General features: G+C 44.7%; 6 protein-coding genes and 3 pseudogenes across 9 annotated transcripts; 3 read left to right on the top strand and 6 right to left on the bottom strand.

Moving 5' to 3' along the window:
- Positions 1 to 13,417: 13,417 nt before the first annotated feature.
- On the bottom strand, positions 13,418 to 14,392 carry LOC311106236 (olfactory receptor 2AT4-like; the record flags this gene model as incomplete). The annotated part of the gene is made up of 1 exon (XM_084148534.1): positions 13,418 to 14,392. The coding sequence occupies one exon, from the start codon at positions 14,390 to 14,392 to the stop codon at positions 13,418 to 13,420; it is 975 nt and encodes a 324-aa protein (XP_084004660.1).
- Positions 14,393 to 36,256: 21,864 nt separating this feature from the next.
- Positions 36,257 to 36,788, top strand: LOC311106235 (olfactory receptor 52K1-like; annotated as a pseudogene). Its single transcript has one exon. The product of its transcript is annotated as an olfactory receptor 52K1-like (transcript).
- Positions 36,789 to 42,591: 5,803 nt separating this feature from the next.
- LOC311106234 (olfactory receptor 4B1-like) lies at positions 42,592 to 42,978 on the top strand (annotated as a pseudogene). Its single transcript has one exon. The product of its transcript is annotated as an olfactory receptor 4B1-like (transcript).
- Positions 42,979 to 47,091: 4,113 nt separating this feature from the next.
- or40a1 (odorant receptor, family 40, subfamily A, member 1) lies at positions 47,092 to 48,629 on the bottom strand (the record flags this gene model as incomplete). Its single annotated transcript, XM_084148533.1, has 2 exons — positions 47,092 to 47,258; positions 47,831 to 48,629. The coding sequence occupies 2 exons, from the start codon at positions 48,627 to 48,629 to the stop codon at positions 47,092 to 47,094; spliced, it is 966 nt and encodes a 321-aa protein (XP_084004659.1).
- A 13,190-nt stretch (positions 48,630 to 61,819) lies between these two features.
- Positions 61,820 to 67,854, top strand: LOC311106232 (olfactory receptor 52D1-like; annotated as a pseudogene). The gene is made up of 2 exons: positions 61,820 to 61,847; positions 66,974 to 67,854. The product of its transcript is annotated as an olfactory receptor 52D1-like (transcript).
- A 4,131-nt stretch (positions 67,855 to 71,985) lies between these two features.
- LOC311106231 (olfactory receptor 6N2-like) lies at positions 71,986 to 101,089 on the bottom strand (the record flags this gene model as incomplete). The annotated part of the gene is made up of 4 exons (XM_084148532.1): positions 71,986 to 71,995; positions 72,949 to 73,338; positions 100,561 to 100,699; positions 101,077 to 101,089. The coding sequence occupies 4 exons, from the start codon at positions 101,087 to 101,089 to the stop codon at positions 71,986 to 71,988; spliced, it is 552 nt and encodes a 183-aa protein (XP_084004658.1).
- A 3,090-nt stretch (positions 101,090 to 104,179) lies between these two features.
- On the bottom strand, positions 104,180 to 105,130 carry LOC311106230 (olfactory receptor 52J3-like; the record flags this gene model as incomplete). The annotated part of the gene is made up of 1 exon (XM_084148531.1): positions 104,180 to 105,130. One exon carries the CDS (start codon positions 105,128 to 105,130, stop codon positions 104,180 to 104,182), a length of 951 nt encoding a protein of 316 aa, XP_084004657.1.
- A 6,200-nt stretch (positions 105,131 to 111,330) lies between these two features.
- LOC311106229 (olfactory receptor 6N1-like) lies at positions 111,331 to 117,767 on the bottom strand (the record flags this gene model as incomplete). The annotated part of the gene is made up of 3 exons (XM_084148530.1): positions 111,331 to 111,778; positions 113,164 to 113,363; positions 117,762 to 117,767. 3 exons carry the CDS (start codon positions 117,765 to 117,767, stop codon positions 111,331 to 111,333), a joined length of 654 nt encoding a protein of 217 aa, XP_084004656.1.
- Positions 117,768 to 118,470: 703 nt separating this feature from the next.
- On the bottom strand, positions 118,471 to 131,691 carry LOC311106228 (olfactory receptor 4F17-like; the record flags this gene model as incomplete). The annotated part of the gene is made up of 4 exons (XM_084148529.1): positions 118,471 to 118,479; positions 118,721 to 119,335; positions 124,298 to 124,409; positions 131,660 to 131,691. 4 exons carry the CDS (start codon positions 131,689 to 131,691, stop codon positions 118,471 to 118,473), a joined length of 768 nt encoding a protein of 255 aa, XP_084004655.1.
- Positions 131,692 to 144,179: the final 12,488 nt, after the last annotated feature.

The raw sequence follows: 144,179 nt of genomic DNA, 5'->3' as shown, positions 1-144,179 counted from the left end.
TCATCTGAAGATTAGAGAACATATTCCATCTCATTCATATTACAAATATATTCAGAAAACACATTAAGAAGATGCATAAAGTGAGCTATCAAGACATTCCATGTAACTCCAGATCTGCATAGTAGTAAATCAGGGCTTACCAAAGTCTGATGTCTGACATGGACACGGCAGTGTACAATTTATAATAAATGTTGACACCCGTGTGATATAATTATGCACCTGACCTTACTCCCTAAGGAAGTTATCCTCAAAGTGTTTGAGTTTTTTCTCTTGTTCTTTGTCATGTATTTATTTAAATCATGATGTAATGATGCAAAATATCTACACAAAACATTTATTTTTGTTAGCTTTTTTAACCCATTTGTTCCAAAGAAATATCCCAGACATGCCACTATGGAAATCGGATGCCATGAGTAACCCTAACATGTCATCCATATAGCTTTTTTTAAATATTGAAAAGTTAAAAAGTATGTTTTATTCACGGTCACAATTGTGACTGATGGGAACATACAGTGCTCTGACTATAATAAATTTAAACCCACATTCCTTAGCCCCAATATCTACATACCTCAGCCCACATACCCACACACCTAAACCCAATTAACCACACACCACAGCCCTGTCACCCCCATGCCCTAACCCTAAAACCCATATGCCAACACCCTATTGAAGTGTATTGGCAAAGGAACTGGGGTCTATGAGTAACAAATAGGGTATTTTGGGCTAGGATATGGGTGAATCGGTATTAATACTTGATTGTATCAATTGGGTATTGGCAAATGGGTTTTAGGGTTAGGGCATGGGGGTGACAGGGCTGGGGTAGCAGGTAGTTTAGTGGTTATGAGCGTCGTGCCAGTAACCGAAAGGTCGCTGGTTCTAATCCCCAAGCCGACTAGGTGAAAAATCTGTTGATGTGCCCTTGAACAAGGCACTTAACCCTAATTGCTCCTGTATGTCGCACTGGATAATAGCGTCTGCTAAAGGACTAAAATGTAAATGTTAATTGGATGTGGGTATGTGGGCTGAGGTATATAAACTATCTTCATGTATGAGAAGAAAATCAGGACAAAATTAACCCATAATATAGCAGTCGCCACAGTAGAAGCTACGGTGAAATAATATGTAGGATTCACGCATGCTGCTCTTACTAAGGCGGCATTTTCACAAAGGCTGTACGGGAGTTTATTTGATCCACAGAATGGCAGATTGTTCACCAAGCCAGTCAACAAACCGGCAAACAAGCAGCCTGACACTCTGACCAGACTGGCATTGGATGTCTCTGAAATTATTACTTTCTTAAAGTGAATCAGCTTCTCTCAGCTACTTGAGGAAGCCCACGTCATGATTCTCATTAGACAACTACAGTACATGCTGATTGGTATCCAAAAACAGGTGCAAAAACTGCCCACTAGAACATGCATACATGCTGATTGGTATCCAAAAACAGGTGTAAAAACTGCCCACTAGAACATACATACATGCTGATTGGTATCCAAAAACAGGTGTAAAAACTGCCCACTAGAACATGCATACATGCTGATTGGTATCCAAAAACAGGTGTAAAAACTGCCCACTAGAACATGCATACATGCTGATTGGCTCAAAGGCCTATAAGTCACATAAAGACAGACATATTTTGAGTGACCCGCCCTGCAGTTTTCCTTGATCTGTAATTGGTTGAATTGGACCCTGCATCCTTTCATCTGTGAACTGTAATCACTGAGGGCCAAATCCCTAATTTGATAACCCAATCTCTCTCATGCTGTAAAGTCTTGCATTGATGACAATGGTGAATTCCATGTACAGATCTCAAGATAGGACCTAGTCCAGGCCAGTATGAAAAAGTATGAAAATGTATGCACTCACTAACTGTAAGACGCTCTGGATAAGAGGGTCTGCTAAATAACTAAAATGTAAAATGTAGTCCTGTGGGGACATTCCTTCCTCCTCCACTTGATACAGTCGCGACCAAAATTATTGGCACCCTTTATAGAGATAAGCAAAAGTTACTCTATAAAATAAATAATACAAATACTGAGCTATATTGTATGCAATTTTTTTTTTTTAAAGTACATTATTTTATACCAAAACAGTTGCTCAGAGAAAAATATTTTCTTTAAAAAGTAATTTAAAAAATCTCTAAAAGATGGGTGTCAAAATTATTGGCACCCCTAACAATTCTTTAAAATATAATCAAGAATACCGTTTCTATTGTTAATCTCAGTTTAAGTAACTGTATTTTGGCCTTTCATGGCTTCCTGTTTCACTCGGGTATAAAAATGAGGTAACAAATGTAAAATCCATCTGTCATCCATCACATTTACAATATATTTACGTCATTTAGCAGACGCTCTTATCCAGAGCGACTTACAAATTGGTGCATTCACCTTATAGCCAGTGGGATAACCACTTTACAATTATATTTTTATTTATTTACTTTTTTCTTTTCTTTTTTAAAATGTATTTATATAAAAAAATTTAAATTGTTTTTTAAATGTATTAAAATGTTTTGGGGGTGGGGTGGGGTACGGGGGGGGGGGGGTTAAAGTATTACTTTATCCTATCCCAGGTGTTCCTTAAAGAGGTGGGGTTTCAAATGTCTTCGGAAGGTGGTGAGTGACTCCGCTGTCCTGAGTCGTGAGGGAGCTTGTTCCACCATTGGGGTGCCAGAGCAGCGAACAGTTTTGACTAGGCTGAGCGGGAACTGTGCTTCAGCAGAGGTAGGGGAGCCAGCAGGCCAGAGGTGGATGAACACAATGCCCTCGTTTGGGTGTAGGGACTGATCAGAGCCTGAAGGTATGGAGGTGCCGTTCCCCTCACAGCTCCGTAGGCAAGCACCATGGTCTTGTAGCAGATGCGAGCTTCAACTGGAAGCCAGTGTAGTGTGCGGAGGAGCGGGGTGACGTGAGAGAACTTGGGAAGGTTGAACACCAGACGGGCTGCGGCATTCTGGATGAGTCGTAGGGGTTTAATGGCACAGGCAGGGAGCCCAGCCAACAGCGAGTTGCAGTAATCCAGACGGGAGATGTTAAGTGCCTGGATTAGGACCTGTGCCGCTTCCTGTGTAAGGCAGGGTCGTACTCTCCGAATGTTGTAGAGCATGATCCTACAGGATCGGGTCACCACCTTGATGTTAGCGGAGAACGACAGGGTGTTGTCCAGGGTCACGCCAAGGCTCTTCGCACTCTGGGAGGAAGACACAACGGAGTTGTCAACCGTGATGGCGAGATCATGGAATGGGCAGTCCTTCCCCGGGAGGAAGAGCAGCTCCGTCTTGCCAAGGTTCAGGTTGAGGTGGTGATCCGTCATCCACACTGATATGTCTGCCAGACATGCAGAGATGCGATTCGCCACCTGGTTATCAGAAGGGGGAAAGGAGAAGATTAGTTGTGTGTCGTCTGCGTAGCAATGATAGGAGAGGCCATGTGAGGATATGACAGAGCCAAGTGACTTGGTGTATAGCGAGAATAGGAGAGGGCCTAGAACTGAGCCCTGGGGGACACCAGTGGTGAGAGCACGTGGTGCGGAGACAGCTTCTCACCACGCCACTTGGTAGGAGCGACCGGTCAGGTAGGACGCAATCCAAGAGTGAGCCGCGCCGGAGATGCCCAGCTCGGAGAGGGTGGAGAGGAGGATCTGATGGTTCACAGTATCAAAGGCAGCAGACAGGTCTAGGACAAGAGCAGAGGAGAGAGAGTTAGCTTTAGCAGTGCGGAGAGCCTCCGTGACACAGAGAAGAGCAGTCTCAGTTGAATGACCAGTCTTGAAACCTGACTGGTTTGGATCAAGAAGGTCATTCTGAGAGAGATAGCAAGAGAGTTGGCTAAAGACGGCACGCTCAATAGTTTTGGAGAGAAAGAAGGGATACTGGTCTGTAGTTGTTGACATCAGAGGGATTGAGTGTTGGATTTTTGAGAAGGGGTGCAACTCTCGCTCTCTTGAAGACGGAAGGGACATAGCCAGCAGTCAAGGATGAGTTGATCAGCGAGGTGAGGTAAGGGAGAAGGTCACTGGAGATGGTCTGGAGAAGAGAGGAGGGGATAGGGTCAAGCGGGCAGGTTGTTGGGCGGCCGGCCGTCACAAGTCGCAAGATTTCATCTGGAGAGAGAGGGGAGAAAGAAGTCAAAGCATAGGGTAGGGCAGTGTGAGCAGGACCAGCAGTGTCATTTGACTTAACAAACGAGGATCGGATGTCGTCTACTTTCTTTTCAAAATGGTTGACGAATTCATTCACAGAGAGGGAGGAGGGGGGGGGGGGGGGGGGGGGTGGGGGAGGATTCAGCAGGAAGGAGAAAGTGGCAAAGAGCTTCCTAGGGCTAGAGGCAGATGCTTGGAATTTAGAGTGGTAGAAAGTGGCCTTAGCAGCAGAAACAGATGAAGAAAATGTAGAGATTAGGGAGTGAAAAGATGCCAGGTCCACAGGGAGTCTAGTTTTCCTCCATTTCCGCTCGGCTGCCCGGAGCCCTGTTCTGTGAGCTCACAATGAGTCATCAAGCCATGGAGCTGGAGGGGAGGACCGAGCCGGCCGGGAGGATAGGGGACATAGAGAGTCAAAGGATGCAGAAAGGGCGGAGAGGAGGGTTGAAGAGGCAGAATCAGGAGATTGGAGGGAGAAGGATTGAGAAGAGGGAAGAGATGATAGGATGGAAGAGGAGAGATTAGCGGGAGAGAGAGAGCGAAGGTTGCGACGGCGCATTACCATCTGAGTAGGGGCAGAGTGAGTAGTGTTGGAGGAGAGCGAGAGAGAAAAGGATACAAAGTAGTGATCGGAGACATGGAGGGGAGTTGCAGTGAGATTAGTAGAAGAACAGCATCTAGTAAAGATGAGGTCAAGCGTATTGCCTGCCTTGTGAGTAGGGGGGGACGGTGAGAGGGTGAGAGGGTGAGGTCAAAAGAGGACAGGAGTGGAAAGAAGGAGGCAGAGAGAAATGAGTCAAAGGTAGACGTAGGGAGGTTGAAGTCCCCCAGAACTGTGAAGGGTGAGCCATCCTCAGGAAAGGAACTTATCAAGGCGTCAAGCTCATTGATGAACTCTCCAAGGGAACCTGGAGGGCGATAAATGACAAGGATATTAAGCTTATATGGGCTAGTGACTGTGACAGCATGGAATTCAAATGAGGAGATAGACAGATGGGTCAGGGGAAAAATAGAGAATGTCCACTTGGGAGAGATGAGGATTCCTGTGCCACCACCCCGCTGACCAGATGCTCTCGGGGTATGCGAGAACACATGGTCAGACGAGGAGAGAGCAGTAGGAGTAGCAGTGTTTTCAGTGATAATCCATGTTTCCGTCAGCGCCAAGAAGTCGAGGGACTGGAGGGTAGCATAGGCCATGGGGAAAGGCAACGAACTCACAAATGAAAAGAGAATTATGGTTGTTGACTTTCATAAATCAACAATTAAGAAATGTAAGACTACTGGGACAGTGGAAAACTTCCTGGAAAAGGACCAAAGTGTATCTTGTCCCCACGCACGTGAGGAAGATGTTTCGGGAGGCAAAGAGAAGTCCAAGTGCCACAGTTGGAGAATTACAGAACTTGGTCGCATCTTCGGTTCACCAAGTCTCCATATCTTCAATTAGACGCAACCTCCATACCAATAGGCTATTTTGAAGGGTTGCCATAAAAAAAAGCCTTTATTGATAACAACCAACACATGTAAATGCCTGGAGTTCCAGCTTTGCTATTTGGATTGGAACCAGGTGCTATGGTCAGATTAGACGAAAACAGAGCTCTTAGAAGGATGCATATGTAGAGCTCGAAAGAAGGATGCATATGTAGAAAATAACCTTGTACCTACTGTAAACATGGTGGTGGATCTTTGATGTTATGGGACTGTTTTGCTTCTACTAGTCCTGGGGCCAATGTTAAGGTCAACAGCATCATGATCTTTACCAAGTACCAGGACATTTGAGCCAAAAACCTGGTTGCCTCTGCCAGGAGGCTGAAACTCGGCCGCAAGTGGATCTTCCAGCAAGACAATGACCCCAAGCACACATCAAAATCCACAAATAAATGGTTAATTGACCACAAAGTCAACATCTCTGAACTTGAATCCCATTAAAAACCTGTGGTTTGAATTGAAGAGGGCAGTCCATAAGCGTAGATCGAAGGAGATCAATGATCTGGAAAGATTCTGTAAAGAGGAAAGGTCCCCTCCCAATGTGTTCTTCAATCCCATAAAACATTATAGAAAAAGGCTAAGTACACAAAGTATGGAAAACAGGGGTGCCAATAATTTTGACACCCATATCTATTTGAGATGTATTTGTATTACTTGTTAAACAAAATATCTTTCTCTGAGCAATTGTATTAGTATAAAATACTATAATTTTCGAAAGAAATTGAGCATACAATATAGCTCAGTATATTTTTGCTAATCTTTGTCAAGGGTGACAATAATTTCGGTCATGACTGTATGTTATTTGATTATGTCTTTGGCTCCTACCATTTTAATGTTGCATTCCCTTGAGCTCCCCTCTCTCTCCAACCTTTCATTCTCTGTGAGTAGGTTTGGACAAGTTGAAGTTATTCATTAGTGTAGCCAACCTGTCACAGACAGCGCAGTGCCAGGGGATCGCTAAGGGTCAATGGGGAAGTGTACGATGTAATCCCAAGGCACAGCTTGTCTAATGATATTAGTAAAGCGTTTATAAATCCCCTGGGAAGAACAGGCAGCAGCAGGGGTTCCAGCATTAACCCACAGGGGTTCCAGCATTAATAATTTGATAGAGTAGCTAATATCCCCAGCGACTGTTCTGAGGTGTAAACAGACCAAGACAAGAAAGTGTCTATGAGCTTTCACAATCAGCTTTCATAGCCCATTCATAACCATAATGGGCTACACTAGAAAAAGGCCAACACCATGATTTGCTTACCTTATCTTTCAACATGAAACGTCAGACGCTGGTCAAATAAGGAAAGGAGGACATTCTATTAAAAAGAGAATGCAATTATTATTTTCACTTCATAGTATACAGTATAATGTTCTGTATAAAAATAAAAATAAATGTTTATTTCACCTTTATTTAACCAGGTAAGCCAGTTGAGAACAAGTTCTCATTTACAACTGCGACCTGGCCAAGATAAAGCAAAACAGTGTGATAACAACAACAACAACACAGAGTTACACATGGGATAAACAAAACATACAGTCAAAAACACAATATAAAATCAATATACAGTGTGTGCAAATATGGTAAGTTATGGAGGTAAGGCAATAAATAGGCCATAGTGCAAAATAATTACAATTTAGTATTAACACTTGAGTGATAGATGTGCAGAATATGATGTGCAAATAGAGATACTGGGGATGAGGTAGTTGGGTGGGCTAATTACAGATGGGCTGTGTACAGGTGCAGTGATCGGTAAGCTGCTCTGACAACTGATGCGGGAGATAAGAGTCTCCAGCTTCAGAGATTTTTGCAGTTCGTTCCAGTCATTGGCAGCAGAGAACTGGAAGGAATAGCGGCCAAAGGAGGTGTTGGCTTTGGGAATGACCAGTGAGATATACCTGCTAGAGCGCATACTACGGGTGGGTGTTGCTATGGTGACCATTGAGCTAAGATAAGACAGGGATTTGCCTAACAGTGATTTATAGATGACCTGGAGCCAGTGGGTTTGGCGACGAATATGTATTGAGGGCCAGCCAACGAGAGCGTACAGGTCACAATGGTGGGTAGTATATGGGGCTTGGTGACAAAGCGAAGGCTATTTTGTAAATGACATCGCCGAAGTCAAGGATCGGTAGGACAGTCAGTTTTACGAGGGCATGTTTGGCAGCATGAGTGAAGGAGGCTTTGTTTTTGCGAAATAGGAAGCAGATTCTAGATTTAACTTTGGATTGGACATGCTTAATGTGAGTCTGGAAGGAGAGTTTACGGTCTAACCAGACACCTAGGTAATTGTAGTTGTCCACATATTCTAAGTCAGACCCGCCGAGGGTAGTGATTTTAGTCGGGCGAGCGGGTGCAAGCAGCGTTCGATTGAAGAGCATGCATTTAGTTTTACTAGCATTTAAGAGCAGTTGGAGTCTACGGAAGGAGTGTTGTATGGCATTGAAGCTCGTTTGGAGGTTTGTTAACACAGTGTCCAATGAAGGGCCAGATGTATACAAAATGGTGTCGTCTGCGTAGAGGTGGATCTGAGAGTCACCAGCAGCAAGAGAGACATCATTGATATACACAGAGAATAGAGTCAGCCCGAGAATTTGCATGGGCAAGTTGCAGCGAAGGGTGCAGAGCTGGTGGCCGGGGTAGGGGTAGCCAGGTGGAAAGCATGGCCAGCCGTAGCAAAATGCTTGTTGAAATTTTCGATTAACGTAGATTTATCGGTGGTGACAGTGTTTCCTAGCCTCAGTGCAGTGGGCAGCTGGGAGGAGGTGCTCTTATTCTCCATGGACTTTACAGTGTCCCAAAACTTTTTGGAGTTAGTGCTACAGGATGCAAATTTCTGTTTGAATAAGCTAGCCTTTGCTTTCCTAACTGATTGTGTATATGGGTTCCTGACTTCCCTGAAAAGTTGCATATCGCGGGGGTTGTTCGATGCTAATGCAGTACGCCACAGGATGTTTTTGTGCTGGTCAAGGGCAGTCAAGTCTGGGGTGAACCAGGGGCTATGTCTGTTCTTAGGTCTGAATTTTTTGAATGGGGCTTGCTTATTTAAGATGGAGAGGAAAGCACTTTTAAAGAACAACCAGGCATCCTCTACTGACGGAATGAGGTCAATATCCATCCAGGATAGCCGGGCCAGGTCAATTAGAAAGGCCTACACAGTTATTTATAACATAAAAAAATATAAATCCTATTATTTGAGAATCCTTGGGCCTGGCAAAAGTGGTTGAAAGTGTGATTGCAATGAAGACACACCATTAGGCTGGGTTTCTGTACAGCACTTCGAGATATTAGCTGATGTAAGAAGGGCTATATAAAATAAAATTGATTGATTGATTGATTGATAGAAGAAATACATTACAGCTAAACAAAAACAGACAAAATGTAGCTTCGTTATTATGATATGTGTATAAAGTATGAATATAATTTGTTGAGAGAAGGCCAAAGACCATTGTTTGCACATGCATAGTGAACACATAACAGCAAAACAGGAACACACACACACACACAGTACACACACACACACACACACACACACACACACACACACACACACACACACACACACACACACACACACAGTACACACACACGCACACTCCTCACTAATCACACACAAGGGAACATAGACACTAATTACACAGTAATCCTTAAAGACTTAATTTGTTGTATGTTGTTGAAAGACAGGGGTTGCCTCTGAGAATCATATACACTACTAACAAACTTCTCTAAGTCTTACAAGAACATGACACAACACTTCAGTCACATGTACCCAATACGCAATAGCTACTTATGTTTTATATTCAGTATTTTTGATTGAAATGTGTTTTTGTTTGGATAAATCATCAGAGGAACTAGAAAATGAAGTGACTACTTTTCAACCAGTAGGCATAGATGCCTGACGTTCACAAAAGCATTAACCGCTTATGAACGGTAGACATATACCTCTCAGAGCTGTAGGTAGAGCACTGGTTATCCATAATGTGGTCCTTCGTAGCGCAGTTGGTAGGTTATGGCGCTCGTAATGCTAGGAAAGTGGGATCAATTCCCGGGACCACCCATACCTAACATATATGCACGCATGAATAAGTCGCTTTGGATAAAAGTGTCTGCTAAATGATATAAAGGTATATTTTATTTGTTTTCACATGATCAACCTAGTGTCCACGCAAAAGTCATGAAATGTGACAATGAGTGACATGAGAGTACTGACTGGATTGACTGCCTGCCCCCAGAATGACTGCATCTGGTCACTCCATTTAGTCACATGCAGAGCAATACAATTAAGCAATAAGTCCAGAGGAGGTGTGGTATATGGCCAATATACTACGGCTAAGGGCTGTTCTTATGCACGACCCAACGCGGAGTGCCTGGATACAGCCCTTAGCCGTGGTATAATGGCCATATACCTCAACCCCCCGAGGTGCCTTATTATAAACGGGTTACTAACATAATTAGACCAGTAAAAGGTATTTTTTTGTGATACCCATAGTATACGGTCTGATATACCACGGCTTTCAGCCAATCAGCATTCAGGGCTCAAACCACCCGGTTTATAAGTAAGCAATAAGGCCCGAGGGGGTGGGGTATTTAAGTGATAATGGCCTCAAAGCCGGTGTTTGGAGGATATGTTGACAATATATCCTCCAAATACCAGCTTCTACGGCATTATCACTTAATTGGGCCAACTTTTAGAATTCTGAATATTGTTTTAATTCTAGACATTCATTTACATAGCATTGTTTAAATATTTCCTGCTTATATGTAATGTTAATTAGGCGCTGACATGGCTGCCATAGAATTTTGAAGTGTCATGTAAATGCTCATAAACCTCATTCAATTCCAGGGATGGGCAACTTTGATGGGGTGGGAGCCACAAAAAATGCCACAGTGGCTTGCGGGTCTGCGTACCCACATCCATAACCACACATGCATATAGAATTGAGGGGGGGGGGGGGGATTAAGCAGGCCAGAACGAGCTGCTATCTCATTGGTGCCTATGAGAGAGCCCAACTCTCTAAATACATGGCTCTGGTCAAATATAACATGTGTAATACCCTCAGTGCCATCATATTGCAATCATTCAGAATAGTTTGGTTTAGCAACCACTGAAAGCCTAGCATTTTCTTTCTTCATTACGGACATTATCCATCCATTTTCATGTTTTGGACGTTAGGAAAATTATTATTATGTGGATGTATTCTAATCTCAGTTTAATATCAAGGATAGGGTTGGTTGTTGGGTCTCTACCCAGGAAGTTCTCAGGTGAACTAACCAGGTATAAATATCCCATGCCATCATAGAGAGGAGGATAGCCATTGGATTTCCAGATGAGCTCATCCAAAGGAATGATGTAGATGTCTTAGAGGTCCAGATATACTACTGTATCATCTCACTGTGTGCCTATACAGTACATGCAGTATCCAGATGGCGTCAGGATTGTTGATATGAAAACATTCAATGAGTAGTATATAAAACAGGATGATGATACTTTATGTACATATTACAAATTATGATTCTGTATGAAGAGATAAACACGATTCAATATCATCTATCATAGTATTATTGTCTGTTTGGTGTACACTGTTTTCTCATTGTTTTGACTGTATTTAATTCATGACCACTTTTTCTGATTTGAAAATGAAAAAAACGTAAGAGAATGAGAATTGAGCGTATGTTTAGCTTTTTTGTGTTTAAATGGTGTAATATTGATTTCTAACAGCTATTCAGTAATGCAGGACTCTTAATCACATAATAAGTGCATGTTCAGAATTCACATTGAATGACACCTATTTCTTACCTTGTACAGTGCCTTGCAAAAGTATTCATCCCCCTTGGCGTTTTTCCTATTTTGTTGCATTACAACCTGTAATTTAAATGGATTTTTATTTGGATTTCATGTAATGGACGTACACAAAATAGTCCAAATTGGTGAAGTGAAATGAAAAAAATAACTTTTTTCAAAAACTTCTAAAAAATAAATAACGAAAAAGTGGTGCTTGCAGATGTATTCACCCCCTTTGATATGAAACCCCTAAATAAGATCTGGTGCAACCAATTACCTTCAGAAGTCACATAATTAGTTAAATAAAGTCCACCTGTGTGCAATCTAAGTGTCAAATGATCTGTCACATGATCTCAATATATATACACCTGTTCTGAAATGCCCCAGAGTCTGCAACACCACTAAGCAAGAAGCACCACCAAGCAAACGGCACCATGAAGACCAAGGAGCTCTCCAAACAGGTCAGGGACAAAGTTGTGGAGAAGTAAGGATCAGGGTTGGGTTATAAAAAAATATCTGAAACTTTGAACATCCCACAGAGCGCCATTAAATGCATTATTAAAAAATTGAAAGAATATGGCACCACAACAAACCTGCCAAGAGAGGGCCGCCCACCAAAACTCACAGACCAGGCAAGGAGGGCATTAATCAGAGAGGCAGCAAAGAGACCAAAGATAACACTGAAGGAGCTGCAAAGCTCCACAGTGGAGATTGGAGTATCTGTCCATAGGACCACTTTAAGCTGTAACTCCACAGAGCTGGGCTTTACGGAAGAGTGGCCAGAAAAAAGCCATTGCTTAAAGAAAAAAATAAGCAAACACGTTTGGTGTTCGCCAAAAGCCATGTGGGAGACTCCCCAAACATATGGAAGAAGGTACTCTGTTCAGATAAGACTAAAATTAAGCTTTTTGGCCATCAAGGAAAACGCTATGTCTGGCACAAACCCAACACCTCTCATCACCCCGAGAACACCATCCCCACAGTGAAGCATGGTGGTGGCAGCATCATGTTGTGGGGGATGTTTTTCATCGGCAGGGACTGGGAAACTGGTCAGAATAGAAAGAATGATGGATGGCGCTAAATACAGGGAAATTCTTGAGGGAAATCTGTTTCAGTCTTCCAGAGATTTGAGACTGGGACGGAGGTTCACCTTCCAGCAGGACAATGACCCTCAGCATACTGCTAAAGCAACAATCGAGTGGTTTAAGGGGAAACATTTAAGTGTCTTGGAATGGCCTAGTCAAAGCCTAGACCTCAATCCAATTGGGAATCTGTGGTATGACTTAAAGATTGCTGTACACCAGCGGAACCCATCCAACTTGAAGGAGCTGGAGCAGTTTTGCCTTGAAGAATGGGCAAAAATCCCAGTGGCTAGATGTGCCAAGCTTATAGAGACATACCCAAAGAGACTTGCAGCTGTAAATGCTGCAAAAGATGGCTCTACAAAGTATTGACTATGGGGGGATGAATAGTTATGCACGCTCAAGTTTTCTGTATTTTTTGTCTTATTTCTTGTTTGTTTCACACAAAAAAATTATTTTGCATCTTCAAAGTGGTAGGCATGTTGTGTAAATCAAATGAAACAAACCCCCCAAAAATCCATTTTATTTCCAGGTTGTAAGGCAACAAAATAGGAAAAATGCCAAGGGGGGTGAATACTTTCGCAAGCCACTGTATATTTTGTATCGCTGGATTATTTTCCCTGTGTGCCTTGTTGGTTCCAGTGCGCCTGTTTTGCACACTGGACTGTTTTGACGCTTTACTGCGTAACTCTGTTTTCCGGAATAAATCCTGTTATTCTGTGAGTTACCCTCCTGCGCCTGACTCCTTCAACTCACCCATCACAACATGCTACATCTGTGTCAATCTAACAAGGTGTTCGCTGCTCTTACACAGAGTTAGGGCCTTATATGTCAATTTAGGATTTGAAGTCAGGATATGATACTCAGTTAATATTGTTGTCGGGACAAGTATTTCTAAACATAATAACAAAACTCAATTTCTGATTAAAAATAATTTAATCATTGGCTTACAGCAAAGACATTCTCTTGTTTTGGAGCAGTTGACTTCTTGAATCTTTTCATTAAGCTTTGTTTTACATCTTTTGTCTTGAAACAGTATATCAGTGGATTGATCATAGGAGGGAGCAGGCTATACAACATGATAATAACAATACGTAAATCAGTGCTGAGTCTAATGCCGATATTGCTAGACAGATAAATAAAACACCTGGGGAGATAATACAGGGCAATGATGATCAGCTGACAACTGCAGGTAGAAAGGGTTTTGAGGCGGCCTTGGGTGCTCGCAATCTTAAGAACTGCCACAATAATAGAGCAATATGAGAATATAATAAAAGCAAGGGGTCCCAGTAATGTCACCATTGCTACAACAAAAGCAGGAAAACTATAAAGGGCCCTGTCAGTGCATGCAAGCGTTGTTATAGCGATATGATCACAGTAGCACTGCATGATTTTGTTTGAATCACAGTAAGGAAGAGGATAGGCCCTTATTACCATCATCAATGGTCCGGCTTTTGCAACAATCCACGCAGTGGCACTGAGAATATGAATAGTGGTGTTTTGGATAATCATTGGATATCTGAGCGGAAAACAGATTGAAACATATCGGTCTAAAGCCATTATAAATAGAATGTATGAATTTACAGTACCAAAATAGTGCACTAAGTACATCTGAACAAAACAACCTGTGAATGAAATGTCTCCTGCTTCAAACCAATACCTGGCAATAATCTTTGGTAATGTGGTGGTGCTAAAGAGAACATCAGAAACAACTAGATTTAAAATAATAAAATACATGGGTTTGTGGAGATCCCGGTCTGTTGCCAACAATACAAGAATAACAACATTTCCTATTAAAGTGCAAAAATATACCAAGAATAATACAGTTGATGCAAGGCCGTAGAACTCTGGCTGAAGTCCAGGGAACCCAACGATGACAAACTCTGTCACAAAGCTGTGATTCCCCGCTGACATGATGATGGGCTCTTAGACAACCTGTGGAAATTATGGATTAATGAATTATTGAGTCCTTCGTTGCAATACAACTGAAAACATTGTGTTTCATTTTGAAAATGAGTTACACTGATGACCTAAAACGTGATGTTGTATGAAGTTGTAACACATTTTATTTTACCTAGTTTTGTCAACTCAATTTGATTTTACTTAGCTTACGTTACCAGGCTGCCTTTCATCTTTAAATTACAGTATGTCAACTCAGGAAATCAAGTTGAGTTAACAAAACTAGGTAAAAACTAGGTAGCACAATGGTTGTATTATATTATAAGTTCATACAACTTCATACATTTTATATCAACTGAGTATATTCCTTAAAGAATACCTGGAATACTATAACAGTAACCCCCCATAAAAAAATTAATAATAATAATAATAATACTTTTTTAAAAATCATTTTATGTTGAATGGACCAATTTGTAAGTCGCTCTGGATAAGAGAGTCTGCTAAATGACTTAAATGTAAAATCTTTTTCTTGTTGACACTAAACTTTTTACAGGGAAAAGTAGTAGGACGTCAATGCAATATGTATCATTATAGGTTAATGTACATATATCTTCTAGCGTACCGGTATGTTTTAACATCACATTATCTTATTGATATTAAAAGTGATATAAAAGTATTGATCACATTATACACAGAGTATACAAAACATGCCCTTTCCATGACGTAGACTGACCAGGTGAATCCAGGTGAAAGCTATGATCCCTTATTAATGTCACTTGTTAAATCCACTTCAATCAGTGTATATGAAGGGGAGGAGACAGGTTAAAGAAGGATGTTCAAGCCTTGAGACAATTGAGACTGGATTGTGTATGCGTGCCATTCAGAGGGTGAATGGGCAAGACAAACGATTTAAGTGCCTTTGAGCGGGGTATGGTAGTAGGTGCCAGGCGCACCGGTTTGTGTCAACAACTGCAACGGTGCTAGGATTTTCACGCTCAACAGTTTTCTGTGAGTATCAAGAATGGTCCACCACCCAAAGGACATCCAACTTGACACAATTGTGGGAAGCATTGGAGTCAAGAAGGGCCAGCATCCCTGTGGAACGCTTTCGACACCTTGTAGAGAATTGAGGCTGCTCTGAGGGCAAAAGGGGGTGAAACTCAATATTAGGAAGGTGTTGCTAATGTTTGGTATACTCAGTGTATGTCCCACTACATATTACTGTCAAGATATGAAGACATTCAAAGAATAATACAAAAATAATCAATGACTGTTATTCAGCAATCTATTTTCGCCCAATGTGTGGAATGTCAATACAAAAGCTGCACCTCACAATAAGCCTTTCAATGGAGTCTTGTATCATGAACTGAAGTTATCCAATGTTATCATCTGAAGATTAGAGAACATATTCCATCTCATTCATATGAAAAATATATTCAGAAAAACACATTAAGAAGATGCATAAAGTGAGCTATCAAGACATGCCATGTAACTCCAGATCTGCAGAGTAGTAAATCAGGGCTTACCAAAGTCTGATGTCTGACATGGACACAGCAGTGTACAATTTATAATAAATGTTGATACCCGTGTGATATAATTATGCACCTGACCTTACTCCCTAAGGAAGTTATCCTCAAAGTGTTTGAGTTTTTTCTCTTGTTCTTTGTCATGTATTTATTTAAATCATGATGTAATGATGAGATCAGATGAGACCAAAATGGAGCTCTTTGGCATCAACTCAACTCGCCGTGTTTGGAGGAGGAGGAATGCTGCCTATGACCCAAGAACACCATCCCCACCGTCAAACATGGAGATGGAAATATTATGCTTTGGGAGTGTTTTTCTGCTAAGGGGACAGGACAACTTCACCGCATCAAAGGGACGATGGACGGGGCCATGTACCGTCCAATCTTGGGGGAGATCCTCCTTCCCTCAGCCAGGGCATTGAAAATGGGTCGTGGATGGATATTCCAGCATGACAATGACCCAAAACACACGGCCAAGGCAACAAAGGAGTGGCTCAAGAAGAAGCACATTAAGGTCCTGGAGTGGCCTAGCCAGTCTCCAGATCTTAATCCCATAGAAAATCTGTGTAGGGAGCTGAAGGTTCGAGTTGCCAAACGTCAGCCTCGAAACCTTAATTACTTGGAGAAGATCTGCAAAGAGGAGTGGGACAAAATCCCTCCTGAGATGTGTGCAAACCTTGTGGCCAACAACAAGAAACGTCTGACCTCTGTGATTGCCAACAAGGGTTTTGCCATCAAGTACTAAGTCATGTTTTGCAGAGGGGTCAAATACTTATTTCCCTCATTAAAATGGAAATCAGTTTATAACATTTTTGACATGTGTTTTTCTCGATTTTTTTGTTGTTATTCTGTCTCTCACTGTTCAAATAAACCTACCATTAAAATTAAAGACTGATAATTTCTTTGTCAGTGGGCAAACGTACAAAATCAGCAGGGGATCAAATACTTTTTTCCCTCACTGTATTTAGATTGTAGGTAGGTAGTTTATTTAGGTAGTTATTTTAGGTTTCCGTAGGCAATTATTGTAGGAAAGTATTGTTTACGTATTGTTTAAGTATTGTTACGGCGGAGCCCGACGAAGCACGAGGCTAGCTAGCTAGCGGGTAGCTACTGGTAACGTTTATTGGTTATTATCTGTTTAGTGCAATGGTGGAGAGTGGTTTCCAATGTTGATGTGCTAGCTAATGTGCTAGCTAGCTAGCCAACGTTAAATTTTTTTGCTGCGTTATGAAAGGAACTTGACACGGACATGAATGATCTGTTTTGTGTGTTAACACACTCTTGGTATGCTAGCTAGCTAGCGGGTAGCTACTGGTAACGTTTATTGGTAATTATCTGTTTAGTGCAACGGTGGAGAGTTGTTTCCAATGTTAATGTGCTAGCTAACCAACGCTTAATTTTTTGCTGCGTTACGAAAGAAACTAGACACGGACATGAATTATCTGTTTAGTGTGTTAACACACTCTTGGTGGTTTGTTGTAACCAAGTATTGGTGCTAAACTGTGTGTTATTGGATGCTAGCATGCTAGTTAGCTATGGCGTCATAGCTAGGCATCGTGGGCTGTTGTGGTTAGTTACTGTGGGTTGGCATTGTTGTTCGGCGGTGCCGGGGGTAGCACGAAGCTAGCTAGCTAGCCGTTCTTCAAACAAGGTCAACACAGTGGCCATTGCTAGCTAGCCAACAGACACGGACACGAATTATCTGCTTAGTGTGTTAACACACTATTGGTGGTTTGTTGTGACCAAGTGTTGGCGCTAAACTGTGTGTTTTTGGATGCAAGTGTTGGTGCTAAACTGTGTGTTTTTGGATGCTAGCATGCTAGTTAGCTATGGTGTCATAGTTAGCTAGCTGAATAAAGTGGGTTGAGTCTATTCCTTTAAACATTGAACCGCTGTGGTTCACAACAATTCTGATTTCTAAAGGTGGAAGTTGGTAGAGTTTTTGTTCGGGTGGTTCAGTGAAACAATTATAGTTGTTAGAAGTAGAAGTTCTTGGTGAGGGAGGCCCTGCTCTCTACTGTCCCAGATGTTTAGTTCATTTCATTCCGATCTCCTCTGCATTATTGTAGCCATTTGCTACAGCCTGTCAGCTATGCCTCTGCCTATCCCTGTTCTCTCCTCTCTGCACAGGCTACACAAACGCCCCACACCGCGTGGCTGCTGCCTCTCTAACCTGGTGGTCCCTGCACGCACCCCACACCTGGAGTTCCAGGTCTCAGGCAGCCTCTGGAACTGCCGTTCTGCTGCCAACAAAGCTGACTTCATCCCAGCCTATGCTAATCTCCAGTCCCTCGACTTCCTGGCGCTGACGGAAACATGGATTACCACTGAAAACACTGCTACTCCTACTGCTCTCTCCTCGTCTGACCATGTGTTCTCGCATACCCCGAGAGCATCTGGTCAGAGGGGTGGTGGCACAGGAATCCTCATCTCTCCCAAGTGGACATTCTCAATTTTTCCCCTAACCCATCTGTCTATCTCCTCATTTGAATTCCATGCTGTCACAGTCACTAGCCCATTTAAGCTTAATATCCTTGTCATCTATCGCCCTCCAGGTTCCCTTGGAGAGTTCATCAATGAGCTTGACGCCTTGATAAGTTCCTTTCCTGAGGATGGCTCACCCCTCACAGTTTTGGGGGATTTCAACCTCCCTATGTCCACATTTGACTCATTTCTCTCTGCCTCCTTCTTTCCACTTCTCTCCTCTTTTGACCTCACCCTCTCACCGTCCCCCCCTACTCACAAGGCAGGCAATACGCTTGACCTAATCTTTACTAGATGCTGCTCTTCTACTAATCTCACTGCAACTCCCCTCCATGTCTCCGACCACTACTTTGTTTCCTTTTCTCTCTCGCTCTCCTCCCACACTACTCACTCTGCCCCTACACAGATGGTAATGCGCCGCCGCAACCTTCGCTCTCTCTCTCCCACTACTCTCTCCTCTTCCATCCTATCATCTCTTCCCTCTGCTCAAACCTTCTCCCTCCAATCTCCTGATTCTGCCTCCTCAACCCTCCTCTCCTCCCTTTCTGCATCCTTTGACTCTCTGTGTCCCCTATCCTCCCGGCCGGCTCGGTCCTCCCCTCCAGCTCCGTGGCTTGACGACTCATTGCGAGCTCACAGAACAGAGCTCCGGGCAGCGGAGCGGAAATGGAAGAAAACTAAACTCCCTGCCGACCTGGCATCTTTTCACTCCCTCCTCTCTACATTTTCTTCATCTGTTTCTGCTGCTAAGGCCACTTTCTACCACTCTAAATTCCAAGCATCTGCCTCTAACCCTAGGAAGCTCTTTGCCACATTTTCCTCCCTCCTGAATCCACCCCCCCCCCGCCCCCCCCTCCTCTCTCTCTGTGGATGACTTCGTCAACCACTTTGAAAAGAAGGTTGACGACATTCGATCCTCGTTTGTTAAGTCTAATGACACTGCTGGTCCTACTCACACTGCCCTACCCTATGCTTTGACTTCTTTCTCCCCTCTCTCTCCAGATAAAATCCTGCGACTTGTGACTGCAGGCCGCCCAACAACCTGCCCGCTTGACCCCATCCCCTCCTCTCTTCTCCAGACCATCTCCGGTGACCTTCTCCCCTACCTCACCTCGCTGATCAACTCATCCTTGACCGCTGGCCATGTCCCTTCCGTCTTCAAGAGAGCGAGAGTTGCTCCCCTTCTCAAGAAACCAACACTCGATCCCACTGATGTCAACAACTACAGACCAGTATCCCTTCTTTCTTTTCTTTCCAAAACTATTGAGCGTGCCGTCTTTAGCCAACTCTCTTGCTATCTCTCTCAGAATGACCTCCTTGATCCAAACCAGTCAGGTTTCAGGACTGGTCATTCAACTGAGACTGCTCTTCTATGTGTCACGGAGGCTCTCCGCACTGCTAAAGCTAACTCTCTCTCCTCTGCTCTTGTCCTTCTAGACCTGTCTGCTGCCTTTGATACTGTGAACCATCAGATCCTCCTCTCCACCCTCTCCGAGCTGGGCATCTCCGGCGCGGCTCACTCCTGGATTGCGTCCTACCTGACCGGTCGCTCCTACCAAGTGGCGTGGCGAGAAGCTGTCTCCGCACCACGTGCTCTCACCACTGGTGTCCCCCAGGGCTCAGTTCTAGGCCCTCTCCTTTTGTCCCTATACACCAAGTCACTTGGCTCTGTCATATCCTCACATGGCCTCTCCTATCATTGCTACGCTGACGATACACAACTAATCTTCTCCTTTCCCCCTTCTGATAACCAGGTGGCGAATCGCATCTCTGCATGTCTGGCAGACATAATAGTATGGATGACGGATCACCACCTCAAGCTGAACCCTTGCAAGACGGAGCTGCTCTTCCTCCCGGGGAAGGACTGCCCGTTCCATGATCTCGCCATCACGGTTGACAACTCCGCTGTGTCCTCCTCCCAGAGTGCGAAGAGCCTAGGCGTGACCCTGGACAACACCCTGTCGTTCTCCGCCAACATCAAGGCGGTGACCCGATCCTGCAGGTTCATGCTCTACAACATTCGGAGAGTACGACCCTGCCTTACACAGGAAGCGGCACAGGTCCTAATCCAGGCACTTGTCATCTCCCGTCTGGACTACTGCAACTCGCTGTTGGCTGGCCTCCCTGCCTGTGCCATTAAACCCCTACAACTCATCCAGAATGCCGCAGCCCGTCTGGTGTTCAACCTTCCCAAGTTCTCTCACGTCACCCCCCTCTTCCGCACACTCCACTGGCTTCCAATTGAAGCTCGCATCCGCTACAAGACCATGGTGCTTGCCTATGGAGCAGTGAGGGGAACGGCACCTCTGTACCTTCGGGCTCTGATCAGTCCCTACACCCAAACGAGGGCATTGCGTTCATCCACCTCTGGCCTGCTGGCTCCCCTTCCTCTGCGGAAGCATAGTTCCCGCTCAGCCCAGTCAAAACTGTTCGCTGCTCTGGCACCCCAATGGTGGAACAAGCTCCCTCACGACGCCAGGACAGCGGAGTCACTCACCACCTTCCGGAGACATTTGAAACCCCACATCTTTAAGGAATACCTGGGATAGGATAAAGTAATCCTTCTACCCCCCCCCCCCCCAAAAAAAAATTGTAAAGTGGTTATCCCACTGGCTATAGGGTGAACGCACCAATTGGTGAGTCGCTCTGGATAAGAGCGTCTGCTAAATGACGTAAATGTGCCCTTGAGCAAGGCACTTAACCCTAATTGCTCCTGTAAGTCGCTCTGGATAAGAGCGTCTGCTAAATGACTAAAATGTAAATGTAAATGTATCAATTGGGTATTGGCAAATGGGTTTTAGGGTTAGGGCATGGGGGTGACAGGGCTGGGGTAGCAGGTAGTTTAGTGGTTATGAGCGTCGTGCCAGTAACCGAAAGGTCGCTGGTTCTAATCCCCAAGCCGTCTAGGTGAAAAATCTGTTGATGTGCCCTTGAACAAGGCACTTAACCCTAATTGCTCCTGTAAGTCGCACTGGATAATAGCGTCTGCTAAATGACTAAAATGTAAATGTTAATTGGATGTGGGTATCTGGGCTGAGGTATATAAACTATATATATATATAATTGTAAAGTGGTTATCCCACTGGCTATAGGGTGAACGCACCAATTGGTGAGTCGCTCTGGATAAGAGCGTCTGCTAAATGACGTAAATGTGCCCTTGAGCAAGGCACTTAACCCTAATTGCTCCTGTAAGTCGCTCTGGATAAGAGCGTCTGCTAAATGACTAAAATGTAAATGTAAATGTATCAATTGGGTATTGGCAAATGGGTTTTAGGGTTAGGGCATGGGGGTGACAGGGCTGGGGTAGCAGGTAGTTTAGTGGTTATGAGCGTCGTGCCAGTAACCGAAAGGTCGCTGGTTCTAATCCCCAAGCCGACTAGGTGAAAAATCTGTTGATGTGCCCTTGAACAAGGCACTTAACCCTAATTGCTCCTGTAAGTCGCACTGGATAATAGCGTCTGCTAAATGACTAAAATGTAAATGTTAATTGGATGTGGGTATCTGGGCTGAGGTATATAAACTATCTTCATGTATGAGAAGAAAATCAGGACAAAATTAACCCATAATATAGCAGTCGCCACAGTAGAAGCTACGGTGAAATAATATGTAGGATTCACGCATGCTGCTCTTACTAAGGCAGCATATTCACAAAGGCTGTACGGGAGTTTATTTGATCCACAGAATGGCAGATTGTTCACCAAGCCAGTCCACAAACCGGCAAATAAGCAGCCTACTGCCCAAGTAGCTATTATAAGCAAACAAATAGTTGTCTTTTTGACTCTGACCAGACTGGCATTGGAAGTCTCTGAAAGTATTACTTTCTTAAAGTGAACCAGCTTCTCTCAGCTACTTGAGGAAGCCCACGTCATGATTCTCATTAGACAAATACAGTACATGCTGATTGGTATCCAAAAACAGGTGCAAAATCTGCCCACTAGAACATGCATACATGCTGATTGGCTCAAAGGCCTGCCTAGAAGACACATAAAGACAGACATACTTTGAGTGACCCGCCCTGCAGTTTTCCTTGATCTGTAATTGATTGAATTGGACCCTGCGTCCTTTCATGGGTGAACTGTAATCACTGAGGGCCAAATCCCTAATTTGATAACCCAATCTCTGTCATGCTGTAAGTCTTGCATTGATGACAATGGTGAATTCCATGTACAGATCTCAAGATAGGACCTAGTCCAGGCCAGTATGAAAAAGTGTGAAAATGTATGCACTCACTAACTGTATGACGCTCTGGATAAGAGCGTCTGCTAAATGACTAAAATGTAAAATGTAGTCCTGTGGGGACATTCCTTCCTCCTCCACTTGATACAGTCGCGACCAAAATTATTGGCACCCTTGATAGAGATAAGCAAAAGTTACTTTATAAAATAAATAATACAAATACTGATCTATATTGTATGCAATTAAAAAAAAAAAGTATATTATTTTATACCAAAAAAATAGTAATTAAAAAAATCTCTAAAAGATGGGTGTCAAAATTATTGGCACCCCTAACAATTCTTTAAAATATAATCAAGAATACCGTTTCTATTGTTAATCTCAGTTTAAGTAACTGTATTTTGGCCTTTCATGGCTTCCTGTTTTACTCGGGTATAAAAATGTAAAATACATCTGTCATCATCACATTTACATTGCATTTACATCATTTAGCAGACGCTCTTATCCAGAGCGACTTACAAATTGGTGCAATCACCTTATAGCTAGTGGGATAACCACTTTACAATTATATATATATTTTTAAATTTAATGATTTTTAAAAAAAAATATATATATATTATAAATTTGTAAAAATTGTTTATTTTTATTTATTTTTCAATTTTTTTTCTCTATTTCTGCTTTTCCTCCCGGGGAAGGACTGCCCGTTCCATGATCTCGCCATCACGGTTGACAACTCCGTTGTGTCCTCCTCCCAGAGTGCGAAGAGTCTTTTAGTTGACCCTGGACAACACCCTGTCGTTCTCCGCTAACATCAAGGCGGTGACCCGATCCTGTAGGATCATGCTCTACAATATTCGGAGAGTACGACCCTGCCTTACACAGGAAGCGGCACAGGTCCTAATCCAGGCACTTGTCATCTCCCGTCTGGATTACTGCAACTCGCTGTTGGCTGGGCTCCCTGCCTGTGCCATTAACCCCCTACAACTCATCCAGAATGCCGCAGCCTGTCTGGTGTTCAACCTTCCCAAGTTCTCTCACGTCACCCCGCTCCTCCGCACACTCCACTGGCTTCCAGTTGATGCTCGCATCTGCTACAAGACCATGGTGCTTGCCTACGGAGCTATGAGGGGAACGGCACCTCCGTACCTTCAGGCTCTGATCAGTCCCTACACCCAAACGAGGGCATTGCGTTCATCCACCTCTGGCCTGCTGGCTCCCCTACCTCTGCGGAAGCATAGTTCCCACTCAGCCCAGTCAAAGCTGTTCGCTGCTCTGGCACCCCAATGGTGGAACAAGCTCCCTCACGACGCCAGGACAGCGGAGTCACTCACCAACTTCCGGAGACATTTGAAAGCCCACCTCTTTAAGGAATACCTGGGATAGGATAAAGTAATCCTTCTACCCCCCTTACCCCCCCCCCCCCAAAAAAAATATATATAAAATAAATAAATAAAATAATAATAATAATAAAAATTGTAAAGTGGTTATCCCACTGGCTATAAGGTGAATGCACCTATTTGTAAGTCACTCTGGATAAGAGCGTCTGCTAAATGACGTAAATGTAAATGTAAATGTAAAGAGGGCAAAGAGCTTCCTTGGGTTAGAGGCAGATGCTTGGAATTTAGAATGGTAGAAAGTGGCCTTAGCAGCAGAAACAGATGAAGAAAATGTAGAGAGGAGGGAATGAAAAGATGCCAGGTCCGCAGGGAGTCTAGTTTTCCTCCATTTCCGCTCGGCTGCCCGGAGCCCTGTTCTGTGAGCTTGCAATGAGTCATCAAGCCACGGAGCTGGAGGGGAGGACCGAGCCGGCCGGGAGGATAGGCGACATAGAGAGTCAAAGGATGCTGAAAGGGAGGAGAGGAGGGTTGAGGAGGCAGAATCAGGAGATTGGAGGGAGAAGGATTGAGCAGAGGGAAGAGATGATAGGATGGAAGAGGAGAGAGTAGCGGGAGAGAGAGAGCGAAGGTTGCGACGGCGCATTACCATCTGAGTAGGGGCAGAGTGAGTAGTTTTTGGAGGAGAGCGAGAGAGAAAAGGATACAAAGTAGTGGTCGGAGACATGGAGGGGAGTTGCAGTGAGATTAGTAGAAGAACAGCATCTAGTAAAGATGAGGTCAAGCGTATTGCCTGCCTTGTGAGTAGGGGGGGACGGTGAGAGGGTGAGGTCAAAAGAGGAGAGGAGTGGAAAGAAGGAGGCAGAGAGAAATGAGTCAAAGGTAGACGTAGGGAGGTTGAAGTCCCCCTGAACTGTGAGGGGTGAGCCATCCTCAGGAAAGGAACTTATCAAGGCGTCAAGCTCATTGATGAACTCTCCAAGGGAACCTGGAGGGCGATAGATGACAAGGATATTAAGCTTAAATGGGCTAGTGACTGTGACAGCATGGAATTCAAATGAGGAGATAGACAGATGGGTCAAGGGAAAAATAGAGAATGTCCACTTGGGAGAGATGAGGATTCCTGTGCCACCACCCCGCTGACCAGATGCTCTCGGGGTATGCGAGAACACATGGTCAGACGAGGAGAGAGCAGTAGGAGTAGCAGTGTTTTCAGTGGTAATCCATGTTTCCTTCAGCGCCAAGAAGTCGAGGGACTGGAGGGTAGCATAGGCCATGGGGAAAGGCAACGAACTCACAAACGAAAAGAGAATTTGGTTGTTGACTTTCATAAATCAGGCAATGGGTACAAAAAAACATCTTAAAAAAACAAATATACTGCTTACCACTATTAGAGCAACAATTCAGAAGTTTAAGACTACTGGGACAGTGGAAAACTTGCCTGGAAAAGGACCCAAGTGTATCTTGTCCCCACGCACGTGAGGAAGATGGTTCGGGAGGTAAAGAGAAGTCCAAGTGCCACAGTTGGTGAATTACAGAACTTGGTCGCATCTTCGGTTCACCAAGTCTCCATATCTTCAATTAGACGCAACCTCCATACCAATAGGCTATTTGGAAGGGTTGCCATAAAAAAAAAGCCTTTATTGATAACAACCAACACATGTAAATGCCTGGAGTTCCAGCATTGCCATTTGGATTGGAACCAGGTGCTATGGTCAGATTAGACGAAAACAGAGCTCTTAGGCCAAACACACCAGTGGTGGGTTTGGCCTCGAAAGAAGGATGCATATGTAGAAAATAACCTTGTACCTACTGTAAACATGGTGGTGGATCTTTGATGTAATGGGACTGTTTTGTTTCTACTGGTCCTGGGGCCAATGTTAAGGTCAACGGCATCATGATCTCTACCAAGTACCAGGACATTTGAGCCAAAAACCTGGTTGCCTCTGCCAGGAGGCTGAAACTCGGCCGCAAGTGGATCGTCCATCAAGACAATGACCCCAAGCACACATCAAATCCACAAATAAATGGTTAATTGACCACAACGTCAACATCTCTGAACTTGAATCCCATTAAAAACCTGTGGTTTGAATTGAAGAGGGCAGTCCATAAGCATAGATCGAAGGAGATCAATGATCTGGAAATATTCTGTAAAGAGGAAAGGTCCCCTCCCAATGTGTTCTTCAATCTCATAAAACATTATAGAAAAAGGCTAAGTACACAAAGTATGGAAAACAGGGGTGCCAATAATTTTGACACCCATATCTATTTGAGATTTATTTGTATTACTTGTTAAACAAAAAACATTTATCTGAGCAATTGTATTAGTATAAAATACTATAATTTTCGAAAGAAATTGAGCATACAATATAGCTCAGTATATTTTTGCTAATCTTTATCAAGGGTGACAATAATGTCGGTCGTGACTGTATGTTATTTGATTATGTCTTTGGCTCCTACCTTTTTAATATTGCATTCCCTTGAGCTCCCCTCTCTCTCCAACCTTTCATTCTCTGTGAGTAGGTTTGGACAAGTTGAAGTTATTCATTAGTGTAGCCACCCTGTCACAGACAGCGCAGTGCCAGTGGATCGCTAAGGGTCAATGGGGAAGTGTACGATGTAATCCTAAGGCACAGCTTGTCTAATGATATTAGTACACCGTTTATAAATCCCCTAGGAAGAACAGGCAACAGCAGTCTGTTAAACGACCCCACAGGGGTTCCAGCATTAATAATTTGATAGAGTAGCTAATATCCCCAGCGACTGTTCTGAGGTGTAAACAGACCAAGACAAGAAAGTGTGCATGAGCTTTCACAATCAGCTTTCATAGCCCATTCATAACCATAATGGGCTACACTAGAAAAAGGCCAACACCATGATTTGCTTACCTTATCTTTCAACATGAAACGTCAGACCCTGGTCAAATAAGGAAAGGAGGACATTCTATTAAAAAGAGAATGAAATTATTATTTTCACTTCATAGTATACAGTATAATGTTCTGTAATTAGCACAGTTCTTTAATACATAAAATATAAATCCTATTATTTGAGAATCCTTGGGCCTGGCAAAAGTGGGTGAAAGTCTGTGGTGTGATTGCAATGAAGACACACCATTAGAATAAATACATTTCAGCTAAACAAAAACAGACAAAATGTAGCTTCGTTATTATGATATGTGTATAAAGTATGAATATAATTTGTTGAGAGAAGGCCAAAGACCATTGTTTGCACATGCATAGTGAACTCATAACAGCAAAACAGGAACACACACACACACAGTACACACACACACACACACACACACACACACACACAGTACACACACACACACACACAGTACACACACACACACACTCCTCACTAATCACACACAAGGGAACATAGTGTATGAGAGAGACACTAATTAGACAGTAATCCTTAAAGACTTAATTTGTTGTATGTTGTTGAAAGACAGGGGTTGCCTCTGAGAATCATATACACTACTAACAAACTTCTCTAAGTCTTACAAGAACATGACACAACACTTCAGTCACATGTACACAATACGCAATAGCTACTGTCACGCCCTGACTCTGGGGACTCTTATTTGTTGAGTCAGGGTGTGATTTTCTATGTGGTGTAGATCTATGTTTATAGTCTCGTATGTCTAGATCTATGTTGGCCGGTGTGGTTCCCAATCAGAGGCAGCTGTCGCTCGTTGTCTCTGATTGGGGTCCATACTTAGGCAGCCTATTGGCACTAGTGGGTTGTGGGATCTTGTTCCGTGTGAGGTATGTTGTTTGTGTACCGTGGACTTCACGTTTCGTTTAGTTTGTTGTTTTGTCGTTGTTTATTCGTTTCAAATAAACATGTACGCATATCACGCTGCGCCTTGGTTCGACCAGTCTGTAAACAAACGTGACAGAAGATCCCACCAAATGAGGACCGAGCAGCGTGTCCAGGAGCAGACAGCCTGGACATGGGAGGAGATCCTGGAAGGAAAGGGATCCTGGACATGGGAGGAGATTCAGGCCGGGATGGATCGCCGTCCTTGGGAGGAGACAGTGGAGGCCCGGTATAGAGAGGAGCAGCGGCAACGCAGAATGCGCCGGCCGAGGAAGAAGCCCGAGAGACAGCCCCAATACATTTTTTTTGGGGGGGGCTAAAAGGGTGGTTGGTGGAGCCTAGTGTTAGAGCAGAGCCAACTCCCCGTACTCACGCGAGGAGGCGTGTGACTGGGCAGGCTCCGTGTTATCCGGAGCTACGTACTGTGTCACCAGTGTGCCGGCACAGTCCTGTACGTCCTGTGCTAGCACCACGCACGTGCCGTGCGAAGATGGGCATCCAGCCAGGACGGGGTGTGCCGGCTCAACGCTGCTGGTCTCCATTACGCCTCCTCGGTCCCGCATATCCTGCGCTGGTTCTACGTACTGTATCGCCAGTGCGCGTGCACAGTCCTGTGCGTCCTGTGCTAATGCCTCACACATACTGTGCGGAAGTAGGCATCCAGCCAGGACGGGTTGTGCCAGCTCTCCGCTTCAGACCTCCAGTCCGCCTCCACAGTCCGGTATGGCCTGTTCCTGCTCCTCGCACCAAGCCAGTGGTGCGCGTCGCCAGCCCGGTCCGGCATGTTCCTGCTCCTCGCACCAAACCAGTGGTGCGTGTTCCCAGCCCGGTCCGGCCTGTTCCTGCTCCTCGCACCAAACCAGTGGTGCGTGTTCCCAGCCCGGCCTGTTCCTGCTCCTCGCACCAAGCCAGTGGTGCGCGTCGCCAGCCCGGCCCGGCCTGTTCCTGCTCCTCGCACCAAGCCAGTGGTGCGTGTCACCAGCCCGGCCTGGCCTGTTCCTGCTCCTCGCACCAAGCCAGTGGTGCGCGTCGCCAGTCCGGCCCGGCCTGTTCCCGCTCCTCGCACCAACGAAGTGGTGCATGATCCTAGTCCGGTTCGGCCTGTGCCTGCTCCTCGCACCAGACCAGTGGTGAGTGTGCCCAGTCCGGCACGGCCCGTGCCCGTGCCCGTTCCACCGGTGCCTGATCCAGCTCCGTTCAGCTGCTCCAGTCTGGAGCCAGAGCAGTCCGCTCCACCGGTGCCTGATCCAGCTCCGGTCAGCTGCTCCACTCCGGAGCCAGAGCAGTCCACTCCACCGGGGTCCAGTCCAGCTCCGGTCAGCGGCTCCACTCCGGAGCCAGAGCAGTCCGCTCCACCGGTGCCTGATCCAGCTCCGGTCAGCGGCTCCACTCCGGAGACAGAGCAGTCCGCTCCACCGGGGTCCAGTCCAGATCTGGTCAGCGGCTCCAGTCCGGAGCCTGAGCAGTCCACTCCACCGGTGCCCGGTCCAGCTCCGGTCAGCGGCTCCAGTCCAGACCCAGACGTCAGCCCCTCTCCAGGTTCGGGGTCTCCCACACCAGGGTCCAGACAGGGCTTGGAGTATAGTGGGAGGAAGGAGAGGGGAAGCAGCGCGCCGAGGTCCAGACCAGATCAGGGGCGCAACAGGGAGGCAGAGAATAGGTGGTTGTCACGCCCGGAGCCGGATCCGCCTCCGAGGCGGAATGATCACCCGGCTCCTACCCTGTTAAGTAAAGGTTGTGCGGTCGGAGTCCGCACCTTTGGAGGGGGGGTACTGTCACGCCCTGACTCTGGGGACTCTTATTTGTTGAGTCAGGGTGTGATTTTCTATGTGGTGTAGATCTATGTTTATAGTCTCGTATGTCTAGATCTATGTTGGCCGGTGTGGTTCCCAATCAGAGGCAGCTGTCGCTCGTTGTCTCTGATTGGGGACCATACTTAGGCAGCCTATTGGCACTAGTGGGTTGTGGGATCTTGTTCCGTGTGAGGTATGTTGTTTGTGTACCGTGGACTTCACGTTTCGTTTAGTTTGTTGTTTTGTCGTTGTTTATTCGTTTCAAATAAACATGTATGCATATCACTCTGCGCCTTGGTTCGACCACTCTGTAATCGAACGTGACAGCTACTTATGTTTTATATTCAGTATTTTTGATTGAAATGTGTTTTTGTTTGAATAAATCATCAGAGGACGTTTTAAGGGAACTAGAAAATTAAGTGACTACTTTTCAACCAGTAGGCATAGATGCCTGACGTTCACAAAAGCATTAACCGCTTATGAACGGTAGACATATACCTCTCAGAGCTGTAGGTAGAGCACTGGTTATCCATAATGTGGTCCTTCGTAGCGCAGTTGGTAGGTTATGGCGCTCGTAACGCTAGAAAAGTGGGATCAATTCCCGGGACCACCCATACCTAACATATATGCACGCATGAATAAGTCGCTTTGGATAAAAGTGTCTGCTAAATGATATAAAGGTATATTTTATTTGTTTTCACATGATCAACCTAGTGTCCACGCAAAAGTCATGAAATGTGACAATGAGTGACATTGAGAGTACTGACTGGATTGACTGCCTGCCCCCAGAATGACTGCATCTGGTCACTCCATTCAGTCACATGCAGAGCAATACAATTAAGCAATAAGACCCGAGGAGGTGTGGTATATGGCCAATATACTACGGCTAAGGGCTGTTCTTATGCACGACCCAACGCGGAGTGCCTGGATACAGCCCTTAGCCGTGATATATTGGCCATATACCTCAACCCCCCGAGGTGCCTTATTATAAATAGGTTACTAACATAAATAGACCAGTAAAAGGTATTATTTTGTGATACCCATAGTATACGGTCTGATATACCACGGCTTTCAGCCAATCAGCATTCAGGGCTCAAACCACCCGGTTTATAAGTAAGCAATAAGGCCCGAGGGGGTGTGGTATTTCAGTTATAATGGCCTCGAAGCCGGTGTTTGGAGGATATATTGACAATATATCCTCCAAATACCAGCTTCTACGGCATTATCACTTAATTGGGCCAACTTTTAGAATTCTGAATATTGTTCTAATTCTAGACATTCATTTACATAGCATTGTTTAAATATTTCCTGCATATATGTAATGTTAATTAGGCGCTAACATGGCTGCCATATAATTAAGTTGTGGCAGGGCTTGAAAACTATTACAGACTACAAAGGGAAGCAGAGCCGCGAGCTCCCCAGTAACACAAGAATTCCAGACGAGCTAAACCACTTCTATGCTCGCTTCGAGGCAAGCAACACTGAAGCATGCATGAGAGCACCAGCTGTTCTGGATGACTATGTGATCACGCTCTCCGTAGCCGATGTGAGTAAGACGTTTAAGCAGGTCAACATTCACAAGGCTGCAGGGCCAGACAGATTACCAGGACGTGTACTCCAAGCATGTGCTGACCAACTGGCAAGTGTCTTCACTGACATTTTCAACATGTCCCTGACTGAGTCTGTAATACCAACATGTTTCAAGCAGACCACCATAGTCCCCATGCCAAAGGACTCTAAGATAACCTGCCTAAATGACTACTGACCCGTAGCACTGACGTCTGTAGCCATGAAGTGCTTTGAAAGGCTGGTCATGGCTCACATCAACACCATTATCCCAGAAACCCTAGACCCTCTCCAATTTGCATACCGCCCCAACATATCCACAGATGACGCAATCTCTATTGCACTCCACACTGCCCTTTCCCACCTGAACAAGAGGAACACCTACGTGAGAATGCTATTCATTGACTACAGCTCAGCATTCAACACCATAGTGCCCGCAAAGCTCATCACTAAGCTAAGGATCCTGGGACTAAACACCTCCCTCTGCAACTGGATCCTGGACTTCCTGACGGGCCGCCCCCAGGTGGTAAGGGTAGGTAACAACACATCTGCCACACTGATCCTCAACATGGGGGCCCCTCAGGGGTGCGTGCTCAGTCCCCTCCTGTACTCCCTGTTCACCCATGACTGCATGGCCAGGCACGACTCCAACACCATCCTTAAGTTTGCCGACGACACAACAGTGGTAGGCCTGATCACCGACAATGATGAGACAGCCTATAGGGAGGAGGTCAGAGACCTGGCCGTGTGGTGCCAGGATAACAACCTCTCCCTCAACGTGACCAAGACAAAGGAGATGATTGTGGACTACAGGAAAAAAAAGAGGACTGAGCACGCCCCCATTCTCATCGACGGGGCTGTAGTGGAACAGGTTGAGAGCTTCAAGTTCCTTGGTGTCCACATCACCAACTAACTATCATGGTCCAAACACACCAAGACAGTCGTGAAGAGGGCACGACAAAGCCTATTCCCCCTCAGGAGACTGAAAAGATTTGGCATGGGTCCTCAGATCCTCAAAAAATTATACAGCTGCACCATCGAGAGCATCCTGACTGGTTGCATCACCGCCTGGTATGGCAACTGCTTGGCCTCCGACCGCAAGGCACTACAGAGGGTAGTGTGTACGGCCCAGTACATCACTGGGGCCAAGCTTCCTGCCATCCAGGACCTCTATACCAGGCGGTGTCAGAGGAAGGCCCTCAAAATTGTCAAAGACTCCAGCCACCCTAGTCATAGACTGTTCTCTCTGGTACCGCACGTCAAGCGGTACCGGAGTGCCAAGTCTAGGTCCAAAAGACTTCTCAACAGCTTCTACCCCCAAGCCATAAGACTCCTGAACAGCTAATCATGGCTACCCAGACTATTTGCACTGCCCCCCCCCCCCCACCCCATCTTTTTACGCTGCTGCTACTCTGTTAATTATTTATGCATAGTCACTTTAACTCTACCCACATGTACATATTACTTCAACTACCTCAACTAGCCGGTGCCCCCGCACATTGACTCTGCACCGGTACCCCCCTGTATACATAGCCTCCCTACTGTTATTATATTTTACTTCTGCTCTTTTTTTCTCAACACTTTTTTGTTGTTTTATTCTACTTTTTTATTAAAAATAAATGCACTGTTGGTTAAGGGCTGTAAGTAAGCATTTCACTGTAATGTCTGCACCTGTTGTATTCGGCGCATGTGGCCAATACATTTTGATTTGATTTGATTTGATTAAGTAGGCCAGAACCAGCTGCTATCGCATTGGTGCCTATGAGAGAGCCCAACTCTCTAAATACATGGCTCTGGACAAATATAATGTGTAATACCCTCAGTGCCATCATATTCCAATCATTCAGAATAGTTTGATTTAGCAACCACTGAAAGCCTAGCATTTTCTTTCTTCATTAGGGACAATATCCATCCATTTTCATGTTTTGGACGGTAGGAAAATTATTATTATGTGGATGTATTCAAATCTCAGTTTGATATCAAGGATAGGGTTGGTTGTTGGGTCTCTACCCAGGAAGTTCTCAGGTGAACTAACCAGGTATAAATATCCCATGCCATCATAGAGAGGAGGATAGCCATTGGATTTCCAGATGAGCTCATCCAAAGGAATGATGTAGCTGTCTTAGAGGTCCAGATATACAACTGTATCATCTCACTGTGTGCCTATACAGTACATGCAGTACTGCTGGTGTACAGCAATCTTTAAGTCATACCACAGATTCTTAATTGGATTGAGATCTGGGCTTTGACTAGGCCATTCCAAGACATTTAAATGTTTCCCCTTAAACCACTCGAGTGTTGCTTTAGCAGTATGCTTAGGGTCATTGTCCTGCTGGAAGGTGAACCTCCGTCCCAGTCTCAAATCTCTGGAAGACTGAAACAGCTTTCCCTCAAGAATTTCCCTGTATTTAGCGCCATCCATCAGTCCCAGTCCCTGCCGATGAAAAACATCCCCACAGCATGATGCTGCCACCACCATACTTCACTGTGGGGATGGTGTTCTCGGGGTGATGAGAGGTGTTTGGTTTGCGCCAGACATAGCGTTTTCCTTGATGGCCAAAAAGCTCAATTTTAGTCTTATCTGACCAGAGTACCTTCTTTCATATGTTTGGGGAGTCTCCCACATGGCTTTTGGCGAACACCAAACTTGTTTGCTTATTTTTTCTTTAAGCAATGACTTTTTTCTGGCCACTCTTCCGTAAAAAGCCCAGCTCTGTGTAGTGTACGGCTTAAAGTGGTCCTATGGACAGATACTCCAATCTCCGCTGTGGAGCTTTGCAGCTCATTCAGGGTTATCTTTGATCTCTTTGTTGCCTCTCTGATTGATGCTCTCCTTGCCTGGTCCGTGGGTTTTAGTGGGCGGCCCTCTCTTGGCAGGTTTGTTGTGGTGCGATATTCTTTCAATTTTTTTATAATGGATTTAATGGTGCTCCGTGGGATGTTCAATGTTTCTGATATTTTTTTATATCCCAACACTGATCTGTACTTCTCCACAACTTTGTCCCTGACCTGTTTGGAGAGCTCCTTGGTCTTCATGGTGCCACTTGCTTGGTGGTGCCCGTTGCTTAGTGGTGTTGCAGACTCTGGGGCCTTTCAGAACAGGTGTATATATACTGAGATCATGTGACAGATCATGTGACACTTAAATTGCACACAGGTGGACTTTATTTAACTAATTATGTGACTTCGGAAGGTAATTGGTTGCACCAGATCTTATTTAGGGGCTTCATAGCAAAGGGGGTGAATACATATGCACACACCACTTTTCCGTTATTTATTATTTAGATTTTTTTTTATTTCACTTCACCAATTTGGACTATTTTGTGTACAGTGGGGAAAAAAAGTATTTAGTCAGCCACCAATTGTGCAAGTTCTCCCACTTAAAAAGATGAGAGAGGCCTGTAATTTTCATCATAGGTACACGTCAACTATGACAGACAAATTGAGGAAAAAAATTCCAGACAATCACATTGTAGGATTTTTAATGAATTTATTTGCAAATTGTGGTGGAAAATAAGTATTTGGTCACCTACAAACAAGCAAGATTTCTGGCTCTCACAGACCTGTAACTTCTTCTTTAAGAGGCTCCTCTGTCCTCCACTTGTTACCTGTATTAATGGCACCTGTTTGAACTTGTTATCAGTATAAAAGACACCTGTTCACAACCTCAAACAGTCACACTCCAAACTCCACTATGGCGAAGACCAAAGAGCTGTCAAAGGACACCAGAAACAAAATTGTAGACCTGCACCAGGCTGGGAAGACTGAATCTGCAATAGGTAAGCAGCTTGGTTTGAAGAAATCAACTGTGGGAGCAATTATTAGGAAATGGAAGACATACAAGACCACTGATAATCTCCCTCAATCTGGGGCTCCACGCAAGATCTCACCCCGTGGGGTCAAAATTATCACAAGAACGGTGAGCAAAAATCCCAGAACCACACGGGGGGACCTAGTGAATGACCTGCAGAGAGCTGGGACCAAAGTAACAAAGCCTACCATCAGTAACACACTACGCCGCCAGGGACTCAAATCCTGCAGTGCAAGACGTATCCCCCTGCTTAAGCCAGTACATGTCCAGGCCCGTCTGAAGTTTGCTAGAGTGCATTTGGATGATCCAGAAGAGGATTGGGAGAATGTCATATGAAACCAAAATAGAACTTTTTGGTAAAAACTCAACTCGTCGTGTTTGGAGGACAAAGAATGCTGAGTTGCATCCAAAGAACACCATACCTACTGTGAAGCATGGGGGTGGAAACATCATGCTTTGGGGCTGTTTTTCTGCAAAGGGACCAGGACGACTGATCCGTGTAAAGGAAAGAATGAATGGGGCCATGTATCGTGAGATTTTGAGTGAAAACCTCCTTCCGTCAGCAAGGGCATTGAAGATGAAACGTGGCTGAGTCTTTCAGCATGACAATGATCCCAAACACACCGCCCGGGCAACGAAGGAGTGGCTTCGTACGAAGCATTTCAATGTCCTGGAGTGGCCTAGCCAGTCTCCAGATCTCAACCCCATAGAAAATCTTGGAGGGAGTTGAAAGTCTGTGTTGCCCAGCGACAGCCCCAAAACATCACTGCTCTAGAGGAGATCTGCATGGAGGAATGGGCCAAAATACCAGCAACAGTGTGTGACAACCTTGTGAAGACTTACAGAAAACGTTTGACCTGTGTCATTGCCAACAAAGGGTATATAACAAAGTATTGAGAAACTTTTGTTATTGACTAAATACTTATTTTCCACCATAATTTGTAAATCAATTCATTAAAAATCCTACAATGTGATTTTCTGGAATTTTTTTCCTCATTTTGTCTATCCTAGTTGACTTGTACCTATGATGAAAATTACAGGCCTCTCTCATCTTTTTAAGTGGGAGAACTTGCACAATTGGTGGCTGACTAAATACTTTTTTTCCCCACTGTATGTCCATTACATGAAATCCAAATAAAAATCTATTTAAATTACTGGTTGTAATACAACAAAATAGGAAAAACACCTAGGGGGATGAATACTTTTCCAAGGCACTGTACCTTCTGATTTGCAACCTTGCTGTAGTTGATATTCTGTACAGCTCCAGTGCCAGTCCAACTATGATTGGTGTGCTGGTAGCTGGTTCTAAAACCATAGCTCATGTGCCATGCTTCATTCAGATGTTTGTTTTCCACCTCAGGGGCGTAATGGAGATGTTTGCTATCTCTGTCATGGATTTTGATCATTTTATTGCTATCTCTAGTCCACTTAGGTGTCAAAGTATCCTCACCAATGTTGGTACTCTGGTTGTGACCTGTGCTCTGTGGGTGGTTGCCTTTGCCTTTGTGACTGCTATTCCTCTCCCTTACTCCCAATCAACCCTTAAATACACCTTCTGTGATTATGCTGCTTTAGTTAGAGCCACTTGTGTCAATCCCAGCTACTATTTCAATATGATAACCATCGTCACCTTCTTTCTCGTGTTTGGCACATTCTGTTTTATTTGGCTGTCCTACGTATGGATAATATTTAGTGGTAGTTTGCTCTTACGTTCCTTTATTTGTACGTATGGTCTTGACCAGGTTAAGTGTGGTACTGACCCTGGAAGAGTGTCATGGCTTGATGATCGGGGCTATTCTTGGGCCCTCTCTTGTGAATCCCTTTGTGTACTGTTTAAGAACCAAAGAGATCAAAAACAAAATGTTGAAGATGTTTAACAAAGTTCAGCCCACTGAATAAAAAAAAGGTTTATTTAAGTTATCTCTTTGTTGTGTAGGTTACTGTATGAGTGAATGTGTAGAAACGTGTCTGTTACCGTGCTCTGCAGAAGCATGCTGGCCTATGTTTTCATTGCACGCTTACTATATTCTCTATTGGCAAGAGCAGACATGAGCTATAACTCAATACAAATCGGATGTCAAATCCCCTGTTAATATATTAAAATGTAAGAAAAATATCAATATTAATTATAGATAGGCTGTGTTAGAGAAACAATTCACAGCATATTGAGTATGTTCTAACCCGTGCTCAATATGTGCACTATGGACACTGCGCTCGAAAAACAATAGGAACACAACCAAAAGGAGACCAGTCACTTATAACCCAAGCTACTATTTCACCCACATTATCAGTAGTGGGAGAATAACACTGCATATTAACTCCACATGAAAAGTAGGAGCATGTATCCTCTTGACCGGTCCAGTATCAGCCCCTTCACTTGCTTTCATGTTTGCGTCAGCCTTCTGTCAGGTGGCCTAACTCGGATGAATGATGTTGGGACATCTGTCTCTTCAGATTACACTCAAAATCGTCAACACATCATTAACCTAGCTCAATTAGCTGTGGGAACACCTGAGCAGTGCTACGGTGCTAGCCGTCACTCCTACAGTATCTGTGGTTTCATTTCAGACTAACATGTTTACTCTCACAACTGAATGATGGATGCAACACTGCACACTTATTTTGTAGTATACTTTATAAAGAGTAAATAAATGCCACTTACGATTTAGTTTATTCAACCTAGGCATTACACATAGATTGTGTGATATCTTAGATTTTTTCTGAGAAACTATTAAATTGCAATATCATATAATATATGCCTTTTAGCAGATGCTTTTACCGAACTCACTGTCCTGGCGTTGCAGCGTTCCATGCTCTACCAACTGAGCTACAGTGGAATGGTGTTCATTTTCTTACAATAAATGACCAGTTTTATTTTGTTTTTATACATCACATTACATCTACTGTAAGTCATTTAGCAGACACAATATCCTGTATGACTGGCTAAAATGAAAATCCTCCCTGTCTCGGCCTAGTCCCTGCCCCTGGAGTGATTGAAGGAGTCATTAGTCAGTTAATATTCCATTATCTCATGTGTAATTGAAAATCTCAGGACACTAACGGCATGGGCTGCTTTTAGGCCTGACAGCATTAGTCTAATTATTTACTTTGGGAGGAATTGATGCATATAGTAAAACAAAGCAGGACTGTTCTTTCTGACCTGCAAACAACTTAATATGACATGGTGGCCATAATTCAGACTTCAATACATTGTTGTGGTCATGATAAAGACATCTTAATCTGGTTGTAAATTGGTTACCTGAAGTCACATGCCATTTTTTATCAGAAAATAATGTAATTATAATGTTGCAAAAGCTGACTGCAGCACAAATGTTTTTACACTCACATAGTTTGGATATTAGTTATCAATGTAAAATTAGTGTTCCCCATTGACATTGGTTCTCTTTCAATTATTCGTTTAGATATCTCACATGTGGGGGTCTGCTAGGATCGCCTCTTCTCTCGGAAGTACGTATCTTAAGAGTCTGTTGGAGACAGACAGGTAGAATGGCGAATGAGGTGAGAACCTCACTTCCATAAAAGTAGCCACTCTCCCGCTGTCACACCCTGGCTATGGGACTCTAGTTGTTGAGCCAGGGTGTGTTTGTTCTATGTGGTGTGTTTCTATGTTGGGGGTTCTAGTTCGTCTATTTCTATGTTTTGCCTGAGTGACTCCCAATCAGAGGCAACGAGTGTCAGCTGTTGGCTGGTTGTCTCTGATTGGGAGCCATATTTAAACTGTCTGTTTTCCCTTTGTGTTTGTGGGTTTTTGTTCCGTGTCGGTATTTGTTACCGTTGGACGTTACGAGTCGTTTGTTGTATTGGTCGTGCTTTATTAAATAAAGTCTAACATGTTCGTTCAACACGCTGCGCATTGGTCTACTTCTCTCCCTGACGGTCGTGACACCCGCCCTCTTGTTATTCTCGGTTCTCTTCCTCACGAAGATACCTCTTTGCCTGCTTAACTGCTCACAAGTGAACTGTGAAGGATATTGCTGCTGAGCGTAGGTGTTCAGACCCTGTCGAGAAGTTGAGTTCTAACCGGAAGGTTTTTGCTTGCGTGTAGAAATGACTTTTCTACTTCTCAGTCTCCGTTGGTAGCTAGCAATTGAGACTTGGTGAGCCATGCTGCAAGGCTTAAGCTAAGAAACAAGCTAACCTCAACACGGTAGCATTAATGGCTCCCTTCTCTCATCTAGTTTAACCTACGTACACCCATTGTGTTAACTAGCCTTCACGTTGCCATCGGTCGTGGGAGCATCACGATGCCATCGGTCGCGGGAGCACTCTTTCTGTAGGCGAACTCGGTCACATGGTTTCTTTCAACCAGCACTAAGCTAGTCACAGCATACCTTCACCACGAGGTCGCATTCACCATGAGGTCATTGCTAGCTAGCTAGCTAACAACCCACAAGCCTCGCTATATAGCGTTTTACGGTGCTCAATATTGGTAGCTGTTAGCTGCAATGCTTTTAACTAGCTAGATTGGTATGCTGTTTACACAAGCCAGTATTTGCTAGCCACCAGCCGCAAGGCTTCTAACTAGCTAGCCTACGCCGTCTACACATTGTTCTCACAACAGGCTTTGCTCGGTGCCCCTTGCAAGCCTTGTCCCTCGCAATGGCCACCGCTATCCCATCCCAGGACGAACCTATCGCAGCACGCGAATCCTCACGTTCTTGTGCTTGCGGCTCCCTGATTGTGGGGAAATATTACCACCCTCTATGCTACAGGAAAAAAAAGAGGACTGAGCACGCCCCCATTCTCATCGACGGGGCTGTAGTGGAACAGGTTGAGAGCTTCAAGTTCCTTGGTGTCCACATCACCAACGAACTATCATGGTCCAAACACACCAAGACAGTCGTGAAGAGGGCACGACAAAGCCTATTCCCCATCAGGAGACTGAAAATATTTGGCATGGGTCCTCAGATCCTCAAAAAAAATCTACAGCTGCACCATTCGAGAGCATCCTGACCGGTTGCATCACCGCCTGGCATGGCAACTGCTTGGCCTCCGACCGCAAGGCACTACAGAGGGTAGTGCGTACGGCCCAGTACATCACTGGGGCCAAGCTTCCTGCCATCCAGGACCTCTATACCAGGCGGTGTCAGAGGAAGGCCCTCAAAATTGTCAAAGACTTCAGCCACCCTAGTCATAGACTGTTCTCTCTGCTACCGCACGGCAAGCGGTACCGGAGTTCCAAGTCTAGGTCCAAAAGTCTTCTCAACAGACTCCTGAACAGCTAATCATGGCTACCCGGACTATTTGCACTGCCCCCCACCCCCACCCACACCCCCCACCCCATCTTTTTACGCTGTTGCTACTCTGTTAATTATTTATGCATAGTCACTTTAACTCTACCCACATGTACATATAACTTCAACTACCTCAACTAGCCGGTGCCCCCGCACATTGAATTTGTACCTTTACCCCCCTGTATATATAGCCTCCCTACTGTTATTTTATTTTACTTCTGCTCTTTTTTTCTCAACACTTTTTTGTTGTTGTTTTATTTTACTTTTTTTATAAAAAAGAAATGCACTGTTGGTTAAGGGCTGTAGGTAAGCATTTCACTGTAATGTCTGCACCTGTTGTATTCGGCGCATGTGGCCAATAAAATGTAATTTGATTTGATTTGATTTGATCAATTGCTTGGGTATGGAACATCCTCAGGAGGCGATCGAGGACCCAGAGTCCTGTGAGCACTGCTGACTGCTGATGAGCGCAGGCCTGAAGAAGAGGCTTAAATGTGATTCTATCTCGATAGCCCCTCTTGCCTCCGAGCCAACAGCGATAGATGAGGCTCAGCTCAACGCAACTGAGCCCAGTTAGGGTGAGGTTATGGATAGCCTCGACTCCCTCCCCTCCCTGTCTGACGACGTAGTGTCAGGGGAAGGTGAGTTAGGGGATGACGAGGATGACGGTGGGATTAATCTCACGGAGATCCTCAAGATTGCGTAGGAGATTGGTACTGACGACCCCGTTCTCCCACCCTTTCAGCTCTGCAGACCTGATGGCCCCGACAGCAGTGGCTCTGCCCTTCATGTCTGCATGCGGGCCGCGGCTGTTGGTTCCTGCATCTCGCCCCAGCCTCACAGCTGGGAGGAGGCAACAAGCTGGTTTTGCGGGACTGATTTTTCCGGCGACACAGCAGTCTGCCAAAACTCAGCCTGGGCCTGAACCAGGCCAAACCTGTAGGGAAGCAGTCTTACGCTGCAGCCGCAGCAAGGATCCGGCTCTCTATCCCTCCTAAAGGAGGTAAGAAGGGTCGGCCAACCTAGGGTGCAGCCCTGGTGGCTGAGTTGGATAGTGTGCATGGACAAGGGCTCTCTGCCCTACCCTCTCTCTTCGGGTTTAAAGGTTGCTACTCCTACGGTTGCTACTCCTACGGTTGCTACTCCTGCGGTTGCTACTCCTACGGTTGCTACTCCTTCGCAGTAGTGGGAAGGCAGGGCTGTATTAAGCCTAAACCCTACACACTTTTTGTTCCCTCCGAGTGCCTCCCTTCCTCAGGCTCTCCCCCCGGCGCCTTCTCAGGTTTTCAGCCAGGGGCAGAAGTCAGCATGTCAGCCATTCCTCCGGTCTCACCGACACCAGGAGCAGGACGGCTATCTGTATTTCGCCATCCACCGTGGCCCTTTTCTCCCTGCCTATGGTCTTTTTTCCTCTGACTGCAATGGCACGAGCTATCACAGTCAAGCCAGTTATGGTGTGCGGCGCTCCGGTTTTCCCACCAGAGGGCGCTGCTACTCTGTACGACAGGCAGGGGAACCCTAACCACTCCGCTCCCCCGTTCTACAGGAGGACAGGTTTCCAGGTTTCACTGGGAAATTCCCTCAGCCCTTTTTAGGATTCTGAAGGGCATTTTGTTCCTCTACTTAGCAAAGACAAATTGGCTCTGTTATAGAGAACAATCTCCATTGAGCAAGAGATCAGTCTGTATAGTTATGCCTTACTTTACTTTCTGGATCTTAGGGAAAAGGGGGGAGGGGAGTGGAGTTTATTTTACTGCAATTCATGCAACCGGTCTTCTGCCTGCTCTACCTCCCCATCTTAAGGGAGCGAGTGGCTGAGGAACTCTCCTTGCTCTTGACAACCATCCACCATGGAGCACTGCCAAGACAATGAAAAATTCACACCTGTCAGGTGGATGGGTTATCTTGACAAAGGATAAAATGCTCCCTAACAAATTTGTGCATAACATTTGAGAGAAATTAGCTTTTTGTGCGAATGGAATATTTCTGGGATCTTTTATTTCAGCACATGAAACATGGGACCAGCACTTTACATGTTGGGTTTATATTGTTGTTCAGTACAGTTGCTGTTTGTGGGAACTTAATCAGGTTAAGAATGAGTTGCTGTTTGTGGGAACTGTTTGCGGTAGCTGACTTAGGTGAGAGCAATGCACTAATTCCTAACCTGATTAAGACCTTTATTGTTTATTCACAATACATGGCCTATGAAGCATGTCTGGCCAATATGTTCTCTGTGTTCCTCTTTACTACTTTGCCCTTGTTGTTCTGGCATGTGATTGGTTTGTTGCCTCTGAGATGTGATTGGTTTGTTGCCTCTGAGATGTGATTGGTTTGTTGCCTCTGAGATGTGATTGGTTGCTGCCTCTCACACTCTGCTCACTAACACCACCATGTCTGTCATGATTACAGGGATGTGGGTCGTCGATGAGGTCATTGTTAGCACAACCATGGTGCTGGTCACTAGACTGTCTTACTGTAAAGCCATAGTTATTGACAGTTATTTCTGTGATCATTGGCCTTTGTACAGAATGGCCTGCAATGCCAATTCAGCCAATTCCATTATGGCAAAAGTGAATACAGAACCATTCCTTCACGTACCATTAGTTTATATAGTCCTGTCTTATGTGTGTGTTTTACTTACCCTGTATAAAAATGGCTAACTGAAGACTTGTATATCACACCTTCTAGTTGTAGTTATTTTATTTATTTCATTTGTATACATTGCTGCATTGACCTACTCTCTTCACCCCAATGCCAGGATTATCGGTTTGGCTCTAGCTTCGGCGATCCCTCCCATGCTGAATCCAGTCATTTATTTTTTGAATGCTGAGTAAATCAAATGGTTTTGAAGAAAATGCTCAAACAAAACACCTCTAGCATAATACTAATAAATGGATCACATACTGGTACAGTACACAGTACATTTATATATGATGCTATTCACCAGTGTATCTCCAGTGGTAATTGTACATGTTAGCATTCATCACTGTCATAACAGAGTTGCATGTTGTGTAACCAAAACTAATAAGTGAATCAGAGGCTGGATAATGTATGTTTTGGATGTATGATCATATATGGTAATGTATGTTTGGGATGTACGACAATTAATGATAATCTATGTTTTTGTATGTATGATAATGTACGACTATGTACAGTACCAGTCAAAAGTTTGGACACACCTACTCATTCAAAGGTTTTTCTTTATTTTTTACTATTTTCTACATTGTAAAATTCAAAAAAATAAATCACGGAAAAGTTGTGCGTGCATATGTATTCACCCCCTTTGCTATGAAGCCCCTAAATAAGATCTGGTGCAACCAATTACCTTCAGAAGTCACATAATTAGTTAAATAAAGTCCACCTGTGTGCAATCTAAGTGTCTGATCTGTCACATGATATCAGTACACAGTTTGTCTGTGTTTACATACACCTTAGCCAAATACATTTAAACTAAGTTTTTCACAATTCCTGACATTTAATCCTAGTAAAAATTCCCTGTCTTAGGTCAGTTAGGATCACCACTTTATTTTAAGAATGTGAAATGTCAGAATAATAGTAGAGAGAATTATTTATTTCAGCTTTTATTTCTTTCATCACATTCCCGGTGGGTCAGAAGTTTACATACACTCAATTAGTATTTGGTAGGATTGCCTTTAAATTGTTTAACTTGGGTCAAACGTTTCGGGTAGCCTTCCACAAGCTTCCCACAATAAGTTGGGTGAATTTTGGCCCATTCCTCCTGACAGAGCTGGTGAAACTGAGTCAGGTTTCCAGGCCTCCTTGCTCGCACACGCTTTTTCTGTTCTGCCCACACATTTTCTGTAGGATTGAGGTCAGGGCTTTGTGATGGCCACTCCAATGCCTTGACTTTGTTGTCATTAAGCCATTTTATCACAACTTTGGAAGTATGCTTGGGGTCATTGTTCATTTGGAAGACACATTTGCGACCAAGCTTTAACTTCCTGACTGATGTCTTTAGATGTTGCTTCAATATATCCACTTAATTTTCCTTCCTCATGATACCATCTATTTTGTGAAGTGCACCAGTCCCTCCTACAGCAAAGCACCCCCAAAGCATGATGCTGCCACCCCCGTGCTTCACGGTTGGGATGGTGTTCCTCGGCTTGCAAGCATTACCCTTTTTCCTCCAAACATAACGATGGTCATTATGGCCAAACAGTTCTATTTTTGTTTCATCAGACCACAGGACATTTCTCCAGAAAGTACGATCTTTGTCCCCATGTGCAGTTCCAAACCGTAGTCTGGCTTTTTTATGGCGGTTTTGGCCTTGCTGAGCGGCCTTTCAGGTTATGTCGATATAGAACTAATTTTACTGTGGATATAGATACTTTTGCACCTGTTTCCTCCAGCATCTTCACAAGGTCCTTTGCTGTTGTTCTGGGATAGATTTGCACTTTTCACATCAAAATACGTTCATCTCTAGGAGACAGAACGTGTCTCCTTCAAATCAAATTTTATTTGCCAAATGCGCCGAATATAACAGGTGTAGACATTACAGTGAAATGCTTCCTGACAAGCCCTTAACCAACAATGCATATTTTTTTATATAAAAAAGTAAAATACAAAAAAGTGTTAAGTAAAAAACTAAAAGCAAATAACTAAAGAGCAGCAGTAAAATAAAATAACAGTAGGGAGGCTATATACAGGGGTGTATCGGTGCAGAGTAAATGTGCGGGGGCACCGGCTAGTCGAGGTAATTGAGCGGTATGACGGCTGCGTGGTCCCATGTTGTTTATACTTGCTTACTATTGTTTGTACAGATGAACGTGGTACCTTCAGGCATTTGGAAATTGCTTCCAACGATGAACCAGACTTGTGGAGGTCTACAATGTTTTTTCTGAGGTCTTGGCTGATTTCTTTTGATTTTCCCATGATGTCAAGCAAAGAGGCACTGAGTTTGAAGGTAGGCCTTGAAATACATCCACAGGTACACCTCCAATTGACTCAAATAATGTCAATTAGCCTATCAGAAGCTTCTAAAGCCATGACATCATTTTCTGGAATTTTCCAAGCTGTTTAAAGGCGCAGTCAACTTAGTGTATGTAAACTTCTGACCCACTGGAATTGTGATACAGTGAATTATAAGTGAAATAATCTGTCTGTATACAATTGTTGGAAAAATTACTTGTGTCATTCACAAAGTAGATGTCCTAACCGACTTGCCAAAACTATAGTTTGTTAACAAGCAATTTGTGGAGTGGTTGAAAAACGAGTTTTAATGACTCCAACATAAGTGTATGTAAACTTCCAACTTCAACTGTATATATGTATGCATGTATGTGTATGTATGTCTATATATATATATATATGAGCTCCTGAGTGGCGCAGTGCTAACTGTGCCACTAGAGATCCTGGTTCGAATCCAGGCTCTGTCGCAGCCGGCCGCGACCGGGAGACTCATGGGCGCGGCCTGTAAATCACTAACTGTAAGTCGCTCTGGATAAGAGCGTCTGCTAAATGACTAAAATGTAAATGTAATATATATATATATTTGCGGGGAAAAAACAACATATGGGGGATTGGAAGTGATGCAGACAATTGCATTGATGGAAGTTACAATCTATCTGCAATATTAAAGCTCTTCTACCCCCTAAAAAAAATAAAAGAGACCTAGAGAACCTTGGGCTCAAATAGGACTGGCCAATGGTATGGAACAATATTTCTTCTTCATCTAAAAACGTTTCCCATCAGCTGGACCTATTTCACTCCTGAGTGTAAATTTTAAACTCCATGTTACAAATGCTCTTGTTCTGAAATAGGACACTTTCTGCATATGTTTTGGCACTGTCTAACTGTGGATCTCGTTGGAAACATGTCTTTGACGTTTTAGGAAAAATCCTAAATAAGATCCTTCCAATATGCCCTGCTCTAATGCTGTGTCCCCAAACGTGTAACTACACTGCTCTTTGTAGTAGTTCTGTTTATTCACCACAGAAGACAAGAACTGCAGCACTTTGTGTTTTGTTTTTTCTTTTAGATCCTTTAATTGATTTATTTTATTTTGATGTTTTGCCCCCTGCATACTGCTTGTATGTTACCTTATACTAAATATATTAAAAATAAATAAATAATTATTCACAAAAATATATATAAATTGTAGTGATTATAATGCCTATACATGCTTACGAATGCTTAAAAATGTTTACAAATATGTATTCATTAAATGTGTATAGATAATGTATGAATTCTTATTTATGAAATGTATTATAAAGTGTTACTCATTTTACCTGTGAACAGAGCCCTACAGTATGGCTCTGCCTGTGAATATGTGTTAGTGCCATCTACTGGAACTAATGAATGTAAGTTATTTGATTAGAGTTTAACTCTTTCAACGTAAATACCATATCTAGATACTTTGCATTTAAAACTTTACCTCTATACCATAATTGTATGTGATGATCACTGTATGTGACAAATACCTGTACCCACTTATCATGCCCTGCACTGTCAGTTATCAGAATGATTTTACCTGGATATGCTGTACCTTTCTGTTAACAGCTCTATGGTGGTTGCAACATTAATCCTTCCAATAATTAATGTTATTATAATATATAAACACTCCATATTACAGCTGTGGTATATAAACATACATCTGAAAAGCACAAAAAAAAATACATATTTGAAATGAGAAGTTAGAATTGTATTTATTTACCACAATAAAGTATGTTAAATATATTATATGCAAATATGAAGTGTTCAACAGAAGAATAGACAGAAATTGTTTTATTGCAATTATCTTAAGAGTTGGAGTGTTTATAAAACAGTATCAACAAAAAAAATGCTGAAATTAAATAGATACAAAATGTAAGGGGTATGTTGCCTAACTTGGAAACATTTCTTATATCTAGAGTTCTTGAGTTTTTGCTGCAGATTTGAATCCAAACTAAAGATCTGAAAACATAAGATCAACAACTCCACGTAAGGTCTCATTGGTGAGGAGTAACTTTTGTCTTTATGAACAGTTTGACGATTTTCTCCCGCAGTTCCTCTGTCTTTAGGCTGTAGATGATAGGGTTGAGCATGGGTGGCAGGGTAACAGACACAGTGAGGATGGCAGTCAGGAGGTCTGAGGACTGCACCAAGCGCAGGTTACCTAGGAGGGAGGGGACAAACATACACACATCCAGTGGCTTTGAGAAGATTATGAATATTATTAACAGTAAATGATCATATTCAGCAAAAAATAACAAGGAAATTGTGCACTGCGAAATGCTGTATGCTCCCACGTGTCATCTTTTCTTTATTGCATTATTCCCACGTACCTGCAACGAGATAACTCAGATGTGCGGCAGGTAGCCTAGCGGTTAAGAGTTTTGGGCCAGTAACTGAAAGGTTGCTGGTTTGAATCCCCCGAGCTGACTAGGTGAAAAATCTGTCAATGTGCCCTTGAGCAAGGCACTTAGCATCTACTAAAATGCAATGTGCGAGTGCTATTTTGAATTACAATTTCTACAGTACAATATACACACACTTGGGGGCAAATTGTTTCAGAGTCCTCCGTTATACCTGTCCTACACTTAGGGAGCATACAGTTTCCATCAGGTATAAAAGGTGTGGCGAAGAGCACACTAACATTTCGCTGAACCTTTTATACCTGCTGGAAACTGTGAATGTGACGAATACATTTGATTTGATTTCGAAGTGTACAGTCATCCCTGTGTTTACCTAGGACGTAGGCCAGGATGACAGGGAGGTAGTACACCAGGACCAGCAGCAGGTGGGTGAGACAGGTGTGGAAGGCTTTGCCCCGCTGGGTGGTCGAGGCAATCTTCATCACTGCCACCACCACCACAGCATAGGTGAAGATGATGAAGAACAAGGGGCCTAACAGGACAGCCAGAGTTTTCGCTGTCGCTAGTTTCCTGTTGAAAGAGATGTCAGAGCAGGCCAGTCTGTATACAGGGCCGTGCTCACAGCAGCAGCTCCGCACCACCCTGGAGGCACAGTAAGACAGCCTAGAGGCCAGGGCGACAGGGAAGACCTCCAGGAAGAAGGCCAGGGTCCAGATCCCTAGCAGGATGAGCAGCATCCTCAGGTTGGTGTTGATAGTGAGGTAACGCAGAGGGAAACAGATGGCTATCACACGATCGTACGCTAAGAGAGCCAGGGAGAAGGACTCCATGTCACCAAATAAATGCATGAAGAACATCTGAGAAAAACAGGTCCCAAAGGAGACATAGTTCAGATTGAACACAAACACCGGCACCATCTGGGGGATGATAACACTGTTCAAAGAGATGTCCACCACGGCTAAATTGCACACTGCAATATATTTTGGATTTTGAAGGCTTGGGTTCATAATGAAGACTGCTAACAGAACAAAGTTACCCATTAGAGTGATTATGTATATTATAGATAGAGCTAGGATGAGGTAGTTCTTATTGCCCAGTGTGTGGAAAGCTGTGATGTAGAATCCATCATCTGATGATTCCGTTCCATTGTAAAGGAGCACAGAAAAACCCATTTGAGGGGCCTCTGTGTGTCTGTAAAAGAAAACATACAGATTACTGAAATGGAAAATCTATCAAAATCCATACATTTTCCGAAGATACAAAATTAAGTTCTAAACCAAACATTCACCAAGGCAAGACCATCTCAAACTAAATAACCTTCCTGGTCATTTTACACCTTCCTGAAACTATTTTACAATAATACTGAACACCAATTGTACCTCTGCTTTTAACAACGTTTTGTAAGCAGTCTCTGTGTGAATTGAAGGACAATTAGACAAATCCACCGTTATAAAGAGTTGTGGTAAAGAATGTAATCGTCATTTGGGTTTAATTAAAGTGAGAAAACAAGTACATATTTATGTACTAACAACTCATTAAAGGTAATGTTGTTAATAGATGAGGACCTAATTATTGCAATCTTATTTGATCATATCAGGGCCTAATGATCTCTTTTGACTAATGTTTACACTCATTAGCTTCTCTGTTATTATGACAACAACAATTAAGGATCATCTAGTGGAAACCGATCAGTTCTACCTCCCAGGGAAAGGTTCATGTTCAATAAACGCCAACCTGCGCCTTTTGCTCTGGCCTTCCCATTTGACTTTTCTACCTCTTGCTCTGATCTCCCTGTAAGAACATTTCATTGTCTTCTAAACCCATACCCTATCCCTGACCTTTGGAAGCACATTTTTGGATTCAAAAAATTGATGTGTGCACTTACAACACAAATGTCTGAGTTGATCAAACAACCAGTTAAAATACTGTGTTGGCTTAAAATACATCTGTTCTCCATAACCCATAAGTTGTATTTTACTTTTACTTTTATTCAATGTACTTGTCAGGGACCAGTTTACAACTTAAACATATATTTCAGAGGCTGAAGTATAATGCATTAAACCAGATGTAGCAACAAAGTACAGTGCCTTCAGAAAGTATTCATACCCCTTGATTTATTCCACATTTTGTTGTGTTACAGCCTGAATTCAAAATGGATTAAATTGTAATTTTTTTCTATACCATCTACATACAATATCCCATAATGACAAAGTAATAACATGTTTTTAGAAATGTTTGCAAATTGATTGAAAATTAAATAGAGAAAACTCTAATTTATATAAGTATTCACACCCCTGAGTCAATACTTTGTAGAAGCACATTTGGCAGCAATCATAGCTGTGACTTTGTTCAACACTGGATTGTGCAACATTTGCCCATGATTATTTTCTAAATTCTTCAAGCTATGTAAAAAAATTAAAAATAATTTGGATCAGCTTTAATATTGCAGATAGATTGCAACTTCCATTAATGTAATTGTCTGCATCACTTCCAATCCCCCATATGTTTTTTTTCTTTCGCAAATATATATATATATATGGTGTTTCCCAGATTTTCCATAGTGTTCTATTGTTTCCAGTACTTGCCTTATATTATCTCCAATGTATCTTCCATGTAAAAAACCTGTCTGATTTGAATGAATAATATCCGACAATACCTTTTTAATTCTATGCGCTATACATTTTGCTAGAAGTTTTGCATCACAACACTGAAGTGTAAGGGAACTCAAATGTTTTAAATGGACTGGATCTTTATATTCTCCATCTCTTTATTGAGTGTTCTTCAGCTCTCCTCACAGTCAGCACACCCGGACCACTGTGAACACTGGTCTCAGACCTACATCTGTATCTACACAGGGGCGGCCTGTTCAATAGGGCGATATGGGCGACACACTGCCAAACGGGAAAAGGAAGGGATTTTTTTTCTAATCAATTATATCACGGCAACAGTAGTTATCAGTGTTGTAATCTAGACGTCTGGTCTGATCTGCCACTAAATGTCCAATCAGGCTAAAGTCGTGCTTCAAATGGCCCCCCCCCCTTTTGGGGCGATTTCAGTCAGGTTGAAAATCGCCCAGAAGTCTGTCATAGACTCCCATGTAAAATCTATTTTTTTCAAATATCAGAGCTTTCAATACAATCTCTATGGGTTTCTGAGGGCTTGCACTTACGCGCTTTCGTCATACGTAACGTAACCATGAACGTAACTAAGAAAAGAGCGGGTAGCAGCGTCAATCAATTCACGTACTACTGGTAAGATTGCTATAGCGTTCAGTGCAACTCGATTGTCTCTTTGAAATAAGTTACTTTTTGTCGGCGAACAAATCAAGATAAATTGGCAACGAAACAATTAGGACCTCCCAGACCAAATTTAATAATTCAACAGGTTTCTACTAAAGGCGGAAAGTCCTACACCCGAGGATTTTCCAAAAATTAGTACGAACGAAAAACCTGGCTAGCAGGCTACGATGTAGCTAATGCAGTCTTCTGCTACCCCCCACTCTTTCACCCTGAAGGCGGCACGGCAGACAGCACCGCTTGGACAGCGACTGGTGTGTAACGGACATGCACCATCTTTCAGGAAAGATTAAGAAACATGAGCTGTCAAAGACCCACATGGATAGCTGTTTGAGATGGTCTGCTTTGGGGAGTGAACATTGCCACTCAACTGGATGAGGGATACAGGCTAGCTGTCCGCCGCCACAATGATGAGGTTAGTGTTGATAATCACAAGTTTACTGGAGAACTGAGACCAAGTAGAGACTTTGGACAGGGTGGATATGGTATAATAAAGGCAGTTTATTCAGAGGTAAAGATATCTGGAATCACGTGCACGGACCCGTTCGTTATCTGAAGACAATGTTTCATTGTGTGCAGACATTTTATGCAATAAATGAAGTAAGTTGAATCTAGTAGTTCTGATCTTCTGATTGGTCCTGATGAGTTGGGCGAGGTCACCTCCAGGCTAGTGTCACTGTTGCATTGGCTCTGAGTCGGGTTCTCTGTCTTCAAATGTTCAGCCTAAGAGAGAGGATTTGTGTGTGTGTGTGTGTGTGTGTGTGTGTTTAACAGTGATGATGTGTGTGTGTGTGTGTGTGTGTTTAACAGTGATGATGTGTGTGTGTGTGTGTTTGTGTGTGTGTGTGTGTGTGTGTGTGTCCTCAGAGCAAGAACTCGTGAGTTGGAAGAACTGAGAGGCCTATGGCGTGGGTGTTGTCCTTGGCCACCTGCTGACAAGGCTGACAAGATAGGACCCTTTTGTCCATTGTTATTGGATAGGAACAGAACTTATAACCAGCTCCTGACCTAAATAGATCTTAGCACAACATTTTACTCAACATATCATATTCCATATTCACTATAACAAATATATTTACTACGACATTAGCAAGAACCGCCACATCCTCAGCCGGCTAATCCAGTGTGTGAAGTTTTGCGGAGTGTTTGAGTTAGCTTTGCGAGGCAAAGATGAAACTGAGGGCTCCACCAACCCTGGTAAGCCAACACTTTTGAGATCAGTCAATAAATGCTTCTGGTATTGACTTATATGCTGCCCCTGTCTTCATGTTGTTGCTGGACATATCTTTTTTAAAATGTGTGTAGGTCACCTAAATCATCAGAAAAATTGCCCCCCCTGAGAATTATTTCAGGAGCCGCCACTGCATCTACATACAATTGCCTCATACCCCTGCACATCAACTCGGTACTGATACCCCGTGCCAAGCTATCGTTTCTCATTGTGGATTTATTACTTGTGTTATTATTAATTTTGTCTATCATTTCTCTATTTTTATCTCTGCATTGCTGGGAAGGGCCCGTAACAAAGCATTTTACCAATAGTCTACACCTGTTTTGTAAGAAGCATGTGAAAAATAAAATTTGATTTGAGTCCTTGGTAGGTGGAAGGGTCAGATACAGTTGAAGTCGGAAGTTTGCATACACTTAAGTTGGAGTCATTAAAACTAGTTTTTCAACCATTATTTCACTTATAATTCACTGTATCACAATTCCAGTGGGTCAGAAGTTTACATACACTAAGTTGACTGTGCCTTTAAACAGCTTCTGATAGGCTAATTGACATTATTTGAGTCAGTTGGAGGTGTACCTGTGGATGTATTTCAAGGCCTACCTTCAAACTGAGTGCCTCTTTGCTTGACATCATGAACGTAGTTTGGTGCAAAAAAGTGCAAATCAATTCCAGAACAACAGCAAAGGACCTTGTGAAGATACTGGAGGAAACAGGTACAAAAGTATCTATATTCACAGTAAAACAAGTCCTATATCGACATAAACTGAAAGGCAGCTCAGCAAGGAAGAAGCCACTGCTCCAAAACCGCCATATAAAAGCCAGACTACGGTTTGCAACTGCACATGGGGACAAATATCTTACTTTTTGGAGAAATGTCCTCTGGTCTGATGAAACAAAAATATAACTGTTTGGCCATAATGACCATCGTTATGTTTGGAGGAAAAAGGGGATAGCTTGCAAGCAGAAGAACACCATCCCAACCGTGAAGCACTGTGGGGGTGCTTTGCTGCAGGAGGGACTGGTGCACTTCACAAAATAGATGGCATCACGAGGAAGGCAAATTATGTGGATATATTGAAGCAACATCTCAAGACATCAGTCAGGAAGTTAAAGCTTGGTCGCAAATGACCCCAAGCATTCTTCCAAAGTTGTGGCAAAATGGCTTAAGGACAACAAAGTCAAGGTATTAGAGTGGCCATCACAAATCCCTGACCTCAATCCTATAGAAAATATGTGGGCAGAACTGAAAAAGCGTGTGCGAGCAAGGAGCCCTACAAACCTGACTCAGTTGCACCAGCTCTGTCAGGATGTCAGAGTGTCAGTGTGATGCGGTAGGACGAAGTCAGGCACAGGACACAGAGCTAATCGAAAATGTACTTTACTCGTAGGTAATGTCAAATAAACATAACCTCCACGCAGGGAGGAAACAAACCCACTCACCAGACGACAACCAAACATGAACAAACACGCACAACATACAGTGGGAGCCAGAGGGTTAAAAAGGGAAGTAATCAATACCTAATGGGAACCAGGTGTGAACAATAAAGACAAGAAACATAGATCGGTAGCAGCTAGTACTCCGGTGACGACGAACGCCGAAGCCTGCCCGAGCAAGGAGGAGGAGCAGCCTCGGCTGAATCCGTGACACAGGAGGAATGGGCCAAAATTCACCCAACTTATTGTGGGAAGCTTGTGGAAGGCTACCCGAAACGTTTGACCCAAGTTAAACAATTTAAAGGCAATGCTACCAAATACTAATTGAGGCGAAGGGGCAGGTTTCGGGTCGAGAGCCAGACCCGGTCCCCCGGTGCATACACCGGGGCCTCACTGCGGTGGTGGTCGGCGCTCGCCTTTTGTCGCCTGATGGCCCGCTGCAGGCGTACATGGGCAGCGTTCCAGGTCTCTTCTGAGCGCCGAAACCACTCATCCACCGCAGGAGCCTCGATCTGGCTCTGATGCCAAGGTGCCAGGACCGGCTGATAACCTATCACACACTGAAAGGAGAAAGGTTAGTGGATGAGTGGCGGAGTGAGTTTTGGGCCATCTCTGCCCAGGGGATAAAACCCGACCACTCCCCCGGCCGGTCCTGGCAATAGGACCGCAGAAACCTACCCACATCCTGGTTAACTCTCTCCACCTGCCCATTACTCTCGGGATGAAAACCTGAGGTCAGGATGATCGAGACCCCCAGACGTTCCACGAACGCCCTCCAGACCCTTGAGGTGAACTGGGGACCCTGATCTGATACAATATCCTCAGGCACCCCGTAGTGCCGGAAGACGTGTGTAAATAGGGCCTCAGCAGTTTGTAGGGCTGTAGGGAGACCTGGCATAGGAATGAGACGGCAGGACTTAGAAAACCGATCCACATCGACCAGGTGGTGTTCCCTTGTGAGGGGGGAAGGTCCGTAACAAAATCTACGGCCGTTGTGGAATGGGTAGGGGTTGTAATTTCCCTCTGGGCAGGTGTCTAGGTGCCTTACACTGGGCGCACACCGAGCAGGAGTAAACGTAAACCCTTACGTCATTGGCTAAAGTGGGCCACCAGTACTTCCCACTAAGACAGTGCACTGTCCGACCGATGCCAGGATGACCAGAGGAGGGTGACGTGTGAGCCCAATAGATCAATCGATCACGAACCTCGAGCGGCACGTACATACGACCATCTGGACACTGGGGGGAATGGGCTCGGTACGTAACGCTCGCTCAATGTCCGCGTCAATCTCCCACACTACCGGTGCCACCAGACACGACGCCGGAAGTATGGGAGTGGGCTCAATGGACCTCTCCTCTGTGTCATACAGTCGGGACAGGGCGTCTGCCTTAGCGTTCTGGGAACCTGGTCTGTAAGTAAGGGTAAACACAAAACGAGTGAAGAACATGGCCCAACTTGCCTGGCAAGGGTTCAATCTCCTCGCCGCCCGGATGTACTCCAGATTGCGATGGTCAGTCAAAATGAGGAAAGGGTGTTTAGCCCCCTCAAGCCAATGCTTCCACACTTTCAGAGCCTTAACCACAGCTAAAAGCTCCCGGTCCCCCACATCATAGTTGCGCTCCGCCGGACTGAGCTTCTTAGAAAAGAAAGCACAGGGGCGGAGCTTTGGTGGCGTACCCGAGCGCTGAGACAGTACAGCTTCTATCCCAGCCTCGGACGCGTCCACCTCAACCTGGAATGCTAAGGAGGGATCCGGATGAGCCAGCACTGGAGCCGAGGTAAACAGGTCCTTCAGATGACCAAAAGCCCTGTCCGCCTTAGCTGACCACTGCAGTCGCACTGGTCCCCCCTTCAGCAAGGAGGTAATGGGAGCCGCTACCTGACCAAAGCCCCGGATAAACCTCCGGTAGTAGTTGGCAAAACCCAAAAATCGCTGCACCTCCTTCACCGTGGTTGGAGTCGCACGGCCGAAATGCGGTCAATCTCCATCTCCACCCCTGACGCGGACAGGTGGTGCCCTAGGAAGGAGATGGACTCTTGGAAGAACAGACATTTCTCCGCCTTCACATACAGGTCATGCTCCAACAGTCGACCAAACACTTGACGCACCAGGGACACATGCTTGGCCCGTGCAGCGGATAATATGAGAATGTCATCAATAAACACCACTACACCCTGTCCGTGCAAGTCCCTGAAAATCTCATCAACAAAGGATTGAAGGACTGATGGAGAATTCATCAACCCGTGTGGCATGACGAGGTACTCATAGTGCCCAGAGGTGGTACTGAATGCTGTCTTCCACTCAACCCCCTCCCGGATACGCACCAGGTTGTACGCGCTCCTGATATCCAATTTTGTGAAGAAGCACGCTCCGTGCAATGACTCCGTCATACTAGCAATGAGCGGTAGTGGATAACTGTCCTTGATAGTGATCTGATTGAGACCCCGGTAGTCAATGCACGGGCGTAAACCTCCATCCTTCTTCTTCACAAAAAATCAACTAGAGGAGACAGGTGAAGTGGATGGTCGAATGTATCCCTGCCCCAGAGATTCAGAGACATATGTTTCCATAGCCGCCGTCTCTTCCTGTGACAGGGGATACACGTGACTCCAGGGAAATGCAGCGCCTACCTGGAGATTTATCGCACAATCCCCCTGTCAATGGGGTGGTAATTGAGTCGCCTTCTTTTTACAGAAGGTGAGAGACAAATCGCCATATTCGGAGGGAATGTGCATGGTGGAGACCTGGTTTGGACTTTCCACTGTAGTTGCCCCTATGGAAACACCTACACACCTCCCCGAGCACTGACTTGACCATCCCTTGAGAGCCCTCTGTTGCCATGAAATCGTGGGGTCATGAGAAGTAAACCAGGGAAGCCCCAACACCACTGGAAACGCAGGAGAATCAATCAGATAGAGACTAATTTTCTCCTCATGACCCTCCTGCGTTTTCATCCAGAGTGGAGCTGTGACCTCCCTAATCAGGCCTGACCCTAAAGGGTGACTATCTAAGGTGTGTACAGGGAAGGGCACATCAACAGGAACAATAGGAATCCCTAAACAACGGGAAAACTGACGAACAATAAAGTTCCCAGCTGCACCTGAATCTATGAGTGCCTTATGCTGGGAATGAGGGGAAAACTCTGGAAATACAATACCAATACACATATGCGCAACAGGGAGCTCTGGGTGAGTCGGGTGCCTACTCACCTGAGACGGTCCACCAGTGCTCTGCCTACCGCCTCGACTCCTGAAAGACCCTCCCCAGCACCGACCAGCAGTGTGTCCTCCGCGGCCACAGTTGGTGCATGAGATGGCCCTCCTTCCAGTCTCCCTAAGTGCAGCACCTCCAAGCTCCATAGGAGTAAGGTCGGAGGTGCTGGGGGATGGAATGGACGGCCCCTGATCTGGACTTCCGCGGGTTGCTACAGTGGGGGAAAAAAGTATTTAGTCAGCCACCAATTGTGCAAGTTCTCCCACTTAAAAAGATGAGAGAGGCCTGTAATTTTCATCATAGGAACACGTCAACTATGACAGACAAATTGAGAAAAAAAAAAAAATCCAGAAAATTACATTGTAGGATTTTTAATGAATTTATTTGCAAATTATGGTGGAAAATAAGTATTTGGTCACCTACAAACAAGCAAGATTTCTGGCTCTCACAGACTTGTAACTTCTTCTTTAAGCGGCTCCTCTGTCCTCCACTCGTTACCTGTATTAATGGCACCTGTTTGAACTTGTTATCAGTATAAAAGACACCTGTCCAAACTCCACTATGGCCAAGACCAAAGAGCTGTCAAAGGACACCAGAAACAAAATTGTAGACCTGCACCAGGCTGGGAAGACTGAATCTGCAATAGGTTAGCAGCTTGGTTTGAAGAAATCAACTGTGGGAGCAATTATTAGGAAATGGAAGACATACAAGACCACTGATAATCTCCCTCGATCTGGGGCTCCACGCAAGATCTCACCCCGTGGGGTCAAAATGATCACAAGAACGGTGAGCAAAAATCCCAGAACCACACGGAGGGACCTAGTGAATGACCTGCAGAGAGCTGGGACCAAAGTAACAAAGCCTACCATCAGTAACACACTACGCCGCCAGGGACTTAAATCCTGCAGTGCCAGACGTGTCCCCCTGCTTAAGCCCGTACATGTCCAGGCCCGTCTGAAGTTTGCTAGAGTGCATTTGGATGATCCAGAAGAGGATTGGGAGAATGTCATATGGTCAGATGAAACCAAAATAGAACTTTTTGATAAAAACTCAACTTGTCATGTTTGGAGGACAAAGAATGCTGAGTTGCATCCAAAGAACACCATACCTACTGTGAAGCATGGGGGTGGAAACATCACGCTTTGGGGCTGTTTTTCTGCAAAGGGACCAGGACGACTGATCCGTGTAAAGGAAAGAATGAATGGGGCCATGTATCGTGAGATTTTGAGTGAAAAACTCCTTCCATCAGCAAGGGCATTGAAAATGAAACGTGGCTGGGTCTTTCAGCATGACAATGATCCCAAACACACCGCCCGGGCAACGAAGGAGTGGCTTCGTAAGAAGCATTTCAAGGTCCTGGAGTGGCCTAGCCAGTCTCCAGAGCTCAACCCCATAGAAAATCTTTGGAGGGAGTTGAAAGTCCGTGTTGCCCAGCAACAGCCCCAAAACATCACTGCTCTAGAGGAGATCTGCATGGAGGAATGGGCCAAAATACCAGCAACAGTGTGTGAAAACCTTGTGAGGACTTACAGAAAACGTTTGACCTGTGTCATTGGCAACAAAGGGTATATAACAAAGTATTGAGAAACTTTTGTTATTTACCAAATACTTTTTTATTTGCAAATAAATTCATAAAAAATCCTACAATGTGATTTTCTGGAATTTTTTTTCTCATTTTGTCTGTCATAGTTGACGTGTACCTATGATGAAAATTACAGGCCTCTCTCATCTTTTTAAGTGGGAGGACTTGCACAATTGGTGGCTGACTAAATACTTTTTTCCCCCACTGTAACAGGTTATGCAGCCTGATCGACATGTCCACCAGTTTGTCCAGGTTAAGGGTGGTGTCCCTGCAGGCCAGTTCCCGACGAACGTCCTCCCGGAGGCTGCATCGGTAGTGGTTGATCAGGGCCCTCTCATTCCATCCTGCGCTGGCAGCCAGAGTCCTGAAGTCCAGTGCAAAGTCCTGTGCGCGCCTCCTCCCCTGTTTGAGGTGGAATGGACGTTCCCCCGCCGCTCTCCCCTCCGGTGGATGATCGAATACCGCCCGACAGCGGCGGGTGAAATCCTCATAGCGTACTGACGCTGCGTCTATACCTCCCCACTCGGCGTTGGCCCACACGAGCGCTCTCCCAGACAGACAGGAGATGAGGGCGGACACGCTCTCGTATCCCGAGGGAGCCGGGTGGATGGTAGCCAGGTAGAGCACTACCTGGAGCAGAAAACCCTGGCACCCGGCAGCTGTACCATCGTATGCCCTCGGGAGCGAGAGCCGAATCCCAATGGACCCAGGTGACGAAGGGGTGGACAGCGGTGTGGGTGGTTGTGTAGTTGGAGGAGGTGTAGGACCACCACCTCTCTCCCATCGCTCCATAGTGTTCAACACGCGCTCCATTGCAGTGCCGAGAGTCTGGATCATGGTCGCCTGTTGTTGGACACGTTCCTCCATTGATCCGGACGAAACGAATGTACCTGCTGACTCCATTTTATGGTGCGTGTTTCTATCAGGATGTCAGTGTGATGCGGTAGGACGAAGTCAGGCCTAATCGAAAACGTACTTTACTCGTAGGTAATGTCAAATAAACATAACCTCCACGCAGGGAGGAAACAAACCCGCTCACCAGACGACAACCAAACATGAACAAACACGCACAACATACAGTGGGAGCCAGAGGGTTAAATAGGGAAGTAATCAATGTCATAATATGTCATAACAGCTGATATAACTTGTAAAAACCTGTCACAATATGGTCATAACACTGTCATGACACATACTGTGTATTTAGACCTGTTGTGATATATAATGCGTTATTTTATGGCTGGTTATGACACCTACATAAGAGTGTCAAAACCCACAAAACCTACCACACAAGGCAAAACATTCCAATACACCATAGCCTACGTGTCAACAGTATGTTTATGTTACATAACATTTTCTGAAATGGACCATATTATATTATCATTGTAATTGTGCACAAATTGATGTCAGACATGCACCTACCCCAATGCTATGTTGCTGATGACTGGGATGAATGCAGGAGCAGATTTCAGGAGCAGGATAAGACACCCTCTTTTAGACTGATGACTGACATAAGGGAATGAACGTGATAGACCTATCTGGCTTATATGATCATGATGGTCATAATGCTTCTTGACAGTGTCATAACGTGCATTTTCTTAGTCCAAGTAAAGTGACACAGGATGGTCATAATGCTTCATGACATTGTCATACAGTGTATTTTCTGCAAGTTATTTAAAGTATAATGGAAAAAAATTATGACTGTAAAGAATGAATTACAACAACAACAAAGGACTTAAGAAACAAACTTTCAAATGAAAGGGAACTTCTTGGCAGGGAAAAAACACATTTGAATAAATGTGGGTTTTGACACTCTTCTGTAGGTGTCATAACCAGCCATAAAATAACGCATTATATATCACAACAGGTGTAAATATATGGGTCATGACAGTGTTATGACCAAGTCATGTCAGCTGTTATGACATATTATGATATGATTATGACCGTGTCATAACGTGTTATGACGCTGGGTGTCAAGTAAAGTGTTACCATTAAACTTTCCCCCAACTTGTCTCATTGAGTCAGAACAAAGTTTTGGCCAACTCAAAAAGTGTATTTCATGCAACACTTTGCCCAGAAAAGTGGGTGAACTCAAAAAGGCTGTGGAACTAGTTACTTTTTGAGTTAGGCCACCTAAAAAACAAAGTACAGTGTAACCAAAGCCATTCCAGCTGAGTTGAAGCCAGCTGAAGTTGGTCAAGTGTTGCCACTCTTTCACAGATGGCTGCCTCAATAACCTGAGGCTATTACTGTCAGCCATTCTCTAGAGGTCCATTACCAGTGCTAAGAAAGAGGTAGAAGGACCCAGGAGAGTACGTGTGCCGCACCCTTCCTATCAACACTTCTGTAAACAAAGCAGTCATTAACCTAATGAGCAAAGTTTCAAAGAAAGTAAACATTGTGGTTGCTACAGTATACACATGGTTGGTAAATGTACTCTTCAATAACAAGGCCTAAGGTGAGGAGAGACCCTCCAATGACACATGTTCACCGAGGCAGCCATTGAGGTTCAAGTTATGATGACACCACTGTGTCGTCTAATTCCATTGGGTGCTTTGTCGGAGTAACATCTCTGAGCTTCATTTCAGTTGTAACATAGGAGACAGACAGAGAGGACCTCACACTACAGAGCTCATTACAGAAATGTATCCACAGTTATATGTACAGTGGCTTGCGAAAGTATTCACCCCCCTTGGCATTTTTCGTATTTTGTTGCCTTACAACCTGGAATGAAAATAGATTTTTTCAGGGTTTGTATAATTAGATTTACACAATATGCCTACCACTTTGAAGATACAAAATATTTTTTATTGTGAAACAAACAAGAAATAAGACAAAAAAACTGAAAACTTGAGCGTGCATAACTATTCAACCCCCCCAAAGTCAATACTTTGTAGAGACACCTTTTGCAGCAATTCGGGGTATGTCTCTATAAGCTTGGCACATCTAAACAGCTAATCTAAACTAAACTAAACAGCTAATCATGGCTACCCGGACTATTTGCACTGCCCCCCCACCCCATCCTTTTTACGCTGCTGCTACTCTGTTAAGTATTTATGCATAGTCACTTTAACTCTACCCACATGTACATATTACCTCAACTACCTCAACTAGCCGGTGCCCCCGCACATTGACTCTGCAACGGTACCCCCCTGTATATATAGCCTCCCTACTGTCACTTTATTTTACTGTATATATAGCCTCCCTACTGTCACTTTATTTTACTTCTGCTCTTTTTTTCTCAACACTTTTTTTGTTGTTGTTTTATTCTTACTTTTTTTGTTTAAAATAAATGCACTGTTGGTTAAGGGCTGTAAGTAAGCATTTCACTGTAATGTCTGCACCTGTTGTATTCGGCGCATGTGACCAATAAAATTTGATTTGATTTGCTTTGATTTGCTTTGATTTGATCTAGCCACTGGGATTTTTGCCCATTCTTCAAGGCAAAACTGCTCCAGTTCCTTCAAGTTGGATGGGTTCCGCTGGTGTACAGCAATCTTTAAGTCATACCACAGATTCTCAATTGGATTGAGTTCTGGGCTTTGACCAGGCCATTCCAAGACATTTCAATGTTTCCCCTTAAACCACTCAAGTGTTGCTTTAAAACTATGCTTAGCGTCATTGTCCTGCTGGAAGGTGAACCTCCGTCCCAGTCTCAAATCTCTGGAAGACTGAAACAGGTTTCCCTCAAGAATTTCCCTGTATTTAGCGCCATCCATCATTCCTTCAATTCTGACCAGTTTCCCAGTCCCTGCCGATGAAAAACATCCCCACAGCATGATGCTGCCACCACCATGCTTCACTGTGGGGATGGTGTTCTTGGGGTGATGAGAGGTGTTGGGTTTGCGCAAGACATAGCATTTTCCTTAATGGCCAAAAAGCTCAATTTTAGTCTCATCTGACCAGAGTACCTTCATCCATATGTTTGGGGAGTCTCCCACATGCCTTTTGGCGAACACCAAATGTGTTTGCTTATTTTTTTCTTTAAGCAATGGCTTTTTTCTGGCCACTCTTCCGTAAAGCCCAGCTATGTGGTGTGTACGGCTTAAAGTGGTCCTATGGACAGATACTCCTATCTCCGCTGTGGAGCTTTGCAGCTCCTTCCGGGTTATCTTTGGTCTCTTTGTTGCCTCTCTGATTAATGCCCTCCTTGCCTGGTCCGTGAGTTTTGGTGGGCGGCCCTCCCTTGGCAGGTTTGTTGTGGTGCCATATTTTTCCATTTTTTAATAATGGATTTAAGGGTGCCCTGTGGGATGTTCAAAGTGTCTGATATTTTATATATTTTTATAACCCAACCCTGATCTGTACTTCTCCACAACTTTGTCCCTGACCTGTTTGGAGAGCTCCTTGGTCTTCATGGTGCCGCTTGCTTGGTGGTGTGTAAGGGTTGGTGTGAGGTGTGACCCAGGTGAGGTGCAGGATAGACAGTATGCAGTAGGCAAGGATGGTGAAACAAGGATCTTTACTGGTGGTCCAAAAACCAGGATACAAAACAACGGACAATACACGAAAACAAATGAGGAGCACATAGGTCTCCAAAAAACAGGCTGACAGCAAACAATACGAAATACTAACTCTGAATGGAAAAACACAATGACACAGGGAGAACACTTCTCGAGTACCTGTAACTGTCACGTGATCCGACACTGAAACGTACTGCTTGACATCAAGGAACTAGCAGAGAAAACTGAGCAAGGGAACACAGGGAAGTGAGTGCATAAATACACAGGTGATTCGGATAGCCACAGGTAGCTCAGCTGGTAGAGCACGGCGCTTGGAATGCCAAGGTAGTGGGTTCAATCCCCGGGACCACCCATACACAAAAACGTATGCACGCATGACTGTGTCGCTTTGGATAAAAGCGTCTGTGTCACGATCGTCGAAGGAGGAGGACCAAGGCGCAGCGTTGAAGGTGAACATAATTTTTATTAATGTTACACGAACAAAACAACAAACGATGCGTGCAGTCCTACGGTACAAACACAAACCAAAAGGAACAAGATCCCACACCATACTGTGGGAAACAGGCTGACTAAGTATGGTCCCAATCAGAGACAACAAGCAACAGCTGATTCACGTTGCCTCTGATTGAGAACCACACCGGCCAACATAGAAACACAATACTAGACCGAACACAAATGAAAACTCACACCCTGGCTCAACATACTAGAGTCCCCAGAGCCAGGGCGTGACAGTACCCCCCCCCAAAGGCGCGGACTCCGGCCGCGCCAACCAAACACCACAGGGGAGGGACCGGGTGGGCACTCCGCCTTGGCGGCGGATCCGGCTCCGGGCCTGATCCCCACTCCCTCTCCAACCCCCCAAAGTACCCCTGGTCCGGTCTGGCCCCGCTGGCCGGAGCTTGACTGCACACTGGTGGAGCGGATTGCTCTAGCTCCGGCGTGAAGCAGCTGACCGGTGCCGGACAAGGCACCGGTGGAACAGGCACGGGCCGTGCCGGACTGACGAAGCACACCACTGGCTTGGTGTGGGGAGCAGGAACGGGCCGGACCGGGCTGGCGACGCTCACCATAGGCTTAGTGCGGGGAGCAGGAGCGGGCCGGACCGGGGTGGCGACGCTCACCATAGGCTTGGTGCGGGGAGAAGGAGCGGGACGGACCGGGCTGGCGACGCGCACCATTGGCCTGGTGCGGGGAGAAGGAACAGGCCGGGCCGGGCTGGCGACGCGCACCATTGGCTTGGTGCGGGGAGCAGGAACAGGCCGGGCCGGGCCGGCGACGCGCACCATTGGCTTGGTGCGGGGAGCAGGAACTGGCCGGGCTGGGCCGGCGACACGCACCATTGGCTTGGTGCGGGGAGCAGGAACAGGCCGGGCCGGGCCGGCGACGCGCACCATTGGCTTGGTGCGGGGAGCAGGAACAGGCCGGGCCGGGCCGGCGACGCGCACCATTGGCTTGGTGCGGGGAGCAGGAACAGGCCGGGCCGGGCCGGCGACGCGCACCATTGGCTTGGTGCGGGGAGCAGGAACAGGCCGGGCCGGCGACGCGCACCATTGGCCTGGTGCGGGGAGCAGGAACAGGCCGGGCCGGGCCGGCGACGCGCACCATTGGCTTGGTGCGGGGAGCAGGAACAGGCCGGGCCGGGCTGGCGACGCGCACCATTGGCTTGGTGCGGGGAGCAGGAACAGGCCGGGCCGGGCTGGCGACGCGCACCATTGGCTTGGTGCGGGGAGCAGGAGCGGGCCGGACTGGGCTGATGAAGCGCACCACTGACTTGGTGCGGAGAGCAGGAATGGACCGGACTGGGCTGGCGACGCGCACCACAGGCTCGGCGCAAGGGACAGGAACAGACCGGACCGTACTGGGGACACACACCACTGGCCCTATGCAGGGATCAGGAACGGGCCGGACCGGACTGGTAACACACCCCAGAACCTCTCGCCGTGCCTCTACACCTTCCTTCCCCTTTTTGACCAGTGGCCCCCGTAACCTGGCGGCCTCCTCTGCCAACCACTGGGCTGCTCTATCGCGGTCTCCTTCACCAATTTGGACTATTTGTGTATGTCCATTACATGAAATCCAAATAAAAATCCATTTAAATTACAGGTTGTAATGCAAGAAAATAGGAAAAATGCCTAGGAGGATGAATACTTTTGCAAGGCACTGTACAGATATATTCTATGTTCAGGCACTGTAGAAGATGACAATACAAAACATTTGTTGTCTATTGTATACAAAGCACACTGAATAAATCCTTGTGGGAGTCTACTGAATAAGAATGAATGTCCATTCCTATCAGGTGTCAGCTGTCAACAAAACACCTTTTAAACAGAGTTTGTTAACTGTATCAGGCTGCATCATCAGGCTGCAAATCACGTTGTGAACCTCATGCTCACTGTTAAGATTGAACATTTTGAGACACAATGTGCCCCAGATTAAATGTACCTGTATAAAACTGCTGTTTGTAATATTTTCAAATGAGAATGCTATATTTCCTCAATGACCAACAGTCTTTTCTGAGCAATATCTATGTAATGCATTGTTACGATAAATGCAAAATAGGCATATCGTTTACAAAGGTTCTCATTAAAGTCAGGAGGTTTTATGAACGCTTATAGTAGACTATACAACTCTCTCCTCATCTTTGGTGAAATAAGACATAAATAAACAGAAATTAGTTGACAAAAGTGGAGGGAAAGTTCAATTGTTCTTTGCTGCCATCTTGTGTCCTTTGAGTGTGACATAATTTTTGTTTTTTTATATTACAAAAATATTGTATAAATCATGTTAAAGACAGTTCAATTTCACTGTAAAACCCTTCCATAAAATAGCCTATTGTAACCCTGTCTTTTTCTTTATTTTTTGCTATGTGAGTGCTTTATCTACAGAACGTTTCCATGGCTTTGCTCTGATGGAGGCCTGAACAACCATGGCCCTGCCAGACCATGTCTGGAGCAGATCTGGGTATTTGTTAATTCAATGTTTGAGTATTTGTTATTTAAATATTTGAATATTTCAAATACACATCCCAAAACAAATACTTTTATTTGAGTATTTGAATGGTTATTTGTAAAAACCAAATGGTCAACCAAATTTTATTTTGGTATTTTCAAATACTTCTTTAAAATACTATTTTCAAATACCTGGGTTAAATGCATGGAATTGTTTTTGAGTCAGTGTAATTGAGTATTTTCAAATACTTTCCAAGTGTATTTCCAAATACATTCCAATATTCAACTACTTGTTTTTTCAAATGAAGGTTATGTTAATACTTGTTTTAAAATGTACCGAAAAGTAATTGAAATACCTGAAATAGTATTTGAACCCAAGTCTGGTCTGCAGTGCATAACCAGGCTAATGACAAATACATGGTGGAAATGAAATGTTTTTTGTTGTTGAAGCTTTTGTTGAAGTTTAGAAGAGCCACCTTTTCTTAGAGTATTATTCAGTTTCAGATTGTGGGAAGTTTATTCCACTAGAGAACAATGCCAAGTGGCTTCCATTGAAATATGCTTTTTTTTTTAAAGAATAGTTAATAGTTTCTTAAATCTGTATATGCAATCTCATGTGCCAGGTTTATGCGGCTGGTAAAATAAATCAGATTTTGACTGATTCTATCATGTGATTTACGAGAAGTCCTAGTTTAAGCAGTAGTTGTCTTCCTGACATGACATTTCCCTCCTGAGAGAGATGATCTAATCATTTACATCACGTGAGAAACTCATTCCACGGAGGGCCGAGTGCTGCGGGTTTTTCGCTCCACCCTTGTACTTGATTGATGAACGTAGGTCACTAATTAAGGTCACTAATTAGTAAGGAACTCCCCTCACCTGGTTGTCTAGGTCTTAATTGAAAGAAAAAAAGAAAAACTCGCAGACACTAGGCCATCCATAGAGTGAGTTTGACACCCCTGATTTACATTGTCCAATCACTGCCTCCAAAATACATTAATACATTATTAATGACAGACCAATAGTCATTTGAGGTAAGGCTTTAGAACCACAAAGCATGGGATCACCTTTCTTATAGGTATGCATGCAGCCAAGTTTCCACAAGTATTAAGACTGATGTACTGCACTGTACATCTACAGTACAAGGCTATCAGTGAATAACAATTCCTGTACATTTAAGTCAATGTTTGATGGGACTTTTTTCAACTCTTCAAAGCTGGTGTGAAGCTGCCTTGAAGGTTCAACGCTACAGGAGGATGGGGAACCAAACCATAGATGTACTTGACACTGTTTTCATAATGGACAAAAATAGACTTGTCCTCCGAAGGGAAATATTTGACTGTCCTAATAGGCTCTCTAGTCTTCTTATTTACACTGTTCGGTAATCTGTCTTTGCTTGCGGTTACAGCGTTAAACAGAAATCTACACGGGCCTATGTAGCTGTTCCTTTTGAACTCATCCATCAATGACTTGATCGGTATCAGTGCCATGATTCCAAGGGTCATGTCAGATGTACTGTCTGAGGATCGGCTTATCACTTACCCAGCATGCTTGATTCAGGCTTTCTGTATTCATATGTATGGTGGCGCGATCCTTCTCATATTGTCCTTCATGTATTTTGATTGCTACATAGCTATCTGTCATCCATTAAGGTACCACTTCATCGTGACTAAGAGCACTGTTGTAAGTCTCATTGCCTCTGCTTGGCTGATTTACTTTCTACTGGTGGGGACCCTGTTTGGGCTCATGTTGAGTTTCCCTGTTTGTAAAACAGTTCTCGTGAACATCTATTGTGACAACGTGTCCCTGTTAAAGATTGACCTGTGCAACAGACACCACAGTGAACAACATCTATGGTTTATTTATCACAGGTGTACTACATGGGGGAGTTTATTTTAATGTGGTGTTCTCCTACTCATTGATTCTATTCACATGCTTTAAAAGTAGTGACTCTGATGCTAAGCTAAAGGACTTGCATACCTGTGCACACACCTGCTTGTCTTTCTAATCTATTGGTACTCAGGTATCATTCTTGTCCTTGTGTATCGAATGCCAAACAGTCCACCCCTGCTTCAGAAATTTGCAGGAATTATATTTGTTATATTTCCTCCAGGTCTAAACCCAGTAATATATGGTATCAAAACTAAAGAGATTAGAGTGAAATTACTTCAGCTGTTCTCCATGGCAAAAGGTTCAGTTAGAGCAGTAAAAGTCAATATTTTAACTTTATAATGTAACGTTCATTCTTCATCGTTCTGTTTGTTATACACTGAGTGTATAAAACATTAAGAACACCTTTCTAATGTTGAGTTTCACCCTCCCCTTTTGCCCTCAGAACAGCCGCAATTCGTCGGGGCATGGACTTTACAAGATGTCGACAGCGTTCCACATCGATGCTGGCCCATGTTGACTCCAATGCTTCCCACAGTTGTGTCATGTTGGCTGGATGTCCTTTGAGTGGTGGACCATTCTTGATACACACGGGAAACTAGTTGAGCTTGAAAAACCCAGCAGCGCTGCAGTTCTTGACACAAAATAAACTGAAGTAAAATAAGACTCAAGAGGAAAGTATGATAAAAAAGTATGAAAAGTTAGTAACCATAGGGAAGTCAATGTATGTTAGTAACCATAGGAACGTCAATGTATATTAGTAACCATAGGAACATCAATGTATGTTAGAAACCATAGGGACGTCAATGTATGTTAGTAACCATAGGGACATCAATGTATGTTAGTAACCATAGGGACATCAATGTATGTTAGTAACCATAGGGACATCAATGTATGTTAGAAACCATAGGGACGTCAATGTATGTTAGTAACCATAGGAACATCAATGTATGTTAGAAACCATAGGGACGTCAATGTATGTTTGTAACCATAGGGACGTCAATGTATGTTAGAAACCATAGGGACGTCAATGTATGTTAGTAACCATAGGAACGTCAATGTATGTTAGAAACCATAGGGACGTCAATGTATGTTAGTAACCATAGGAACGTCAATGTATGTTAGAAACCAAAGGGACGTCAATGTATGTTAGAAACCATAGGGACGTCAATGTATTTTAGAAACCATAGGGACATCAATGTATGTTAGAAACCATAGGGACATCAATGTACACTCCCATACGTATTTATTTGGACCGTAAAGCAAAAAGTTTTAATTTGGGTCTAATCAAATCAAATCAAATCAGATTTTATTTGTCACATACACGTGTTTAGCAGATGTTATAGCGGGTGTAGCAAAATGCTTGTGCTTCTAGAAAAAATCTAACAAGTAATATCTAACAATTTCAAAACATATACCCAATACACACAAAACTAGTAAGGAATGGGATTTAAGAATATATACATATATGGACAAGCAATGACAGCAATGACAGAGCGGCTTGGACTAACATACAGTAGAATATTATAGAATAGAATGCAGTATATACATATGAGATGAGTAGTGCAAGATATGTAAACATTATTAAAGTGACTAGTGTTCCATTTCTTAAAGTGGCCAGTGATTTCAATAAGCAGCAGCAGCCTCTAATGTGCTAGTGATGGCTATTTAACAGTCTGATGGCCTTGAGATAGAAGCTGTTTTTCATTCTCTTGGTCCCAGCTTTGATGCACCTGTACTGACCTCGCCTGAACAGGCAGTGGCTCGGGTGGTTGATGTCTTTGATGATCTTTTTGGCCTTCCTGTGACATCAGGTGCTGTATGTGTCTTGGAGGGTGGGTAGTTTGCCCCCGGTAATGCATTCGGCAGACCGCACCACCCTCTGGAGAGCCCTGCGGTTGCAGGCGGTGCAGTTGCCGTACCAGGCGGTGATACAACCCGACAGGATGCTCTCAATTGTGCATCTGTAAAAGTTTGTGAGGGTTTTAGGTGCTAAGCCGAATTTCTTCAGCCTCCTGAGGCTCTGTTGCGCCTTCTTCACCACACTGTCTGCGTGGGTGGACCATTTCAGTTTGTCGGTGATGTGTACGCCAAGGAACTTGAAGCTTTCCACCTTCTCCACTGCGGTCCCGTCGATGTGGATAGGGTGGTGCACCCTCTGCAGTTTCCTGAAGTCCACAATCATCTCCTTTGTTTTGTCGATGTTGAGTGAGAGGTTATTTTCCTGCACCACACTCCCAGAGCCCTCACCTCTTCCCTGTAGGCGGTCTCGTCATTGATGGTAATCAAGCCTACTACTGTTGTGTCGTCTGCAAACTTGATGATTGAGTTGGAGGCGTGCTTAGCCACGCAGTCATGGGTGAACAGGGAGTACAGAAGGGAGCTGAGCATGCACCCTTCTGGGATCAGCGAAGTGGAGATGTTGTTTCCTACATTCACCACCTGGGGGCGGCCCGTCAGAAAGTCCAAGACCCAGTTGCACAGGGCAGGGTTCAGACCCAGGGCCTCGAGCTGAATGATGAGCTTGGAGGGTACTATGGTGTTGAATGCTGAGCTATAGTCAATGAACAGCCTTCTTACATAGCTATTCCTTTTGTCCAGATGGGATAGGGCAGTGTGCAGTGTGATGGCGATTGCATCGTCTGTGGATCTATTGGGGCGGTAAGCAAATTGAAGTGGGTCTAGGGTGACAGGTAAGGTAGAGGTGATATGATCCTTGACTAGTCTCTCAAAGCACTTCATGATGACAGAGGTGAGTGCTACAGCGCGATAGTCATTTAGTTCAGTTACCTTTGCTCTATAGGAATATAGAGTGAACTATAAGTGAATTTGTCCAAATACTTATGACACCTTCAAATGGGGGGACTAGATACATAAAGTGCATTCATTTCTAAATGGTAAAACAGATATGTATGAAAATACCCTAAAATAAAAGTGGCATTCTGTACTGTCACTTCATATAAAAACATTTGATCTCAAATCCAAAATGCTGGATTATAGTGCCAAATTAAGCTTGAGCTTCACTGTCCAAATAAATACGTAGTTTATTTGTTAGTGGGCCATTTCCAGACTTGAGCTGCATGTGCACAATGTTGACAGTAATATAACGCATTGATGTGCAGAGCCTGTTGTTTATCATCAACACGCATGGCCAGTCACAAACCGCTCCCCACCGGAGACCAGGGTTCAATCCATGTGTCCTACTGTTGTCCCTCTAGTCTGTCTCCCCATCTGTTTCTAACCATCTAAATAAAGGGTCAAATACTGTATTTATATATGATGTCAATTTCAGATTCATGTGAGGTGATTGAATTTCAAGTTACCTGAATTTCCACAAAAAGAAACAAACAAATATTTAACCTTTTTAATATGTTTAAGTAGCAAATACAATTTACTCCACATATTTTGTATTTTTACTTTGGTTTTATGTATGGAAACTGTCAGCTGGAATACCACTTTTCTCATAACATCAAAATCCTCATAAAATATAAAAACATTGATGTGAATAATTATTTAAATTTGTAAACAAAACTTTCCACAACTCTGTTCCTGACACATTTCCACTTTGCATTTGTATTTGTAGCCTGTTTTAGTATTCAATCTGGAACTGAATTTAATCTCTGCTGTGATGACGGGTGTTATGCAACATGACCTTCAACCAATCAGCAGACCAAATCTTCAGAAGCCACATTTATCCAAGCGGTCTAAACCCGCCCAAAGCTTCTGAGAGGACGCTGATCAAGTGCCTCTACTGGAGAATTTCCAGACTGAATCAGTGAAGTGAAACAATAGGGAAACAGTGTGGATTCCAGGCTGTATTCTATGCAGAACAAAATCACTAGAGGGCGATGTGAACTAATTCAGTTCATCAACGTTGTTCTAATCAGCATCACAGACTTTTGAGATGAAGATAATTTCGAGAACTAAATAGAAATGTGTATGTCTCGTTCTATACATTTGAAATCTGTCTTGTTTTGTGGTATCCACAAACTACACATGGGTTTGTAAGATGGATAGAAGAGGAACAATGTTGTTACTATAGACCTACAACTGAATCACTAGGTCATTACACAACAGTCTCACTGATTGGAATATGATATCATGTCTTTAATGTGACCAGACATAATATGACAGATGGAATGCACAGGCCTGCATATGAGATATAGAACAATTACTATTTGTGTTAGCATTTGAGAATCCAGGGAAAGAGTGGCAGAGTATAAATTGGGCAAAATAAGAATCAACATTCTTTTACCAAATCAGACCAATGTTGAAGATGGATATTAGAAATAAGCTTATCCATTTTAGACATATTTCCACAGATCAATAAAAGTCAAGATGAGACCATGTCTCACGCCATCTGTGGTGTTGATCCATCTTTATCTGAATCCCCATGAAATAGGGAAGATATGCACCACCTAATTGCATCATATTATTTGGTGCCTATGCATTTTTAAATGTGAGAGTCATTCTTCACTGCAGACTGTTATAACCATGATTAAAGATATCACAGGATGTAGGACCTCTGTCATAGGGGGTCTTCAAATTGCTTTAAATATCTCTCATAGTTTGATGTCTTTGGGAAGATCTCAATTTCATACTCGTCGCGTCCTCTCTCCTCTCTCCTCGTCTCCTTCTCAAAACCCATTGGATGAGAAAGTCAGATGTCCGGAGGAGAAGGTCAGAGGGGAGGGACCTCTGACTTTCTCATCCAATGGGTTTTGAGAAGGTGACGAGAAGAGAGGAGAGGAGAGAGGACGCGAGGAGTAGGCAATTAAGATCTTCCCATTGACGGCATGATTGACATTGTCTTGTGAAACCTTGACAATCCACAAAACACACAGGCCTAAAACATCCTTACTAGTTCATTCAAAATATGATGTTCTACTTACATTGACTGTTGTTGGTTGTTTTTAAGTGTATTTGTGGGGTTATTTCGTTTGTTCCAACTAAATCAGTCTCCGATTAACATTAGCGTCCTAGGGCCGAAAATTAATGGAACCCATCAATGGCTCTTATATAATTTAAAATCAAGTGAGTGATTTCTTGATACAAGTGATACATTTACAGTAATAAAGATAAAGATAACAACAATTGCTACATCAAGCTGCCAGACTGTAAAATACAGCAAAATAGCCAAAATACAACTGCACTGACTAAATCATGACAAAATGTCAACAATTTGTATAGTTTTGGATAAATTATGTAGTGGTTCTCTTCAAATCCATGTCTACCATTGAAAACATTGCCTAGGATGGAAAGATCTTTGTCCGCAAGAAATGCATTGCTTTTACTCTGATATCCTTTGTTTTAAGACCATATATGATTGGATTTAAAGTTGGGGGGAAAATTAACGTGGAAACCCCTATGAGTCTCCGTAATTGCGGGGGGAATTGGCTCAGTCTGTACGAAATAACAGTGAGAAGCCCTAAACACTCTAAGAGGAGAAAAACAATTAAATGTGTAGCACAAGTCTGCAGGGCTTTGCTTCTAGTGTCGGCTGATCCTTTGTTTCTGAAACACGTGACAAGTATCCGAAGGTAAGTGTAGAGAATGGTCCAAACTACTATGACCTGCATGAGGGCAGTAATGAAGAGACCATAGATGTTATTGATGGCTGTGTTAGCACAGACCAGTTTCAACAGGGAGGGGTTGTCACAGTAGGAATGTGCCATCAGAGATCTACAGCGTGGTAACCGTAGCAGCAGGAAAAACAGCACCCCCATCAAAATCAAGTCACACACCCATATCAGTGTGATGATTTTCATGATGTGAGCGTTGGTCATAATTGTGTTGTACCTCAAAGGGCAACATATGGCAACATATCTGTCGTAGGCCATAGCGGTGAGAATGAACACAGCTCCCGTCCCGTAGACATGAATAAAGAAAGCTTGTGTGACACAAGCAGAGTATTGAATGGTCCTTGTGTCAAGTAAAAGCTCTTTGATGACCTGTGTAAAGAGTGCCGTGGAGCCTATAAGGTCGTTGATGGGTAGGTTTAGCAGCAGAAGGTACATGGGCTGGTGGAGACTCCTATTGAGGACGATGGTGAGAATCAGGACCAGGTTACAGAAGAGAATGATTATATAGCTCAATGTGGCAAAAAAAAATGCGGCAAAGGCACTTTCAGGGGGGAGATCGAAGCCTTCTAGTGTCAAAACAGAAGACACATTTGAAAAATCATCCATCTTCTTGGATTCAGGTTTTTCCTCTTCAAGCCTGTAAATGTACACCAACAACTGTTATGTTTACAATACATTTGAACAATGAAAACATTATTATGATCACATTATGACAACTGATGAATAGTTGAGTCATTAATAAATCAATTAACCAATAAATGTTAGTAGTTCTAAATACTAGAACTGTAAAATAAAAAAACATTATTACATTACATTGACATTTATGTTTACAGAATACTGAAACAAGTAAAGATTATGACTATGGATGAATAATGTTTGTTTATGATAATATTGTAAAATTGAGGGGAAGGGGGGGGGGGGTCTACCTTTTACCTACAGTTGATTTTCCACAGCATAAAAATGACACCCAATTTTCAAATGTAAAAAAAAAAATGGTATATGACTCTGGTGAATTGTTATAATGAATATGCTACAGAGCACTTGAGAGAAATCATGACCTGAAATTCTGAGAGACACTAACTCTATCATCAGACTTGATAAGGTATTTATAGAGACCGTGTGGAACATTAGCCCTTCCTCTGGGATATCCAATTCTTGATCTTCAAAAAATGGGTTAGTCTCTCAAGAGGGGTCATGTTTTGGAAAACATGTGTGACTCATTGTGAGGAACAACGCACTGTAGTTGAGTGCTTTAAATGCTTAACTATCCAGTACATTTACCTTTACGTCATTTAGCAGACGCTCTACATCATTTGATGTTTATGATTTTACTCATGATTTCTTCCCTGTTTCCGTGTTGTAAAAAAAGGCAGTTGTAGTCAACACATTGTATTTGAGTGCAATTTTTTTAATTTTATTTTTGTAGTAGTATGTTTTTTAAAGTATTCATTCAAATTGCACAGTTTTTACTTTTGTTGCCAATACATTTGAACGTAAAGATTGAGTTGTTCTCAACGTTAGTGAGACTGTTGTACCAGTTTGTGGTCTGTGATTAGTCATAATGTAGTTACATTCTGGTCATATTGGAGAAATTGGATAAATGATTCATACAAAAAAGCGTGTCAGTTTAAAGGAGCTACAGTGAGGGAAAAAAGTATTTGATCCCCTGCTGATTTTGTACGTTTGCCCACTGACAAAGAAATGATCAGTCTATAATTTTAATGGTAGGTTTATTTGAACAGTGAGAGACAGAATAACAACAAAAAAATCCAGAAAAACGACCCCCTCTCAATCAGAAAGATTTCTGGCTCCCAGGTGTATTTTATACAGGTAACGAGCTGAGATTAGGAGCACACTCTTAAAGGGAGTGCTCCTAATCTCAGCTTGTTACCTGTATAAAAGACACCTGTCCACAGAAGCAATCAATCAATCAGATTCCAAACTCTCTACCATGGCCAAGACCAAAGGATGTCAGGGACAAGATTGTAGACCTACACAAGGCTGGAATGGGCTACAAGACCATCGCCAAGCAGCTTGGTGAGAAGGTGACAACAGTTGGTGCGATTATTCGCAAATGGAAGAAACACAAAATAATTGTCAATCTCCCTCGGCCTGGGGCTCCATGCAAGATCTCACCTCGTGGAGTTGCAATGATCATGAGAACGGTGAGGAATCAGCCCAGAACTACACGGGAGGATCTTGTCAATGATCTCAAGGCAGCTGGGACAAAAGTCACCAAGAATTGGTAACACACTACGCCGTGAAGGACTGAAATCCTGCAGCGCCCGCAAGGTCCCCTTGCTCAAGAAAGCACATATACAGGCCCGTTGAAGTTTGCCAATTAACATCTGAATGATTCAGAGAAGAACTGGGTGAAAGTGTTGTGGTCAGATGAGACCAAAATGGAGCTCTTTGGCATCAACTCAACTCGCCGTGTTTGGAGGTGGAGGAATGCTGCCTATGACCCCAAGAACACCATCCCCACCGTCAAACATGGAGGTGGAAACATTATGCTTTGGGGGTGTTTTTCTGCTAAGGGGACAGGACAACTTCACCGCATGAAAGGGACGATGGACGGGGCCATGTACCGTCAAATCTTGGGTGAGAACCTCCTTCCCTCAGCCAGGGCATTGAAAATGGGTCGTGGATGGGTTTTCCAGCATGACAATGACCCAAAACACACGGCCAAGGCAACAAAGGAGTGGCTCAAGAAGAAGCACATTAAGGTCCTGGAGTGGCCTAGCCAGTTTCCAGACCTTAATCCCATAGAAAATCTGTGGAGGGAGCTGAAGGTTCGAGTTGCCAAACGTCAGCCTCAAAACCTTAATGACTTGGAGAAGATCTGCAAAGAGGAGTGGGACAAACTCCCTCCTGAGATGTGTGCAAACCTGGTGGCCAACTACAAGAAACGTCTGACCTCTGTGATTGCCAACAAGGGTTTTGCCACCAAGTACTAAGTTATGTTTTGAAGAGGGGTCAAATACTTATTTCCCTCATTAAAATGCAAATCAATTTATAACATTTTTGACATGCGTTTTTCTGGATTTCTTTGTTGTTATTCTGTCTTTCACTGTTCAGATAAACCTACCATTAAAATAATAGACTGATCATGTCTTTGTCAGTGGGCAAACGTACAAAATCAGCAGGGGATCAAATACTTTTTTCCCTCACTGTATATGTAACTGATGTAATGGACCGTCTCTTGGTATTCAAATTGACTGGGCCCTGAAAATCTCATGTTGTCAAATAGACTGGGCCCTGAAAATCTAATGTTGTCAAATAGACTGGGCCCTGAAAATCTCTTGCTGTCAAATTGACTGGGGCAAGCAAATATAATGTTGTCAAATAGACTGGGCCCTGAAAATCTCATGTTGTCAAATTGACTGGGTCCAGAAAATCTCTTGCTGTCAAATTGACTGGGTCCAGAAAATCTCTTGCTGTCAAATTGACTGGGGCCAGCACCCCAGCTCCTTTAATGTCTGTGGGTGCACATTAAAAATACTGTATACGTCTGGAACATTACAATTATATAACAGCTATCTGTCAACATCAATATTACCTTCCCAGTTGTACAAATGTACATGTCATAGTTCATAGTGGTCCATTCTATAGCTAGAAGACGCACGATAGCTCCAGGACTGATAAGTGTAATTTGATGTCTTTATCTGTTCTGAGATAGTACTGTCTTGTTGCTAGCCATCTACTTTAAGTGCTGCCTGTCTTCCCAGTGGCCTACTTGGTGTGTGAACTGCTGACTGCTCATAATTTGCAGATAGTCATTGACACATCAACCAGGATAAAGGGGCAAGGCAATTTGTGACTTGTTTTGGTAATCAGTGGCTTTATTGGAGGGGGAGTGGTTTCACCTCTCCTAGGCAATCAGCAATTAGTGTTAGTACTTCAGTCTCCCATGGTTTCTCAGCGGCAGCAGTAAGCGGCGGTAGTGTCAGTGGCAGTTTTGTCACCGAAACAAAGACGGTTCTGCGGAGTTGTTCTGCGGAGTTGTTCGTGGAAGGAAAAAGAGGAAGGCTCCACACCACTCTCTCACTTGAGTATCTTACCTAGTTATTTTCAGATCTCATTTTGCTCTTTTGTAGCTTTGGCAACTATGTTTGTGTTTTCTATAGCTGTTCGCGCCTCTCCCTTTAGGCTTTACAGACGCTCCACACCCCTTGGCTGCAAACCTTCTAATTTAGTGTACCCTGAGCGCACAACCCATGTGGAATTCCGGGTCTCTGGCCGCGTTTGGAACTGCCAATCTGCAGTCAAGAACGCCAAGTTCTTGCTGCCTTTCAGTCCCTTGACTTTTTGGTCCTTACGGAGACATTGATCACCCCAGAGAACACTGCTACTCCAGCTGCTCTCTCTTCATCTGACTACGTTTTCTCTCATAGTCCAAGAGTATCTGGTCGTTGCGGTGGTGGCACAGGTCTACTCATTTCTCCTAAATGGAGATTTTCTCTTCTCTCTCTCTCACCTGTCAATCTCCTCATTTGAATTCCATGCTGTCACTGTCACTTGTCCACTCAAGCTTAACATTATTTTCATCTATCGCCCAACAGGTGCCCTTGGAGAGTTCCTCAATGAGCTTGACACCTTGATAAGCTCATTTCCTGATGATGGCTCACCGCTCTTTGTATTTGGCGACTTCAACCTCCCGACGTCTGACTTCGATTAATTTCTTTCCAAATCTCTTTCCCCTCCTTGCCTCTTTTGACCTCACCCTTTCCCAATCCCCTCAACTCACAATGCAGGCAATACGCTTGACCTCACCTTTACTAGAGGCTGCTTGTCGCAATCTTCACTCTCTCTCTCCCACTACTCTCTCCTCTTCTATCCTATCATCTCTGCCTTCTGCTAAATCCTTCTCCCTCCTGTCTCCTGATTCTGCCTCCTCGACCCTGCTCTCCTCCCTTTCTACATCCTACGACTCACACTGTCCCCTTTCCTCTCGGCCGGCTCGTCCCTTCCCTCCTGCTCCTTGGCTGGGTGACTCATTGCGAGCTTACAGAACAGGGCTGCGGGTAGCTGAGCGAAAATGAGGGACAACTAAACTTCCGCAGACCTATCATCCTTTCACTCCCTCCTCTCTACCTTCTATCCCTCTGTATCTGCTGCTAAAGCCACTTTCTACCACTCTAAAGTTCAAGCTTCTGCCTCTGACCCTAGGAAACTATTTTCCACCTTCTCCTCCCTCCTTAATCTTCCACCCTCTCCACCTTCCTCCTCCATCTCTGCAGACGACTTTATCAACCACTTTGAAAAGAAGGTTGATGACATCTGCTATTCATTTATTCAGCCTATTGAGTCCACTGCTCTCACTCACACAGAACTACCCTACACCTTGACCTCTTTCTCCCTCTCTCTCCAGATGAAATCCTGCGACTAGTGAGGTCTGTCCGCCCGACAACCTGCCCGCCCACCCCCATCCCCTCCCACTTCTCCATACCATCTCTGGAGACCTTCTCCCATTCCTCACTTCCCTCATCAATGCATCCCTGACCACTGGCTGCGTCCCCTCTGACTTCAAAATGTCCCGAGTCACTCCTCCTCAAGAAACCAACACTTAACTCATCTGACGTCTTTCCAAAACACTTGAGCGTGCTGTCTCTGACCAACTCTCTCGTTATCTCTCTCAGAACAATCTTCTTGACCGTAACCAGTCAGGCTCCAAGACAGGTCACTCAACCGAGACTGCTCTTCTCTGTGTCACGGAGGCTCTCCGCACTGCCAAAGCAGAATCTCTCTCCTCTGTTCTCATCCTCCTAGATCTATCCGCTTTCTTTGACACCGTGAACCCTCAGATCCTCCTCTACACCCTCTCAGGCTTTACACGCTATTGGATTGCATCCTACCTGGCAGGCCACTCCTACCAGGTGACATGGAGAGGATCTGTCTCTGCACCATGTACTCTCACTGCTGGTGTCCCACAGGGCTCGGTTCTAGGCCCTCTTCTCTCTATACACCAAGTCACTCGGCTCAGTCATATCCTCGAATGGTCTCTCCTATCATTGCTATGTGGATGACACTCAACTACTTTTCTCCTTTCCCCCTTCTGACACCCAGGTGGTGACACGCATCTTTGCGTGCCTGGCAGACAGATATCTCAACTTGGATGTCGGCCCACCACCAACCTCGACAAGACAGAGCTGCTCTTCCTCCCTGGGAAGGCCTGCCCGCTCAAAGACCTCTCCATCACGGTTGACAACTCCACTGTCACCCTCCCAGAGTGCAAAGAACCTTGGAGTGACCATGGACAACACCCTGTCGTTCTTTGCAAACTTCAAAGCAGTGACTCGCCCCTGCAGGTTCATGCTCTACAACATCAGTAGAGTACCCCCCCCCACGACTCTACTGATAGATACTTTATTGAGGAAAATATACTTTCTATGCCTGTGATATGTGGTTGTCCCACCTAGTGCATTCATCTTACGATACTGTAGCTAACTGAAAGTTGAACAGGATAAAAGCATCTGCTAAATGACTAAAATGTAAAAATAGTTAATATAATTTGAAATGTCCAGCTGATTATATACAGTAATGTAACCTAAATTAAGAAGACTTCAAATAGTACTTAGTCTCACGTTAAACAACACATTTTTTTCTCCTAACTCCAGAATGAATTATATTTGTATCTTTGCTGCCATCATGAAAGTATATACATTTATACCTTAAGGTAACTGGTTCCACAGTCTTATCTTTTTAAGTTGGGTGAGCCTATTTATCTTTACAGTGTATGTACATATGAGTCATTATTAATACTTTATAAATCAATAGTTTAGTAATTCTGATTGTTGCACATTTTTATGATATTCTTTGACATATTTTGTCAATCATATGTAGGCTGTGGGTCGTTCTTTAATTGCGGTTGCATTTGGGCATGCCATTTTGGAAAAAAACTAATTTATTTTGGAATTATTATTTATTTAAATGTATTTGGGTACATCTTCCGATTCTAAATCAACTAACATTGAAGCTTAATAACTTTAAATAATTTGTACCATTATGATAACATTGTGCCAGTAGTAGAAGTAATAAAATCAATGACTGTAACACCAATGACACATTTTAGGTAATTGAGGATTTTCTTAAATGAAGGCCATAGATGATCAAATCTAAGGTTATTATCCCTTTAAAAATGATTTTCTAAAGTGATACGATCAATCGTTTTGCTCATAATGTAATTTCGACTAACACTTATTTAAAACCACCAAATTATCAATGGACAGTTTACATTTATGAAATACTAAAAGGGTGTGATTAGCTAATAAATCAAGGCTGTAACACCAATTACATAAAACTTATGGACACATATTATACAGTATTCACACCCCTTGACTTTTTACACATTTTGTTGTTAAAATGGATTAAATAGAGATTTTTTTTTGTCACTGGCCAAGATGCAATACCCCATAATTAGGTTTTCCAAAATTTCCGAATTAATAAATGAAAAGCTGAAATGTCGTGAGTCAATAAGTATTCAACTCCTTTGTTATGGCAAGCCTAAATAAGTTCAGGAGTGAAGATTTGACTTTTTCCACATTTTGTTACGTTAAAGTCTTATTCTAAAATTGATTAAATTGTTTTTCTTTTCTCATCAATCTACACACAACACCCATTTATAAAAAATGTAAATATCACATTTACGTAAGTATTCAGACCCTTTACTCAGTACTTTGTTGAAGCACCTTTTGGCAGCGATTACAGACTCGAGTCTTCTTGGGTATGACGATACAAGCTTGGCACACCTGTATTTAAGGAGTTTCTCCCATTCTTCTCTGCAGATCCTCTCAAGTTCTGTCAGGTTGGATGGGGAGCGTCACTGCACAGCTATTTTCAGGTCTCTCCAGAGATGTTCGATCGGGTTCAAGTCCGGGCTCTGGCTGGGCCACTCAAGGACATTCAGAGACTTGTGCCGAAGCATTTACATTTACATTACATTTACGTCATTTAGCAGACACTCTTATCCAGAGCGACTTACAAATTGGTGCATTCACCTTATGATAGCCAGTGGGACAACCACTTTACAATTAATTTTTTTATATTTTTAAATGTTTTCAATCTTAATTTTTAGAGTATATTTATGAATTTTTCCAAATCGTTTTATTTTTTAAAATATTTTATTTAATTAATGTTTTTGTTTTTGTTTTTTTGGGTGGGGGTAGGAGGATTACTTTTATACTATCCCAGGTATTCCTTAAAGAGGTAGGTTTTCAAGTGTCTCCGGAAGGTGGTCAGTGACTCCGCTGTCCTGGCGTTGTGAGGGAGCTTGTTCCACCATTGGGGTGCCAGAGCAGCGAACAGTTTTGACTGGGCTGAGCGGGAACTGTGCTTCCGCATGGTAGGGGGACAAACAGGCCAGAGGTGGAAGAACACAATGCCCTCGTTTGGGTGTAGGGACTGATCAGAGCCTGAAGGTAAGGAGGTGCCGTTCCCCTCACAGCTCCGTAGGCAAGCACCATGGTCTTGTAGCAGATGCTAGCTTCAACTGGAAGCCAGTGGAGTGTGCGGAGGAGCGGGGTGACGTGAACTTGGGAAGGTTGAACACCAGACGGGCTGCAGCATTCTAGATGAGTTGTAGGGGTTTAATGGCACAGGCAGGGAGCCCAGCTCCCACTCCTGTGTTGTCTTGGATGTGTCCTTAGGGTCGTTGTGCTGTTGGAAGGTGAACTTTCGCCCCAGTCTGAGGTCCTGAGCGCTCTGGAGCAGGTTTTCATCAAGGATCTCACTGTACTTTTCTCAGTTCATCATTCTCTCGATCCTGACTAGTCTCCCTGCTGCTGAAAAACATCCCCACAGCATGACGCTGCCACCACCATTCTTCACCGTAGGGATGGTGCCAGGTTTCCTCCAGACGTGACACATGGCATTGAGGCCAAAGAGTTCAATCATGGTTTCATCAACCAGATAATCTTGTTTCTCATGGTCTGAGAGTGTCAGATGGCTGAATGTGGATGTGGTGCAGGAATCAGGCGCAGGACACAGAAGCTTCGTCCAATAGACTTTAGTCGACGACACAAAGAGCCCGGAGGCGAGCGATTACGCAAACCGTGCGTAAACACCAAAATTACAATCAGTGCGCAAACAAGTGCGACAACTCTCCACAATCAGGAGCAAAACAAAATACAGCACCTGCTGACAGGCGGAACAATTACACACAACACACGACTAACAAAACGAGAACTTATAGGAAACATAATTAACACTAAATGGAAACAGGTGTACAAATAAGACAAAACCAAACAAACATCGATAACATACAACGGTGGCAGCTAGTACTCCGGGGACGACGACCGCCAAAGCCTGCCCGAGCAAGGAGGAGGAGCAGCCTCGGACGAAACCGTGACAGTACCCCACCCTTGACGCGCGGCTCCAGCCGTGCGCCGACCCCGGCCTCGGGGACGACCAGGAGGACGCGGAGCAGGGCGCGTGGGTTGACCACGGTGGAACTCAGTCAGGAGAGACGGGTCTAATATGTCCCTCCTCGGCACCCAGCACCGTTCCTCCGGGCCGTACCCCTCCCACTCCACGAGATATTGGAGACCCCCCATCCAACGTCTCGAATCCAAGATGGACCGAACTGTGTGCGCCGGAGCCCCCTCGATGTCCAGTGGGGGCGGAGGAGTCTCTCCTATCTCACAGTCCTGGAGTGGACCAGCTACCACCGGCCTGAGAAGAGACACATGGAACGAGGGGTTAACGTGATAATCAATAGGCAGTTGTAACCTGTAACACACCTCGTTCAGTCTCCTCAGGACTTAAAAGGCCCCACAAACCGCCGACCCAGCTTCCGGCAGGGCAGGCGGAGGGGTAGGTTTCTGGTCGAGAGCCAGACTCGATCTCCAGGTGCGTACACCGGCCCCTCACTGCGGTGGAGATCAGCGCTCGCCTTTTGTCGACGGATGGCCCACTGCAGATGGACGTGTGCAGCGTTCCACGTCTCCTCCGAGCGCCGCACCCACTCATCCACCACAGGGGCCTCGATCTGGCTCTGATGCCATGGTGCCAGAACCGGCTGGTAACCTAATACACATTGGAAAGGGGTTAGGTTGGTGGAGGAGTAGCAGAGAGAGTTCTGTGCCATCTCTGCCCAGGGAATATACCTCGCCCACTCCTCCGGCCGGCCCTGGCAATACGATCTCAGAAACCTACCCACATCCTGGTTCACACGTTCTACCTGCCCATTGCTCTCCGGGTGGTACCCTGAGGTAAGGCTCACCGAGACCCCCAAGCGCTCCATGAACGCTCTCCAGACTCGGGAGGTGAACTGGGGACCTCGATCAGACACTATATCCTCGGGTACCCCGTAATGCCGGAAGACGTGGGTGAATAGTGCCTCAGCGGTCTGTAGGGCAGTAGGAAGACCCGGCATTAGGAGGAGACGACACTCCTTAGAGAACCGATCCACAACTACCAGTATAGTGATATTCCCCTGAGAGGGGGGAAGGTCTGTAACAAAATCCACCGAGAGGTGAGACCAGGGTCGTTGTGGAACGGGCAGGGGTTGTAACTTACCCCTGGGCAGGTGTCTGGGCGCCTTACACTGGGCGCACACCGAGCAGGAGGAGACATAAACCCTCACATCCCTGGCTAGAGTTGGCCACCAGTACTTAGCGCTAAGGCAGTGCACTGTCCGGCCAATACCTGGATGTCCAGAGGAGGGTGACGTGTGAGCCCAATAAATAAGTCGATCCCGAACCTCGAGCGGAACGTACGTCCGACCCACAGGACACTGTGGAGGGCTAGGGTCGGTACGCAACGCCCGCTCGATTTCAGCATCGACCTCCCATACTACCGGTGCCACCAGACAAGTATGGGAGTGGGCTCAACGGACCTCTCCTCTGTGTCATACCGCCGGGACAGGGCGTCTGCTTTACCGTTCTGGGACCCAGGGATGTACGTGATTTTAAATACGAACCGGGCTAGAAACATGTTCCACCGAGCCTGGCGAGGGTTCAGTCTCCTAGCTGCCTGGATGTACTCCAGGTTACGGTGGTCAGTCAAAATGAGAAAAGGGTGTTGAGCCCCCTCAAGCCAATGCCTCCACACCTTTAGGGCCTGTACCACGGCTAACAGCTCCCTGTCCCCTACGTCATAATTTCGCTCCGCCGGGCTGAGCTTTTTGGAGCCCCTATACCGGCCTCTGACGCGTCCACCTCTACCTGAAATGGTAAAGCGGGATCCGGATGCGCCAGCACCGGAGCCGAAGTAAACAGGCCCTTCAGTCTCCCAAAGGCCCTGTCCGCCTCAGCTGACCACTGCAAGCGCACCGGATCCCCCTTCAGAAGAGACGTTATGGGAGCTGCCACCTGTCCAAAACCCCGGATAAACCTCCGGTAGTAATTCGCAAAACCCAAGAACTGCTGCACCTCTTTAACCGTGGTTGGGGTTTGCCAATTACGCACGGCTGACACACGGTCAACCTCCATCTTCACCCCTGACGCGGACAACTGATAACCCAAAAAGGAGATCGACTCCTGGAAAAACAGACATTTCTCTGCCTTGACATACAGGTCGTGCTCCAACAGCCTCCTCAACACTCGGCGCACAAGCGCTACATGCTCGGCTCGGGTAGACGAGTACACTAGAATGTCGTCAATGTACACGACCACACCTTGCCCCTGCATGTCCCGGAAGATCTCATCCACAAAGGATTGGAAGACTGAAGGAGCATTCATCAACCCGTATGGCATGACGAGATACTCGTAATGACCCGAGGTGGTACTAAATGCTGTCTTCCATTCATCGCCCTCCCTAATGCGCACCAAGTTGTAGGCGCTCCTGAGATCCAGTTTTGTGAAGAAACGCGCTCCGTGTAATGACTCCGTCATAGTCGCAATCAGAGGGAGTGGATAACTGTATTTCACAGTGATCTGATTGAGACTACGGTAATCAATACACGGGCGCAATCCTCCATCCTTTTTCTTCACAAAAAAGAAGCTCGAGGACGCAGGGGAAGTGGAGGGCCGTAAGTATCCTTGTCTCAGAGACTCGGCTATGTATGTCTCCATAGCCCCCTTCTCCTCTTGAGACAGAGGATACACATGGCTCCGCGGAAGCGCTGCTCCTGCCTGGAGGTCTATCGCACAATCCCCCTGTCTATGAGGTGGCAATTGCGTCGCCCTCACCTTGCTAAACACGAGTGCTACCTCCTCATACTCAGGGGGAATGTGCATTGCGGGCACTTGGTTCGGACTCTCCACCGAGGTCGCCCCCACGGAAACACCCAGACATCGCCCCACACACTGGGCAGACCACTCCTTAAGAGCCCTCTGTTGCCACGAAATAGAGGGATTATGGGTAATCAACCAGGTAAGCCACAGCACCACTGGATACGCAGGTGAGTCAATCAGATATAACTGAATAGTTTCCTCATGACCCCCCTGCGTACTCATCCTAAGTGGCGCTGTGACCTCCCTAATCAACCCTGATCCCAACGGGCGGCTATCTAGTGCACGTACAGGGAAGGGAGCATTGACAGGAAGGAGGGGAATCCCTAACTCTACACAAAAATTCCGATCAACAAAATTCCCAGCTGCGCCTGAATCAACTAGCGCCTTATGCTGGGAATGAGGTGCAACCTGTGGAAATCTTACAGGTATACATAGGTGCACAACAGAGAGCTCTGGGTAAGTAGGGCGCCTACTCACCTGGAAGGACTCTCCAGTGCGTGGCCTGTTGTCTCGTCCCCCTGGAGAACCTCCCCAGCACCTATTCGCAGTGTGCCCTCCACGGTCACAGTTGGTGCAGGGGACGGCCCCCCTCTGGCTCCTTCTCCTCCTCTCTCTAGCGCCAGCACCCCCGAGCTCCATAGGGCTCGGCTCGGAGGTGCTGGAGTGTGGAATGGACGTCCCCCACTCGGGACGTCCGCGGGTGACCAGCAGGGTGTCGAGACGGATGGACATGTCCACCAACTGGTCGAACGAGAGGTTGGTGTCCCTGCAGGCCAGCTCTCGGCGGACGTCCTCCCGCAGACTGCAGCGATAGTGGTCGATGAGGGCCCGCTCATTCCACCCTGCATCCGCCGCTAGAGTCCGGAATTCCAAGGCGAACTCCTGTGTGCTCCTCTTCCCCTGTCGGAGGTAGAATAGACGCTCCCCCGCCGCTTTCCCCTCAGGTGGATGGTCGAACACGGCCCTGAAGCGGCGGGAGAACTCTGCGTAGGTGATAGTGGCGGCGTCTATCCCCCTCCATTCGGCGTTGATCCACTCCAACGCCTTGCCGGTGAGACAGGAGATGAGGGCGGAAACGCTCTCGTGTCCCGTGGGCGCCGGGTGTACGGTGGCCAGGTAGAGTTCCACCTGCAGGAGGAACCCCTGACACCCGGCAGCGGTGCCATCATACGCCCTCGGGAGCGAGAGCCGAATCCCACTGGGTTCCGGAGCTTGCATGGGCGGACTGACCGATGGTGGTGGTAAGGTAGGTGGAGGTGTGGGTAACCCTCTGGTCTCCCATCGGTGCAGAGTATTTATTACGTCCTGCAGGGCGGTCCCGAGTTGATGGATCCGATCGTCCTGCCCGCGGACGCGCTCCTCCAACGACTCGGGTGCTGCTGCTGCTCCTGCTGATTCCATAGAAGGTGTGTAATTCTGTCAGATGGCTGAATGTGGATGTGGTGCAGGAATCAGGCGCAGGACACAGAAGCTTCGTCCAACAGACTTTAGTCGACGACACAAAAACAAACGGGCCTCAAAGAGCCCGGAGGCGAGCGATTACGCAAACCGTGTGTAAACACCAAAATTACAATCAGTGTGCAAACAAGTGCGACAACTCTCCACAATCAGGAGCAAAACAAAATACAGCACCTGCTGACAGGCGGAACAATTACACACAACACACGACTAACAAAACGAGAACTTATAGGAAACATAATTAACACTAAACGGAAACAGGTGTACAAATAAGACAAAACCAAACAAACATCGATAACATACAACGGTGGCAGCTAGTACTCCGGGGACGACGACCGCCGAAGACTGCCCGAGCAAGGAGGAGGAGCAGCCTCGCCCGAAACCGTGACAGAGAGTCCTTTAGGTGCCTTTTAAGCAAACTGTCATGTGCCTTTTATTGAGGAGTGGCTTCCGTCTGGCCACTCTACGATAAAGGCCTGATTGGTTCAGTGGTGCAGAGATGGTTGTCGTTCTGGAAGGTTCTCCCATCTCCACAACGGAGAAAACTTAGGATGGATCAACAACACATGAGGTTGGTGGCACCTTAATTGGGGAGGACTGGCTCGTGGTAGTGGCTGGAGCTGAATGATATCAAACACATAGTTTGATGCCATTCCATTCACTCCTTGTCACGCCCTGGCTCTGGGGACTCTTAAATGTTGAGCCAGGGTGTGTAGGTTCTATGTGTAATTTTCTATGTTTTTGTTCTAGATCGTTTTGATCTATGTTGGCCAGGGTGGTTCCCAATCAGAGGCAGCTGTAGCTCGTTGTCTCTGATTGGGGACCAAACTTAGGCAGCCTGTTGGCACCAGTTACTTTGTGGGATCTTGTTCCGTAAAGGTTTGTGTTGTGTAACCTAGGACTTCACGTATCGTTTGTTGTTTTTGTCGTGTGTTCAGTTCATTAAATAATATGTACGCTTATCACGCTGTGCCTTGGTTCCACGAGTCATTAAACGATCGTGACAGAAGATCCCACCAAGCCTGGATCAAGCAGCGTGACGAGGAGAGAGGATGGACTTGGGAGGAGATGAGAGAGAGTCTGGCTAGAGGGATGGAGGCCATGATCACGGGGGAGAGACAAGCCCAGAACATTTTTAGGGGGGGCTCACGCCGTGGACGACGAGGCTACAAGAGGCGACAAGAGAGAAGGAGAGTGTAGGGGCACGGCGAGAGGAGCTGGTTAGGCAGCAGAAGGAGCGGAGGTTTATAAGGGAACCCAGTCCCGCTCCTCGCACCAAGCAAGTGGTGTGTGTCGCCAGTCCGGTCCGGCCCGTTCCAGCTCCCCGCACCAAGCCAGTGGTGCGCGTCGCCAGCCCGGTCCGGCCTGTTCCTGCCCCTCACACCAAGCCAGAGGTGCGCGTCGCCAGCCCGGTCCGGCCTGTTCCTGTCCCTCGCACCAAGCCAGTGGTGCGCGTCGCCAGCCCGATCCGGCCTCTTCCTGCTCCCCGCACCAAGCCAGTGGTGCATGTGTCCAGTCCGGCACGGCCCGTGCCTGTTCCCCGCACCAAGCCAGTGGTGCGTGTGTCCAGTCCGGCACGGCCCGTGCCTGTTCCACCGGTGCCTGGTCCGGCACCGGTCAGCTGCTCTACTCCGGAGCCAGAGCAATCCGATCCACCGGGGTCCGGTCCAACTCCAGTCAGCGGATCCACTCCGGAGCCAGAGCAGTCCGCTCCACCGGTGTCCAGTCCAGCTCCGGCCAGCGGCTCCAGTCCGGAGCCGGTAAGATTTGATCCACCGTCGTCGGGTCTAGCTCCAGTTAGCGGGACCAGACCAGGGGCGCAACGGGGAGGTGGAGAGAGAGTGGTGGTCAAGCCCGGAGCCGGATCCGCCTCCGAGGCGGAATGCCCACCCGGCCCCTACCCTGTTGTGTTTGTGTGGCGCGGTCGCAGTCCGCGCCTTTGGGGGGGGGTACTGTCACGCCCTGGCTCTGGGGACTCTTAAATGTTGAGCCAGGGTGTGTAGGTTCTATGTGTAATTTTCTATGTTTTTGTTCTAGATCGTTTTGATCTATGTTGGCCAGGGTGGTTCCCAATCAGAGGCAGCTGTAGCTCGTTGTCTCTGATTGGGGACCATACTTAGGCAGCCTGTTAGCACCAGTTACTTTGTGGGATCTTGTTCCGTAAAGGTTTGTGTTGTGTAACCTAGGACTTCACATTTAGTTTGTTTGTTGTTTTGTTCGTGTGTTAAGTACAAATAAAATATGTACGCTTATCACGCTGCGCCTTGGTTCCACGAGTCATTAAACGATCGTGACACTCCTTTCCAGCCATTATTATGAGCCGTCCTCCCCCCAGCATCCTCCACTGATCAACAACATTGTAGTTACTCCACAATACTAACCTAATTGACATAGTGAAAAGGAAGCCTGTACAGAATAAAAACATGCATCCTGTTTGCAACAATGCACTAAAGTAATACTGCAAAAAATATGGCAAAGCAATTAACTGTTTATCTTGAATACAAAGTGTTATGTTTGGGGGCAATTCCAATACAACACATTACTGAGTACCACTCTCCATATTTTCAAGCATAGTGGTGGCTAAATCATGTTATGGGTATGCTTGTAATCTTTAAGGACTAGGGAGTTTTTCAGGATAAAAAATTAACTGAATATTGTTAAGCACAGGCAAAATCCCAGTGGAAAGCCTGGTTCAGTCTGGCTTTCCACCAGATACTGTGTTGAATTCAACTTTCAGCAGGACAATAACATAAAACACAAGGCCAAAATCTACACTGGAGTTGCTTACCAAGAAGACAGTGAATGTTCCTGATTTGCCGAGTTAAAGTTTTGACTTAAATATACTTGAAAATCTATGGCAAGACCTGAAAAGGGTTGTCTAGCAATGATCAACAACCAATTGGACAGAGCTTGAAGAATTCTTAGAAGAATTATGGGCAATAATGTTGCACAACCCAGGTGTGAAAATCTCTTAGATATTTACCCAGAAAGACTCACAGCTGTAATCGCTGCCAAAGGTGTTTCTACAAAGTATTGACTCAGGGGTGTGAATACTTACGTAAATGAGATTTATGTATTTCATTTTCAATACATTTGCAAAAATGTCTAAAACCATGTTCACTTTGTCATTATGGGGCATTGGGGCATTGTGTGTATATATGGGTTAGCACTGAAGTGGTTTGCCATAGTTGGAATCCCACTCTGTGCAGTTCACCCTGTGTGCAGTTCACATCAGATCAAACATACATATCACTGTCATGTCTACCTCTGAAAATCCTCCCAGTAAAGCAATAAAAAAAAATCAAGAATCTCAGATCCCATTCTGGGCAAAAATCCCAACTGCTCCAGCTCCTTCAAGTTGAATTAAAATTGATTTTTTGGGGGGTTTGTATCATTTGATTTACACAACACGCCTACCACTTTGAAGATGCAAAAACATTTTTGGTGTGAAACAAACAAGAAATAAGACAATAGAACAGAAAACTTGAGCGTGCATAACTATTCACCCCCCCAAATCAATACTTTGTAGAGCCACATTTTGCAGCACTTACAGCTGCAAGTCTCTTGGGGTCTCTATAAGCTTGGCACATCTAGCCACTGGGATTTTTGCCCATTTTACAAGGCAAAACTGCTCCAGCTCCTTCAAATCAAATCAAATCAAATCAAGTTGGATGGGTTCCACTGGTGTACGTCAATCTTTAAGTCATACCACAGGTTCTCAATTGGATTGAGGTCTGGGCTTTGACTGGGCCATTCCAAAACATTTAAATGTTTCCCCTTAAACCACTCGAGTGTTGCTTTAGCAGTATGCTTAGGGTCATTGTCCTGCTGGAAGGTGAACCTCCGTCCCAGTCTCAAATCTCTGGAAGACTGAAACAGGTTTCCCTCAAGAATTTCCCTGTATTTAGCGCCAGCCATCATTTCTTCAATTCTGACCAGTTTCCCAGTCCCTGCCGATGGAAAAACATCCCCACAGCATGATGCTGCCACCACTATGCTATGGATGGTGTTCTCGGGGTGATGAGATGTGTTGGGTTTGCGCCAGACATAGCGTTTTCCTTGATGGCCAAAAAGCTCAATTTTAGTCTCATCAAGAGTACCTTCTTCCATATGTTTGGGGAGTCTCCCATATGCCTTTTGGTGAACACCAAACATGTTTGCTTATTTTTTCTTTATGCAATGGCTTTTTTCTGGCCACTCTTCTGTAAAGCCCAGCTCTGTGGAGTGTATGGCTTAAAATGGTTCTATGGACAGATACTCCAATCTCCGCTGTGGAGTTTTGCAGCTCCTTCAGGGTTATCTTTGGTCTCTTTGTTGCCTCTCTGATTAATGCCCTTCTTGCCTGGTCCGTGAGTTCTGGTGGGCGGCCCTCTCTTGGCAGGTTTGTTGTGGTGCCATATTCTTTCCATGTTTTAATTATGGATTCAATGGTGCTCCGTGGGATGTTCAAAGTTTCTGATATTTTTTTATAACCCAACCCTGATCTGTACTTCTCCACAACTTTGTCCCTGACCTGTTTGGAGAGCTCCTTGGTCTTCATGGTGCCGCTTGCTTGGTGATGCCCTTTGCTTAGTGGTGTTGCAGACTCTGGGGCCTTTCAGAACAGGTGTATATATACTGAGATCATGTGACAAATCTTGTGACACTTAGATTGCACACAGGCAGACTTTATTTAACTAATTATGTGACTTCTGAAGGTAATTGGTTGCACCAGATCTTATTTAGGGGCTTCATACCAAAGGGTGTACGCACCACTTTTCCATTATTTATTTTATAGAATTTTTTGAAACAAGTAACTTTTTTCATTTCTCTTCACCAATTTGGACTATTTTGTGTATGTCCATTACATGAAATCCAAATAAAAATCAATTTAAATTACAGGTTGTAATGCATCTAAATAGGAAGAACACCAAGGGGGATGAATACTTTTGCAAGGAACTATATAGAAAAGACAAATTCCAATGGGGATGGTGTTGTGGTTTATACTCAGAGTCATATTTCTGTAAAGCTTAGTGGATCTCATATCAAATGTTGTTGAAGTAATACGGCTACAGCTTCACCAACCTCACCTAAACCCATTCTTCTGGGAAGTTGCTATAGACCAGGGGTGTCAAACGTACGGCCCGCGGGCCGGATAAGGCCCGCAAACGGGTTTAATCCGGCCCGCGAGATGATTTTGAAAAAAATATATATATATATTTTATTTATTTATTTATTTTAAATTCAATAAAATAAACTGCTGTTCCAATTGCGTCCACTGGATGGCGCAATAGCAATTGTGTTAAGCAAGCAAACTGTTTATACCGGGGCAGAGCAAGTAGGTCAAGCACGTGCAGCCAATGAGCTACTTTGTTTTGCCCGTGATATTTATTACGGCTTCTACTTTTAACATTATGTGCTTTGGCACCCTCATTGCCCCAATATGTCTCTGTCAAAAAGTGGACACAGTGTGCAGAGTGTTCCAAGAAAAATGGTCATCCTATTTAATCACGGAATTGAATGGGAAAGCTGTATGTTTGGTGTGTTCAGAGCAGGATTTCCGATCTTTCAGTGGATTTGGACAGCCAGTTGAAGCAAAAAGTAAAGTCATTTATTGCGTTTTCGGTTGCAATTGATGAAAGCACGGACATTACAGATGTTGCACAACTGGCCATTTTTTCATCCGCGGAGTTGATGACACATTGACCGTCACCGAGGAGTTTGTGGAGTTGGTGCCGATGACAGATACAACGACAGCAGCTGATATTTTTACCGCACTCGTCGGCGCGCTGGACAGGGTCGGAGTGGACTGGTCCCGCGCTGTCAGCCTGGCTACAGATGGTGCTCCCTCAATGATCGGGAAAAAAGCAGGCGTTGTGACAAAGTTCAGAGAGAAAGTGCAATCTGCAAATGGAGGACGTGATTTTTTGACTTTTCACTGTATTTTGCACCAGGAGGCTTTGTGTTGCAAGTCATTAAAGATGGATAACGTCATGAAGGTGGTCATCCAAACTGTTAATTTCATCCGATCCAGAAGCCTGAATCACCGTCAGTTTGACAGCCTTCTCAGAGAGAAAGACCACATCTGTGGCCTGCCATACCACACTGAGGTAAGATGGTTAAGCCGAGGTGCTGTGCTGAGGCGTTTCTTTGATTTACGAGAAGAAATTGAACAGTTCATGGAAGAAAAGGGCAAACCAGTGTTAGAATTTCATTCCGCAGAATGGATGCCGGACCTTGCATTTATGGTGGATGTTACAGAGCACCTGAATAACTTGAACAAACAGCTGCAAGGGCGCAACAAAGTTGTCACGCAGTATTATGACAGCATACGTTCTTTCAAGTTGAAGCTGTCATTGTGGGAGACGCAACTTGCCGGTGGTGATGCAGCTCACTTCCCCTGTCTGAAAAATGTGTGCGCGACCCAACATGTGGCAGACATGAAGCGGTTCAAAGATAAAATAACGGGACCGTTACGGGAGTTTGAGCAACGCTTTCAGATTTATGTTTATATGTTTTTATGTTGATGTGCTATTGTTTTTAATTGTTTTTATTTTATTTGTATATTTAACCTATTCTTGACTCTGTGGTTCTTGCACTTGTTGGGGGAACAGGATTTCATTATTTTTATCTACATTTCTGCCTGAGAAATGACACCCTGATATAGTTCTGTGATCTGTGATATACTTCTGTGAATCACTGAGGCATTGTGTGTTTGTGTGTTCTTTGTCCTCAGAACTTTCAAATAACTTGAGGTGTTTTATGATTAATAGTGATGTTGTGCTTTTGGACACTGTCCTCAGGCTCCAGCTTTATGTTTATATGTTTTTATGTTGATGTGCTATTGTTTTTAATTGATTTTATTTTATTTGTATATTTAACCTATTCTTGACTGTGGTTCTTGCACTTGTTTGGGGAACAGGATTTCATTATTTTTATCTGCATTTCTGCCTGAGAAATGACACCCTGATATAGTTCTGTGATCTGTGAAACAGTTCTGTTAATCACTGAGGCATTGTGTGTTTGTGTGTTCTTTTTCTTTAGAATTTTCAAATAAACTTGACGTGTTTTATGATTAATAGTGATGTTGTGCTTGTACTATTTTGGACACACTGTCCTCAGGCTCCAGCTTTATGTTGTATGTTGATCGTATGAAAACAAAGAAAACAATCTGAAATTGTTGTTTTTAAGTTATATATACCATGATTTTTCCGGTCCGGCCCACTTGGGAATAGATTTTCCTCCATGTGGCCCCTGAGCTAAAATGAGTTTGACACCCCTGCTATAGACCATCAAGTGCTAACAGTCATATCCGGATAATATGTGTGAAATGCGTCATAATGTATGTATGTGATATCAACAGAGAGGTATATTTTCTGGGTGAAATAAATATTGACTGGCTTCCATCAAGCTGTCCACTCAATAATTTTTTTCAAACGGTAAGCAGTGCCTGCAACCTGGTTCAGGTTATCAGTCAACCTACCAGGGTATTTACAAACAGAAGAGGAATGAAATCATGCACATGTATTCATCACATCCTTCACTAATTCTGCAGAAATCTGCTCTAAAGCAGTATCCACATCCATCGGATGTAGTGATCATAATATAGTAGCCATATCTAGGAAAACCACATTTCCAAAGGCTGGGCCTAATATAGTGTATAAGAGGTCATACACAATATTTTGTAGTGGTTCCTATGTTGAAGATATAAAGAATATTAGCTGGTCTGTGGTGTGTAATGAGGAGCAACTGTCACGTTTTCGGCCGAGGCTGCTCCTCCTCCTTGCTCGGGCAGGCTCCGGCGGTCGTCGTCCCCGGAGTACTAGCTGCCACCGTTTTATGTTATCGATGTTCGTTTGGTTTTGTCTTTATTTGTATTTTGTAATTTCCTGTCGTCGCACTGTACTGTTTTCGTGCACCTTGGATTACTTGTGTTTTGCGCATTGTTGCGCATAGTCCGCCTCCTATTTTGTTGAGGCCAGAGTCTGTTATATTGTTGTGTTCAGTAAAGTCGGTTGGACTTAGCTTCTGTGTCCTGCGTGTGACTCCTCCACCACATCCACATCAGCCACTGTGACAGAATAACACACCCTTTATGGAGTCAGCAGGAGCAGCATCAGCTCCCGAATCGTTGGAGGAGCGCGTCCGCGGGCAGGACGATCGGATCCTTCAACTCGGGACCGCCCTGCAGGACGTTATTAACACTCTGCACCGATGGGAGACCAGAGGGGTACCCACGCCTCCGCCTACCCTACCATCACCATCGGTCAGTCCTCCCATCGGTGTTCCGGAACCCAGTGGCATTCGGCTCTCGCTCCCGAGGGCTTATGATGGCACCGCTGCCGGGTGTCAGGGGTTCCTCCTGCAGGTGGAACTCTACCTGGCCACCGTACACCCAGCGCCCTCGGGACACGAGAGCGTCTCCACCCTCATCTCCTGTCTCACCGGCAAGGCGTTGGAGTGGGCCAACGCCGAATGGAGGAGGATAGACGCTGCTACGATCACCTACGCAGAGTTCTCTCGCCGCTTCAGGGCCGTGTTCGACCATCCACCTGAGGGGAAAGCGGCGGGGGAGCGTCTATTCTACCTCCGACAGGGGAAGAGGAGCGCACAGGAGTTCGCTCTGGAGTTCCGGACTCTAGCGGCGGATGCAGGGTGGAATGAGCGGGCCCTCATCGACCACTACCGATGTAGTCTACGGGAGGACGTCCGTCGAGAGCTGGCCTGCAGGGATGCCCACCTCACCTTCGACCAGCTGGTGGACATGTCCATCCGGCTTGACACCCTGCTGGCTACCCGCGGACGTTCCGAGTGGGGGTCGTCCATTCCACCCTCCAGCACCTCCGAGCCGAGCCCTATGGAGCTCGGAGGTGCTGGCGCTAGAGAGAGAAGGAGGAGGAGCCCGAGGGGGGCTGTCCCCTGCACCAACTGCGGCCGTGGAGGGCACACTGCGGCTAGGTGCTGGGGAGGGTCTCCTAGGGGAGAGGACAACAGGCCACGCACTGGGGAGTAAGCGTCCCACTTACCCAGAGCTCTCTGTTGTGCATGTCTGTTTACCTGTACATTTTCCTCAGGTTGCACCTCATTCCCAGCATAAGGCGCTAGTAGATTCAGGCGCAGCTGGGAATTTTGTTGAAAGAAATTTTTGTTTAAAACTAGGAATTCCCCTTCTTCCTGTCGACGCCCCATTTCCTGTCCATGCTTTAGACAGCCGTCCATTGGGATCGGGGTTGATTAGGGAGGTCACAGCGCCACTTAGGATGAGGACGCAGGGGGGTCATGAGGAAACTATTCAGCTATATCTGATTGACTCTGCTGCGTATCCGGTGGGGTTGGGGCTTCCCTGGTTGATTACCCATAATCGTTCTATTTCGTGGCAACAGAGGGCTCTTAAGGAGTGGTCTGCCCAGTGTGTAGGGCGATGTCTGGGTGTTTCCGTGGGGGCGACCACGGTGGAGAGTCCAAACCAAGTGCCCGCATTGCACATTCCCCCTGAGTATGAGGATTTGGCAATCGTGTTCAGTAAATCGAGGGCGACGCAGTTGCCTCCTCATAGGCAGGGAGATTGTGCGATAGACCTCCAGGCAGGAGCAGCACTTCCACGGAGCAATGTTTATCCTCTGTCTCAGGAGGAGAAGAAAGCTATGGAGACTTACATAGACGAATCTCTGAGACAAGGATACATACAGCCTTCCACTTCCCCTGCGTCCTCGAGTTTCTTTTTTGTGAAGAAGAAGGATGGAGGTTTGCGCCCGTGCATTGATTACCGTAGTCTCAATCAGATCACTGTGAAATACAGTTATCCACTCCCTCTGAGTGCGACTATGACGGAGTCATTGCACGGGGCGCGTTTCTTCACAAAACTAGATCTCAGGAGCGCATACAACTTGGTGCGCATTAGAGAGGGCGATGAATGGAAGACAGCATTTAGTACCACCTCAGGTCATTACGAGTATCTCGTCATGCCATACGGGTTGATGAACGCTCCTTCAGTCTTCCAATCCTTCGTGGATGAGATCTTCAGGGACATGCAGGGGCAGGGTGTGGTCGTGTACATTGATGACATTCTTGTGTACTCTTCTACCCGAGCCGAGCATGTAGCCCTGGTGCGCCGAGTGTTGAGGAGGCTGTTGGAGCACAACCTGTATGTCAAGGCAGAGAAATGTCTGTTTTTCCAGGAGTCGATCTCCTTTTTGGGTTATCAGTTGTCTGCGTCAGGGGTGAAGATGGAGGTTGACCGGGTGTCAGCCGTGCGTAATTGGCAAACTCCAACCACTGTTAAAGAGGTGCAGCAGTTTTTGGGGTTTGCAAATTACTACCGGAGGTTTATCCGGGGTTTTGGACAGGTGGCAGCTCCCATAACGTCTCTGTTGAAGGGGGGTCCGGTGCGTTTGCAGTGGTCAGCCGAGGCGGACAGGGCTTTTGGGAGACTGAAGGACCTGTTTACTTCGGCTCCGGTGCTGGCGCATCCGGATCCCGCTTCACCATTTCAGGTAGAGGTTGACGTGTCAGAGGCCGGTATTGGGGCCGTACTTTCGCAACGGTCCGGCACGCCACCTAAACTCCGCCCCTGTGCTTTTTACTCCAAAAAGCTCAGCCCGGCGGAGCGAAATTATGATGTAGGGGACAGGGAGCTGTTAGCCGTGGTACAGGCCCTAAAGGTGTGGAGGCATTGGCTTGAGGGGGCTCAACACCCTTTTCTCATTTTGACTGACCACCGTAACCTGGAGTACATCCGGGCAGCTAGGAGATTGAACCCTCGCCAGGCGCGGTGGAACATGTTTTTATCCCGGTTCGTATTTAAGATCACGTACATCCCTGGGTCCCAGAACGGTAAGGCAGACGCACTGTCTCGGCGGTATGACACGGAGGAGAGGTCCGTTGAGCCCACTCCCATACTGCCGGAGTCTTGTCTGGTGGCACCGGTAGTGTGGGAGGTTGATGCTGAAATCGAGCGGGCGTTGCGTACCGACGCTAGTCCTCCACAGTGCCCGGTGGGTCGGACGTACGTTCCGCTCGAGGTTCGGGATCGACTGATATATTGGACTCACACGTCACCCTCCTCTGGACATCCTGGTATTGGCCGGACTGTGCACTGCCTTAGCGCTAAGTACTGGTGGCCAACGTTAGCCAGGGATGTGAGGGTTTATGTCTCCTCCTGCTCGGCGTGCGCCCAGTGTAAGGCGCCTAGACACCTGCCCAGGGGTAAGTTACAACCCCTGCCCGTTCCACAACGACCATGGTCTCACCTCTCGGTGGATTTCGTCACAGACCTTCCCCCCTCGCAGGGGAATACTACTATACTGGTCGTTGTGGATCAGTTCTCTAAGGCCTGTTGTCTGCTCCCAATGCCGGGTCTTCCTACTGCCCTACAGACCGCTGAAGCACTATTCACCCACGTTTTTCGGCACTACGGGGTACCCGAGGATATAGTGTCTGATCGAGGTCCCCAGTTCACCTCCAGAGTCTGGAGAGCGTTTATGGAGCGTTTGGGGGTCTCGGTGAGCCTGACCTCGGGTTACCACCCGGAGAGTAATGGGCAGGTGGAACGTGTGAACCAGGATGTGGGTAGGTTTCTTAGATCGTATTGCCAGGGCCGGCCGGAGGAGTGGGCGAGGTATGTCCCCTGGGCAGAGATGGCCCAGAACTCTCTCCGACACTCCTCAACCAATCTAACCCCTTTCCAATGTGTGTTAGGTTACCAGCCGGTTCTGGCACCGTGGCAGTAGAGCCAGATCGAGGCTCCTGCGGTGGATGAGTGGGTGCGGCGTGGAACGCTGCACACGTCCACCTGCAGCGGGCCATCCGTCGTCAGAAAGCGAGCGCCGATCTCCACCGCAGTGAGGGGCCGGTGTACGCACCTGGTGATCGAGTCTGGCTCTCTACCAGAAACCTACCCCTCCGCCTGTCCTGCCGGAAACTGGGTCGGCGGTTTGTGGGGCCTTTTAAAGTCCTGAGAAGATTGAACGAGGTGTGTTACAGGTTACAACTGCCTAGTGATTATCGTATTAACCCCTCGTTCCATGTGTCTCTTCTCAGGCCGGTGGTAGCTGGTCCACTCCAGGACGATAATATCAGAGAGACTCCTCTGCCCCCACTGGACATCGAGGGGGCTCCGGCGTACACAGTTCGGTCCATCTTGTATTCGAGACGTCGGATGGGGGGTCTCCAATATCTCGTGGAGTGGGAGGGGTATGGCCCGGAGGAACGGTGCTGGGTGCCGAGGAGGGACATCCTAGACCCATCTCTCCTGACAGAGTTCCACCGTGGTCAACCCACGCGCCCTGCTCCGCGTCCTCCTGGTCGTCCCCGAGGCCGGGGTCGGCGCACGGCTGGAGCCGCGCGTCAAGGGGGGGGGGTACTGTCACGGTTTCGGCCGAGGCTGCTCCTCCTCCTTGCTCGGTCAGGCCTCGGCGGTCGTCGTCCCCGGAGTACTAGCTGCCACCGTTGTATGTTATCGAAGTTCGTTTCGTTTTGTCTTTATTGTACACCTGTTTTCCATTTGGGTTAATTATGTCCCCTATACGTTTCTCGTTTTGTTAGTTGTGTATTGTGTGTTATTGTTCGCCTGTCAACAGGTGCGGCTCGTCTTTTTTATTTTGTAATTTCCTGTCGTCGCACTGTACTGTTTTCGTGCGCCTTGGATTACTTGTGTTTTGCGCATTGTTGCGCATAGTCCGCCTCCTATTTCGTTGAGGCCAGAGTCTGTTATATTGTTGTGTTCAGTAAAGTCGGTTGGACTTAGCTTCTGTGTCCTGCGTGTGACTCCTCCACCACATCCACATCAGCCACTGTGACAGCAACCAGATGCTGCACTTGACACATTTATGAAATTTCTTATTCCAGTTACTAATAAGCATGCAATCATTCAGAACATGACTGTAAAAACTGTTCAATCCCTGTGGATGATACAGATGAGAGGGATGAGGCAAAAGGAATGGCAAATAAGTCTGGCTGCACAGCCGATTGGCAAACATACTGTTAACTGAGAAATCAGGATTATACTGAACAAAAAGAAGAAGAAACTGTACTATGAAACAAAGATATATGATATGAAGGATAATAATAAAAAGCTTTGGAGCACCTTAAATTAAATGTTGGTCAAAAAGGAGAAATCAGCTCCATCCTTCATTGAATCAGATGGCTCATTCATCACAAAACCCACTGATATTGCCAACTACTTTAATGATTTTTTCATTAGCAAGATTAGCAAATTTAGGAATGACATGCCAACAACAATTTCTGAACCGACACATCCATGCATAACTCACCAAATGATGAAAGACAAAAATTGTAATTTTGAATTCCATAAAGTCAGCGATTAGCAAAGCACACTTTACTGGCTCAAACAGTTGACCATTCAGCCTGTTACCAACCCTTAGTAAACCTAGCAGTCGATGTCCACGCCCCCGAGGTAATCTAATTAGCATAAAAAAAGAATCCCAAGAAAAATCAGTCAGCTGTCGTACACGTTGATCCAGAGCGTCCCAAACATGCTCGATGTGTGACATGTCTGATGAGTATGAGGTGTTTAGTCCCAGGGTCCTTATCTTAGTGATGAGCATTGTGGGCACTATGGTGTTGAACGCTGAGCTGTAGTCAATGAACAACATTCTCACAAAGGTGTCCCTTTTGTGCAGGTGGGAAAGGGCAGTGTGGCGTGTGATTGAGATTGCGTCATCTGTGGATCTGTTGGGGCGGTATGCGAATTGGAGTGGGTCTAGGGTTTCCAGGATGATGGTGTTGATGTGAGTCATGACCAGCCTTTCAAAGCACTTCATGGCTACCGACGTGAGTGCTACAGGGCGGTCGTCATTTAGGCAGGTTACCTTCGCTTTCTTGGACAGCAGATATACCTGTCATAAGCCATGGCAGTCAGGATAGTTAAGGAGCCAGCTCCGTACAGGTGGATGAGCAGAGCCTGGAGGTAGCATGTAGGGTAGGAGATAGACCTGTTCTGAGCCAGGATGCTCACCACCAGCTCAGAGAAGAAGGCTGTAGCACCCAGAACTGAATTTGGGAATCCCTGGTCTAGTTCATGGTAACATTTTAAAACAACTTCATTGCAATATTAACAGTTCCTTCAGAAAGTATTTACACCTCTTGACTTTTTCAACATTTTATTGTGTTACAAGGTGGGATTAAAATTGATTTAATTGTACATTTTTGTCAACAATCTACACAAAATACTCTGCAATGTCAAAGTGGAGCTCCTGCACCTAAATATAAACAGTACCGGCACCCAAAATGAGTACCGGCACCTATTTCAATCAAGGTCAAGCACTGGTTCTACCCCTCTCATTGTTTTGCATTCAATGATGCTAATGATATGTTCTGAGTAGGTAAACTAAGCCCCGTTTTCGGTTGCTGACTATCATGATCCATATACTTGCCAGTTATCTGTACACTTGAAATGTGTGTGAACTATCCCTTTAAAACAGCCCAATGTGTATGAAACCAGTATGCGTATCGGTAGACTAAACTCAAACTGTCTAAGCTCAAAGTACTGTGGGTAATTCAATACCAAAAGCATGTTGACAGATGGGTAGGCCACTGGCTCGCTTCACTGCACATCATGAGAAGTAGAGGAGAGCGGGCAGGTCATGATAGTCCCAGAGAGTCCAAACATAATTAGTGGTGATTATAGATGCAGCCCCGGACGACAGGTAAGCTGTGACAGAGAGACAAAAGGAAGCCCCCTAGGGTTTCCATGGTGTCCCGGTTGTGGAGTACAGCTGTAGTCACACCTGCCACCTAAAAGTCTCACCTCCTAACCTAACAGTACACAACCACAAGGCCTTCCAAAGGCCTTACTTAAAGGTCCAACGCAGCTGTTATTATCTCAATATCAAATAATTTATGGGTAACAATTAAGCACCATATTGTGTTTGTTTTCAATTAAAATTGTCAAAAAGAAACAAAAATAGCTTCTTAGCAAAGAGCAATTTCTCAATCAAGAATATTGCTAGAACTTTCTGGGAGTGTTCTTAGTGGGGAGGGGAAAAATGAGATGTAAATGAGATGTTATTGGCAGAGGTTTGGAGCTCTATTTCTAATTGGTCTATTAACTAATTTACTGCCTGGTGACCAAAACGCCTTCCCACCAAAACAGGCTGAAATTTCTGGTGGTATTTTCAAACAGCTCTTACACTAAAAGGGCATTATCATAATTTTCAAATTTTCACAGTATTATCCCAACCCATAAATATATAAAACACAGGAAAATCAGGTTTTTGACTGCAATGGGCCTTTACGTCATTGGGACTGTGTAACCTAACAGTACACAACCACAAAGCTGTCTAAATGCCTTAGTTAAGTCATTGGGACTGGGTAAGAGTACCAATTACACATACAGCTGTCTCATAGTCTGCTCAACCCCACAGAAAAAATAGGCTTTTATATTCAATTGAATAATGATTTGTAATCATACCTATTAACAATATGTTGTTGAACAGGATTTCTTGGCTGATTGAGCAGTATAATACCATGGCCCCAAGTGGTTCAGTCTGGGGGACTTGGGAAATTGCAGGACTACTTATTCACATGACAGAATTTTCCACGCTGAAGTCATCTTGCAATATTCCAATCTATATGAAACAACTTTATATACAGTACCAGTCAAAAGTTTGGAGACACCTACTCATTCAAAGGTTTTTATTTACTTTTACTATTTTCTACATTGTAGAATAATAGTGAAGACATCAAAACTATGAAATAACACATTTGGAATCATGTAGTAACCAAAAAAGTGTTAAACAAATCAAAATATATTTTAGATTTTAGATTCTTCAAAGTAGCCACTCTTTGCCTTGATTACAGCTTTGCACACTATTGGCATTCTCACAACCAGCTTCATGGAGTAGTCACCTGGAATAATTTTTCCATCAGTCTTGAAGGAGTTCCCACATATGCTGAGCACTTGTTGGCCGCTTTTTCTTCACTCTGTGGTCCAACTCATCCCAAACCATCTCAATTGGGTTGACGTCGGGTGATTGTGGAGGCCAAGTCATCTGATGCAGCACTCCATCACTCTCCTTCTTGGCCAAATAGCCCTTACACAGCCTGGAGGTGTGTTTTGGGTCATTGTCCTGTTGAAAAACAAATGATAGTCCCGGATGGCATATCGCTGCAGAATGCTGTGGTAGTCATGCTGGTTAAGTGTGCCTTGAATTCTAAATAAATCACTGACAATGTCACCAGCAAAGCACCCTCACACCATCACACCTCCTCCTCCATGCTTCACTGTGGGAACCACACATTCGGAGATCATCCGTTCACCTACTCTGCGTCTCACAAAGACACGGCAGTTGGAACCAAAAATCTCACATTTGGACTCATCAGACCAAAGGACAGATTTCCACCGGTCTAATGTCCATTGCTCGTGTTTCTTGGCCCAAGCAAGTCTCTTCTTCTTATTGGTGTCCTTTAGTAGTGGTTTCTTTGCAGCAATTAGTCCATGAAGGCCTGATTCACGTAATCTCCTCTGAACAGTTGATGTTGAGATCTGTCTGTTACTTGAACTCTGTGAAGCATTTATTTGGGCTGCAATTTCTGAGGCTGGTAACTCTAATGAACTTATTCTCTGCAGCAGAGGTAACTCTGGGTTTTCCTTTCCTGTGGCGGTCCTCATGAGAGCCAGTATCACCATAGCGCTTGTTCAAAGTTCTTGAAATGTTCTGGATTGACTCACCTTCATGTCTTAAAGTAATGATGGACTGTTGTTTCTCTTTGCTTATTTGAGCTGTTCTTGCCATAATATAGAGTTGGTATTTTACCAAATAGGGGCTATCTTCTGTATACACCCCCTACCTTGTCACAACACAACTGATTGGCTCAAACGCATTAAGAAGGAAAGAAATTCCAGAAATTAATTTTTAACAAGGCACACCTGTTAATTGAAATGCATTCCAGGTGACTACCTCATGAAGCTGGTTGATATAATGCCAAGAGTGTGCAAAGCTGTCATCAAGGCAAAGGGTGGCTACTTTGAAGAATCTCAAATATATCATATATTTAGATTTGTTTAACATTTTTTCTGGTTGCTACATGATTCCGTATGTGTTATTTCATAGTTCTGATGTCTTCACTTTTATTCTACAATGTAGAAAATAGTAAAAATAAAGAAAAACACTGGAATGAGTAGGTGTGTCCAAACTTTTGGCTGGTACTGTATATTAAAACTATGACAAAAATATGAAAGAGCATAACAATCCTTTAAAGAGGCCACTGCCTAACCTATCCATTTGATTGAATAGTAATGTCAAAACAAGTCAAGTAAGAAAGGTATTAAACAGATGTTAGGTATGTTACTATGACTGATTATTGATATCCCTAGATCACAAAGCAGAGTAAGTTGATGTTGCCACAAAACGGATTCATTTTTCTATTTCCCCCAATGATTAGTGGAGCTAGAGATATACACATGAGCCCCAAGACACACAGGAAACCAATGTGGAGCTGACATTCATTAAATGTTCACGTGAACGCTATTATTTTTTTTCTCACCACCATGAAAAATGCTGTTCTGATGTCCCTTGTTTTCATCCCATATATAATTGGATTAATAATTGGCAGGAGAAGGTAGATCATCATACCACACAGTTTCTGTGCATTAGGAGGTATGTTCTGAAAGCGATATGACAGTATTACAAAGGTGGTAGTAAATTCAAAAAGGAAAAATGTTACTAGCTGAGCGACACAGGTGTTTACAGCCTTGCTCTTGGTGTCAGATTGTCGATTAATTATGCATATTACAAGAATGTTAATATAGGAAAAAAGCTGAATACCCACACTGATAATCTGCATAACCGCTGTCATAGCCAAACCATAAATGTTGTTAACTGTGAGATCTTCTCCACATGAGAGGCGAAGTAGAGAGGGGTTGTCACAATTGATATTTAGTATGTAAGCCTTGCACCTCTTAACTCTGGACTGAAGAGCAAACAGGGTCAGTATCATGGCCAGGTCAAGGCCCCAAGCAGCTGATATAATGACACATAGTGTAAAAGGTGTCATGATTGAGGGGTATTGCAGTGGTTTGCAAATGGCAAAATATCTATCAATTGACATCGCTGCAAGTACAAAAAGCACACCACCTCCGTACATGTGACAAAGAAAGGCTTGAAAAACACATGTGGGGTAGTACACAGAGTGAGTCTGTGTCACGATGTCTGCCAACACCCTCGGTAGCATAGCGCTGATTCCTATCAGGTCATTCAGGGGGAGACTGAAGAGGATGTAAAACATGGGCTTGTGGAGAGTCTTCTGTGTGATGATCAACAGCATGATGGTGAGGTTACAGAAGACAGAGAACAGATAGAGCAGGAGACCCATGGTGAACACAGGGTAGTTCACTGGGGTAGGGATGTCAAAACTGGCAATCTGCAGGTTGTAACTGAATGTCTGATTAAGAGTCTGGCCCGCCATCATCAAATACCTGTAAAGGAAGAAAAGCAAATCTTATGTACATATTTCAAAGTGCTATTAAACTACTTGGTATGCAAATCTGACTCAATACTAGCAAAATCGTATCTAAAGCTAGTCAGTTCCAGTCTAGCTTACTGTAGGGTTCTTATTAACATATTAACTGAATTTTCAGATTGGTTGTATTCAGTCACTGTATATTGTAGTTTATAATTTTAAACATATATTGTCTTTAATTTAACATGTACTCTGCATTAAAGCAATGTGTATGTAAGTATACGGCACGTTATTCAGATGAGTGGTATAGCTTACCTGAGGGTTTACCTGTCTGTTACGTTCTGTCAAACAATACCCTGCTATTATGTTGTCAATCTTTCTAAACTAGTTTGGAGAGAGCTGTGGCACTAGCAGAAATAAAGCCCCAACTCCTTGTGCAGTAGAATGTTATTTAAAGGAGACAGATTCATGTGACAGTAATCCCAGAGAACCACTCACACATTCTGACGTAACTCAAGACTAAGTGATTGGTTGTTGGGATGATTGCATGATGATGTATTAATTACTGTATCTAAATACATAATGATGTTCTATTGTGGTAAATTACTGTCTACTGTACGTCGTTGGCTATGTGATCTATGAAGACATTCTGTACATGCAAGACAGTACTCACGTATATTTTAAACGTTAACAGAAATAAACATTTCACTTTCTTTCTGACGCCAGTAATGACCTATGAAAAGGCTTTATTGTAAAATCACAACATCAGCACATATTAATTACAATGCTTTCAAAATTGCCCAAAATTACAAAAGGCTCTATTCAATCAGTACCACGGAAGTTCAGCTTTACTGTGTGATTGAAATGTAAAGGTAATGGTTCTGCTTTAGCGGAGACAGCATTCAGCGTAAACGCTGCCTGCATATTACTTTTACAGAATCTTTAACGCTTCAGCTTTACAGATTGAATAGAGGCCAAAGTAGAAAAGAAATTGTACATTTAGAAAACAGTAAAACATTCAATCAAAATGTTATAGGAAAAAATACCCGCAAAATTGCCATTCCAATCACTCCTTTCCAGCCATTATTATGAGCCGTCCTCCTCCCAGCAGCGTCCACTGATCAACAACATTGTAGTTACTCCACAATACTAACGTAATTGACAGAGTGAAAAGGAAGCCTGTACAGAATAAAAATATTGCAATACATGCATCCTGTTTCACTCACTAAAGTAATACTGAAAATCGAGAACTTGCTACTAACAAATAACATTCATATGCTAACTATCTCTGAAACTCAATTGGATCATACCTTTGATGATACAGTGCTAGCAATACATGGTTATAACATCTATAGAAAAGACAGAAATGCTAACAGAAATGGTGTTGTGGTTTATATTCAGAGTGATATTTCTGTAAAGCTTAGTGGATCTCATATCAAATGTTGTTGAAGTAATACGGCTACAGCTTCATCTGCCTCACCTAAACCCATTATTCTGGGAAGTTGCTATAGACCATCAAGTGCTAACAGTCATATCTGGATAATATGTGTGAAATGCGTCATAATGTATGTATGTGATATCAACAGAGGTATATTTTCTGGGTGACATAAATATTGACTGGCTTTCAGTCCACTCAAGAAACATTTTCAAACTGTAAGCAGTGCCTGCAACCTGGTTCAGGTTATCAGTCAACCTACCAGGGTATTTACAAACAGAAGAGGAATGAAATCATGCACATGTATTCATCACATCCTTCACTAATTCTGCAGAAATCTGCTCTAAAGCAGTATCCAGATCCATCGGATGTAGTGATCATAATATAGTAGCCATATCTAGGAAAACCACATTTCCAAAGGCTGGTCCTAATATAGTGTATAAGAGGTCATACACAATATTTTGTAGTGGTTCCCATGTTGAAGATATAAAGAATATTAGCTGGTCTGTGGTGTGTAATGAGGAGCAACCAGATGCTGCACTTGACACATTTATGAAATTGCTTATTCCAGTTACTAATAAGCATGCAATCATTAAGAACATGACTGTGAAAACTGTTCAATCCCTGTGGATGATAGAGATGAGAGGGATGAGTCAAAAGGAATGGCAAATAAGTCTGGCTGCACAGCCGATTGGCAAACATACTGTTAACTGAGAAATCGGGATTATACTGAACAAAAAGAAGAAGAAACTATACTATGAAACAAAGATATATGATATGAAGGATAATAATAAAAAGCTTTGGAGCACCTTAAATTAAATGTTGGTCAAAAAGGAGAAATCAGCTCCATCCTTCATTGAATCAGATGGCTCATTCATCACAAAACCCACTTCAAGAGAGCGAGAGTTGCACCCCTCCTCAAAAAACCTACACTCGATCCCTCCGATGTCAACAACTAGAAACCAGTATCCCTTCTTTCTTTTCTCTCCAAAACTCTTGAGCATGCCATCTCTAGCCAACTCTCCTGCTATCTCTCTCAGAATTACCTTCTTGATCCAAACCAGTCAGGTTTCAAGACTGGTCATTCAACTGAGACTGCTCTTCTCTGTGTCACGGAGGATCTCTGCACTGCTAAAGCTAACGCTCTCTCCTCTGCTCTTATCCTTCTAGACCTATCTGCTGCCTTTGATACTGTGAACCATCAGATCCTCCTCTCCACCCTCTCCGAGTTGGGCATCTCCGGCGCTGCTCACTCTTGGATTGCGTCCTACCTGACAGGTCGCTCCTACCAGGTGGCGTAGCGAGAATCTGTCTCCGCACCACGTGCTCTCACCACTGGTGTCCCCCAGGGCTCAGTTCTAGGCCCTCTCCTATTCTCTCTATACACCAAGACACTTGGCTCTGTCATATCCTCACATGGTCTCTCCTATCATTGCTACGCAGACGACACACAATTACATTTCTCCTTTTCCCCCTTCTGATAACCAGGTGGCGAATCGCATCTCTGCATGTCTGGCAGACATATCAGTGTGGATGTCGGATCACCACCTCAAGCTGAACCTCGGCAAGACGGAGCTGCTCTTCCTCCCGGGGAAGGACTGCCCACTCCATGATCTCGCCATCACGGTTGACAACTCCATTGTGTCCTCCTCCCAGAGTGCAAAGAACGTTGGCGTGACCCTGGACAACACGCTGTCGTTCTCCGCTAACATCAAAGCGGTGACACAATCCTGCAGGTTCATGCTCTACAACATTCGCAGAGTACGACCCTACCTTACACAGAAAGCGGCACAGGTCCTAATCCAGGCACTTGTCATCTCCCGTCTGGATTACTGCAACTCGCTGTTGGCTGGGCTCCCTGCCTGTGCCATTAAACCCTTACAACTCATCCAGAACGCTGCAACCCGTCTGGTGTTCAACCTTCCCAAGTTCTCTCATGTCATCCCGCTCCTCCGCACACTCCACTGGCTTCCAGTTGAGGCTCGCATCTACTACAAGACCATGGTGCTTGCCTACGGAGCTGTGAGGGGAACGGCACCTCCTTACCTTCAGGCTCTGATCAGACCCTACACCCAAACGAGGGCACTACGTTCATCCACCTCTGGCCTGCTAGCTCCCCTACCTCTACGGAAGCGCAGTTCCCGCTCAACCCAGTCAAAGCTATTTACTGCTCTGGCACCCCAATGGTGGGAACAAGCTCCCCCACGATGCCAGGACAGCGGAGTCACTGACCACCTTCCGGAGACAGTTGAAACCCTACCTCCTTAAGGAATACCTGGAATAGTATAAAGTAATCCTTCTAAATTTGGTTGTTCCACTAGCTATCATAAGTTGAATGCACCAATTTGTAAGTCGCCCTGGATAAGAGCGTCTGCTAAATGATGTAAATGTAAATATTGCCAACTACTTTAATGACTTTTTCATTGGCAAGATTAGCAAATTTAGGAATTACATGCCAACTACAAATTCTGAACCTACACATCCATGCATAACTGACCAAATGATGAAAGACAAGCATTGTAATTTAGAATTCCGTAAAGTCAGCGAATAGCAAAGCACACTTTACTGGCTCAAACAGTTGACCATTCAGCCTGTTACCAACCCTTAGTAAACCTTACAGTCTATGTCCACGCCCCCGAGGTAATCTTATTAGCATAAACAAATAATCCCAAGAAAAATCAGTCCGCTGTCATACACGTCGATCCAGAGCGTCCCAAACATGCTCGATTGCTGACATGTCTGATGAGTATGCAGGCCATGTAAGAACTGGGACATTTTCAGCTTCCAGAAATGGTGTACAGATCCTTGGGACATGGGGCCATGCCAGGTCGTGCATTATCATGCTGAAACATGAGGCGATGGTGGTGGATGAATGGTACGACAATGGGCCTCAGGATCTCATCACGGTATCTCTGTGCATTCAAATTGCCATTGATAAAATGCTAAATGTTAGTTGTCAGTAGCTTATGCCTGCCCGTACCATAACCCCACCGCCACCATGGGGCACTCTGTTCACATCAGGAAACCATTTGCCCACACGATGCCATGCACACTGTCTGCCATCTGACCAGTACAGTACAAACTTGGATTCATCCGTGAAGAGCACACTTCTCCAGCGTGCAAGTGGCCATCGATGGTGAGGACGACGAGCACACAGACGAGCTTCCCTGAGATGGTTTCTGACAGTTTGTGCAGAAACTATTTGGTTATGCAAAACCACAGTTTCATCAGCTGTCCGGGTGGCTGGTCTCAGACGATCCCACAGGTGAAGAAGCCTGATGTGGAGGTCCTGGGCTGGCGTGGTTACACACGGTCTGCCGTTGTGAGGCCGGTTGGACGTACTGATAAATTCTCTAAAATGATGTTAGAGGCAGCTCATGGTAGAGAAATGAACATTCAATTCATTGTTAACAGCTCTGTTGGACAATCCTGCAGTCAGCAGGCCAGTTGCATGCTCCCCCAAGACTTGAGATATCTGTGGCATTGTGTTGTGTGACAAAACTGCACATTTTAGAGTGGCATTTTATTGTCCCCACACAAGGTGCACCTGTGTAATGATCATGCTGTTTAATCAGCTGCTTGATATGCCACACCTGTCAGGTGGATGGATTATCTTGGCAAAGCAAAAAGACTCACAAACAGGGCTGTAATCAAATTTGTGCCCAGAATTTGAGAGCAATAAGCTTTTTGTGCATATGGAACATTTCTGGGATCTTTAAATTTCAGCTCATTAAACATGGAACTAAAACTTTACATGTTGCGTTTATGTTTTGTTCAGTATATGAAGCTGTTATTCAATGCATTTCTATGGGCTAATAGCAGCATGGCCAAATTCAATGTTTTATCAAATAACGTTGTTATAGTTTTTTGATACCTTAACTGGTCCTAAAATTATTAATCAAATAGCTAACAACAGACTTTCAGCACGCTAATAGGGAAGGGCATTCAACATGTACGGCACTTACACAAATTGGTGACTGGCTGAGAGAAAATGTGTCACGATTCTCTAAAGCGGAACCCAGAAGCAGACCAGGACAAGGTGAGTTGAATGAAGGTGAGTATTTATTTAAAGACTTAAATGTGGAAGCAGGAGAATCCAGGTGACGGAGCGGGCAGCGGAGGTTAGTTGGTGGGAGTGAATGGGCAGAGCCAATGATGTTTCTGAAGCCACAGACGACCAGGCAGAGGTGGAGTGAATATTCCGGGAGAGTAACTGTAGACAGAGGAAACGAAGGTGAGTTCACAGCAAGCAAAAAGTAATCTGAGGCTGATACGCAGGCACAACATACTGTTCGTGGCTAACGATCCGGCAGGGAATGGATGTCAGGTCAGAGCTTATGAAGTGGAGAGGTGATGATCAGGACCAGGTGTGCAGATAGCTGATGAGATGCAGGTGCGTGTAATAGAGAGATCTCCCGCCTTGCTTCGTCGCCCGGCAACCAGACAGGGTGCGTTAGGAAACTCAGGAAAAAAGACTCCAGGACAGAAAACAGGCAACTCAGGCAGAAACCGACTCAGGAAGCTGAAAAATTTATAATAAGAAGATTGTGGGAGCTGTTTTGTTACGACTTCAGTGCAGCTTTTGACACAGGTCATAATGCTGGACAAATGAATGTGTTATGGCTTTACATCCCCTGCTATATTGCGGATCGAGAGTTACCTGTCTAACAGAACACAGAGGATGTTCTTTAATGGAAGCCTCTCTAACATAATCCATGTGATTTACAAAGGAGCATGTCTTTCTTTTATTTTGGAAGGCCTTAAAAACGGTCTAAAGCCCATGTATTATAACTGATACTACAAAGCCCTTCTCAGAGAAGGAGCTGATCGATGCTAAAATCGATGAGCTAAAACAGGTGTTGAACTCTAAGAATAACAACACTACAAGATGTGTACCACATGTCTGAATGGCCTTTCTCCGGGCATCAGACGACTTATTCATAACACAGGTGAGCAGGATCTGGATATATGTAAATATAACCACTATCAACGTTACATCCTGAAAGATGGCTGTTATAAACAACCCATAGTAGTTGTTTATACGTGTGTCATCACAAATGAGCCTCACCAATGACGGATTGTTACAAAACATATCCACTATTGTCGTTCTGCAGATTTTGAAGTGAGTGACTAGAGCCAGCAGAACCACAGTCAGTGTAATGACCAAGAGCCACATGAAAATTATGATTTTCATCAAGTTATTGTGACTAAAAAAATATCTAATTGTATTTGTAACATGCGCTGAATACAACAGGTGTAGACCTTACCGTGAAATGCTTACTTACAAGCCCTTAACCAACAATACAGTTAAAGAAATAGATTAAAGAAAATATTTACTAAATAAATAAAAGTAAAAAATGTAATAAAAAGTAACACAACAATAACGAGGCTATGTACAGGGGGTACCGGTACCGGTACCGAGTCAATGTGCGGGTGTACAGGTTAGTCCAGGTCATTTGTACATGTAGGTAGGGGTAAAGTGACTATGCATAGATAATAAACAGCGAGTAGCAGCAGTGTAAAATCAAAAGGTGGGGGGATGTCAATGCAAATAGTCCGGGTGGACATTTGATTAATTATTCAGCAGTCTTATGGCTTGGGGGTAGAATCTATTAAGGAGCCTTTTGGACCTAGACTTCATGCTCCGGTACCGCTTGCCGTGCGGTAGCAGAGAGAACAGTCTATGACTTGGGTGACTGGAGTCTTTGACAATTTTTTTGGCCTTTCCTCTGACACCGTCTAATATATAGGTCCTGAATGGCAGGATGCTTGGCCCCAGTGATGAACTGGGCCGTACGTACTACCCTCTGTAGTGCCTTGCGGTCGGAGGCCGAGGAATTGCCATACCAGGCGGTGATGCAACCGGTCAGGATACTCTTGATGGTGCAGCTGTAGAACCTTTTGAGGATCTGAGGACCCATGCCAAATCTTTTCAGTCTCCTGAGGGTTGTCGTGCCCTCTTCACGACTGTCTTGGTGTGTTTGGACCATGATAGTTTGTTGGTGATGTGGACACCAAGGAACTTGAAACTCTCGACCCGCTCCACTACAGCCTTGTCGATGTTAATTGGGCCTGTTTGGCCCTCATTTTCCTGTAGTCCACGATCAGCTCCTTTGTCTTGCTCACATTGAGGGAGAGGTTGTTGTCTTGGCACCACACTGCCAGGTCTCTGACCTCCTCCCTATAGGTTGTCTCATCTTTGTCGGTGATCAGGCCTACCACTGTTGTGTCATCAGCAAACATAATAATGGTGTTGCTTGGCCACACAGTCGTGGGTGAACAGGGAGTACAGAAGGGGACTAAGCACGCACCCCTGATGGGCCCCAGTGTTGAGGATCAGCGTGGCAGATGTGTTGTTGCTTACCTTTACCTCCTGGGGGTGGCCCGTCAGGAAGTCCAGGATCCAGTTGCAGAGGGAGGTTTTTAGTCCCAGGGTCCATATCTTAGTGATGAGCATTGTGGGCACTATGGTGTTAAATGCTGAGCTGTAGTCAAGGAACAGCATTCTCACACTGGTGTTGATGTCAGTCATGACCAGCCTTTCAAAGCACTTCATGGCTACAGACGTGAGTGCTACAGGGCGGTCGTCATTTAGGCAGGTTACCTTCGCTTTCTTGGACAGCAGATATACCTGTCATAAGCCATGGCAGTCAGGATAGTTAAGGAGCTAGCTCCGTACAGGTGGATGAGCAGAGACTGGAGGTAGCATGTAGGGTAGGAGATAGACCTGTTCTGAGCCAGGATGCTCACCACCAGCTCAGAGAAGAAGGCTGTAACCCAGAACTGAATTTGGGAATCCCTGGTCTAGTTCATGATAACATTTTAAAACAACTACATTGCAATATGAACAGTTCCTTCAGAAAGTATTTACACCCCTTGACTTTTTCCACATTTTGTTGTGTTACAAGGTGGGATTAAAATTGATTTAATTGTACATTTTTGTCAACAATCTACACAAAATACTCTGCAATGTCAAAGTGGAAGAAAAATGAGAACATTTGTAAATAATTAATGAAAAATAAAACACTAATATTTCATGATTACGTAAGTATTCAACCCCCTGAGTCAATACATGTTATAGACTGGGTGGTTCGAGCCCTGAATGCTGATTGGCTGACAGACGTGGTATATCAGACCATATACCACGGGTATGACAAAACATTTATTTTTACTGCTCTAATTACGTCGGTAATCAGTTTATAATAGCAAAAAAGGCAGCTCAGGGGTTTGTGATATATGGCCAATATACCACGGCTAAGGGCTGTGTCCAGGCACGTGCCTAAGAACAAGCTTTAGCTGTGGTATATTGGACATATACCACACCCCCTTGGGTCTTATTTCTTTGGCACCTTTCTGGGTAAGTCTATTAGAGCTTTGCACACCTGGATTGTACAATATTTGCCCATTATTATGTTTTAAATTCTTCAAGTTGGTTGTTGATCATTGCTAGACAGACATTTTCAAGTCTTGCCATAGATTTTCAAGACGATTTAAGTCAAAACTGTAACGAGGCCACTCACGAACGTTCAACGTCCTCTTGGTGAGCAACTCCCGTTTATATTTGGACTTTGTGTTTTAGGTTATTGTCCTGCTGAAAGTTGAATTTCCCAGTGTCTGTTGGAAAGCAGACGGAACCAGGTTTTCCTCTAGGATTTTGCCTGTGCTTAGCTTTGTTCTGTTTATTTTTATCCTAAAAAAAACTCCCTAGTTCTTCCTGATGACAAGCATACCCGTATCATGAAACAGCCACCACCATGCTTGAAAATATATAGAGTTTTCACCAAACATAACGCTTTGTATTCAGGACAAAAAGTTAATTTCTTTGTCACATATTTTGCAGTTTCAATTTAGTGCCTCACATGTTCTACTGTTTGAGCTCCTGTTCCTCTTAAAGACTATTAGCTCAAAAGTATTGTGGAGCTCCTGCACCTAAATATAAACAGTACCGGCACCCAAAATGAGTACCGGCACCTATTTCAGTCAAGGTCAAGCACTGGTTCTACCCCTCCCATTGTTTTGCATTCAATGATGCTAATGATATGTTCTGAGTAGGTAAACTAAGCCCCGTTTTCGGTTGCTGACTATCATGATCCATATACTTGCCAGTTATCTGTACACTTGAAATGTGTGTGAACTATCCCTTTAAAACAGCCCAATGTGTATGAAACCAGTATGCGTATCGGTAGACTAAGCTCAAACTGTCTAAGCTCAAAGTTCTGTGGGTAATTCAATACCAAAAGCATGTTGACAGATGGGTAGGCCACTGGCTCGCTTCACTGCACATCATGAGAAGTAGAGGAGAGCGGGCAGGTCATGATAGTCCCAGAGAGTCCAAACATAATCAGTGGTGATTATAGATGCAGCCCCGGACGACAGGTAAGCTGTGACAGAGAGACAAAAGGAAGGCCCCCAGGGTTTCCATGGTGTCCCGGTTGTGGAGTGCAGCTGTAGTCACACCTGCCCCCTAAAAGTCACACCTCCTAACCTAACAGTACACAACCACAAGGCCTTCCAAAGGCCTTACTTAAAGGTCCAATGCAGCTGTTTTTATCTCAATATCAAATCATTTTTGGGTAACAATTAAGTACCATATTGTGTTTGTTTTCAATTAAAATTGTTAAAAATAAGCAAAAATAGCTTCTTAGCAAAGAGCAATTTCTCAATCAAAGATTTTGCTAGAACTTTCTGGGAGGGGAAAATTGATTATTGGCAGTGAGGTTTGGAACTTTATTTCTTATTGGTCTATTAACTAATTTACTGCCTGGTGACCAAAACGCCGTCCCACCAAAACAGGCAGAAATTTCTGGTGGTATTTTCAAACAGCTCTTACACTAAAATGGCATTATCATAATTTTCAATTTTTCACAGTATTTTCCCAACCTGAAAGTGTGGAAATATATATAACACACAGGAAAATCAGGTTTTTGAGACTAAGCTCAAACTGTCTAAGCTCAAAGTACCGTGGGTAATACATGATTGATAATAGTCCCAGAGAGTCCAAACATAATTAGTGGTGATTATAGATGCAGCCCCGGACGACAGGTAAGCTGTGACAGAGAGACAAAAGGAAGGCCCCTAGGGTTTCCATGGTGTCCCGGCTGTGGAGTACAGCTGTATTCACACCTGCCCCCTAAAAGTCCCACCTCCTAACCTAACAGTACACAACCACAAGGCCTTCCAAAGGCCTTACTTAAAGGTCCAACACAGCTGTTTTTATCTCAATATCAAATCATTTATGGGTAACAATTAAGTACCATATTGTGTTTGTTTTCAATTAAAATTGTCAAAAAGAAACAAAAATAGCTTATTAGCAAAGAGCAATTTCTCAATCAAGAATATTGCTAGAACTTTCTGGGAGTGTTCTTAGTGGGGAGGGGAAAAATGAGATGTTATTGGCAGAGGTTTGGAGCTCTATTTCTAATTGGTCTATTTACTAATTTACTGCCTGGTGACCAAAACGCCTTCCCACCAAAACAGGTGGAAATTTCTGGTGGTATTTTCAAACAGCTCTTACACTAAAAGGGCATTATCATAATTTTCTAATTTTCACAGTATTATCCCAACCCATAAATATATAAAACACAGGAAGATCAGGTTTTTGACTACACTGGGCCTTTACGTCATTGGGACTGTGTAACCTAACAGTACACAACCACAAGGCCTTCTAAATGCCTTAGTTAAATCATTGGGACTGGGTAAGAGTACCAATTACACATACAACTGTCTCATAGTCTGCTCAACCCCACAGAAAAAAATAGGCTTTTATATTCAATTGAATAATAATTTGTAATCTTACCTATTAACAATATGTTGTTGAACAGGATTTCTTGGCAGATTGAGCAGTATAATACAGCAGGTAGCTTAGTGGTTAAGAGCGTTGTGCCAGTAACCGAAAGGTCGCTGGTTCTAATCCCCGAGCCGACTAGGTGAAAAATCTGTCGATGTGCCCTTGAGCAAGGCACTTAACCCTAATTGCTCCTGTAAGTCGCTCTGGATAAGAGCGTCTGCTAAATGAATAAAATGTAAAATACCATGGCCCCAAGTGGTTCAGTCTGGGGGACTTGGGAAATTGCAGGACTACTTATTCACATGACAGAACTTTCCACGCTGAAGTCATCTTGCAATATACCAATCTATATGAAACAACTTTATATACAGTACCAGTCAAAAGTTTGGACACACCTACTCATTCAAAGGTTTTTATTTACTTTTACTATTTTCTACATTGTAGAATAATAGTGAAGACATCAAAACTATGAAATAACACATTTTGAATCATGTAGTAACCAAAAAAGTGTTAAACAAATCAAAATATATTTTAGATTCTTCAAAGTAGCCACCCTTTGCCTTGATTACATCTTTACACACTCTTGGCATTCTCACAACCAGCTTCATGGGGTAATCACCTAGAATTATTTTTCCATCAGTCTTGAAGGAGTTCCCACATATGCTGAGCACTTGTTGGCTGCTTTTTCTTCACTCTGCCCTCCGACTCATCCCAAACCATCTCAATTGGGTTGAGGTCGGGGGATTGTGGAGGCCAGGTCATCTGATGCAGCACTCCATCACTCTCCTTCTTGGCCAAATAGCCCTTACACAGCCTGGAGGTGTGTTGGGTCATTGTCCTGTTGAAAAACAAATGATAGTCCCGGATGGCATATCGCTGCAGAATGCTGTGGTAGTCATGCTGGTTAAGTGTGCCTTGAATTCTAAATAAATCACTGACAATGTCACCAGCAAAGCACCCTCACACCATCACACCTCCTCCTCCATGCTTCACTGTGGGAACCACACATTCGGAGATCATCCGTTCACCTACTCTGCGTCTCACAAAGACACGGCAGTTGGAACCAAAAATCTCACATTTGGACTCATCAGACCAAAGGACAGATTTCCACCGGTCTAATGTCCATTGCTCGTGTTTCTTGGCCCAAGCAAGTCTCTTCTTCTTATTGGTGTCCTTTAGTAGTGGTTTCTTTGCAGCAATTAGTCCATGAAGGCCTGATTCACGTAATCTCCTCTGAACAGTTGATGTTGAGATCTGTCTGTTACTTGAACTCTCTGAAGCATTTATTTGGGCTGCAATTTCTGAGGCTGGTAACTCTAATGAACTTATTCTCTGCAGCAAAGGTAACTCTGGGTTTTCCTTTCCTGTGCCGGTCCTCATGAGAGCCAGTATCACCATAGCGCGAATTGACTCACCTTCATGTCTTAAAGTAATGATGGACTGTTGTTTCTCTTTGCATATTTGAGCTGTTCTTGCCATAATATAGAGTTGGTATTTTTCCAAATAGGGGCTATCTTCTGTGTACACCCCCTACCTTGTCACAACTCAACTGATTGGCTCAAACGCATTAAGAAGGAAATAAATTCCAGAAATTAATTTTTAACAAGGCACACCTGTTAATTGAAATGCATTCCAGGTGACTACCTCATGAAACTGGTTGATAGAATGCCAAGAGTGTGCAAAGCTGTCATCAAGGCAAAGGGTGGCTACTTTGAAGAATCTCAAATATAACATATATTTAGATTTGTTTAACATTTTTTCTGGTTGCTACATGATTCCGTATGTGTTATTTCATAGTTCTGATGTCTTCACTTTTATTCTACAATGTAGAAAATAGTAAAAATAAAGAAAAACACTGGAATGAGTAGGTGTGTCCAAACTTTTGACTGGTACTGTATATTAAAACTATGACAAAAATATGAAAGAGCATAACAATCCTTTAAAGAGGCCACTGCCTAACCTATCCATTTGATTGAATAATAATATTAAACAAGTCAAGTAAGAAAGGTATTAAACAGATGTTAGGTATGTTACGATGACTGTTTATTAATATCCCTAGATCACAAAGCAGAGTAAGTTGATGTTGCCACAAAACTGATTCATTTTTCTATTTCCCCCCAATGATTAGTGGAGCTAGAGATATACACATGAGCCCCAAGACACACAGGAAACCAGTGTGGAGCTGACATTCATTAAACGTTCACGTGAATGCTATCTTTTTTCTCCTCACCACCATGAAAAATGCTGTTCTGATGTCCCTTGTTTTCATCCCATATATAATTGGATTAATAATTGGCAGGAGAAGGTAGATCATCATACCACACAGTTTCTGTGCATTAGGAGGTATGTTCTGAAAGCGATATGACAGTATTACAAAGGTGGTAGTAAATTCAAAAAGGAAAAATGTTACTAGCTGAGCGACACAGGTGTTTACAGCCTTGCTCTTGGTGTCAGATTGTCGATTAATTATGCATATTACAAGAATGTTAATATAGGAAAATAGCTGAATACCCACACTGATAATCTGCATAACCGCTGTCATAGCCAAACCATAAATGTTGTTAACTGTGAGATCTTCTCCACATGAGAGGCGAAGTAGAGAGGGGTTGTCACAATAGATATTTAGTATGTAAGCCTTGCACCTCTTAACTCGGGACTGAAGAGCAAACAGGGCCAGTATCATGGCCAGGTCAAGGCCCCAAGCAGCTGATATAATGACACATAGTGTCAAAGGTGTCATGATCGAGGGGTATTGCAGTGGTTTGCAAATGGCAAAATATCTATCAATTGACATCGCTGCAAGTACAAAAAGCACACCACCTCCGTACATGTGACAAAGAAAGGCTTGAAAAACACATGTGGGGTAGTACACAGAGTGAGTCTGTGTCACGATGTCTGCCAACACCCTCGGTAGCATAGCGCTGATTCCTATCAGGTCATTCAGGGGGAGACTGAAGAGGATGTAAAACATGGGCTTGTGGAGAGTCTGCTGTGTGATGATCAACAGTATGATGGTGAGGTTACAGAAGACAGAGAACAGATAGAGCAGGAGACCCATGGTGAACACAGGGTAGTTCACTGGGGTAGGGATGTCAAAACTGGCAATCTGCAGGTTGTAACTGAATGTCTGATTAAGAGTCTGGCCCGCCATCATCAAATACCTGTAAAGGAAGAAAAGCAAATCTCATGTACACATTTTAAAGTGCTATTAAACTACTTGGTATGCAAATCTGACTCAATACTAGCAAAAACTTATCTAAAGCTAGTCAGTTCCAGTCTAGCTTACTGTAGGGTTCTTATTAACATATTAACTGAATTATCAGATTGGTTGTATTCAGTCACTGTATATTGTAGTTTATAATTTTAAACATATATTGTCTTTAATTTAACATGTACTCTGCATTAAAGCAATGTGTATGTAAGTATACGGCACGTTATTCAGATGAGTGGTATAGCTTACCTGAGGGTTTACCTGTCTGTTACGTTCTGTCTAAAAGCAAACAATACCCTGCTATTATGTTGTCAATCTTTCTAAACTAGTTTGGAGAGAGCTGTGGCACTAGCAGAAATAAAGCCCCAACTCCTTGTGCAGTAGAATGTTATTTAAAGGAGACAGATTCATGTGACAGTAATCCCAGAGAACCACTCACACATTCTGACGTAACTCAAGACTAAGTGATTGGTTGTTGGGATGATTGCATGATGATGTATTAATTACTGTATCTAAATACATAATGATGTTCTATTGTGGTAAATTACTGTGTACTGTACATCGTTGGCTATGTGATCTATGAAGACATTTTGTACATGTGTCACGCCCTGACTCTGGGGACTCCTATTTGTTGAGTCAGGGTGTGTATATTATGTGTTGTGTTGTTCTATGTTATAGGTTCTATTATGTGTAGATCTATGTTGGCCGGTGTGGTTCCCAATCAGAGGCAGCTGTAGCTCGTTGTGTCTGATTGGGGACCATACTTAGGCAGCCTATTGGCACTAGTGGGTTGTGGGATCTTGTTCTGTGTAGGTATGTGTTGTGTTCTACCTTGGAATTCACGTTTCGTTTGTTTATTGTTTTGTCGGTTGTTACGGCGCCAGCAGTGCCGACGACGGAGACCCGAGAGGCAACCCAAATAATATTTGGGGGGGGGGGGGGGGGGGGCACACGGTGTGGACGACTAGGCAGCAGGAGGCCGTTAAAGGGCGGATCGCCAGATTAGGAGAGGAGGCCACCATGTTACGGGGGCTATTGGTTCAGAGGGAGCAGGAGATATTCGGTCAGAGGGAGGCGCTACAGGAGGCTATAAGGGAGAAGGAAACTAAGCCAGTGGTGCGTGTTCCCAGTACGGCCCGACCCATTCCTGCCCCTCGCACCAAGCCAGTGGTGCGCGTCGCCAGTCCGGCCCGTCCTGTTCCTGCTCCTCGCACCAAGCCAGTAGTGCGCGTCGCCAGCCCGGTCCGGCCTGTTCCTGTCCCTCGCACCAAGCCAGTGGTGCGCGTCGCCAGCCCGGTCCGGCCTGTTCCTGCCCCTCGCACCAAGCCAGTGGTGCGCGTCGCCAGCCCGGCCCGGCCTGTTCCTGCCCCTCGCACCAAGCCAGTGGTGCGCGTCGCCAGCCCGGTCCGGCCTGTTCCTGCCCCTTGCACCAAGACAGTGGTGCGCGTCGCCAGCCCGGCCCGGCCTGTTCCTTTCCCTCGCACCAAACCAGTGGTGCGCGTCGCCAGCCCAGCCCGGCCTGTTCCTGACCCTCGCACCAAGCCAGTGGTGCGCGTCACCAGCCCGGCCCGGCCTGTTCCTGCCCCTCGCACCAAGCAAGTGGTGCGCGTCGCCGGCCCGGCCTGTTCCTGCCCCTCGCACCAAGCCAGTGGTGCGCGTTGCCAGCCCGGCCTGGCCTGTTCCTGCCCCTCGCACCAAGCCAGTGGTGCGCGTTGCCAGCCCGGTCCGGCCTGTTCCTGTCCCTCGCACCAAGCCAGTGGTGCGCGTCGCCAGCCTGGCCCGGCCTGTTCCTGCCCCTCGCATCAAGCCAGTGGTGCGCGTCGCCAGCCCGGCCTGGCCTGTTCCTGCCCCTCGCACCAAGCCAGTGGTGCGTGTGTCCAGTCCGGCACGGCCCGTGCCTGTTCCACCGGTGCCTGGTCCGGCACCGGTCAGCTGCTCCACTCCGGAGCCAGAGCAGTCCGCTCCATCGGTGCCCAGTTCAGCTCCGGTCAGCTGCTCCACTCCGGAGACAGAGCAGTCCGCTCCACCGGTGCCTGATCCAGCTCCGGTCAGCTGCTCCACTCCGGAGCCAGATTAGTCCGCTCCACCAGTGCCCAGTCCAGCTCCGGTCAGCGGCTCCAGTCCGGAGCCTGTGCAGTCTCCTCCACCGGTGCCCGGTCCAGCTCCGGTCAGCGGCTCCAGTCCAGACCCAGACGTCAGCCCCTCTCCAGGTTCGGGGTGTCCCACACCAGGGTCCAGACAGGGCTTGGTACTTTGTGGGAGGAAGGAGAGGGGAAGCAGCGCGCCGTGGTCCAGACCAGACCAGAGGCGCAACAGGGAGGCGGAGAGTAAGTGGTCGTCACGCCCTGAGCCGGATCCGCCTCCAAGGCGGAATGCCCACCCGGCTCCTACCCTGTTATGTTTATGTTGTGCGGTCGGTGTGGTTCCCAATCAGAGGCAGCTGTAGCTCGTTGTCTCTGATTGGGGACCATACTTAGGCAGCCTATTGGCACTAGTGGGTTGTGGGATCTTGTTCCGTGTAGGTATGTGTTGTGTTCTACCTTGGACTTCACGTTTCGTTTGTTTATTGTTTTGTCGGTTGTTTATTCATTAAAATAAACATGTACGCATATCACGCTGCGCCTTGGTCTGACCCGTCTGTAAACGAACGTGACAACATGCAAGACAGTACTCACGTATATTTTAAACGTTAACAGAAATAAACATTTCACTTTCTTTCTGAAGCCAGTAATGACCTATGAAAAGGCTTTATTGTAAAATCACAACGCTTTCAAAATTGCCCAAAATTACAAAAGCCTCTATTCAATCAGTACCACGGAAGTTCAGCTTTACTGTGTGATTGAAATTTAAAGGTAATGGTTCTGCTTTAGCGGAGACAGCATTCAGAGTAAACGCTGCCTGCATATTACTTTTACATTTATATCGCAGAATCTTTAACGCTTCAGATTTACAGATTGAATAGAGGCCAAAGTAGAAAATAAATTGTACATTTAGAAAACAGTAAAATATTAAATAAAAATGTTATAGGGAAAAATACCAGCATAATTACTCCTCGTGCTATACAAATCAAGGGCCAGAAATAGTATTTTTACTATTTTCATTTTAAGGGGCAATCTGCAGTTCAAACAATAACAAAGGTACAACCCGCCACTGTTTTGGTAAACAGCCAACATGCAGAAGCTTTTATCCAAAGCGACTTATAGTCATGCTTGCATACATTTTATGTATGGGTGGTCCCAGAATTTGAACCCACTATCCTGGCGTTACAAATACCTTGCTCTACCAACTGAGCTAAAAAGGGGCTGTATAACTGTAACCTCTCTCAAATTCATAGACATAGCTATAGATGCAAGAACTGACCGTCCATGATATCAAAATTATAGTTTTAAGCATGAGTGTTTGTTTACAATTAAATTGTTTACAATGGAGTGAAACAAGTGTACATTTTGGGTTCTGATGAGAGTACGACACTTGAACTAAGCTAATGAGGCATTCTTCAAGAACCAGTGGGTATATATAATTAATTTAAAATTTAAAAAAATGGATGTACCAATCACAGATAGCACAGCACCTTTTAACATAATTTCTCATCCCATATTTGACCTTTTTGTTTAACCTTGTACGTTTAAACAAATGCTTTCTAAAGCTGGGAATTAATTGAAAATACATTTATTTTTTTAACTTTTTTTTTAAAAACTTGAAAGTTAAATAAAGGTAAGGAGAAGGGATACATCTTTAAACTCAAAGCACAATCTCTAATTTCAACAGCTTGACCCAGCTTGACCCACTTTGTTTGGTAAACTGAGAGATGGGGCTGGAGATACAGGGACTGCCAGTCCATGAGGTTGAAATTATAGTTTGATGGATGATTTGAAGCTATGGTATAATGTGCATTGTTTAATAATGCACTGTAAGCACAGATGTAGTGATGAACTACCGGAAGAGAATAACTCCCGAGTGGCGCAGTGGTCTAAGGCACTGCATCGCAGTGCTAGCTGTGCCACTAGAGATCCTGGTTCAAATCCAGGCTCTGTCGTAGCCGGCCGCGACTGGGAGACCCATGGGGCGGCGCACAATTGGCCCAGCGTCGTCCAGGGTAGGGGAGGGAATGGCCGGCAGGGATGTAGCTCAGATGGTAGAGCATGGTGGTTGCAACTCTAGGGTTGTGGGTTCAATTCCCATGGGGGGCCAGTATGAAAAATACAAAAATAATGTATGCAATCACTAATCGCTCTGGATAAGAGCGTCTGCTAAATGACTAAAATGTATTATGTAACTATTTCCGTTGTATGTCTTCAGAGCAGAAACAATACACTTTGCCCCACATCTGGACTGACTGTGAACTGTCATTACACACCATGTTTATAATAGGTTCAGACTGATACTTTGTTGAGAAATACTTTCAATAGAGTGATTCGTATTTCACTTGCGTTCAGCCCATAAACAATTGGATTCAGAAGTGGAGATACTAGAAAGATGAGCATGCCCATAATCTTTTGCAAGTCAGCTGAGACATTCTTGAGTCTGTATGATAAAATGGTGAAGATTCCTACAACCTCAAATATGAAGAATATGACCAACTGTGCCACGCAGGTGTTCAAAGCCTTACTCTTAGCTTCAGACTTCCTTGTACCCAAGCAAGTGATTAGAATCTTCACATAGGAAAAAATCTGAACAGATACATTTATAATCTGCATGACTGCCGTGTTAAACAGGCCTATGACATTATTCAGTGTTATTATTCATGACGATGATGGACAGCAAGGTCAAGTTGCAGAACGCACTAAATAAATAGAAAGCAATGCCCAGGAAAAAGATGGGATAGTTTCCACCAGGTGGAATAAAAAATTGGCTACATGTTTAATATACAATACAAGACATCACCTTCCACGAACAGCTGAGCATGAATCCTGAGAAGATGTAGGTGCCTCCAGGGTGGAGCACTGCTTTGTACATATTGGCCTTTGAAACTTTCTTTTATTGATGCCCTCTGACTGCTATGCGTCAGTCTTAGAATCCCATGAGATAGTGGAGCTTTGATTGCAAAATTGAGAGGATCACCTTAGAATGGGTTAGACGTAAAGAATATAATGAATGAATGAATTGAAATGAATCAGGGTTAGGGTTAAGGGCTTTACAGACAGGAAGTGGCGGCGTGGTTGCCCATTCATTTTCAATGTAGTAAGATGGGGGGCGCAATTCTATCCAGGCGGAGTGATCGGCGGTGCTCATGCATGTGATTTATACAGTATTTTTGGTATTATCCAGTGGTGGAAAAAGTACTCAATTGTCATACTTGAGTAAAAGTAAAGATACCTTAATAGAAAATGATTCAAGTAAAAGTGAAAGTCACCCAGTAAATTACTATTTGAGTAAAGGTATAAAACTATCTGGTTTTAAATGTATTTAAGTAGAGTGGTGGAAAAAGTACTCAATTGTGGTACTTTAGGGTGTTAGGGAAAATGTATAGGAGTAAAAAGTACATATTTTCTTCAGGAATGTAGTGGGAAAGTTGTCAAAAATATAAATATTAAAGTACAGATACCCCCCTAAAAATTACTTAAGTAGTACTTCAAAGTATATTTACTTAAGTATTTTACACCATTGGTATTATCAATAGTAAACTGTGAAACACAAAACCAATCTCTCCTCATTGAATTTCATTCATTCATTTATTCATTAATTCATTAATTAATTCACTCACTCATTCATTCATTCATTCATTCATTTATTCATTCATTTATTCACTCATTCATTCATTACGGTTACAGTAGCATTTACTTTTTTACAGCATAATTCACTGAGTGAAAATTTTACCGTGACATTCAGGGGGGCGTCTATTGGGCACATTTATTTTATATGCCTAATAGTAAAGACATGTCAATTAACATATTTGTTTAATCTGGGAGGAACACAACCAGTCATGATGTTTTCATCTGATTGTCAAACAAATCACTTCAAAAGTAGGCTACCAGGGCATGTTCGTCGACTCCAAAATAATTCCAGCTTCCAAACAGTGCACTTTGATGAATGGAAAGACACATCTGTTACAGACACCATCAGTGGTGTTGTGACATTGGGTGATTGGCCTACACAGTGGTGTGTATTCATGGAGGCCAAGGGGACATTTAAAATTAAAATAATGTAGCTTTCTTCTCTCTTTGTGTTTCATAATTTTCCCACAATTAGCATGTGGTTGAATCTATCTCACTGGAGAAAGTCATGTCATACTCCTTTGGATCAGACAGCAGAGGATACGTTGGCTACACAGGGGTGCTGTTTCGCTCACTCTGATGTGTTCTCTGGTGAGATTGATATGCCTTGCTGTCGGCGTGCATCTCGGTCAAATTATCAATATTAAGAGACCCCAACAAAGTTTTCCTTTTGTTGCCTGTAGGAGAGCTCATGTATAATTCAGATGTCTTACCATCACCGCCCCTCCCCTTTCGTGTACATACAGTGCCTTCGGAAAGTATTCAGACCCCTTGACTTTTTCCACATTTTGTTATGTAACAGCCTTATCTCAAATTGATTAAATATTTATTTTTTTCAGCAATCTACGCACAATACCCCATAATGACAAAGCAAAAACAGGGTTTTAGAAATGTTTGCAAAGGTATTAAAAATCAAAAATACCTTATTTACATAAGTATTCAGACCCTTTGCTATGAGACTCAAAATTGAGCTCAGGTGCATCCTGTTTCCATTGATCATCCTTGAGATGTTTCTACAACTTGATTGGAGTCCACCTGTGGTCAATTCAGTTGATTGGACATGATTTGGAAAGGCACACATCTGTCTACATATATAAGGTCCCACAGTTGACAGAGCATGTCAGAGCAAAAACCAAGCCATGAGGTCGAAGGAATTGTCCGTAGAGCTCCGAGACAGGAAATGTCAAGGCACAGATCTGGAGAAGGGTACCAAAAAATGTCTGCAGCATTGAAGGTCCCCAAGAACATAGTGGCCTCCATCATTCTTAAATGGAAGAATTTTGGAACCACCAAGACTCTTCCTAAAGCTGGCCGCCCGGCCATACTGAGCAATCGGGGGAGAAGGGCCTTGGTCAGGGAGGTGACCAAGAACCCAATGGTCACTCTGACAGAGCTCTAGAGTTCCTCTGTGGAGATAGGAGAACCTTCCAGAAGGACAACCATCTCTGCAGCACTCCACCAATCAGGCCTTTATGGTAGAGTGGCCATATGGAAGCCACTTCTCAGTAAAAGGCACATGACAGCCCACTTGGAGTTTGCCAAAAGGCACCTAAAGACTATCAGACCATGAGAAACAAGATTCTCTGGTTGATGAAACCAAGATTGAACTCTTCGGCCTGAATGCCAAGAGTCACGTCTGGAGGAAACCTGGCACCATCCCTATGGTGAAGTATGGGGGTGGCAGCATCATGCTGTGGGGATGTTTTTCAGTGGCAGGGACTGGGAGACTAGTCAGGATCGAGGCAAAGATGAATGGTGCAAAGTACAGCGAGATCCTTGATGAAAACCTGCTCCAGAGCGCTCTGGACCTCAGACTGGGGCAAAGGTTCACCTTCCAACAGGTCAAAGACCCTAAGCACACAGCCAAGACAATGTAGGAGTGGCTTAGGGACTCCCCAAATACAGGTGTGCCAGGCTTGTAGTGTCATACCCAAGAAGACTCGAGGCTGTAATCGCTGCCAAAGTTGCTTCAACAAAGTACTGAGTAAAGGGTCTGAATACTTATGTAAATGTGATATTTCAGTTTTTATTTGTAATAAATTATCAAACATTTCTAAAAACCTGTTTTTGCTTTGACATTATGGGGTATTGTGTGTAGATTGATGAAGAAAAAACAACAATTTAATCAATTTTAGAACAAGGCTGTAACGTAACAAAATGTGGAAAAAGGGAAGGGGTCTGAATACTTTCTGAAGGCACTGTATACAATATCCAACATAGTAAGACTTCATTTATTTGCAAACATCACTGATATCTCAAATAAAATAAAAGTTATTGATACATGTTTTATAAATATAATACTCTCTGTTACAAGTGAGGATGTCTCTTTTGAACTGTTATCTTATTATAAAGTCCCCAACTAGTATTCCATGTGTTGACCATTATTCCCCTAATACAGCTCACTGTGGCTACTTAATTCCATGATTACATCAGTTAGAAGAGACTGTGTCATCTTGGTGTAAAAAAACATGTATTAATGAGCCCCGTAGAGAAATGATTAAATTATGTCTCATTAACTGTCTCTTGTTGTAATTAATCCATTGGGACAGCAGAAACCTCTCGTCAGTTATTAGAGTCTTCACCTCTCGCTAATGAAGCATGTTGATAAAAAAAAAACACGAGGCATCACAAGTTCAAGTTAAGCCTCTGCCTCATAGTTTGGTAGCATTACACATATTTTGATTACATAAATCATATAGATGATATCTGAAATGTCCAATGCATTTCAACAGAGAGAAATGCATCTATCTATCATAACATTTTATTCTCCCTGCCTGTAGCTCAGGCATGCTCTAACCAGAGTATCCATGTTCATGCTCCGTCAGAACAGATACTGGATCTAATCACAATGTTAAAAGTCAATATTATCTACTCATCTCTATCCTTCCTGATGTGTCAGGATGTCCGCAGATACTTGTTTTTGATTAAGTATCTATTAAAACTAGAGGGGATAAGGGAATATGTGGACACTGACCTATGGGATTGCAGTGGGGACAAGCAGGCCTCTTTACCAAAGTGGCGTATAGAACTGGGGAATGGACAGAAGGGAGAGGTTAAGCATCCCACCCAGGAGAGAGAGCCCTATTGGACAGGGAGGTGGTTAATTAATTAAATCGAGCTCTGGTCATTGTTAGTGGATGAAGAGTTAGGGCGAGGCCACCAGAACCTCTCTCATGACTGTAGGATCCTAAGGGATGGAAGACTCCATGCCACTGACTGACTATTCTCACTTTACCCACTGCTAGCCGTGCTTCACAAACCCACTGAATTGGTGAGAAATTACGTCTTCAAAAACAGATACAGCGCCTTCAGAAAGTATTCACACCCCTTTACTTTTTTCACATTTTAAAATAGATTAAATTGAGATTTGTTTTCACTGATCTACATACAATACCCCATAATGTCAAAGTGGAATTATGTTTTTCTTCTTTTTTATTTTATTAATGAAAAACTGAAATGTCTTGAGTCAATTAGTATTCAACCCTTTTCTTATGGCAAGCCTAAATAAGTTCAGTAGCAAAAATGTGCTTAACAAGTCACATATTAAGTTGTATGGACTAACTATGTGTGCAATAATAGTGTTTAACATGATTTTTGAATGACTACCTCATCTCTGTATCCCACATATACAATTATATGTAAGGTCCCTCAGACGAGCAGTGCATTTCAAACACAGATTCAACCACAAAGACCAGGGAGGTTTTCCAACGCTTCACAAAGAAGGGCACCTATTGGTAGATGGGTAAAAAAAAAAAAAAAGCAGACACTGAATACCCCTTTGAGCATGGTGAAGTTATTAATTACACTTTGGATGATGTATCAATACACCCAGTCACTACAAAGATACAGGTGTCCTTCCTAACTCAGTTGCCGGAGAGGAAGGAAACAGCTCAGAGATTTCACCACGAGGCCAATGTTGACTTTGAAACAGTTACAGAGTTTAATGGCTGTGATAGGAGAAAACTGAGGATGGATCAACAACATTGTAGTTACTCCACAATACTAACCTAATTGACTGAGTGAAAAGAATGAAGCCTGTACACAATACAAAATATTCCAAAACATGCATCATATTTGCAACAAGGCACTAAAGTAATACTGCAATAAATGTGGCAAAGCAATTCACTTTTTGTCTCCTCCCGTTGCTCCCCTCTGGCACTCTGATTCGCCGGTCTACTGAGTCACCGGTCTGAGCGCACCACCTCGGCAATAAAGGAATGGAAACCCAACGCACCCTAATCACCTCCAGTGCACCTGCACATCATCATCTCATCACCACCACTATATAGCCCTGGACTGTTCAATCATTGTTGTGTGTAATTGTTTAGCGTCATGTCGTTTACTCACTCCTTGTTATTCTCTTTCTCATTGTTAAGTAAACATTTACCTTGTTGATTCCTGCCTCCGAGTCCTCACCCATTGAGGTGGGCAGCACCCCATACACCACCACGAACTACAGATCTCCTGGTGGCTCCCAATCTAGGCGGTATGACTCCCGTCGCCGTGCCGTGAGTGTTACGTCAGCGGGGAACCTTATAGATAGGGAGCTGGTCTCTGAATGGGGTTGCCCACCGTGACACTGCCTTCTCCGCTACACGTCACCTCGCCGGACAATAAACCACTTGGATCAGGCACCATTACGCATGTCACTCTCCCCATCACCATTCCCACACTACCGGAGCACCACGAGGAGCTGTCATTCCACATCGTCACGTCACCCCTTCACCGGATCGTCTTGGGATTGCCCTGGCTCAGACTTCACAACCCCACCATCAGTTGGATCACCAAGAGGATCACAGCCTGGTCCACCTCATGATGGAAGACCTGCCTGCTGGTGGGTTGTTGTTCCACGTCAGTGGAGAGTCCGGATTCTACTCAACATTCCACGTAAGTACGCAGATCTCTCCGATGTCTTCTCATCATCAAAGGCTATGTGTCTCCCTCCTCAAAGCCCCTGGGATTGCGTCATTGACCTGCTGGAGGGACAACACCCCCCGACGAGTCGCATTTACTCCCTTTCCATGGCGGAGACTGAGGCCATGGGGAATTGTGGGGGAGACCCTGAAACAGGGGTTCATCAGACGCTCTACCTCTCCTGCCTCCGCCAGCTTCTTCTTCGTGGCCAAAAAAGAGAGGACTGAAGCTATGCATTGACTACAGGGAGCTGAACGAAGTCACCACCAAGTACTGGTAGCCCCTCCCTCTGGTTCCGTCGGCCATCGTTTTCCAGTCCTTCATCAATGACATGTTCCGAGACATGCTGAGTAGACAGGTGGTGGTGTACATCAACGATATCCTGATCTGCTCGGCTACGTTCGAGGAACACGTCAGGGACGTCAGAGCTGTCCTACTCCGCCTCTGGGAACACAGCCTGTTGGTGAAGGGGGAGAAATGCGAAATCCACCAACAGGCCATCTCCTTCCTGGGATACCGGATTAGTCCTCAGGGGGTGTTCATGGAAAGAGAGAAGACGGACGCCGTCAGGTCATGGCCAGTCCCCACCACCATCAAGGGCCTACAGAGCTTCCTGGGATTCGCCAATTTCTACCAGCGTTTCATCAGGTCCTTCAGCTCCATAGCCGCCCCGCTCACCTCTCTCCTTAAGGGTGGGCCTCAGAAGCTGGCCTGGAACCCTGAGGCTGACGCTGCCTTCAAGAGGCTGAAGGAGAGGTTCGCCACAGCGCCCATCCTAAAACACCCAGATCCATCTTGTCCTTTCATCCTGTAGGTGGACGCATCTGAGGAGGGTGTGGGTGCACCAGAGAATATGTATCCCTGTGCCTTTATCTCTAAAAAGCTTACCCCCGCAGAGAGGAACTATGGAGTTGGAGACAGGGAGCTGTTGGCGGTGGTCCTCGCTCTGGAGGAATGGAGACACTGGCTGGAGGGTGCAGTCCATCCATTCTGGATTCTTACTGACCACCAGAATTTGGAGCACATACGGGCAGCGAAACGGAGGAACTCTTGTCAAGCCAGGTGGGCCCAATTTCTTACTCGCTTTCAGTTCATTCTGTCCTACCGCCCAAGATCCCAGAATGTGAAAGCTGACGCACTCTCCAGGATGCACCATACCAGAGAAAGGAAGGATCTGGGGGGTCCTATCCAGCCTCCGGGGCGCGTGTATGTACCCACCAGTGTCCGTGACCGCCTGCTGATCTGGGCGCACACCATTCTTACGGCAGGGCACTCCGCTATTACGCACACCCTGCATTCTCTATCACAAAAATATTGGTGGCCCACCTTGGCTACTGATGTCTCTCGCTTTGTCAACTCCTGTTCTGTATGTGCACAAACGAAGACACCTCGGAACGCCCCGGCAGGCAAACTAGTTCCTCTACCAGTGCCTCAGCGACCTTGGTCACACCTGTCCATAGACTTTGTCACCGACCTCCCACGTTCTGACGGCTTCATCACAGTCATGGTGGTTGTAGATCGGTTCTCAAAATCATGCCGTTTTTTGCCACTAACTGGTCTTCCTTCTGCTCTCCAGGTTGCTGAGGTCCTGTTCCAACAGGTCTTCCGGCACTATGGACTTCTGGAGGACATCGTCTCGGACCGTGGCCCCCAATTCACCTCCCGAGTGTGGAAGGCTTTCCCAGAGAAGATCGGGGCCACTGCCAGCCTCACTTCCGGGTATAGGCCTCAGTCAAATGTCACGTCTCCTCCCATTGCTCCCCTTCTCTTTCTCATTGTTAAGTAAACATTTACCTTGTTGATGTCTGCATCCTGCCTCTTCATATCCTCATTACTCGTCACATGAATACAAAGTGTTGTGTTTGGGGCAAATTAAATACGACACATTGCTGAGTACCATTCTCCATATTTTCAAGCATGGTGGTGGCTGCATCATGTTATGGGTATGCTTGTAATCATTAAGGACTGGGGAGTTTTTCAGGATAAAAAAAATTAACAGAATGGAGCTAAGCACAGGCAAAATCCTAGAGGAAAATCAGGTTCAGTATGTTTTAAACCAGACACTGTGAGATGAATTCACCTTTCAGCAGGACAATAACTTAAAACACAAGACCAAATCTACACTGGAGTTGCTCACCAAGAAGACAGTCAATGTTCCTGAGTGGCCGAGTTACAGTTTTGACTTAAATCTACTTAAATCTATGGCAAGACCAGAAAATGCTTGTCTAGCAATGATCAACAATCAATTTGATAGAGGTTGAAGAATTCAGGCTGTAACGTAACAAAATGTGGAAGGGGTATAAATACTTTCTCAAGGCACTGTAAAAAACATTGTTTCATAGGGTTATATAATCAAGATGTTATGTTAAAGGTGACAATGTTCTGATCTTTTACAGAACCATATTCGTTAAAGTAGAAATTCACCCACGAACTGAGAAGAGGATAAAAGGTCTTCAGTCATGCTCAAAAGCAACAATTACCAAAAAATGTCAGGAGTTTCATCACATTTTAATGATTGAAAACATGAACACAACTAGATGTAAGGTCTTCAAGATGTTAATTCATTCTAAAGGACTATCTGCTTTAATGAATGAAGGTTAAGAATCTGATTTTACAATCCACTTTTGTTTTATTGTAGTAAGTTTCCCCACAAAAATACAAAATAAAATACCTTCTGGCTGGCCAAACCAAAACTTGGCCCGTGACGACTTGTGGTTTTAAAAATATATATACAAAATTAACCCAGCAGAAGGTTAAAAATATGTACTGTATATACAGTGGGGAAAAAAAGTATTTAGTCAGCCACCAATTGTGCAAGTTCTCCCACTTAAAAAGATGAGAGAGGCCTGTAATTTTCATCATAGGTACAGTCAACTATGACAGACAAAATGAGAAAAATAAATCCAGAAAATCACATTGTAGGATTTTTAATGAATTTATTTGCAAATTATGGTGGAAAATAAGTATTCGGTCAATAACAAACGTTTCTCAATACTTTGTTACATACCCTTTGTTGGCAATGACACAGGTCAAACGTTTTCTGTAAGTCTTCACAAGGTTTTCACACACTGTTGCTGGTATTTTGGCCCATTCCTTCATGCAGATCTCCTCTAGAGCAGTGATGTTTTGGGGCTGTCGCTGGGCAACACAGACTTTCAACTCCCTCCAAAGATTTTCTATGGGGTTGAGATCTGGAGACTGGCTAGGCCACTCCAGGACCTTGAAATGCTTCTTATGAAGCCACTCCTTCGTTGCCCGGGCGGTGTGTTTGGGATCATTGTCATGCTGAAAGACCCAGCCACGTTTCATCTTCAATGCCCTTGCTGATGGAAGGAGGTTTTCACTCAAAATCTCACGATACATGGCCCCATTCATTCTTTCCTTTACACGGATCAGTCGTCCTGGTCCCTTTGCAGAAAAACAGCCCCAAAGCATGATGTTTCCACCCCCATGCTTCACAGTAGGTATGGTGTTCTTTGGATGCAACTCAGCATTCTTTGTCCTCCAAACACGACGAGTTGAGTTTTTACCAAAAAGTTATATTTTGGTTTCATCTGACCATATGACATTCTCCCAATTCTCTTCTGGATCATCCAAATGCACTCTAGCAAACTTCAGACGGGCCTGGACATGTACTGGCTTAAGCAGGGGGACACGTCTGGCACTGCAGGATTTGAGTCCCTGGCGGCGTAGTGTGTTACTGATGGTAGGCTTTGTTACTTTGGTCCCAGCTCTCTGCAGGTCATTCACTAGGTCCCCCTGTGTGGTTCTGGGATTTTTGCTCACCGTTCTTGTGATCATTTTGACCCCACGGGGTGAGATCTTGCGTGGAGCCCCAGATCGAGGGAGATTATCAGTGGTCTTGTATGTCTTCCATTTCCTAATAATTGCTCCCACAGTTGATTTCTTCAAACCAAGCTGCTTACCTATTGCAGATTCAGTCTTCCCAGCCTGGTGCAGGTCTACAATTTTGTTTCTGGTGTCCTTTGACAGCTCTTTGGTCTTGGCCATAGTGGAGTTTGGAGTGTGACTGTTTGAGGTTGTGGACAGGTGTCTTTTATACTGATAACAAGTTCAAACAGGTGCCATTAATACAGGTAACGAGTGGAGGACAGAGGAGCCTCTTAAAGAACAAGTTACAGGTCTGTGAGAGCCAGAAATCTTGCTTGTTTGTAGGTGACCAAATACTTATTTTCCACCATAATTAGCAAATAAATTCATTAAAAATCCTACAATGTGATTTTCTGGAGAAAAAAAATCTAAATTTGTCTGTCATAGTTGACGTGTACCTATGATGAAAATGACAGGCCTCTCTCATCTTTTTAAGTGGGAGAACTTGCACAATTGGTGGCTGACTAAATACTTTTTTTCCCCACTGTATACAGTGGGGAGAACAAGTATTTAATACACTGCCGATTTTGCAGGTTTTCCTACTTACAAAGCATGTAGAGGTCTGTAATTTTTTTTTCATAGGTACACTTCAACTGTGAGAGACGGAATCTAAAACAAAAATCCAGAAAATCACATTGTATGATTTTTAAGTAATTAATTTACATTTTATTGCATGACATAAGTATTTGATCACCTACCAACCAGTAAGAATTCCGGCTCTCACAGACCTGTTAGTTTTTCTTTAAGAAGCCCTCCTGTTCTCCACTCATTACCTGTATTAACTGCACCTGTTTGAACTCATTACCTGTATAAAAGACACCTGTCCACACACTCAATCAAACAGACTCCAACCTCTCCACAATGGCCAAGACCAGAGAGCTGTGTAAGGACATCAGGGATAAAATTGTAGACCTGCACAAGGCTGGGATGGGCTACAGGACAATAGGCAAGCAGCTTGGTGAGAAGGCAACAACTGTTGGCGCAATTATTAGAAAATGGAAGAAGTTCAAGATGACGGTCAATCACCCTCGGTCTGGGGCTCCATGCAAGATCTCACCTCGTGGGGCATCAATGATCATGAGGAAGGTGAGGGATCAGCCCAGAACTACACAGCAGGACCTGGTCAATGACCTGAAGAGAGCTGGGACCACAGTCTCAAAGAAAACCATTAGTAACACACTACGCCGTCATGGATTAAAATCCTGCAGCGCACGCAAGGTCCCCCTGCTCAAGCCAGCGCATGTCCAGGCCCGTCTGAAGTTTGCCAATGACCATCTGGATGATCCAGAGGAGGAATGGGAGAAGGTCATGTGGTCTGATGAGACAAAAATAGAGCTTTTTGGTCTAAACTCCACTCGCTGTGTTTGGAGGAAGAAGAAGGATGAGTACAACCCCAAGAACACCATCCCAACCGTGAAGCATAGAGGTGGAAACATCATTCTTTGGGATGCTTTTCTGCAAAGGGGACAGGACGACTGCACCGTATTGAGGGGAGGATGGATGGGGCCATGTATCGCGAGATCTTGGCCAACAACCTCCTTCCCTCAGTAAGAGCATTGAAGATGGGTCGTGGCTGGGTCTTCCAGCATGACAACGACCCAAAACACACAGCCAGGGCAACTAAGGAGTGGCTCCGTAAGAAGCATCTCAAGGTCCTGGAGTGGCCTAGCCAGTCTCCAGACCTGAACCCAATAGAAAATCTTTGGAGGGAGCTGAAAGTCCGTATTGCCCAGCGACAGCCCCGAAACCTGAAGGATCTGGAGAAGGTCTGTATGGAGGAGTGTGCCAAAATCCCTGCTGCAGTGTGTGCAAACCTGGTCAAGACCTACAGGAAACGTATGATCTCTGTAATTGCAAACAAAGGTTTCTGTACCAAATATTAAGTTCTGCTTTTCTGATGTATCAAATACTTATGTCATGCAATAAAATGCAAATTAATTACTTAAAAATCATACAATGTGATTTTCTGGATTTTTGTTTTAGATTCCGTCATGCTTTGTAAGTAGGAAAACCTGCAAAATCGGCAGTTTATCAAATACTTGTTCTCCCCACTGTATATATATAGAATAGAATTGCAGAAAATGTACTTTAACACTGCAAAAGAAAGTATCCACTGTCAAGAGGGGGGCACTATGTCTTGCCCGTGAGGTGGGTGGGCAACCAAATCTCACTTTGGGCCCCCAAAAGGCTAGAGGCGCTTCTGCCTGATGAGCTCCCCTGATGTTTTCCTGAACTTTCCAATACCATTCTGATGTATTTCCATGACTTACTGCTGCAAAGACAAACTGTTACATCTTTCCCATATTCAAGTCATTTTAAACATTTTCAAGTTATTAGACTTATGAACATAGAAACTTGGTTGCAGTTTCTGTGCCACAATGGTTTTTCTTTTTATACATCTTTAAAGATTCTCCGGTACTTTTGAATACTTTTTAGCCAGTAGTTCTGAAAGTACAATTGCATACTACGTCACATTATGTGCAGATATGTGTACCACGTTTTTGCTTTCCCTCTCCTGTGTGTGCTTGATGTGCCTCTTGCTAGCTGTCACTAATATGGCAAGGGGCTGAAGCTCATTGGTCAAACTCAAATTGCTTGGGGGTTGGCCCACGTGGGGGAAAAATTAAGGGAAAATGGCGGAACACAGCTTCCTGAAAAACGGACGCTTTCAAACTAGGGATTTTGTGGCTATTGATGTAAAACAGTAATTCTGCTCAAAGATGATGCATGTTTGAACCCAAACCGGGAGGTGTCAAAAACATACTTAATAGTCGCCAAAGTTCCAGAGCATGGCATTAATACTGGTAATAAGATATAGAATATGTTGTTAGGTGTCATGTTCTATATCTACAATTTGATCAATGTTTGAAGTGTGATTTTATGAATGCTTACTAAAAAGCTATTGTTTTAAAACCCTAAAAAGCTATTGTTTACCTTTTGATATTTCTAAATACATAATGTCTATTTGTTCGGCCCGCGGCCTACCACTCTGATCATATTTTGGCCCCCCTGTTTTATTGATACAAATGTTTAGATTGAGCACACATACTTTTTTTATTATACAGGAAATGTAGCCATACTAATTTGTTTTGACATCCACTAGTGTTTTCCTCTCCATTGCATCATTCCTCACCCTGGTGGGAATTAGAGTTTAGGGATCCTAGATAATTAGTCCTTTGTTTTTAGCCTGATTTGTTAATGCTACAGTACATAGTGATCATGGCACTCATCAGTTCCTCTAGTCCTTCTACTGTAACAGCCTGACCAACAATGGAAAACAAACGTTATAATGTCAGGTCGCTATCACCTGACCCCCTGTCAAATATCAAATGTATGCACTTGCTCCACTTGGGTAATTTACGGTGAAATGATGTAATTCAAAGAGGGCTTGCAGACAGGCGGAAACAGGTGTCATTTCACCGACAGAGGGCACAAAATGATAGATCTAAGTCGTTGTTTACAGTATAACAGTAGGCTCCTATGGCACCATCCATAAAATGGTTAGATGTTTATACACATTTATATACATTGAGCATATACTGCATGGTCTAGTTTACTGATAATTAAACAGCATAACTTGGTTTACTGTTGCATATCTACGTACCGTAAAGATTGAACGCAGCAACCAATGTACAGTCTCTCAGACACATGATGACCTACAGCAGGGTTACTTTTACCCCTTTTATACGATATCCAATTGGTAGTTACAGTCTTGTCCCATCGCTGCAACTCCCGTACGGACTCGGGAGAGGCGAAGGTCGAGAGCCATGCGTCCTCCAAAACACGACCCTGCCAAACCACACTGCTTCTTGACACACTGCTCGCTTAACCCGGAAGCCAGCTGCACCAATGTGTATTGAATGTGTCACTGTCTATCACCTTGATAACACTAATTTTTCTCTTGACCTGTGCACCTACGTTGTAAACTTTCATTCATAGGCTAGGTTGTAGCAACCTTACGATGGGTATAGGGAAAATGTGAGTACATTCTCATCCTCTGTTTCCGCTGCTAAAGCCACTTTCTACCACTCGAAATTTCAAGCCTCTGCCTCTAACCCTAGGAAGCTCTTTGCCACCTTCTCCTCCCTGCTGAATCCCCTTCCTCCTCCCCCTCCCTCATCCCTCTCTGTGGATGACTTCGTCAACCATTTTGAAAAGAAGGTTGACGACATCCGATCCTCATTTATTATGTCAAATGACACCGCTGGTCCTGCTCACACTGCCCTACCCTATGCTTTGACTTCTTTCTCCCCTCTCTCTCCAGATGAAATCTTGCGACTTGTGACGGCCGGCCGCCCAACAACCTGCCCGCTTGACCCTATCCCCTCCTCTCTTCTCCAGACCATTTCCGGAGACCTACTCCCTTACCTCAACTCGCTCATCAACTCATCCTTGACCGCTGGCCATGTCCCTTCCGTCTTCAAGAGAGCGAGAGTTGCACCCCTCCTCAAAAAACCTACACTCGATCCCTCCGATGTCAACAACTACAGACCAGTATCCCTTCTTTCTTTTCTCTCCAAAACTCTTGAGCGTGCCGTCTCTAGCCAACTCTCCTGCTATCTCTCTCAGAATGACCTTCTTGATCCAAACCAGTCAGGTTTCAAGACTGGTCATTCAACTGAGACTGCTCTTCTCTGTGTCACGCACTGCTAAAGCTAACTCTCTCTCCTCTGCTCTTATCCTTCTAGACCTATCTGCTGCCTTTGATACTGTGAACCATCAGATCCTCCTCTCCACCCTCTCCGAGTTGGGCATCTCCGGCGCTGCTCACTCTTGGATTGCGTCCTACCTGACAGGTCGCTCCTACCAGGTGGCGTGGCGAGAATCTGTCTCCGCACCACATGCTCTCACCACTGGTGTCCCCCAGGGCTCAGTTCTAGGCCCTCTCCTATTCTCTCTATACACCAAGTCACTTGGCTCTGTCATATCCTCACATGGTCTCTCCTATCACTGCTACGCAGACGACACACAATTAATTTTCTCCTTTCCCCCTTCTGATAACCAGGTGGTGATACGCATCTTTGCATGTCTGGCAGACATATCAGTGTGGATGTCGGATCACCACCTCAAGCTGATCCTCGGCAAGACGGAGCTGCTCTTCCTCCCGGGGAAGAACTACCCGTTCCATGATCTCGCCATCACGGTTGACAACTCCGTTGTGTCCTCCTCCCAGAGTGCAAAGAACCTTGGCATGACCCTGGACAAAACCCTGTCGTTCTCCGCTAACATCAAAGCGGTGACCCGATCCTGCAGGTTCATGCTCTACAACATTCGCAGAGTACGACCCTACCTTACACAGAAAGCGGCACAGGTCCTAATCCAGGCACTTGTCATCTCCCGTCTGGATTACTGCAACTCGCTGTTGGCTGGGCTCCCTGCCTTTGCCATTAAACCCCTACAACTTATCCAGAACGCTGCAACCCATCTGGTGTTCAACCTTCCCAAGTTCTCTCATGTCACCCCGCTCCTCCAAACACTCCACTGGCTTCCAGTTGAGGCTCGAATCTACTACAAGACCATGGTGCTTGCCTACGGAGCTGTGAGGGGAACAGCACCTCCTTACCTTCAGGCTCTGATCAGACCCTACACCCAAACGAGGGCACTACGTTCATCCACCTCTGGCCTGCTAGCTCCCCTACCTCTACGGAAACACAGTTCCCGCTCAGCCCAGTCAAAGCTATTCGCTGCTCTGGCACCCCAATGGTGGAACAAGCTCCCCCACGACGCCAGAACAGCGGAGTCACTGACCACCTTCCGGAGACACTTAAAACCCTACCTCTTTAAGGAATACCTGGAATAGTATAAAGTAATCCTTCTTCCCCCACCCCCCATTAAAAAAAAAGGTGGTTGTCCCACTGGCTATCATAAGTTGAATGCACCAATTTGTAAGTCGCTCTGGATAAGAGCGTCTGCTAAATTATGTAAATGTAAATGTAAATGTAGTAGACTAAACCTATCGCTGTTACATTGAACTGGGTGAATGGAATATGAATGACAGTCATCCAATATGCTGCAATAGAAATAAACGGTACCGACCGCCACTGGTTGATGATCACGTGATCATCTTACCTCATCATAATTGACATCAAATTAAGGAAATTATGTCAGGCAATAAATGATGGCAGAGTGTTTTAGACAAAAATTATTTGGCCGATACCTGTGGCAGGATTCTAACTCTCTTCGGCAAGGTAAAGGTATGGATTTAGAGGACTACCTTTATACTGATTACATCTGTGGTATTCTTACTCCGCCAAATGTGTTTATTGAGGTATTCAAAATTACTATCAGCGTTCAAAAAAGAGGACACAAACAGCGTGTGTTAAAATTTGCATTTAGACTTATTGCCTATAATAATCATTTTTATTTATGTCTTTTTATATTTCTGTTCTTTTTTTTTTACAGGTTTGCCCTGCATTCCTAACAGGATGGACAACAACAGGTTTGCCCTGCATTCCTAACAGGATGGACAACAACAGGTTTGCCCTGCGTTGCTAACAGGATGAACAACAAAAAGGTTTGCCCTGCGTTGCTAACACGATGGAAAACAACAGGTTTAACCTGCATTGCTAACAGGATGGACAACAACATGTTTGCCCTGCGTTGCTAACAGGATGGACAACAACAGGTTTGACCTGCGTTGCTAACAGGATGGACAAAAACAGGTTTGACCTGCATTATTAACAGGATGGACAACAACAGGTTTGCCCTGCATTGCTAACAGGATGGACAACAACAGGTTTGTCCTGTGTTGCTAACAGGATGGACAAAAACAGGTTTGCCCTGCGTGGCTAACAGGATGGACAACAACAGGTTTGCAATACGTTGCTAAAAGGATGGACAACAACAGGTTTAACCTGTGTTGATAACAGGATGGACTACAACAGGTTTGCCCTGCGTTGCTAACAGGATGGACAAAAACAGGTTTGCAATGCGTTGCTAACAGGATGGATAACAACAGGTTTGTCCTGCATTGCTAACAGGATGGACAACAACAGGTTTCCCCTGTGTTGCTAACAGGATGGACAACAACAGGTTTGCCCTGTATTGCTAACAGGATGGACATCAACTGGTTTGCCCTGCGTTGCTAACAGGATGGACAAAAACAGGTTTGCCCTGCATTGCTAACAAGATTAACAACAACAGCTTTTCCCTGCATTGCTAACAGGATGGACAAAAACAGGTTTGCCATGCATTGCTAACAGGATGGACAACAACAGGTTTGATCTTGCATTGCTAACAGGAGGGACAACAACAGGTTTCCCCTGCATTGCTAACAGGATGGACAACATCAGGTTTGCCCTGCTTTGCTAACAGGATGGACAACAACAGGTTTGCAATGCATTGCTAACAGGATGGACAACATCAGGTTTGCCCTGCTTTGCTAACAGGATGGACAACAACAGGTTTGCCCTGCATTGCTAACAGAATGGACAACAACGGGTTTGCCCTGCATTGCTAACAGGATGGACAACAACAGGTTTGCCCTGCGTTGCTAACAGGATGGACAACAACAGGTTTGCCATGCTTGCTAAGAGGATGGACAACAACAGGTTTGCCTGCATTGCTAACAGGATGGACAAAAACAGGTTTGCCCTGCGTTGCTAACAGGATGGACAACAACAGGCTTGCCCAGCATTGCTAACAGGATGGACAACAATAGGTTTGCAATGCATTGCTAACAGGATGGACAACAACAGTATTGCCCTGCGTTGCTAACAGGATGGACAACAACAGGTTTGCCCTATGTTGCTAACAGGATGGACAACAACAGGTTTGCCCTGCGTTGCTAACAGGATGGACAACAACAGGCTTGCCCTGCGTTGCTAACAGGATGGACAACAACAGGTTAACCCTGTGTTGCTAACAGGATGGACAACAACAGTTTTGCCATGCTTGCTAACAGGATGGACAACAACAGGTTTGCCCTGCATTGCTAACAGGATAGACAACAACAGGTTTGCCCTGCGTTGCTAACAGGAATGACAACAACAGGTTTGCCCTAAGTTGCTTACATTATGGAAAACAACAGGTTTGCCATGCTTGCTAACAGGATGGACAACAACAGGTTTGCCCTGCATTGCTAACAGGATGGACAACAACAGGTTTGCTCTGCGTTGCTAACAGGATGGACAACAACAGGTTTGCCCTGCGTTGCTAATAGGATGGACAACAACAGGTTTTTAATGCGTTGCTAACAGGATGGACAACAACAGGTTTGCCCTGCATTGCTAACAGGATGGACAACAACTGGTTTGCCCTGCGTTGCTAACAGGATGGACAACAACAGGTTTGCCCTGCTTTGGTAACAGGATGGACAAAAACAGGTTTGACCTGCATTGCTAACTGGATGGATAACAACAGGTTTTTCCTGCGTTGCTAACAGGGTAGACAACAACAGGTTTGCCTAGCTTGCTAACAGGATGGACAACAACAGGTTTGCCCTTCATTGCTAACAAGATGGACAACAACAGGTTTGCACTGCATTGCAAACAGGATGGACACCAACAGGTTTGCCCTGCGTTGCTAACAGGATGGACAACATCAGGTTTGCCCTGTATTGCTAACAGAATGGACAACAACAGGTTTGACCTGCATTGGTAACAGGATGGACAAAAACAGGTTTGACCTGCATTGCTAACAGGATGGACAACAACAGGTTTGCCCTGCATTGCTGACAGGATGGACAATATCAAGTTTGCCCTGCGTTGCTAACAGGATGGACAACAACAGGTTTGCAATGCGTTGCTAACAGGATGGATAATAACAGGTTTGCCCTGCGTTGCTAACAGGATGGACAACAACAGGCTTGCCCTACGTTGCTAACAGGATGGACAACAAAAGGTTTGCCCTGCGTTGCTAACAGGATGGACAACAACAGGTTTGCCCTACGTTGCTAACAGGATGGACAACAACAGGTTTGCCCTGCGTTGCTAACAGGAACGACAACAATAGGTTTGCCCTGCATTGCTAACAGGATGGACAACAACAGGTTTGCCCTGCATTGCTAACAGGATGGACAACAACAGGTTTGCCCTGCGTTGCTAACAGGATGGACAACAACAGGTTTGCCCTGAATTGCTAACAGGATGGACAACAATAGGTTTGATCCTGCATTGCTAACAGGAGGGACAACAACAGGTTTCCCCTGCATTGCTAACAGGATGGACAACATCAGGTTTGCCCTGCTTTGCTAACAGGATGGACAACAACAGGTTTGCAATGCATTGCTAACAGGATGGACAACAACAGGTTTGCCCTGTGTTGCTAACAGGATGGACAACAACAGGTTTGCCATGCTTGCTAACAGGATGGACAACAACAGGTTTGCCCTGCATTGCTAACAGGATGGACAACAACAAGTTTGCCATGCTTGCTAACAGGATGGACAACAACAGGTTTGCCCTGCGTTGCTAACAGGATGGACAACAACAGGTTTGCCCTGCATGAATAACAGGATGGACAACAACAGGTTTGCCTTAAGTTGCTAACAGGATGGACAACAACAGGTTTGCCCTATGTTGCTAACAGGATGAACAACAACAGGTTTGCAATGCGTTGCTAACATGATGTACAACAACAGGTTTGCCCTGCATTGCTAACAGAATGGACAACAACAGGTTTGCCCTGCATTGCTAACAGAATGGACATCAACTGGTTTGCCCTGCATTGCTAACAGGATGAACAACAACAGGTTTGCAATGCGTTGCTAACATGATGGACAACAACAGGTTTGCCCTGCCTTGCTACAGGATGGACAACAACAGGTTTGCAATGCATTGCTAACAGGATGGACAACAACAGGTTTGCCCTGCATTGCTAACAAGAAGGACAACAACAGGCTTGCCCTGTGTTGCTAACAGGATGGACAACAACAGGTTTGCCCTGCGTTGCAAACAGGATGGACAACAACAGGTTTGTCCTGCATGAAAAACAGGATGGACAACAACAGGTTTGCCTTAAGTTGCTAACAGGAACGACAACAACAGGTTTGCACTGCGTTGCTACAGGATGGACAACTACAGGTTTGCCCTGCGTTGCTAACAGGATGAACAACAACAGGTTTGCAATGCGTTGCTAACAGGATGGACAACAACAGGTTTGCC

Source organism: Coregonus lavaretus, assembly GCF_964263955.1.
Source record: "Coregonus lavaretus genome assembly, chromosome: 30".
NCBI classification, from domain to species: domain Eukaryota; kingdom Metazoa; phylum Chordata; class Actinopteri; order Salmoniformes; family Salmonidae; genus Coregonus; species Coregonus lavaretus.
This window is presented reverse-complemented; position numbering and strand designations above follow the sequence as displayed.